Source organism: Corythoichthys intestinalis, chromosome 13 (assembly GCF_030265065.1).
Source record: "Corythoichthys intestinalis isolate RoL2023-P3 chromosome 13, ASM3026506v1, whole genome shotgun sequence".
NCBI classification, from domain to species: Eukaryota; Metazoa; Chordata; class Actinopteri; order Syngnathiformes; family Syngnathidae; genus Corythoichthys; species Corythoichthys intestinalis.
In genome coordinates this window covers 21,697,362-21,841,540 of record NC_080407.1, presented here as the reverse complement: position 1 = coordinate 21,841,540, position 144,179 = coordinate 21,697,362, and the positions used below count along the sequence as shown (strand labels likewise).

The window sequence follows — 144,179 nt, the reverse complement described above, 5'->3', positions numbered from 1 at the left end:
TTGTTCTCTGATCCGTGTCAGTGATAATCAGGAAAAAACTGGTTTACATGTTAAGTCAATAGTTCGATTTCTTTCCAAGTACATGACGTAAAACTCTTGGTCTCAGCATAGGCCTTCCTCCATATTTACCAAAAACCCATGCTTGCTTGAAGTTGTCCCACTGAACCTCTTCAAATGCGAGTGTGGCGATTGCGTTACACAAGCTCGCTAACTGCAGAGTAGGCCCATATTATATATATATATTAAATATGGGCCTGCATACTATAATTAATTTAGAAAATGTTTGTACCATGGTTCAAAACAATATTTCACCGTATAATCCCTGAATGTTTTGTCTTGTATTGGTGGATGGGGGGGGCACCACAAAGCATTTATGCCTAGGGCACCAAAATAGCTAGCACCGGCCCTGATTATAAGCCCGAGTTTGTACACTTGAAATATATTTAGTCAAATCTTCATTCACTCTTTATAGCCTGATGCTGATTTCATGATGATGAATTGCCAGTCACATCACAGTGAAAAGGGCACATCTATAGAAAGAGCTGAAAGGAAGGTGATCAACTTCCTCCAAGATTTCTTGGAAGAGCTTGAAATGCCAGGTATGATGTACTGTTTAGTATACACATAGCATCATTTTATATACCAAAAGCAAAAATGTTGGACTTTTATCAAACTGAGTTTAAGCAGTTTCCTAAATTCATGTTATTACTGTATTGTTAATACTATTAATCACAGATGGGCAGACAGACAGTGCAGCTGCGGACACAGAACATCTTACAGTGCCACATGTGCTACAGTGGATGACAGGGCAATCCTACATTCCAGTCTTGCCTGATGAAAGGAGACATTTTAAAATAAAATATAACTTTGACCATGAATGCGGGGAAAGGCTTGGAGACCACTTGGTGTGTCACACAACTGTGAGTGCATGCACTCAGACTGTGACTTTTCCGATACAGCATCTTGGCATATATTCAGAAGAATTCAGAAGAATTATGAGTGAAGCATTGCGATATGGTGGTGGATTCCACAGAGTTTAACAGCTTTAGCTATACACGAAAAAAAAAAAGTTTTAAAGTTTTGTTATTCATTTATTTGTTAATTTCACAGTTCACAGAAATGTTGAATTCCATTGGCTGGAAATGTCTGTCAAAATTTTACTGTAAGCAGCTAATGTTTCTAATAATGTTCATGTTCTAATGTCAGACACCTTGTGTAAATACTGTATGTACAAGTCACGACCATGTGAGTGAGAATGTTCCAGAGGATCAAGAGTTCTCCGAAGTTCCTCCATGACTTCATCATCCAGTGAGCATGCGATGTCAGGAACGACAACTGCTCCATTTGAGTCCTGTTGCAGTAGGACATTTTCCCAGTCAGTAGCCACGTTTACATGCTGACTTTTATTCATACCGATTCAAATCATTCCGAATGGAAATTTCACATCAGCTGTTTACATGTCACTTCATCTATTCCGATCCAGCGTTTACATGTGTCTGCCTTTATTCCGAAAGGACGTTTGACAACAGCCGTCTGACATGCGCAGATTAATCAAAACAAAGCGTCACGTTGCAAAACACGGAGATCGATCGTCAGATCAGCTGCTGTTTTAACTTTTCGAGTGGAAACAAAACTTCAGAATGACACGCCGTTCATTAGCCACGTTTACATGCTGACTTTTATTCATACCGATTCAAATCATTCCGAATGGAAATTTCACATCAGCTGTTTACATGTCACTTCATCTATTCCGATCCAGCGTTTACATGTGACTGCCTTTATTCCGAAAGGACGTTTGACAACTGCCGTCTGACATGCGCAGATTAATCAAAACAAAGCGTCACGTTGCAAAACATGGAGATCGATCGTCAGATCAGCTGCTCTTTTAACTTTTCGAGTGGAAACAAAACTTCAGAATGATACGCCGTTCATTTAAAAAGTTGTGTGGGTGCGCTGTGCGTGTGCTTTGAAGCCAAGTGACGTTACTTACGTCACCGAGTGACGTCACCACGTCAGTACGGAGCATGCGCAGAAAGAACGCAACCAGACACCATTCCGCTTCCCTGTTTACATGATATAATTTTACTTCTAATCGGTTTGGGAAAAGGAATATTCCACCCCTGTGAATTGGAATGAAATTCCATTCGGTTTGGGCCTGTTCATTCCGAATGAGGTGTTTATATGGAACACATTTATTCGGTTTGAACAAATATTCCGATTGTAATTGGAATATTTGGCTCCATGTAAACGTGGCAATTTAAAAAGTTGTGTGGGTGCGCTGTGCGTGTGCTTGGAAGCCATGTTGCAAGTGACGTTACTTACGTCACCAAGTGACGTCACCACGTCAGTACGGAGCATGTGCAGAAAGAACGCAACCAGACACATTTCCGCTTCCCTGTTTACATGATATAATTTTACTTCTAATCGGTTTGGGAAAAGGAATATTCCACCCCTGTGAATCGGAATGAAATTCCATTCGGTTTGGGCCTGTTCATTCCGAATGAAGTGTTTATATGGAACAAATTTATTCGGTTTGAACAAATATTCCGATTGTAATTGGAATATTTGGCTCCATGTAAACGTGGCAAATGTCTGGGTCTTGAATTTCCTACAAGATCCAGAAAGACAAATGACTAAAGACTGTTGTAAAAATATTGGGCTGTTTTTTGTATTTTGTTTAAAAATTCCTGTTTCATTAGTCTGTTTATACTTAATATAGAATTTAAAACTACTGGTTATTGAACTGTTGCCAATGATCTTGTTCCTCTCATTCACTGCACCTAACAAAGGCATTATGGTTTGTTGGTGAAAATTGTCTGTGCCATCTAAACAAATCATGACCAGGTCAGACATAACCATACACACTATCACCTTGCCACACACTTATGTGAAATGATTTATATAATGATGTACCTCAGGTCTTTCCCCTTCATGTAGATGTTTTTGATGTCCCAGACACCACAGCTGTTCTGGAGTTAGACCTCCTTCTGTCCGTAAAGAATGGTTATTCCACCCTCTGACGAAGGTGTCAAGGTCCGCCTAGAGTCGAGGGACAAAGATGTAGTGCACACCAAATATGTGTACCACATCAGAGATGTCAAGCAGGCCATCTTCCTCCAAAGAGTGTAGCACATCATGGTACTTGCTGGTGACCGCAACCCAGACGTCGCGCCAAAGTCGCTCAATTCTAGAAAGAAATTTAATCGGTCAACTTCAATTTATACTGTAATTTATGCTTTTATTGACCAACAATACAGCAACAACTACAATAATTTAGCATTCAAAATCTGCAATATTTATTTAAAAAAAACAACAAACAAACCTCTGATTGTGTACTCTTTCCAGAGATAAAGCTTGCTCTTCTTGTTCCCCTTGTAGAAAACGTGTAGTATGCAATGTCCACATTTTCAACACCTTGATCCCCTCTTACCCTAAAATGAAAACATATTTTAACGACAATACATTTAACGATCTAACAAGGGTTACGTTAACTTAAGACATAAAATGAGGGTTCTTTTTGCTAGTAAATGATTTTTTTTAATATGACATCTAAAACAACCATTTATCTTTAGCCTATGTGTTTTGGCAGAATACCTGGATGGTAAGCCATGGACCTGGGTTGATCTCATAAAGAATGAGAATGCTGTTGCTGCTTTGTTATGTGTTGAAGCATTCAAGTACATTATCTGCAATTTAAACACAACATTTTGCATCTTTTAGCTGTTGAATCAGACTTATGATTTACATCATGTATTTTATCATAAAACGATATACAGGTAGATCAGACATCTTTACACAAAGATGTACGCTCAAACTAATTTGATCTGAAATACCTATACATACAGTGCCTTGCAAAAGTATTCGGCCCCGTTGAACCTTGCAACCTTTCGCCACATTTCAGGCTTCAAACATAAAGATATAAAATTTTAATTTTTTGTCAAGAATCAACAACAAGTGGGACATAATCGTGAAGTGGAACAAAATTTATTGGAAAATTTAAACTTTTTTAACAAATAAAAAACTGAAAAGTGGGGCGTGCAATGTTATTCGGCCCCCTTGCGTTAATACTTTGTAGCGCCACTTTTTGCTCCAATTACAGCTGCAAGTCGCTTGGGGTATGTTTTTTATCAGTTTTGCACATCGAGAGACTGACATTCTTGCCCATTCTTCCTTGCAAAACAGCTCGAGCTCAGTGAGGTTGGATGGAGAGTGTTTGTGAACAGCAGTCTTCAGCTCTTTCCACAGATTCTCGATTGGATTCAGGTCTGGACTTTGACTTGGCCATTCTAACACCTGGATACGTTTATTTTTGAACCATTCCATTGTAGATTTGGCTTTATGTTTTGGATCATTGTCCTGTTGGAAGATAAATCTCCGTCCCAGTCTCAGGTCTTGTGCAGATACCAACAGGTTTTCTTCCAGAATGTTCCTGTATTTGGCTGCATCCATCTTCCCGTCAATTTTAACCATCTTCCCTGTCCCTGCTGAAGAAAAGCAGGCCCAAACATTGATGCTGCCACCACCATGTTTGACAGTGGGGATGGTGTGTTCAGGGTGATGAGTTGTGTTGCTTTTACACCAAACATATCGTTTTGCATTGTGGCCAAAAAGTTCAATTTTGGTTTCATCTGACCAGAGCACCTTCTTCCACATGTTTGGTGTGTCTCCCAGGTGGCTTGTGGCAAACTTTAAACGAGACTTTTTATGGATATCTTTGAGAAATGGCTTTCGTCTTGCCACTCTAACATAAAGGCCAGATTTGTGCAGTGTACGACTGATTGTTGTCCTATGGACAGACTCTCCCACCTCAGCTGTAGATCTCTGCAGTTCATCCAGAGTGATCATGGGCCTCTTGGCTGCATCTTTGATCAGTTTTCTCCTTGTTTGAGAAGAAAGTTTGGAAGGACGGCCGGGTCTTGGTAGATTTGCAGTGGTCTGATGCTCCTTCCATTTCAATATGATGGCTTGCACAGCGCTCCTTGAGATGTTTAAAGCTTGGGAAATCTTTTTGTATCCAAATCCGGCTTTAAACTTCTCCACAACAGTATCTCGGACCTGCCTGGTGTGTTCCTTGGTTTTCATAATGCTCTCTGCACTTTAAACAGAACCCTGAGACTATCACAGAGCAGGTGCATTTATACGGAGACTTGATTACACACAGGTGGATTCTATTTATCATCATCGGTCATTTAGGACAACATTGGATCATTCAGAGATCCTCACTCAACTTCTGGAGTGAGTTTGCTGCACTGAAAGTAAAGGGGCCGAATAATATTGCACGCCCCACTTTTCAGTTTTTTATTTGTTAAAAAAGTTTAAATTATCATATAAATGTTGTTCCACTTCACGGTTGTGTCCCACTTGTTGTTGATTCTTGACAAAAAAATTAAATTTCATATCTTTATGTTTGAAGCCTGAAATGTGGCGAAAGGTTGCAAGATTCAAGGGGGCCGAATACTTTTGCAAGGCACTGTATGCACTCATTAACGCCCATGATAGTGTCCTGTCATAATTATGACAGTCTTACGGCAGTCTTATGACGTCACTGTCAAATAAAGTGTTTCCTATTAACCTAATAAATCAACAAATGAGCCGCATTGGACTTTAAGCCGCAGGATTCAAAATAAGGGGAAAAAATGTAGCGGCTTGTAGTCCGAAAATGATGGTACTTAAATTGTAATATCGACCTACCGTCGTTACCCTAATGCCAGAGTTGGGTAGTAACGCGTTACATGCACTCTGTTTTATTTACTTGAGTAACTTTTTGAGAAAAATGTCCTTCAAAGAGTAGTTTCACAAAGCTTTACTTTTACTTGAGTAGATTTGTGAAGAAAAAACACTACAGTTACTCCGCTACTTTGGGCTACACAAGAGTCGTCACATTTATCCTCTTTATTCGACGTATTGGATTTATTATTGTTTTTTTGTCAGCGATGCTTAGAGTCGAGACGTGCCTGGTGTATAACCGGGCTACCTCTAATGATTTCACCAATGAGACGTCGTAACAATTATCACAATACTCCATTATACCAATCAGACGCAATCTTCACGCCTGCCTGTTCAATTATGTGGTGTCTTTAAAGCACCGTAAAATGAGAAGTATTTGATATAGATTGTTGCCCTCAACATAACTCGAAAGTGCGGATTTGAACCTCTCTCGCAGTTTTTAATTTGGCACCGATTGACCACGGAAAACCGAAGCAATGTTCCTTTTAATTTCAAAATAGTAATTATGAAGGAACACTTCACTATTCAAACTCGGAAGTATTTTCTCCACTAGAGTGCAGTCATGCTGTTTGGACGAATAATGCTTCAATGATTTTTTTTCCCCCTCCCGTCGGAATTCAAAGATTTTTTTTTCTTTGGCTTAATGTTTTTATGTAATGGGTTATTGTACAGTATTATTATAACAACAGTCCATAGAGATAATTTTGTGCTCAGAAAAAAATATCATTGTTTTAAAAATCCGATAAAAGTATAAGCAGTTACTCACAATGTTACTCATGACTTGGGGATTCTTTTCACCAAGTACTTTTTTACTTGTACTTGAGTACATATTTTGGAAGTAACGCTACCTTACTTGAGTATTAAAATTTTGGGCTTCTCTACCTACCTCTGCCAAACACTGTTTATTCACACTCTGTCATTGTGCTAAAACCTTAAAATATGACACAGACCAATGAGAATACTAAATGTTGTTTAATTGTTTAATTAAAGTTTACAAAATTCTTGATGAAAAATGCCTTGGGCGGCAATATAGGTCAGGTGTTTAAAACTAAGACCTCCTAATGAGTAAAATTGATTAATTTTCTGTACTTTTGACATTTTTGATAATATTAATTAAATTCTACTGAGTGGTTCTTAGCAGATTAAAAAAATGATTTGAATGCAATTTATAAACTATTCAATTTTTATGAATTCAGTTAAGTTCCAATTTATTATTATGTATAAGATACGCATATTTATTCTGTAAATATTACTGAACCTTGATCAGTTTCTACAGTACATTGCAAGTAATATACATACATATATTTATATATGGCGGAAAACACAGACAAGACTGAAAAAGCAGTTTCTGCTCTTTATGCACTCATCTTTAAAAGAAACTGCTGTATTTTAAGCCAAAACAACTGTTGTGTTTGATAGAACAATATGTCTATACGCTGCCATTGCAGATTCACGGCGCATTAAGCCCCCGAACTATTTTCAATTTGTCCGTTTTACCCTGAAAACCTCCGTTTACAGACGTCGCGCAACCGCTTTTGTTTCAACCCAGCCATAAAACGAAGGTACTTAATTATATTTATTATTCAAAATGTCGTTTTTAACTTAGAATCATTAATTGATGTCTCATATTTCGTTTTAAAAAAACTACTTTAAAAAATTATTCACTCACATATTGTCACTTTTAAACAAATTATGTCACAATGAAAAACATGGTGTCCGTAAAAAAGTCACGGATATCTACCTCATAACTATCGCTTAATTGTATTCTTTTTGTTACCGTCGCATTTTCTCCGATATGTTAGATGATAAATAAACGATCCAAACAAAGAAAAATTGGAAAAAAAAAAAAAAAGTTTAGAAGGGTAAATATATGAAAAAGAAAATCTCGACCACTCCTTGATAGCTGCAATTTCTGCATCGCGACCCTTGTTATATTAACATGTTTCACAAATAAAATCCCCCAAAAATCCAGCTTTGGTCATTCACAGCTGTGTCTTCATACTCAGTGATACATGCTACGTGGAGTTTTTGGATCAAAACAAGATAAGTACGCGATAATATCTTGTTAAAGTCATGGCGTCTGTAATTCTGCTCTTGCGTTTTCTCACCTCCAGATAGGGTTTTGCTGTTTGAAAAACATTCTTTTTTAAAAAATGCCCTCCTGTTTTTCTTCCCCAGAAAATTGAGATTTTAAGCTTTCCAATGATGTATCACACATGCATATTGGACAATTTTGAAACTTGGCCAAATTGGGGGTCACATGAGTGTTTTCCGGCATACATACATATATATATATATATATATATATATATATATATATATATATATATATATAGTTGGCCAAATTTCAAAATTGTCCGATTTGCATGTGTGATACATCATTGGAAAGTTTAAAGTCTCCATTTTCTGGGAAGAGAAAAATTTTGAAAAGGAGGACATTTTAAAAAAAAAAAAGTTTTTTCAACAGCGAAACCCTATCTGGAGGCGAGAGCACACGAGAGCAGAATTACAGACACCATGACTTTAACGAGATATTATTGCTAACTCACCTTCTTTAGACCCTTGTCAAAACAGTTGTGAATGGCCACTGCTGGATTTTTGGGGAGTTTTATGGGTGAAACATGGCAATATAACAAGGGTCGCGATGCAGAACTTGCAGACATCAAGGAGTGGTCGAGATGTTTTTCATAGATTTACCCTTTTAAACTTTATTTTTCAATTTTTCTTTTTTTGAATAAATTATTTATCATCTAAAATGTCGGAGAAAATGCGACAGTAACAAAAAAATACAATTAAGCCATAGTTATGAGGTAGATACCCGTGACTTTTTTACAGACGCCATTTTTTTTCATTGTGACATGATTTGTTTAAAAGTTTAAAATATGTGAGTGAACAATTTTTTGTCTCTTTTTTTAAACGAAATATTATTCGAGTGAATAATTATTTGTTTTTTTAATGAAAAGTGAGACATCAATGAATGATTCTAAGCTAGACACGACAGACATTTTGAATAATAAATATAATTAACTACCTTCGTTTTATTGCTGGGTTGAAACAAAAGCGGTTGCGCAACGTCTGTAAACGGGGGTTTTCAGGGTAAAACGGACAAATTAAAAATGGTTCGGGGGTTTAATGCGCCATGAATCTGCTACGGCAGCATATATACATATTGTTCTATCAAACACAACAGTTGTTTTGGCTTAAAGTGCATGTGACACGAAAAAGCATGTTTATTTCATAATACACGCGGTATTTTATGCTCCTGAATGATATGGACCACTTGGATGTGTGTGGAAGCGATCGCTATATTTATTTAGTTTTTTGAATCCCGCGCCATGAAAATGAGGGACTTCCAGCTTCGGTCTTGCATTGAGGAGGAGGGCGCTGTGACGTGTACGGGAAAAGGACTCCTCTTCACTATACAGCCTACTGTTGTGTATGAGGACTAAGGATTCAGCTGATATTTCGGATTAATACGTTTATTTTTTGCATCACACCAGCCAAACGGCTGCAGAAAAATCTTGCTGTATGAGGGAGAGGCGTGTGCGCCTTTTTGGAGTTTCAAAAGGTTCCCATTCACCGTGGATATTGGCCAAAACAAGCCCTACTACTGTGGGACCATTGGACTTACGAGGAAGTGAGTAAACATCTTGTTTTGTATTATGTCAAATACGAATACAGCGATTACAAAGTTAACACTACAAACTTTCTTTAAATTAAGGACTACTTTACGTTTGATCATTGATAGGCATGGAAACAGCTCTCCTCATGCACATTAGCTGCACGTTAGTTGCACAACAACAGCAGCCGCCCTCCTCCGGGGAACGAGCTGTAAATTGCTCTCCGCTGGGCGGTTTGCGATCCTCGAAGACAATTGACAACTCAGTCGTCGTGTCAAATAATCCGGGCTAGTTATGTGTGATTTTCCGCTTCGAAGACTTTGAAACAACACTTGGTTCGGATTAGCATGACGGCTAGCTGTCACGCCTCTTGGTTTGTTTACATTCTCCGAAGCCGGGGCAGGGAAATGACATATGTCCGATTTAGGTGTCATAAAATATCGTTCGGGAGGTGCGACAGTAAAGGTGAAGTCGACAGTTTTGACCATTATAGAGTAATTTTGCCATATCGTCTTGAATAAGTGCATTTTTATGATTTCATATTCCATTTAGCACAAGACTGTTATTTGTCATGAACATGCCATTTATTTAGCAGTTGGGGAAAGAATATCCTGTAAAAATATTGAAGAGACAGAAACAATGACATTTTGCAGATCTCTTCGTCACGATTTCCTCGTTGTGAATAGTTCCTCGACGGGCTGAATGGTCCTTCTCAAGCCATTTACAGTGCCTTGCAAAAGTATTCAGCCCCCTTGAATCACCTTGAGGATCTCTGAATGATCCAATGTTGTCCTAAATGACCGACGATGATAGAGTCCACCTGTGTGTAATCAAGTCTCCGTATAAATGCACCTGCTCTGTGATAGTCTCAGGGTTCTGTTTAAAGTGCAAAGAGCATTATGAAAACCAAGGAACACAACGCGCAGGTCTGCGATACTGTTGTGGAGAAGTTTAAAGCCGGATTTGGATACAAAAAGATTTCCCAAGCTTTAAACATCTCAAGGAGCACTGTGCAAGCCATCATATTGAAAAGGAAGGCGCATCAGACCACTGCAAATCTACCAAGACCCGGCCGTCCTTCCAAACTTTCTTCTCAAACAAGGAGAAAACTGATCAGAGATGCAGCCAAGAGGCCCATGATCACTCTGGATGAACTGTAGAGATCTACAGCTGAGGTGGGAGAGTCTGTCCATAGGACAACAATCAGTCGTACACTGCACAAATCTGGCCTTTATGGAAGAGTGGCAAGAAGAAAGCCATTTCTCAAAGATATCCATAAAAAGTCTCGTTTAAAGTTTGCCACAAGCCACCTGGGAGACACATCAAACATGTGGAAGAAGGTGCTCTGGTCAGATGAAACCAAAATTGAACTTTTTGGCCACAATGCAAAACGATATGTTTGGCGCAAAAGCAACACAGCTCATCACCCTGAACACACCATCCCCACTGTCAAACATGGTGGTGGCAGCATCATGGTATGGGCCTTCTTTTCTTCAGCAGGGACAGGGAAGATGGTTAAAATTGACGGGAAGATGGATGCAGCCAAATACAGGAACATTCTGGAAGAAAACCTGTTGGTATCTGCACAAGACCTGAGACTGGGACGGAGATTTATCTTCCAACAGGACAATGATCCAAAACATAAAGCAAAATCTACAATGGAATGGTTCAAAAATAAACGTATCCAGGTGTTAGAATGGCCAAGTCAAAGTCCAGACCTGAATCCAATCGAGAATCTGTGGAAAGAGCTGAAGACTGCTGTTCACAAACACTCTCCATCCAACCTCACTGAGCTCGAGCTGTTTTGCAAGGAAGAATGGGCAAGAATGTCAGTCTCTCGATGTGCAAAACTGATAGAAACATACCCCAAGCGACTTGCAGCTGTAATTGGAGCAAAAGGTGGCGCTACAAAGTATTACCGCAAGGGGGCCGAATAATATTGCACGCCCCACTTTTCAGTTTTTTATTTGTTAAAAAAGTTTAAATTATCCAATAAATGTTGTTCCACTTCACGATTGTGTCCCACTTGTTGTTGATTCTTGACAAAAAATTAAAATTTTATATCTTTGTTTGAAGCCTGAAATGTGGCGAAAGGTTGCAAGGTTCAAGGGGGCCGAATACTTTTGCAAGGCACTGTATTTAGCTTATATGGCGAACCATATAATATGGATCCAACACGGATAAGGAGATTTGTGTAGAATTTATTTTAAAAAAAAACAAAAACAAAAAAACAAGGGAGCACGCCAGAACATGTGAGGAAAAATACAAACATAAAGAGGCACAAACCGACTCGGCAAGAGAACCAAGAGAAAGGCTTTGATGACCAGAATAGGTAAAAAACAAAATGGAAAGTCCAAACAAAAATACTATCTCAAAATACCACGAATATGAATGTAACTCCTAAGCAAAATCTGATGAAGACAGCATGGATGACAGGCAAAAGTCATTGGCCACTGCTTTTCACACCAACACACACGTGTCTTCTTATCCGATACTTCTGAGCAAATCCTTGACCACAAACTGAGCAGGAAAAAGGTTTTTCGCCAGTGTGGGTGCGTGTGTGTATTTTCAAGCTTTCCCTTTGAGTGAATTTTTTACCACAAACTGAGCAGGAAAAAGGTTTTTCACCAGTGTGGGTTCTTGTGTGGTATTTTACGGTAGCTTTATGAGTGAACGCTTGACCACAAACTGAGCAGGAAAAAGGTTTTTCACCAGTGTGGGTTCTTGTGTGGTATTTTAAGGTTTCTTTATGAGCGAACGCTTGACCACAAACTGAGCAGGAAAAAGGTTTTTCACCAGTGTGGGTTCTTGTGTGGTATTTTAAGGTTCCTTTATGAGCGAACGCTTGACCACAAACTGAGCAGGAAAAAAGTTTTTCGCCAGTGTGGGTGCGTGTGTGTATTGTCAAGCTTTCCTTTTGAGTGAATTTTTTACCACAAACTGAGCAGGAAAAAGGTTTTTCACCAGTGTGGGTTCTTGTGTGGTTTTTTAAGTGTTGCTTTTGAGAGAATTCTTGACCACAAACTGAGCAGGCAAAAGGTTTTTCACCAGTGTGCCTCCTCATATGCGTCCGACAAGTGTACTTATTCGCAAAGATTTTCCCACACTGAGAGCATTTGCAGAGTCTGTCGTCACGGTGAGATTTCTTATGACCATCATCATTGTAAGGTGAGTGTGACGTGGTGCCATCTCTGTCTGATGGAGCAATGTAAATGTCTGCTTGCAATCCTTCTGTTGAGCTGCTGCTTCTCCCCCTGCTTGGAGTCTCCGCTCCTCTGCCGACCTCACTCTGACCATCTTCACTTTTCAAGGGCTCACCATTTGACCTGGTTATATGCTTCTCCTCTTTATCGTATGGCAGCTCTTCGTCCTCTTTTTTGATTGGAAGTTGCATCTGTTGACAGGGCTCCAGCTCCTCCTCCTCTTTGATTTGGGGGCGCTCAACATCCTCTTTTACGCCAGGACATGCTGCCTCCTGCTGCTCAGCACCAAGATATTTTCTGAAACCTGCAAGACAGAAGAAAACCATTGATATATTTTATGTACTACCACTGCGTCTGAAACGAGTACAGGTATCCCTTGCGGTTTCGTGGATCCAATGCATGGTGCGGTTTTAAAAAGTATTTATCAAAAGAACAGTAGGGGAAAAAAATTGCGGTTGCATTTTGAGGCGCAAAAGACATTGTTTCAAATAGAGATGCGTATGAAAATTCAGCGCCGAAAACTATCGGCCAAAAATAGCTAAAAATGCAATTTCGGTTGAAATGTTTTGAATACCATAAGCTTACATAATATTATATATATATATAGGGTTACTATATATACTAATATGATTTAAAAAATTGACTCTTATTATGCATTCGTGTTCGTATTGGTAACCACCAAATTCTGATGTCGGATTTTTTTTTTTGTGTGGGTGCTTGAATACAACTCTCTTTTCGACGACTAGGAATCTGGTCTGTGGACTAATTCAGTTTACGGCTACAAATCAAAAGCGTTGAAACGACGTCTTGTCGGTCTCGGGGAAAACTAATCGATCCTTTAATGACGCATGCGCCGAAACAACAAAACCGGCTGACTGCAGTGTTCTGCACTGCGATAACCTGTTCGTTGGTAGCAAAGAATCACCTGTAAAGTCACTAACGTGTTTGTCAAATATTTATCGGTGTGATATAAGCATTTGATAGTGTGACTAAATGTTTTTTATTGTCACTGCACTATGACTGTGTATGTCGGTGTACTTCTTATTATCTTTATAAAACATTTCTAAATGATAAGACTCATCACCCAATTTCCGTAATTTTCAGACTATAGGGTGCACCTGGCTAGAAGCCGCTATACACCAAATTTGATACAAAAACGGCATTTGATCTGAGATAAGCTACACATGACTATAAGCTGCAGCTGCCCTCACTGTATTGTGGGGTATTTACACCAAAAGATATTAACCGGTAACACTATTTGATCATAAGACCCACCATGAAGTTTTGAACCAATCTTCTTGAAGCTTAATTGCTTCAAGAAGATTCATTTGGCCATCATTGAGGGAGACAGTCAACCTCTCATGCCACCTGCTGTCAACACTGTTATTGTCCAACATGTCTCCTCGCATGCGTTGCAGCGCTACAGATGTAAATGATAATTAAAATTAATGTTCTGTGTCAAATTTTTTCTTCAGTTACTGTTCCACTTGTTTCAATAATTGCTAGTTATGTTATTTGGTAACACTTTATTTAACAGTGGTGCCATAAGACTGTCATAAGACCATCACAATTATGGCATGACACTGCCATGAACATGAATCAGTGCTAAAGACAGATATCATTTTGTGTCAAACGGCAAATTATCACTTTTGAATGGATGTAAAGGATCAGAGCTGGACATAAATAGAGTTAGTGACATAATTTGCCAGAGGACACACTGTCATAATAAGGTCATCTTAAACACTCGGGCAACTTTTTAAAAAAAATTTTTACATACAGTTCGTGCCAATCAGGTGGGTACACTTAATTGAAAATAGTGGACAATTTTTCTTTTGACTATGTATGATCATCACCAAGTGGGCGTTGTCCTTGTGGATACATAATAATCTTGCCCTAAACTTTTCTTGAATGACGTATCCACCTTGTGTGAATTAGGAAAAAAAAAAAAAAAGGAAACACTGGCCTGTTATAGTCCATGACTGCACTAATCTTACTTTATATTATAACCAGGGGTGCACATAATTTTTTTGCCCAGGTTCTCAGAGGAGGACCTGGAGATGCGACTTGGTCCTCATTGAGCTTGAGAGCCGACCCGCCTGATGCGATAAAATTATGACAAGCTTTACTTGGAGCCAATTACCTTAAATTAATTGTATTAACAATTAACACTTGATTAACATCAACTGGCGCAACAAAATTGCCATTACTCTGAAGTGAAATGTAAAGACATATACAGGGATACGCATATTTTTTTTTGCCTCCCACATTAACTCCAAGCCTTTGTAAAAGTGGGATGTCCACCTCTTAAGAGCTCATTGAACGTGCATGTTTAGCTTTGTGAAATGCGAGCAAAAACACATTTGTCAGTGCATGGCGCTGTTCTTTATTTTATTCCGCCACTTGTCCATAGGGCGAGTAGGGTCCTGTCTGGCATTGATAGTTTGCTTAATTGCCATCATGCTCTCTGTTTTTTTCGTGATTTTCAAAGTTTGGATGGCTGAAATTCTGTGACCCTACATAAAATGCGTTGCTCTTATCAGCGACATTGAGATTCTCACGGCAAGTTTAGCACCACATTTCCATGAGAGCATCATTTGCTTCTAGCCATGGTACCTCCTGCAGCCACTTTTCAGCAAAAGTCCTTTTTTTTCGGTAGCTCCGGTGACGTCTCTGTCATCTGCAGTGTTGTTAATTTTACTTTAAAAAAGTAATTAATTACAGTTACAAAGTACTTCTCCCAAAAAGTAATTGTGTTAGTAACTCAGTTACCTGAATGTAAGAGTAATTAGTTACTTGGGAAAGTAACTTGTGGTAATTTTCTTTTTTTTTTTCTCAAAAAAAAAAAAAAAAAAAAAAAAAAAAAAAAACAGGTCACGCAATGTGAAGTTTAAAGGGTTTGGGGGACAATTGGCCCTAGCCCAATTCTTTACCCTCCACTTAATTAGACACAAGGGTATTGCGATAACTAGATAGTAACCTTTGCTATGTGTGGAAGTCATTTAAAGTTTTGAATCAACCGTTAAAGTTGTTAAAATTGCTCCCGTTATTTCATTAGTTCCCTTCTGTCTACTTTAAACATGTGTAAGTTTTAAAACTGTTTCATCATTTAAAGATAGATTTAAGTTAAGATTTTGCCGATTTAGGAGCATTTTAGATTAAAAAAAAAAAAAGTTACTTAGGTTCGCTATGAAGGATCTCTACATCAGAGTCTTCCTGAGAGGTGTACTGCTTTAAGATGGCGGCTGTTTACTACTGCATGTAGTCATTAAAACATGTTGCCAATGCAGCTGTGTCTGTCAATTGCATCTAGTTCTATAACATGATATCTACCGTGTCATGTGGGCGTAGTTTGTCGGCTATGGCTACAGTCAGGTATTATTGGAGCCACCTAGCATCGCGGTTGCAACGGCGTCTTCCCCACTCCTGCTCTGCTCTCTCGTCTCCGTGAGTCCGTTTCTCTCAGACTTTTTTTATTCAACTTAGTAACGCATAGTAGCGCACGCCTTTCCCACCTCAGTAACGGTAACGGCGTTGCCAAGATAAGAAAAGTAATTAATTAGATTACTCATTACTGAAAAAAATAACGCCGTTAGTAACGCCGTTATATTCTAACGCCGTTATTAACAACACTGGTCGTCTGTCTGTCTTTTGACGGGTGTGGGGGAACACGGAAATAATTATTCAGTGGGACCTGCCTCTTTGACATTTTGAGAATAGATTTTCTCGTGTCCGCCGCAAATACAGTGGTCAGCCATCGGTACGCAAAAGCGTATTGAAGCCGTTGAGGGCCACCGCATTTGTCTACGTCCAGTACGCCTGCGCGCATGCGGACCACTTATGTGCACCCCTGATTATAACGTATTATGTATGTACATGTAGTAGTATACTATGATATTAATGCTATGTATTTTTAATATGTAGATTTTTTTAAGAAGTGTTTTGTATCATGTTGGAAAGGTTCATAATTTCATTCTAGATAATGCTTTCAGTATTTGACCTCATTGTTTATTTGTGATTTATTACTGTTATTTGTGTTTATTTGTACTTTAATAAAGAATTTATGTTTTCCAAAAAAGTTTTTTTGCGAATTATATGTGTCAACAAAAACTGAACTGATAGATTAGTAAAAATAAATAAATAAATTAGGGCTGTCAAAATTATCGCGTTAACGGGCGTTAATTAATTTTTTAAATTAATCACGTTAAAATATTTGACGCAATTAACGCAGATGCCCCGCTCAGAGTTTTAAATGACAGTACACATTGAAACGCTCACTTGTTGTGTTTTATGGAGTTTTGCCGCCCTCTGCTGGCGCTTGGGTGCGACTGATTTTATAGGCATCCATGAGCATTGAGTAAGTCATTATTGACATCAACAATGGCGGGCTACTAGTTTATTTTTTGATTGAAAATTTTACAAATCTTATTAAAACGAAAACATTAAGAGGGATTTTAATACAAAATTTCTCTAACTTGTACTAACATTTTTCTATTAAGAACTACAAGTCTTTCTATCCATGGATCGCTTTAACAGAATGTTAATAATGTTAATGCCATCTTGTTGATTTATTGTTATAATAAACAAATAGTCCTTATGTACCGTATGTTGAATGTATATATCCATCTTGTGTCTTATCTTTCCATTCCAACAATAATTTACAGAAAAATATGGCATATTTTATAGATGGTTTGATTTGCGATTAATTACGATTAATTAATTTTTAAGCTGTAATTAACGCGATTAAAAATTTTAATCGTTTGACAGCCCTAAAATAAATACATAAAATAACAATATATCAGTGTTAGTATAGGTGACTAACAGTTAAAAAAATGCTGACTAAAAGGGAAAAAAAATTGTCATTTGGGACGGACCTACTACTAACTCAAAAAAAAAAAAAAAAAAAAAAAAAAAAAAATCTACAAATAAGCCGCATTGGACGATGAGCTGCAGGATTCCAAATGAGGGAAAAATGTAGGACCTAAATTGTGATATTTACCTACCGTCGTTACCCTAACACTGCTGATTCACACCCTATTATTGTTGTCTTATGAGAGTACTAAATGTTGTTTAATGCCAGAAATTCTTGATCAAAAAATGTCTTGGGTGGGAATATAGGCAAGGTGGTCAAAATTAAGACCTCCTAATGAGTAAAATTGATCCGTTTTTTGCACTTTTGACTTTCTTCATAAAATTAAATTATACTCTGGTTCTTAACTGATTTTATTTTTAAAAAACTGAATTAAATTCAATACAATTCAATTCAGTGTTATTTGTATAGCCCTTGATCACAACAACGTTGTCTCAAAGGGCTTTGCAGAGGCAATATGATACACAATCAGAAACAGCAAATGAAGCAACAAAGATGAGTAAAAAAATTCAAGTCCTGGGTATCCCCCATCCTTAGACCCTCCATGTTCAATGCAGTTAATTATTAATTTTATATATAAAATATTGTTAATTAATTATCAATTATTATCCCGGTGATGAGAATTCATTTTTCATGTCAAAAGTAGTGCTGTCAAGGCATTCGAATTTTTAATCGCATTTTACATCGTTAACTGGTGGTTGACTTGTGTGTGTGTGTGTGTGTCTGTGTGTGTGTGCGGGGGGGGGGGGGGGGGGGGGTGCGGGGGTGCATGTGTGTACATATATACACAGTGGGGAGACCAAGTATTTGATACACTGCCAATGGATTTTCCTATTGGCAGTGCATCAAATACTTGTATCAAATACTTGTTCTCCCCACATAGCGGAAAATACAGACAAGACCGAAAAAGCAGTTTCTGCTCTTGCAACCCTCTTTAAAATAAACTGCTGTATTTTAAGCCGAAACAATTGTTGTGTTTGAAAGAACAATATGTCTATATAGCACATTAAGCCCCCGAACTATTTTTATATTGTCTGTTTTACCCTAAAAACCCCTGTTTACAGATGTCGCGCAACCGCTTTTGTTTCAACCCATCCATAACACTTAGGTAATTGATTATATTTATCATTCAAAATGTCTGTTATTTTTAGCTTAGAATCATTAATCGATGTGTAATATTTCGTAAAAAAAAAAAAAAAAAAAAAAAAAAGACTTAAAAAATTGTTTACTCACATATTTTAAACTTTTAAACAAACTACATCACAATGAAAAAAAAATGGTGTCTGTAAAAAAGTCACGGATATCTACCTCATAACTCTTGCGTAATTGTATTTTTTTTGTTACTTTTCTCCGATATGTTAGATGATAAATAATCGATCCAAACAAAGAAAAATTGAAAAACATTTACAAGGGTAAATATATGAAAAAAAAACCCATCTCGACCCCTCCATGATGTCTGCGATTTCTGCATCGCGACCCTTGTTATATTACCATGTTTCACCCATAAAATCCCCAAAAATCCAGCTGTGTCCCTTCACAGCTGTGTCTTGACACTCAGTGATACATGCTACATGGAGTTTATGTAGAATATAAAACCTGTTTTCAGTTATTTCACTTTTTTTGGCCATTCCACATGTTTGTTCATAGTTTTGATGTATTCAGAGAGGATTTACAATAGTAGTGAAAATATATAAAACGTAAAAACTTGTTACCTGTAGGCTGTTTCGAGTTTTGTCGCGTTGTATGGTAATTCCAAGTGCTTCTTTGTTGATTTAGCGACCGACGGTCAATTTCAGCCAGCGTAAAGTTTGCAACGCACTGAAATATTTTTGTCATCTTTATTGGACAGAAATGTGAAGTAATGGCTCTATTTCCAGTGAGCAAAGGCATCCATTTGCGGTATATATCCTGCCTTTCACTGTTAGCCTCGCTGCCTCGTCAGAATGCTATGTTGTTGACTGCCGTGGCAGACAGCGCTCAGCCTCAGACAGCACCGTAATACACGTGACCCGTTCCCCCCCCCAATGAGAAATGCTCTTCGTACATGACTACAGTATTCTTCATTCTACATACATTATGAGGCAAAACCAAAATGGTAACGCACAAGCACTAGGGAAACTAACTTTAATCGATTACTGGCTTGGAAAAATGAACGCGTTAGCTTACTCGTTACTGAAGAAAGTAATCAGATTACAGCAGTACTTCTCAAATAGTGGGGCGCGCCCCCCTGAGGGGGCGCAGAGCAATGCCGGGGGGGCGCATGTGACCTCGGGGAACATGTTTTTTTTTTTTGTTTTTTTTTTTTTGCCATACTGGAATAAAGTGTACTTGCACATCCACTCAGTAGGTGGCAGTGGCGCTCTCATTTTCAGAGTGCGCGCAGTATTTTTGAACTAAGGAAGAGCACTCAGCACACACAGACAACAGATATGAAGAGCAGTGTGCCACCGCCGTTTTCGAAAGCCGTTTTCCGACCGGACTCACTCACGCAGCGACCCACTGTCTTGTCCGGTTCTCACGTCGCCGCCCGAGAAGTGCCATTTTCGGCTTGGGATCGTCACGACGACTGCCCTCACCTACGGTTCTACCTCGGCCGCCGTGAGTGCGCTTTTTTTCGTGCCGTTTGCCTTTTAGCTTTGACTTTTAATACAGTGGGTGATGATGAAAGACCACTGTTTACTGTGTCTAAAAATAATTATAGCAGACAGCAAGAAGCCAAATCAATTAAGACGCCACTTAAAGACATTAGACCCCAATCTCATTGTTAAGCCGCTTGATTTTTTCAGTGAAAACGTGCCGAATATTGCCAACAATGGTCCTGCTTTGTCAGTGTTATATCAGTAAGCCAGTGAGCATTGTTAGCATGCTAATTGCAAAATAACTCCACACCATTGCAAAGGAGGTAAATACTGTGAGCAGCAAAAATAAAAACTGTCCTGTCCAAGGACACTTTTTTCCCCCTTTTATTCAGATTTGTTTTTTCGGTCAAATTTTTTGGCACATTGTCCTCATGAGTGAATGTTTCTAATCAATTTTAATTTGGTATTATTTACTGATTTTATTACATTTTATTTTTCTGTATCAAATGGTCAAAAATGTACCTTGAGTGTATTTTTTAGTTTGGATGTGAATTTTTTTCTTTTTTTTTTCAGGCAAATTGATGCACGTCAAGTCTTCTCTGTTACAAACAAAACAATGTTAATAAAGTTATACTTTATTATAAGTTGATCTATGTTACTTTTTTTCTTTATTAGAAAAAAAGGACACAATGTTAGGCAGATGCGTATTTATAATAGTAATTTTATAGACAAATGATACTATTTACAGTGGCGGCAGAGAGTTGGGGGGGGCGCGAAACATTTACGTCTTCCTTAGGGGGGGCGTGACAGAAAATAATTGAGAAGCACTGGATTACAGTAACGCGTTATTTAGTAACACGTTACTGACAACACTGGTGCTTACAGACACACCTGATTCCCCTTACCTATATAACAGTGCCTACAGAAACACCTGACTTCCATCCCCCATTAGTGGATCATTAGAGGCCAACTTTTAGGTGGCTCCATCTGGTGGCACCAGGGGTGACTACATTAAAATTCTATAGTGAGTCAGTGATAAAGATAGAAAAAGGGAAATTTGTGGAAAATCGAGAAAATACAGAAAGTGAGAGGGTGTGCTCATGCTGCATCTTTGGATTTTTCTTCGCCGCGACAATATTAGACATCAATCAATGATTCTAAGCTAAAAATGACAGACATTTTGAATAATAAATATCATTAGTTACCTTGTTTTCATGGCTGGGTTAAAACAAAAACGGTTGCGCAACGTCTGTAAACGGGGGTTTTGAGGGTAAAACGGGCAAATTAAAAATAGTTCGGGGGCTCAATGCGCCATAAATCTGCTATGGCAGCATACAGACATACTGTATAGTTCTATCAAACACAACTGTTGTTTTGGCTTAAAATATACCAGTTTATTTTAAAGAGGAGTGCAAGAGCAGAAACGGCTTTTTCCGTCTTGTCTGTGTTTTCCCCCATATATATAGTATATATTTATATACATAATGTAATGACTTCAAACAAAGCAAATCATTTACATAGAAGGAAATCTTTCAATCGATGCAGTGGTGCAACCTGATGTTGGCTAGCGAGTCCATTGCACGGCTACTAAGTAAGCAACACCACGATGTAAAAGGAATAAAAAATACTATATTAGACTGAAAAACATTTCTGTACTAATGAGCAAAAAGCAATGCTTGGGATGACCTTTCATGTGTATGAATTCTTCCTTAATGGATGGCGACTCTTCTTCCTCATCCTTCATGCATGCAGACTCCGGGAGCTCAGGATAACGAGCTTGGCTGACGTATAGATCTGCAAGACCACAAATAAATCTTATTTCTTCATTTGCAAACTTGAAAGTTGATTTCTATTGGAGAAAATTCATCCTAGCCATTTCTCTTTGTTCGATCGTGTTTTGTTGTCTTCTGATCCAGCACAAAAGTCATTCAAAGTGCTTAACATCACCAGTGGCGATTTTGGCAATTTTGGGGCCTAAGGCGAACATAACCAGGGGCCCTCTTCATGGGTCAGGGGATAAAAAGGTGAGAAGGGTGTGGAGGAAATATGTTCCGGTACACTAGGGCTGTCCTAAACGACAAATTGTCTCCTGATTAGTCAGCCGACTAGTTTTACGATTAGTGGACTAATTTAATAATTTTTTTTTTTTTTTTTAAACCAATTTAGCGATGAAATTTTTGTTGATGCTTAGTAATTCACAAAACCATTTTGGAACACTTAAATTCTTTATTAAAGTACAAATAATCATGTAGATAACAATAATTAATCACAAATAAACAATGAGGTTAAATGCTGATCGGATTAACTAGTGCAAAAGAATGGAAAGTAAATAGATTCAGAACACTGACTTTGCCTTTCCAACAATATTTAAAACAATTCTTAAAAAAAATATCTAGCGTTATTATTATTATAGTATACTACTATATATAATAGTATAATAATTATAATAATTATTCCTTGCCAATCATATTTGTCAAAAAGAGTGTCATTTGAAAGCTATTCTTAGTGTAGAATCTGTATTCTGTAGTTTTTAGTCTACATAATATTAATTCTGAAATATGTGGGATTAATTCCAGAAACCGCTAACCGGAATCTTTACACTCCGTAAAAAAAAAAAACATTCTTCGTCATTGCTTGTGGTGTCACTAATAGATTTTTTTTTTTCCGTTAGCAAATGCTGTTAACCAGTTGTTGAGTGTTATTGTATGAGTGATTGGAACTGTACTGCATTGTTTCGCCACAGAGTATGCTGTCGTCTATTTTATGTTCGGTGTGAAGAAGAAAGTTGAAAGAGGCATTAGCGTCCTGTTCTCAACTTCTCCCTCACTACACTTTGGCTCTCATGGAGAGCACGTTCGCTCATGTGTTCGGAATAAACGATAGCCGACGTGCAAAGTAGGAAGTGGGCTGTAAAAATAGCGAGCTTAATGGCATGAAAAACGCGGGAGAGCCAAGTGAAGCTAACGAACAGCTAAGCGGAGCTAAGCGATGCTAAATGGAGCTAAGCGAAGCTAAACGGCGCTAAATGAAGCTAAGCGACTGATACTCAGTCCGTCGTTATGGAACAGTCCATTGTAGTGTGTGTGTCTGTGTGGGGGGGGGGGGGTAATATAAATGCAGCATTCAAATGGCTTTCTTTTTTTATTTGTTATTTGTTTGTTTGGTATGCTGCCATAATTATACATGACGAATAGTTGGGGGTGCTGCTGGTTCCGGTGGCCCAAGCCCTTGCTCGTTGGGGCAAGGGCAGTTGGTTGGGGCCCCCGTACTGGTTGGGGGCCTAAGACGATCGCCTACTTCGCCTGAATAGTAGATGCGCTTATGGACATCACTATACCTGCGATTAAAAATTGGAATCCCTTGACAGCACTACTGTTAAGATTAAAAATGAATTATCATCTCCGCAATCTGTCATGTACAGTAATACAGTACTAATCATTGAAAGTGAACCAACCTTCTAGTCTGTGAAGAACAACCTTCGCGCGCATTAGTCTGCACACAGTCGAGTGTCGGTGACGTGGGGGCTCCTCCTTCACTCCACAAAGTTCCTCCGGTCTCGCGGACATTTTCCCACTTGATTTCTGAATGCTGAGACGAAGATTAGCTAATGACTTTTTTAGACCATAATGGCGGACACGTCGTCGAGAAAATAAATAAATGGCGAGTCTTTATCTTTTATCTTCTTTATTTCTTTGATCTCTGTCTCTTATAAAAAGCCAATCGGGAGAGTGGCGAGTCAACATCGCACACCCAATCACAAGATGAGCACCAAGCAAGTCAAAGTCTGCTCAGCCAATCACGAGCGTGGTCCGATTGCAGAAGAGGAGGGCTGTTCATCGATGTCGAAGCACTTTACATTCAGACACTTTTATGGAAGATTTACGTTCATGAATTCGTTAGCATATTAGCGTCGGTCGCTATCACTATCAGTCGCTCACAGAGTTTTACATGTGCATTGTATGTGTTTGTTATGCCTTCGCGAGGCGTGTACAATGTTGATGTTACATGATTTATTGAAATAAAAATAATACCGCCAGAGGGCGGTGCTGAACGCATTGAATAATTCCTGTGAAGAACTACACCTCCCATGATCCCATGAGAAACGATAACGCTACTATCCCACTGCTGATCCCCCCCCCCCCCCCCCCCCCATTATGTCAAAATATAGATTAAGTTGTAGAACAGAAATATTTTTTATTTTGAAAGGGAAGTTGTAATTTGGCCTGTTTTTGGTTTTATTATTAAAATAGGCGGGCTTTACGTTGTGACTGGACTGGAGATTGTCTTTCCCATAATGCAATGCTGGTCGGAAATGAAAAAGACGTTTTTACTTTGTGCACGTATAGTTTTTCCCAGATTTCAGCCACTTGACTAATTCGATACTCGACGACGTGTGATGACGTGTCGAACATTAGCCCCATTACGGAGTCAAACATCAGTCTTCAAGTCTGGGTACTCGTTCAAGTTTTGTCGCCTACTTTAGCCTAACCTAGCCTAGCTGGCCAACCGGCAACACAGCTGCAAGGCACGACGTCAAGCGTTCAGAAATCAAAATATGTTCGCGAGAACTACACCGGCTGCATATAAGTTCCAAGAGGAACTTTGTGAAGTAAAAGAGGAGCCCCCACGTCACAAGGATTCGACTGTGTGCAAAATAATGCACGCAAAGGTTGTTCTTCGCAGACTCGAAGGTTAGTTCACTTTCAATGATACGTATACTGTACACCAGTGTTCCTCAAGCATTTTTGCGCGACGGACCAGTGTGATGTGGGCCTTATTTTCTCTAGTGTGGCAGAAAATGACTGTAAAATAAAACTAAGTGCAGGGAAAATGTAGCTCTCCGTACGCGGAATCAACCTTTTTATTTTTATTTTTTTTAACAGCGGCCTTTTCTTAAAACTTGACTTGGTCGCAGGCATGATGCTCTCACTGCACTCGGTTTTGTTGCCTTGTTTGCTAGCTTTAAAGAGCATACGACACGAGAAAAAAAGTCTTAAATGGCATTATTATGTGAATTAGAATCATATTTTGAGACGATTCGACTATATACAACAATTTAGCAAAGCACAGATGACGAGAAATTAGCCTTTTAATCTGCCGGTTAGCCACGCCTACCATCATAGGGCTTTAGCGTCCCCAACAGGTGGATGACGTCAGCGGTAGACTGGGCACATCGATTTTACTATTCAGCCCATTGAGGGGGAATTATTCAGAACGAGGAAAACGCGACGAAGAAAGCCGCAAAATGTCATTGTTTCAGTCTCTCTACTCCAATATTTTAACAGGATATTCTTTTTATCCAAGTATTTTTCCCCAATAGCAATATAAATGGCTTGAGAAGGACCAGTCAGCCCGTCGAGGGGGAACTATTCACAACGAGGAAAACGCGACGAAGAGAGCGGCAAAATGTCATTGTTTCTGTCTCTTTACTTCAATATTTTTACAGGATATTCTTTTTATCCAAGTATTTTTCCCCAATTGCTAAATAAATGGCATGGTCATGACAAATAACAGTCTTGCGCTGAATGGAATATGAAATAATAAAAATGCATTTATTCAGGACACATGGCAAAATTACTCCATAATGGTCAAAACTCTCGACTTCACCTTTACTGTCGCACCTCCCGAACTATATTTTATGACACCTAAATCGGACATATGTCATTTCCCTTCCCCGGCTTCGGAGAATGTAAATAAACCAGAAGGCGTGACAGCTAGCCGACATGCTAACCCGAACCGAGTGATGTTTCAAAGTCTTCAAAGCGGAAAATCACACATCCTGGATTACTTGACATGACGACACGGTTGTCTATTGTTGTCGCGGATCGGCAAACCGCCCGGTGGAGAGCAATTTACAGTTCGTTCCCCGGAGGAGGGTGGCTGGAGTTGTTGTGCAGCTAACATGCTGCTGCTGCTAATGAGCATTAGGACAGCTTTTTACATGCCTATCAATGACCAAACGTAAGTAGTCCTTCATTTAAAGGAAGTTTGTAGTGTTTACTTTGTAATCGCTGTATTCATGTTTGACATCATGCAAAACAAAATGTTTACTCACTTCCTCGTAAGTCCAATGGTCCCACAGTAAATATCCACGGTGAATGGGAACCTTTTGAAACTCCAAAAAGGCACATACGCCTCTCCCTCATACAGAATAATTTTTATGCAGCCGTTTGGCTGGTGTGATGCAAAAAATAAACGTACTAATCCGCAAAATCAGCTGAATCCTTCGTCCTCATACACAACAGTACACTGTATCGTGAAGAGGACGTCTTCTACCATACACGTCACAGCGCCCTCCTCCTCAATGCAAGACCGAAGCCGGAAGTCACTCATTTTCCTGGCGCGGGATTCAAAAAACTAAATAAATATAGCGATCGCTTCCACACACATCCAAGCAGTCCATATCATTCAGGAGCATAAAATACCGCGTGTATTATGAAATAAACATGCTTTTTTGTGTCACAGGCACTTTAAGCCACATATTATGCAGACTTGACTGTGTTGTAGGCTCCTCTTCTGTCTGGAGGACCAAAGCTGCCAAAAGTAAATCAATCAGTAAAAGGCAATAAATAAATAAATAAATAACCGAATATATATACAAAAATAAGAAATATACAAAAATTAAATATAAATACAAAAATAAATATGGAAATAAATAGCAAATTAAATAAAAGTAAAAATGAAAAAAATATACAAAAATAAATTACATTAAAAATGTAAGAATAAATACAAAATAAATGTGGAAATGAATACAAAAATAAATATATTAATCTAAATAAATGTCAATCAATGACATGAGCGCTTTGCCTTATATTATTTCTTTGTCAGCACCCACATGCAAGTAGAAATGTAATTCAAATGAGGAGACGTTCCTACATTTCCCACCTGTGGGGTGGCGTGGCTCAGTGGTAGAGTAGTTGTCCCCCAACCCAGAGGTTGTGGGTTCGATTATTCGCCCTGATGAACTCGCCTAAGTATCTTTGGGCAAGATACTGAACCCCACTTTGCTCCTGGTGCTGCGTCACCAGTAGGTGAATGGCGAGATAGTGTAAAGCGCTATATAAGTATAACACCATTTACATGTGTTGAACTATTCACCCATTTGTCGATCGACACGCTATTGCAGCGATCCTCTCGATCAACTTTGCCTGCCGGCCTGCCTGCCTGCCTGCCTGTTGCTTGCTTCGTAAAATAATGAGACGAGACGAGAAGGTCGGCATCCAAGCGGCTACTGGAAGCTAGCAATCGGTTGGATGAGGACAAGGTAGGTATTAAATTGGTAATTTGGTGTGTGTGTTTTATTTTATTTTTTTAACTTTTTACTTAAGTCCAGTTGAGGTATGTTGAATCGATATCATACCTCGCATTGGGCCTCAGGAAGGGGAGGCAAGGCGGGACATGGATAAATCTGCTAACAACATTAAACTTGCAAGGAATAGTTTAGCGTTAGCGCAATTTAGTGAAGCAAAATTTACACATTATAGTTCGTATGGTTTACGCTTTTAAGGGATCAGGTAGACTGTTTGCACCGGCTGGTGTCTCGTTTAATGCTATGAATGCTAATCTGTTATACCATCATCTTTTTTCTTCTAGATACTTCCGAGGAAGGTTGGGGTGTCGTTCCTCAACAATAACAGACATCTCTCGTCCTCACTCATCTACGTGTTTTTATTTAATTTTATTTTTTACCCTAAAGCAGGGGTCCCCATCCACCGGGCCGCGGACCGGTACCGGTCCGTGGCACATTTGCTACCGGGCCGCACAGAAATAATATTTTATTAACGACTGCATTCTGGCCGAATTAACTTTGGCCTCCTGTTTGGAGGGGAAAGAATAATGAATTGTATCCGAAGAACACCATACCCACTGTGAAGCATGGGGGTGGAAGCATCATGCTTTGGGCTGTTTTTCTGCAAAAGGACCAGGACGACTGATCTGTGTCAAGGAAAGAATGAATGGGGTCATGTATCAAGAGATTTTGAGTGAAAATCTCCTTCCATCAGCAAGGGCATTGAAGATGAGACGTGGCTGGGTCTTTCAGCATGGCAATGATCCCAAACACACAGCCAGGGCAACAAAGGAGTGGCTTCGTACGAAGCATTTCAAGGTCCTGGAGTGGCCTAGCCAGTCTCCAGATCTCAACCCCGTAGAAAATCTGTGGAGGGAGTTGAGCAACAGTGTGTGAAAAGCTTGTGAAGAGTTTCAGAAAACGTTTGGCCTCCGTTATTGCCAACAAAAGGTACATAACAAAGTATTGAGATGAACTTTTGGTATTGACCAATACTTATTGTCCACCATGATTTGCAAATAAATTATTTAAAATCAAACAATGTGATTTTCTGGGTTTTTTCCACATTCTGTCTCTCATGGTTGAGGTTTATCCATGTTTACAATTACAGGCCTCTCTAATATTTTCAAGTGCGAGAACTTGCACAATTAGTGGTTGACTAAATACTTATTTGCCCCTCTGTATGTACCTCCAGCGTTAAGTCATTTCAAACAAATAGCAATTATGCATGAAAACAAATATAACAAGCATAAAACCCGGAAATTATTCAACAACGAAAAATGACCAGTGACCAGTGGAGCATTTTTCAGCCTTTCCACATTTTTGGCACTGGTATTGATAATTTTCTTTATATCACCTTTTCTTTGGGGCTTCACCTCTTGCCTCTCGCTCCTGGTCTTCAAGAGTGGAAGTTGAGTTGAGTGGAAATGTTAACAGTAGTGCTGTCAAGTAGAGGTGTGCAAAATTTCCGATTCTTAGATTGTTCGCGATTCGGCCGTGGAAGATTCGAGAACGATTCACAAACATCCAAATTCCGATTATTAAAATATGCGAAGTAAAGTGGAAGTACACAACACTCAGCGCGCCGAGCGGTCTTCGGGACGGAACGGAGCGAGAGTAGCTAAACATCATGCTTCCCATTACCCGGCCCCTCGGGTAATGCCAATGCTCAACTCACGGCTCTAGCTCAACTCATGCAACGAGATAAAAAAACACAACAACATACCTGACAGCTGCCGAAAAGCTGCTAGAAAAGTACATCCGTATGTTACGATGGATATCATTTATATAGGACTAGATGCATTATTTATTTGGTAGTGTTCGCAGCACATCTACAAAAAAGCTAGATGCCGGAGTTATAAACGGCCGCCATCTTAAAGCAGTACACTTCCCTCCAAGGCTGTTGTAGCGAACCTTCCAAGCAAACCTAATTAACTTTTTATCTAAAATACTCCTAAATCGGTAAAATATTGAATTGGATCTATCTTTACAATAGTTTTAAAACTTTCACATGTCGAAAGTAGACAAAAGGGAAATTTTGGAATCACGGGAGCAATTTTAACAAATTTAATGGTTGATTCACAACATTAAATTAATTGAATGTAGTTTAAAACTGCTGATAAATAATGGGGACTGGAGTTTTTTATTTAATGTTATTTTTGTGTATTTGTTTACTGCTATATGTTAACTTGATACTGAAATAGTAGTGTGGTTTAGCCTGAGAATATTTTTGAACAATTTTGGAACTAATGTACAAAACATTAAAAAAAAAAAAAGGAGGGGGGTGCATCAATAATCGTTTTATAATCGAATCGGAGCCTCTGAATCGTAATCGTAATCGAATCATTAGGTGCCCAAAGATTCCCAGCTCTACTGTCAAGGGATTGCAATTTTTAATCGCAGTTAATGTGATGTCTAGCACTTTGAAATGACTTTTGTGCTGGATTGGAAGACAACAAAACACGAATAAACAAAAAAAATGGCAATGATGAATTTTCTCCAACAGAAATCAACTTTGGGGACACAAATTTGCAAATGAAGAAATAAGATTTGTTTGTGGTCTTGCAGATCTATATGTCAGCCAAGCCCATTATCCTGAGCAACCGGAGTCTGCATGCATCAAGGACGAGGAGGAAGAGTCGCCATCCATTAAGAAGGAGGAAGATTTCGTACACATTAAAGGTCATCCCATGCATTTCGTTTTCCTCATTAGTACAGAAATGTTTTTCAGTCTAATATAGTATTTTTCATTCCTTCTATGTCGTGGTGTTGCTTACTTAGTAGCTGTGGAATGGACTCGTTAGCTGACATAATGTTCAACACCACTGCATCGACAAATTGAAAAATTTCCTTCTATGTAAATGATTTGCTTTGCCGAAGTAATTTATATATATATATATATATATATATATATATATATATATATATATATATATACAGTAGGGGTGGGCGATATGGTCTTAAACATGTATCACGATAAATGGAGCAGATTTATCTCGATAACGATAAATGACGATAAAGTCGTCCAAGCGGACTGTTATATAATTTGAAAATCTGAATCAATGCATGAAATACAGATTAACAGTTTCTTGTTGATTTAGTTACCAGCATTCAATTTGATATATTTAACAAATGTACATGCAGTCTAGACATTAGGTTTATACAAATGAATTGTAAACAATAAGAATTCAAGTATGAGCATTTATAACAGAGTGTATGGCTTGAACAATGTACATTGTCAAAATCGATATGCCTGTGCAAACATGTCATTGTAACACAAATGACTTGCAGCTCGAACAGTACACTTCAAAAAGACAATTTATTGTTCATGGCTGCTGTGACATAATTATTCAATTCAAGTGTTTACTTTATGGTTTCAGGGTCCCCCCCCCCCCCCCCCCCCCAGTGCATTTTTAAATAAATGCACACATACATGAACCCCCGAACAGACAGACAGACAGACACACATTAAAGCTATATTGATCTTCTGCAAATGAAACACTTAAGATTTTATGATAGCAATAATGACACAGAATTAAGCACATACAGAAAAATAGCTGGGGCCATTTGTGCTTTATGCTGAATGCTTTACCATCACAAAAGCTATCAGAGAAATCACACACAGTCAGATACAAAATAACGCGACATAGTAATTGCTAGATGCAGTCCATGCCCAATCCACTCATTAAATTCAGCCGTTTCGACAAGGTTAGAGCTGCTGTCCGACTCCATCACGTTCATTTGTAGCGTTAGCCGCTAGCGGCCGCTAGCGTTAGCGGCTAGCGTTAGCCTGTGGCCTGGCTACCGGTAGAAAGCACTGAAAGCACCATCTCCGGAAATTGTGAGAACAAGGGAGGACAGCTGGTGAAAGCCCGTCTGGATGCCACCAAGAGTCTATTAAATGTCGGGTGAAAGTTTGGCGAACCTCCCTTAAGCCACACTCCATCACGTTTTGCTTGTAGCATTAGCTGCTAGCGTTAGCTTACCGGGCTTCTGTTTGATTGGCTTCCTGATGATCACGTGACTCCCCTACGTAAGTACAGTCACTGCTTTCTTAAAGGGGAATGAGCATAGACGAACAACAGAGTCAAAGCGGGATGAAAAGACTCTTTTCTTGTTTTATTAATTTACCGAATTTACCGACATGGTCAAAATTACGTCGGTCATCGTGAAGAATTTCGGTGACGGTAAATTTTCGGTTTACCGCCCAGCTCTACAGTCCAGTATATGTATATGTGTGTGTGTAAAATTATTACTCGCAATACACTGTAGAAACTGATCAGGAGTAAGTAATAGTTGCAAAATAAATGAGAAACGCAAAATAATAAACGGAACTGATTTCACCGAAATTGAATAATTTGTGAACAGCATTCAAATCAGTTTAAAAAAAAAATAAAAAAAAAGGCTAAGAACCACTGAGTAAAATTTAATTTTATCGAACAAGTCAAAAGTGCAAAAAATTGATCAATTTTACTAATTAGGCGGTCTTAGTTTTACCCACCTGACCTACATTGCCGCCCAAGTCATTTTTTTATCAAGAATTTTGTAAACTTGGCATTGAACAACATTTTGTACTCTCATTGGTCTGGGTCATATTTAAAAAAAATTTAGCACAATAATAGAGTGTGTATCAACAGTGTTAGGGTAACGATGGTAGGTAAATATAAAAATTTAGGTACTGTAATTTTTGAACTATAAGCAGCTACTTTTTCCCCTCAATTTTAATCCTGCGGCTTATTGTCCAGTTAATTATTAATGTATTGGGTTAATGGGTAACATTTTATTTGACAGCGGCATTGGACTGCCGTAAGACCGTCATAATTATGACATGACACTGTCATGGGCGTTAATGAATACATATGACAGCTGTCATTAAGTGTTATCCAGCAATTTATGTCACTACTGTTACTTTGACATCCATTCAAAAGTGAGATCATTTGCCGGATGACACAAAATGATATCTGTCATGAAAAAAAAAAACAACATGCAGTTAGCATATATTTTACGTAAATATTGTGAACTATGATGCTAGTCAGTCAACAAATGAAACGGCGCCCTTCAGTAAAGAAAGCTTTTTCTGTTGAAAATTCTTGTGAGTAAATGCTTAAATCCCTGAATTCTTGATAGATATGGATGTAAATCAGTCTTGATTGAAAGCAAATGAAACTTGCAGTTAGCATTTATTTTGCGTAAATATTGCTAACTATGACCTTTTTTCACAACGTTTTAAAGTGCATGCATGGTACAAAAAATTCAGTATAATAATTACCTTGAGTCCTCGGACAAGTCACTACTGAGACAATCCTTCCCGTTTGTATGTGGTTCAGTTTTCGTACTTTTTCAACCTAAATCCGGCGTTGGATCGCTGCATGTGTTTTGAGAATAACTGCGACCGACTGAAGTGGAGTGTAGGACGGCCCCCTACTTGAAGGTGTGAAGCAGTGTCTTGGGAATGTGACCCATCAATATAATTATGACGTCTATAATATGATCAAATTGACTTTATGTAAAAAACATTCCACTACTTCTATTAATATTAATTAGTTGAATATTAATGGAGAGCAAGAGTGAGAAATTGAGTGCGTGCATGACTCGAACCATTATTTACACATTATACCCCCCATTATGGTTACATTACATTATTATTACATTATGGTTATTTGTTTAACCATCGCAACTGAGCTAAATTCCCCAGATTTGAATAATTAACTGCATTTAAATCAGTTTTTTTTTTAATCAGCTAAGAACCACTGAGTATAATTTAATTAATTTTATCAAGAAAGTCAAAAATGCAGAAAATGGATCAATTTTACTCATTAGGAGGTCTTAATCTTCACCCCGTGACCTACATTGCCGCCCAAGGCATTTTTCATCAAAAACTTCAGGCATTAAACAACATTTATTACTCTCATAAGACAACAATGATAGGGTGTGAATCAGCAGTGTTCGGGTTACAGCGGTAGGTAGATATCACAATACAATTAAAGTTTTAATGTCCCGTGATGCAGAAGTGCTTCCAATATGGCTGCGTTGTCGCAAATCTTGCATGATTCACCGTTGCTGTGACATAAACGCTTGAGCCTAATTAACAAGAATTTTCGCCAGAAAAGCTGTTTACATATGGCGCCTGCTATTCTCATTCGCTAACAGTATATAGTGGTATAATGATAATAAAGGGCTGTTCTATTCTATAATAAGTTGTAATTGTAGATAGAATTTATTAGTAATCCATTTACATATTATTTACAATTGATCCGGCATGTTTTCCTCAAATATTAAGTTTCTGATGTTAAAATGAGTGATTCCTTAATCTAATCTTATAAATCTACTAATTAATCGGGATTTTATAAAGAAACGACTTTGAATTTTTTTGATCCCGCTGCTCATGGAGACTCATATATGGCTAAGGTAGGTGCCTGTTTTGGTTTTAGGTCGGTAGCAGGTTTGGTCTTGAAAATATTTGAAGTTTATGAAAATAGGCCACCTACGAATCGGCCCCGTTTCCCGTGTCATGTCAATAGGTTATGAAGTCTATGGATGTTGCTGTCAAATAAAGTGTTACCTGTTTATATCTGTTCGCGTAAAGTCCCCATATTACAGTGAGAACAACTACGACTTATAGTGTGGCTTATCAATGAACAGGTGCCATTTTTGAGTCAGATTTGGTGGGTGGTGGCTTATAGTCAAGTGCGCCTTATTGTCCGGAAATTACGGCAATTGGGTGATGAGTCTAATAATTTAGAAATATTTTGTAAACATACTAACAAGTACACGGACATACACAGGCATGGTGCAGTGACAATAGAAAACATTTAATCATAATAAAATGCTTATATTCAACCAATAAAAATTAGACAAGCACGTATTTGACTTTACCAGTGATTCATTGCTTCCAACTGACAGGTTAGCTCCACGCACAACACTGCAGTCAGCCAGTTTTGTTTTTTTGGCGTATGCGCCGTTAAAGGATCAATTAGTTTTCCCCGAGACCGTGATGTTATTTATTTTGATTCGTAACTGTAAACTTGAATTAGTCCACAGAAATGATTCCTAGTCGTCGAAAAGAGTTGTATTCACGTACTCGCAAAAAAAAATCTGACGTCAGAATATGGTGGTTACAGATACAAATGCCTAAATACAAACACAAATCCGTAAATAGGAGGACAATTTCTTTATATACGAACACGACTGCAAGTATGAATCTTTTTGCTTCAATAATGTTTGCAATACGCTGTTTTAATGACGTCATCACAAGAGGACAATAGTTCTTCACACGATTCGTCTGCAAAACATTTAAACCGAAATTGCACTGACAGCTATTTTTGGCTGGTAATTTTCGGACGCATCTCTATGCGAAACAGTGTCTCTTGCGCCTCAAAATGAAACCGCATATTTTTTTGATAAATACTTTAAAACCACACCATGCACTGAATGCACGAAACCGCAAGGGATCACTGTACTCGTTTGAAACACTGTGGTAGTCCATAGGATATATCAATGGTTTCGTTGTGTCTTGCAGGTTTCAGAAAACATCTTGGTGCTGAGCGGCAGGAGCCAGAATCTCCTGGCGATAAAGAGGATGTTGAGCTCCCCCAAATCAAAGAGGAGGAGCCAGAGCCCTGTCAACAGAAGCAACTTTCAATCAAAAAGGAGGAAGAAGAGCTGCCATGCGTTAAAGCGGAGAAAGAGGAGGAGCATTTGAAGCACTTGAGGATTGAAGATGGTCCGAGTGAGACTGGCGGGGGCGCAGAGCCTCCAAGTGGCTGCAGCAGCAGCTCAACGGAAGGATTGCAGGCAGACAATTTCATCGCTTCATCAGACAGAAGTGGCACCACATCACACTCACCTTACAATGATGATGGTTATAAGAAATCTCACCGTGACGACAAACTCTGCAAATGCTCTCAGTGTGAAAAAACGTTTGCTTGTCATGCGCATATGAGGAGGCACACTGGCGAAAAACCTTTTTCCTGCTCAGTTTGTGGTCAAAGATTCGCTCTAAAGAAATGCTTGAAAGTACACACAAGAACCCACACTGGCGAAAAACCTTTTTCCTGCTCAGTTTGTGGTCAAAGATTCGCTCAAAACACAACCTTAAAACGACACACAAGAACCCACACCGGTGAAAAACCTTTTTCCTGCTCAGTTTGTGGTCAAAGATTCGCTCAAAAAATAACCTTAAAACAACACACAAAAATCCACACTGGCGAAAAACCTTTTTCCTGCTCAGTTTGTGGTCAAAGATTCGCTCAAAAGAAATACTTGACAGTACACAAAAAAACCCACACTGGCGAAAAACCTTTTTCCTGCTCATTTTGTGATCAAAGATTCGCTCAAAAAAAATCTTTGAAAGCACACATAACAACCCACACTGGCGAAAAACCTTTTTTCTGCTCAGTTTGTGGTCAAGGATTCTCTCTAAATCAACACTTACAACGTCACGAAAGAACCCACACTGGCGAAAAACCTTTTTCCTGCTCCGATTGTGATCAAAGATTCAGTCACAAGAGCACCTTAAAAACACACACAAGAACACACACTGGCGAAAAACCTTTTTCCTGCTCAGTTTGTGATCAAAGATTTACTCAAAAGCATCACTTGAAAGTACACATAAGAACCCACACTGGTGAAAAACCTTTTTCTTGCTCAGTTTGTGGTCAAAGATTCGGTTACAAGAGCACCTTAAAAAAACACAGAAGAACCCACACTTGCGAAAAACATTTTTCCTGCTCAGTTTGTGGTCAAAGGTTCGCTCAAAGGCAGCACTTGAAAGTACACCGAAGAACTCACACTGGCGAAAAACCTTTTTCCTGCTTAGTTTGCGGTCAAAGATTCGCTCGAAAGGATCGCATGAAGATACATGTGTGTGTTGGTTTGAGAAGCAGTGGGCAATGACTGTTTTGCCTGTAATCCATGCTAGCTTCATCAGATTTTGCACGCAGGAGAGGTTAGGGTTGGGGGTTACGTTGGTATTCGTGGTACTTTATTTTTGTGATTGCATTTTTTTTTGCTATTTTCTCTTACCTTTTCTGGCCATCAACGGCTTTTCCTTGGTTCTCTCGCCGACTGGCATTATTTATATCATAATCTCCCATTCAAACTTCACTTTTCACATTTATATGTTAAACCGCAGACCCCAAATTCCAAAAATTCAAAACCATAAATATTGTCATTAAATTAAGAAGGAAAATTACAATATATTGTTCAGTATTGCAAAAATACTAATTATAAAAAAATCAATTCTGGCTCACAAATGAGATTTTTGTGTGGGGCTTAATGTAAATATTTTTTATAATTTACTATTACTACTCGTGATTGACAGGAGTTATTCGGGTAATTAGCTTTACTTTTTGGGCACATACCTAAACAGGAGTGTGATATTACTGCCACTCCTCCACCGCTGCCAGTGCTTCTAGCTGTGTGGAAATTCATGTGACTTGGTGATGCGGGAAAATATTACATTATGCTTTTGTAATGTATGATTGTTTCTGTGACATAGATTGTAACAACTTCTATTGTTTTTCACCTTGTTCCCATAGTTAGGAGACGCGCTTGAGAATCTCATGAGATAACTTGTTTTCCACCATAGTATTGTTTTACTACACGCCTGGGTCCCATAGAGATAACTTGTTTTGCACCCATAATATTTACCACTTGTTGACATTTGTTGCAGCACAGCTCATTTGTTCCCATGTGAAAATCCCTTTTCCAAGGGGCCTGAACCAAAAGTAACTTTAATGTTTGTCATTGGGTGGCCGCGCAACTCGGGGGCGGAAGTTGGCCTCTCCGCCCCTGTGGGGCGCGTCCTTACAAAAATCTGACATTTCCGGGCCTCCGGTGAAGTCGGCTGGGGATCAGACGCGCGGGTCGCCCAGCTTTGTCCCTTTCGTCGCTTTTACTGGAGTGTTGACCTGGGTTCCCACTCGTTTGTCACGGTCAGCGATTTTCATTTCTAAGGGAGACACTGATGTGCTGTAAAAGTAACGCGGGGGTGTGAGGTTGGCAAACTCAGACTTAGCGTGAGGTTACTACTTGCTGTGCTTGTTTTTGATACCTGTTTGCTTGCTCTTGTGGGATTGTAATCAATAAATCACATATATTCTGCAATTGTCATAAATAAACATTGTCTATTGAGCAAAAGTGTGCCCGTTACTGATTCACTGCGAGCCTGAAATTTCATACAACACTTGGGGGTGTGGATTCTTTAAGTTTTACAAAGTCATCCTGCTGAAGCCAAGTTTCAGTCAGAGCCAAAATATGAATATTATAATCCCCAATTAAGTCATTTGGGCGAGATTGACCTAATGTTTAATAGTCCACATTTTATATGTTTATTAGGAGTTCTTTTATTTTCACTGCTATCAGGAGCTATATGTAATAAATTGTTTGGTCTCATTCCTATAGTACAGTATTGTTTTTTTACTCTTCACTATGCGAGGCACGGACACAGTCTCGATCTTCTGTCCTGAATGTTGGATTTGTGACAGCTCGGTAAGAGGCGAGTGATCACTATTAACAGAGAGGTGCTTTACACTACAACTCTGTGCCTGGGCCCCCACTCTGAAGTGGGGGCCCAGCACTAGGTTTAGCGGCCACATTTTGAGTTAAGAGAGACTCACCTTCCCAAGTCGGATGAATGCCGTCTCTGCATAAGAGCCCGGGCTTCCCCCCAGAACGCACGCCAGTTATCAATAAAGACTATGTTGTTTTCTGGGCACCATCTAGACAACCAGCAGTTAGACCAAATGTGAAGTAATTTCATAACATGCCAAATAGGGTCACAATTAAAGTAATTAAACATTGTCCAACAAATAAAGCATGAAAAAATAATTTATATGTTGTATATTTGACAAAATAATCGCGTTTCCGAAGTTCGAGCCTGAAAGGGGACGAAACCAGAAGTGATACGTCACACCGATGGCAGCGCTCCATATGGCCGCCATACAAAGCCCTTCAAACAATGATTCAAAGAGCGATATAAGCGATAGATCGAGCGCAAGGGAGGAGATCCAAGTTTTTGAAGAGTTGGAGAAAGAAGAGGAGGTTGGAATTTTATGTTGGACCTAACATGTATTAGCCAGACGCTAATTGGGATGCAAACAGTGCGCCTAGACTACCTGACATGGAATGGAGACAAGACCCATCGAGATTACAAGATTGGTAAGATATAGGCTGTTATCATTTTGATGATTTGAAGATGCAAGCATTTGCACATAATTTTATGTTTTTGTCTATCTGTTGACATTGTTTAAAAAAAATAATAATCAGACTTCATTTTCATTTTGACAGATCCGGCAGCTTTCGTGCATATAAAATAATAATATTTAATTATTATTAATTATATTAGTTATTTGGAGTTTTATGTTATGGTCCATATGGTCATCAACCCCATGTAGGTGTCGTTCCCTGAAATGCAGCTGCGACAGGCCTCGACTCCTGAAGAAACTTGTACTAACATTTATCTTTTAAGAACTACAAGTCTTTCTATCCATGGATCGCTTTAAGAGAATGTTTATAATGTTAATGCCATCTTGTTGATTTATACAGTATGTTGAATGTATATATCGGTCTTGTGTCTTATCTTTCCATTCCAACAATAATATACAGAAAAATATGGCATATTTTATAGATGGTTTGAATTGCGATTAATTACGATTAATTAATTTTTAAGCTGTAATTAACTCGATTAAAAATTTTAATCGTTTGACAGCCCTACTAATACTGTGTAAATGTTTACCCTTGGTACTCAAGGGTATTTATTATATGGGTTTCGCACTTTACCAACTTGCAGTGGGGCAAATAAGTATTTAGTCAACCACCAATTGTGCAAGTTTTCCTACTTAAAAAGATTAGAGAGGCCTGTAATTGTCAACATGGGTAAACCTCAACCACGAGAGACAGAATGTGGGGGAAAAAAGATAATCACATTGTTTGATTTTTAAAGAATTTCTTTCCAAATTAGAGTGGAAAATAAGCATTTTGTAACCTACAAACAAGCAAGATTTCTGGCTGTCAAAGAGGTCTAACTTCTTCTAACGAGGTCTAACGAGGCTCCACTCGTTACCTGTATTAATGGCACCTGTTTTAACTCATTATCAGTATGAAAGACACCTGTCCACAAACTCAGTCAGTCACACTCCAAACTCCACTATGGCCAAGACCAAAGAGCTGTTGAAGGCCACCAGAGACAAAATTGTTGACCTGCACCAGGTTGGGAAGACTGAATCTGCAATAGGAAAAACGATTGGTGTAAAGAAATCAACTGTGGGAGCAATAATTAGAAAATGGAAGACATACAACACTGAAAATCTCCCTCGTTCTGGGGCTCCATGCAAAATCTCACCCCGTGGCGTCAAAATGATAACAAGAACGGTGAGCCAAAATCCCAGAACCACACGGGGGGACCTAGTGAATGACCTACAGAGAGCTGTGACCACAGTAACGAAGGCTACTATCAGTAACACAATGCGCCGCCGGGGACTCAAATCCTGTACTGCCAGATGTGTCTCTTTCATTCACTGTGCCCCGCCTGCCCGTAGGGGGCTGTGTGACCCAGCTACATTTATTAGAAGTCAGTGGGAGTGAAACTCTCACACATGCTTTTTAAACACAAAGCCGGATTTACATTTAAAAAGTACGAAAGCTAGACCGCATACTAGCAAGAAGGATCGTCTCAAGAGTGATTTGTTTGAGGATTCAAGGTAATTATTTTTTTCATACCACGCATGCATTTTGAAACGTGAAAAAAATCAATGGGAGAAATTAGCCGCTCCATACCTCGCAATATTTATGTAAAATAACTGCCAACTGCACAGTTTTTTCTTTTAACCAAGAATCGAGACTGTTTTGCGTCCATATGTTTAAAAAATTCAGTGATTTAAGCATTTATTCACAAGAATTTTGAACGGAAAAAGCCATTGTGGCAGCCCCCTTATCATAACAAAAAGCTAATAGACTAGCATCATTCTTTGACATATTTACTAAAGTGAATTCAAACTGCCCGCTTTTTTTATTTTTACTTTTAACCAAGAATCGAGACTCTTTTACGTCCTTATCTAGAAAGACTTCAGGGATTTCAGCATTTATTCACAAGAATTTTGAACAGAAAAAGCCATTGTGAAAGCCCCCTTATCATAACAAAGAGCAAACAGACTAGCATCATTCATCAACATATTTACATTAAATAAATTCGATTCTAAATAAATACATTCTCAAGCCTGAAGGTGCTGGCCAGATAGGAGAACTACAAGTCCGCCAAGGCCAGCGACAAGTTAACCCAGAAGGTGCTGGCGCGCTCTTCAATCGAGTTGCAGAGCGTCTGGCTCATCATGGCAGTCGTCAACGCCAACACGGTCGCTGGGCTGAGGCTCCTCGCCATGGCCACAGGCAAGGAGAAACACAGGGACACAGAGACAAGCCGGGCGGTCCTCAAGCGGCCATCTCTCCCCATGGCCCTATCTATTTATATATTATTTATAATTGATTCTGCATGTTTTCCTCAAGTATTAAGTTTCTGATGTTAAATTGAGGATATATTAGCTGTTGAAAACTTGCAGTAAATAAATGTTTTTTTAAAAGTTGCTATTTTGGTCAAAAGGTTATATGACATGTTAAAGGGGAACTGAAGAGCTTTTCAGATTTCGCTGTTAAGTGTTTTACTCAGTTGAATTGTATTAAATGCATCATTCGCTGTCTCAAAAAGTCACATAAAAAAAATAAATAAATAATTGACCGTGTAGTTTTTGAGTTATGGCCATAGCAACACCATAGCAACGAGGGACGCGCCGTCCTGCCGACCGCTACCTCATGACGTAACTTCCAGGAAGCCTCGCCACCACTCTGAACACGGAAATATAGCACCAAGCTATTCGCCATATATTGCAAACATTTTCTGGGTTTTACTCGCGGGATTCGTCATGCCATCTCATTGTGTAGCGATGAATTACTCACAGGAAGACTCGAGACTCTTTGGAGTGGTCCAAAAAAAACTTCTCCTGCAAAGGTTTTGACCGTTTTTGTTAGCATGCATACAGGTCCCCAATCGGATCATTGTTTTCATCATTTCAGCCACGACAGCTTTGAAAACCTACAACAATGCAACCTTGGTTTTACATAGACGTAAGTAGAACATTAATGGCTTTTTTTGATAAACGAGGGGGACTCCTACTGCCCGTTTGTTGAAGTGCGAAATTTTTTTCCTTTTTTTTTTTTCTTTTTCGCTGTTGGCCTGTCATAAGTAGATAGGTTGGCTGACATGTCGTCTACTCATGTGATTTTATTACTATATCAATAGATGTTATGTAAATTCAAATGTCCCCAGCACCAAATAGGTCCTTGGCGCGTTTTTTATATTTCAACATCAAGGTCTGCCTATTTGAAGAGGGAACAATAGCATCAAATAGATGCTGCTATGACTGGGGCATTATTATTTGATCACCAAGAAATTATTATTAAATTAAAATTAAGATTCATCCAATATTTTCATGCTGCTGTGATTTTTTTTTTCTCCAAAAAGCCAAACATAAAAAATTAAGTGGCGGAAACCCTCAACACGATGAAAAAAGCGTTGCAAGTCAGTCGCCACCCAGTTTCCCAAAATCAAGAGAGAGTGGGTCGAGTCATATGATGACCCAAGTGATGCGGTGTCCAGCGATGACGACTGAAGAGATCGTATGAGGCCTGCCAGATGCTGAATTTCTTCCGTCTGCGACATCATATGACGATGACTTAGGAGAAATAAATGTAGCAAATTTTGATGACATGAAATCATAAACTAGTCATATATACAGTACACATTTTTAAAAAGAAAAATCTAGTTACCTTCATATTTTAATGATGATGCATTATCTTTGTATAGAGAACACTTCATGCAACAGAAAAGAGTAAATACATATTTCCCACTGCCATTATCATTTTTCAATGTTGCGCTAGTCCGTTGCTATCCTAACTTTGTGTTGCTTACTAAAATTATGCCATTTGATGTGTGCCATTGTGTGTTTGGTATAACTTATATGTTGTGTCACAGTCTGACAACGAAAGCTAATGCTGATTCAACATAAATCTGGTATCATTTATTATTGTGGCCTATTGAATATTTTTTCAGAATGTAATATAATTCAAATATATACCAATAGAATACATTAAACAGTCAACAAACTGTGTCAATGTTGTTAACAATTTATGGTTTTATTTTTTGAATGTAATTCATGCCCCTGTCAGTGCTTCAGCCTCCTCAAGTTTGGCTCTCACGTCTGGGATCTCCTGGTGACACAGGCATACTCTTGGAAGGGTAATTACTTGACGGTTACAGCAACACCTGGAAAATAAAATGGTTTTATCATTTATTTTAAAATATCAATAACATATCATTCATTTAGCCACATTTGCTCTAGCTTTATCATATTTAGATCGGTAGGAGCTGTCCCATTACCTAATATCTAGTTTTAGCTATGTGTAGAGCATGGAAAAATATACAACCATGTAATCGCATTCTCTCTAATAAAAAAAAAATCACGATGATGGACTTACCACTCACTCTCCCGTTCGTGAAGTGTCGAGCTGTCAATTGGCGTCATGACGCCATCTGCTGTGTCAAGTAAATTGTCGTAATCTAACGCCTCAGGTTCAAACATGTAGGGATTAATTGTAGTTCATCTTTCCTGGGAGCCTTTGCCATCAGTAGCGTCACGAAAGAGCGATCCTGAATGATGGTTACCTTTGGTGGAAATATCACTGACATCGTTGTTGCTGCTATGCTAGCTGTGGGTAGTCTTCTGTTGCCTACGTCACACTTCCGGGTTTGCGAAGGGACCATTAACGGAGTGCAAAAAAACTAAAAAAACGCAAATTATCCTTACAATTACGTGTTGATAATGTCATGGTTGTTTTGACGAACTCATCCAAAGTTTATATTCATAAAATTACACCAACATCCGGAAAGGTCTTCAGTTGCCCTTTAAATATTGCTATTGATCCTAGAAATGTAGGTGATTATATCTGCATTTAGTGATTTTTGTGCATCTAGTGTAAAATCTGAGAATTTTATAGCCATTTTAAGTTTTGTTATACTTTTAAAAAAATAATCGGGATTTTATAAGGGAACGACTTTGAATTTTTTTATGCCGCTGCTCATGGAGACTCGTATATGGCTAAGGTAGGTGCCTGTTTTGGATTTAGGTTGGTAGCAGCATTGGTTTTGAAAATATTTGAATTGGAAGCTTTTGAAAATAGGCCCCCTACAGATCGGCCCCGTTTTCCATGTTATGTCAAGTATTATGAAGTCTATTGTTTGTCATTATTATTGTTCATCAAATGCCACCAAAGAAAAGCCCGACCCCGGAGGAGTTCGAAGGGATAAAAACCTTCCTCGACTCATTGGCGGGAGATGTGAGTGCTGTCAGAGTGCAGCTGTTGTCGCTACTAGAGGAAGTCAAACTTTTGCGCATTCAAAACACCGAAAAAGACCGGCGCATATCTGATCTGGAGCGGCGGGTGGACGAACTGGAGCAGTGCACCCGTATGAATGATGTGGTCATCATACAAGCGTGCGGTGGCCGCGGACAGCGGCGAGCCCGATGAAGAGGAGACCCGCTCAGTGGAGCAACAGGTGGCATCCTACCTCCGAACCAAGGGGATAGACATGGACCTGGAGCACATTGAAGCATGTCATCCTCTGCCCACGAGGAGCGAGAGACCACCAGCCGTCATCATGAGGTTTATAAGCCGAAAGAACAAGATGACACTCCTGAAACAAGGCCGCAAACTAAAAGGAACGAACGTCTTCATAAATGAACACCTGACGAAAAGGAATGCAGACATCGCGAGGAGAGCACGACTACTAAAAAGGCAGAGCAAAATCCAACATACCTGGGTAACAAACTGTAAGATCTTCATCAAACTGAACGGAAGTCCTGAGGAAGCTAAGGTGCGGGGCCGGATGTATGGGTGGGCCGGGGTGGGCACGGCCCACCCAGACGTGAGTCGTGCCCACCCAATCAAAATGTCGGTGTTCTGTTATGCATAAAATATTGATGGGTTTTGTGATTGAATACCTTGAGTTTTATTGCTTTTATTACGTCCTTTTACCATCATCTAGTGGATGCCTTAATTTACTGCATCTCATGCGCACTTTATTTGAAAGAAACTGCAACACGGAAGTGACTTTGTTCAGTAAAGACTCACACGACGATGTTCGCGCCATCTCTGACCATTTTGCCTTGAATTTGAGGTTGCATCGCCGGTATGTATTGTTTAAATGTGTTTAAAAACGAAAATATGTGAACTGTGTGTACTTCAGTGCAAAAAAAGTGAGACAGATTCACTTAGCATGAAACTTGTGATATGCTAATTACCTACGAGTTAGAGGGTCGGCAAAATGGCGTTTTGGGCGCTCTGCCAATTGTTATTCATATTTTCATATGCAGTTTGCCACAGATTGGGCAGTGCATATGCGATTTAATATACTGTGCATATTTTGATTGTGTTGTTTTGTCTGTTTTCTTTAGTTTCACCCTTTCGAGTGTTAATAAACCTGCTTAGACAAAGCCACGTCTGCAGAGTCGTTGATACGAGAAAGGTGTTCATAGCCACGACTGTCGTGACGGCACAGTCAGGAATATCTATTGTAGCGTCGCACTGGATATAGAGAACGCACGGAGAGCTGGTGTCACATACTTTTTTATTGCAGGATTAACGGTTACTGTTGGCCGTAACCACGCCGAACAAGCAATGACCAAAACAAGCTGTTTTTCCAAACTTGTTCGTTAACCCCGCGCTTCCGCTCTCTCCTCCAGACACATTCTCGCAGTCGGACATCCGGGCATTTTTGACGTCACCAGCCACAACAAAGTGTCGCCATATTGAAATGGGGCAAAACACGAGTCACAAGCAGTTGCTCTGTCGTGCATTGTAGTACAAACGCGTTGAACTTTTGTCTTATTTGCGGTCTTTTTTTCCGTCGGAATGACTAAAAGTTGCTGTGTTGCGGGTTGTAACACAAGGAAGAGTTCGGAGCCGCATTTGAAGTTCTTCATTCTTCCTCGTGAGAAGAAAAGGACTAGCAAATGGCTGAAAGCAATCAATCGAGGAACAGTAAAAGAAGACGATTCCGTGGACCATTCTCGCCAGTGGGAACCTAAATCCAGGCACATTCACGTTTGCAGCCGACATTTTATTACTGGTGAGTAGGCATGTGCCGGTATGAGATTTTGACGGTACGATAACCGTGAGCAAAAATACCGCGGTTTCACGGTATCACGGTATTGCAATTATAGCTCCAAAATTTTGAGATGTATGGGTTTAAAAAAAAAAAAAAAAAAAAAAAAAAACTTTTTTCCATTGAACAGGTTTCTTTTTTCAGAACATATTTGCAAATTGGAACATGAATATAATGTGAAAATAAATAAAAAAATAACATTTTATATAAAATTAAAATAAATAGAACCTAGACTATACCCACAGCCACAGCTCAAGTTGCTCAATATTAGAGCAAGAACAAAATAATTGCTATAAAAAGTAAAAATACTTCTAAATAAAATTAAAAATATATACTGTATGACTTTTTTTGAGGGGGAGAAGCTGAAGTTTCGCCATTTTCAGCCACAGTGTCAACTTTCTTCTACATGATGTCATGCCTTTGTGTTAAAAAGAACAAAGAATTCATAAGTTAATAAGTTAGTTAAAAATATATAAGTTAGTTAAAATGTAAATATTGTTGAGGAAAGGTTTCATCTAAAACAAAAAGTGAGGAGTGAGACCCCCTTTTGCAATTAGCGATCTTTGACGCGATCCTGTTTTTTTTTTTTTCTCCCCCCTTCATTCAAGCATGTTTCTCACTCAGCGGCTGTGAGACAAAACGTCAACGAAGCTGCTCTCCCAGCTTAGCCTAGGCTAACATTCGTCTTTGTAAGTTTTAGTTAGTTTGTATATTGAATTTGAAAGGAAAATGTATGTTTTGTTTTTGGCGACCTTTTTCATGGTTCTACTGCTATCCTGTTGAACCTACTCACATGTGGAAAAATACAATTGTATAACGTTTTAAATGTATTCATTTGTATATTTCACCACGATTTGAGAACTCAACAAATTGAATAAAAGTGCGCATTGTGTTTGGAGGGTTTGTTTTTGGGTTTGCTGGCAGTTTAGCAGAATTAGAGTCACTAACACTCAAGGCAACAAACGGGAAGGGTGAGCGCTGCCGCACCAAGCCACTTCGGCTGCATTTTGGCACATGAAAAATAGCGAATACCGTACTAAGGTATGACGGAAAATTTTAGTGGTTTTGAAACCGCGACGTTTTCACACCACGGTAAACCGTGAAACCGGTAACCGGCACATGTCTACTGGTGAGTAAACTTTAATCGATTCCCCCCCCCCAATTAGCTGCTAGGATTCAATAGAGTAGGCAGTGGTTAATATTACCGTAACCGACAACTTGCAAAGCGTGATTGGTCTTTTGCCGTGAACTACTCTGACCGGTCAATTAGTATATTATTAGCCTGGTGGGAATTGGTTATTTTGCTGTGACACGTTCACGGCTAAATAACGCTTGGAGGCGAATTACCGGTTACGGCAGAAATAATGACTTCGTCTATACTACCAGTTTTCTTAGTTCCACACAGTACGTATTCCACGTAATTCATAAAGGTCAACTTACTGGGTGACTTTATGAGGTAGTTGTAGATGTTTCCAAACTCCACTGCAGGCGGTTCCTTTGGATTGTTTATCCAGCTATCAGCTGCGACTTTGTATGGGCAGATTTGCAGGCCAATACACGCAAATTTTAAGTTGTATCGCCTCCTTGCGTCTGTCGGCAGTGACTCATGATAATAATAAGTTATGTTTAAGACATTTTTATGAAAAAAATATGCAAAACATTGCTGAAATATATGAATGTCAGACAACGTTACCTGTATGGCCTCCACCTAAAAATGGCGACACGTTGCTATGCGAGATGACGTCATCGTGACATCACACCGACTGCGAGAATAAGTAGATAGATGAATGAAAAAAAAGAAAAGAAAAAAAAACATAAACCCCCCCAAAAATTAATGCAGCCTCAACGGGACACAAGCCAGTGTCCTACTTGCGCCGGTCCCAAGCCCAGAGAAATGCAGAGGGTAAAAAAAAGCCTGCATTGGGGGTGCCCCCTCAAGATTTCTTAGTGCCCACTCTGGTGGGTAAACCTAGATCCGGGCCTGAAAATTATCATATTGGGCCGAATATAAGACTTTTTTGCCTTAAAATATGAATGAAAAAGCGGGGGTGGTCTTATAGTCTAGGTCTAGACATTATACCCATTCATGACGCTAGATGGCGCCAGATATCTATGAAGCGAATGCTGAACTCGACTCTGCAGGCCAAAGCGAACCCCTGACACGAAGAAGAAGAAAGCGGTAAGAAAGAAAAGAAGAAAATACCGGTAATAGAAGAGATAACCGAAAATGGAGAAAGTTGGAGACAATTTGGAGAAATGTGGGTCGAAGATTGGCCAGGTTAACCGGCAGTTGAGAAGTTATGACGCAAACTTCAAGATGATGGTGATAAATAAGGCTGCGTCTTCAAACAATTGCAAAGCAGCTATGAAATATGGTGTCACAGAGTGTAATGTACGGAGATGGAGAGCTCAAAATGATCGTCTAAAAAATGCTCACAGTCAGAGAAAAGCTTTCTGTGGTCCTCAGAGTGGCCGCTTCCAAGAACTTGACAGGGGGATGTGCGTGTACGCGAAACGAATGGACGGGATACCCATCAGCAGAGCTATCATTCAGCTCAAGGCCGTGGAAATAGCCAAAGAGCTAAACATACCCACCACTGACTTCAAAGCAAGCCTCGGCTGGTGTAAAAGAATGATGCGGCGTAACGGACTAACGCTGTTGTGATAACAAATTTTAGTGCGCGATAATTTATCTCATAAATTATTGTGATATGTGATATTATTGCGCCCCTTCATTTTTTTAAAACCCCAATTTACAATAACAGAGTGAGAATACAGTATATATTAATAGTTCGAGTTCACCCATTTAAACGCGATAAATATTTACTCTTAAATTCAAAAATACTCTAAGAAATCACAACTAAAAACAATAGGCCAAGCCCTTAAGTAAAAGACAACTATATTAATAGACCCTACTCACCAACGTCATAGAAACACGTGTCGCTGTATCCGGCCGCCATATTGTCCGTCTTTGTTTATCCGTATTCCCAATGGTTTCAATTTGTCGTGCAATTTATAGTGCAATTCATGGAAGCCCCGGTGCTTTCAGACGCTGTAAACTCATTGGATGCATTGCATAAAGGCGTTATGTGGAAAAGCTTCAGTCTATCCATTCGCCAAATCCATATTTGATGCCCAAATCGATATTTTTCGACCTGCTGTCTTCGCCCTCTCTGCCTGACATCTGCTACCCTGATATCTACAACTATCTTGTCCACACAAAATCGGCCTATTCTCACAAAAGTTTGAAAAACTAAGAGCAGCACTCTAAGCAACATTACCCCGTGTGATTTCTAAAATGGCGACAATAAAAAAAAAAAAGTTGGCTGCGATGGCTGACGCTACAAGGATAGGTGGATATTCGACTATTTCTTCAATAAAACATGCAACAACTGTGTCTGTCTCAGTTGCAAAGAGACAGTCGCTGTTTTCAAAGAGTTAGATGTGACGCGATAATATTACCGAATAAGACACGCTGACATGTACGACATTACAGGGAAGATACGCAGCGAGAAATTATAGCAACTAGAAGCTAGTTTAATTTCACAGCAGCAGTATTTCGCAAGAGCCAGAGTGTCAAAAGAGAACGCCACAAAGACAAGATTGTTGAAATTATGAATTAAATAATAATAAAGCAAATGTGACACACAGAAGGGCTTGCTAAAATTTGTTTAAATATATTGTTCTATGTAAACCAGCCAAGGTAGCCCCCCGCATTTTTACCACACCAAATCTGGCCCCCTTTGCAAAAGGGTTGGACACACCTGTTTAACTGATGATCCGTAGACGAGGCCAGCTTCTTTCACTTGGTACCAGCTAAATATTATTCAAAATGTAATGATGGTGGAAGAAATAAGCATCTTGAATTTGAAACTGTATGTTGTCAGCGATTAGCCTTGCACTTATCTTAGTTGTGGTTGTCAGCCCAAATCCCTCTAAATCAGTGCTTCTCAATTATTTTCTGTTACGCCCCCCCCAAGGAAGACGTAAATGTTTCGCGCCCCCCCCCCCAACTCTCTGCCGCCACTGTAAATAGTATCATTCGTCTATATTACTATTATAAGTACGCCTCAGCCTAACATTGTGTCCTTTTTTTTCTATTAAAGAAAAAAAGTAACATAGATCAACTTATAATAAAGTATAACTTTTTTAACATTGTGTTGCTTGTAACAGAAAAGACTTAACGCGCATCAATTTGCCTGAAGTTAAAAAAAAAAAAAAAAAAAAAAAGTCACATCCAAACTAAAAATACACTCAAGGTACATTTTTGACCATTTGATACTGAAAAATAAAATGTAATAAAATCAGTAAATAATAACAAATTCAAATTGATTAGAAACATTTACTCTTCAGGACAACATGCTAAAAAATTTGACCGAAAAACAAAACTGAATAGAAGGGGGGAAAAAAGTCTTTGGACATAAGGAAAGTTTTTATTTTTGCTGATTCACCACAGTGCTCACTGGTTTACTGATATAACACTGACAAAGCGGGACGATTGTGACAATTGGCAATATTCGGCACATTTTCGCTGAAAAACAATCAAGCGGCTTATCAATGAGATTGAGGTCGAATGTCTTTAAGTGGCGTCTTAACTGATTTGGCTTCTCCGCTATAATCATTTTTAGACTCAGTAAACAGTGGTCTTTCCTCATTTCCCACTATATTAAAAGTCAAAGGCAAACGGCCCGAAAAAAGCGCATTCTCGGCGGCCGAGGTAGAACCGTAGGTGAGGGCGGTGGACGTGACGATCCCAAGCCGAAAAACGGCACTTCTCGGCCGGACACGTGAGAACCGAAGAAGACAGTAGGTCGCTGCGTGAGTCCAGCTCTGCATGAGTCTCTTCCGTGTGCTCTTGCTTACTTCAAAAATACTGCACGCACTTTGAAAATGAGAGCGCCACTGCCACCCACGGAGTGGATGTGCAAGTACACTTTATTCTAGTACGGCAAAAAAAATAAAAAAATAAAAGCATGTTCCCCGAGGTCACTCGCGCCCCCCCTGGCATCGCTCTGCGCCCCCCTGGGGGGGCGCGCCCCACCATTTGAGAAGTACTGCTCTAAATATACGTTAAATGCATCTTACCAGATATAAAATGACTACTACATAATCCGTGGTAATCGTTTGGAGCCCGGTTTTCTCGTCGAATTGCAGCAGTCCATCTCGCTCTGCTCTCCGGGTCTCTCGGAATACGGTAAAACTTAAAGTCTCTCCGTCTATCTTCTCTGTTACTACAACCAACCGCCACACACGCCTTCACCATTATGATTATTAATATTAACGAGCAGAAAAACACGCCATAATAGGAGGAATTTACGTAGCGGTAATGCATATACACGACGAGTAGACGGACAACATGGCGCGAATGCCTGGTTGTGACGTCAAGTGACCCTACTCACCAACGTCACAGAATGACGTGTCGCTGTATCCGGCCGCCATATTGTCCGTCTCTGTTTAGCCCTATTCTCAATGGTTTCAATTAGTCATTCAGTTTATAGAGCAATTCATGGAAGCCCCGGTGCTTTAAGACGCTGTAAACTCATTGGATGCGTTGCATAAAAGGCGTTATGTGGAAAAGCTTCAGTCTATCCATTCGCCAGATCCATATTTGATGCCTAAATCGATATCTTTTTTACCCGCTGTCTTCGCCCTCTCTGCCTGACATCTGCTACCCTGATATTTACAACTACCTTGTCCACAGAAACTCAGCATATTCTCACGAAAGTTTGAAAAACTTTTAAGAGCAGCACTCTAACCAACATTACCCCCATGTGACCCAATTTTCTAAAATGGCGACAATCAATAAAAAAAAAGAAAGTTGACTGCGATGGCCGACGCTTGAAGGATAGGTGGATATTGGACTATTTCTTCAATAAAATACGCATCAACTGTGTCTGCCTCATTTGCAAAGAGACAGTCGCTGTTTTCAAAGAGTTCGATGTAACGCGATAATATTACCGAACAAGACACGCTGACATGTACGACAACATTACAGGGAAGATTCGCAGCGAGAAATTATAGCAACTTGAAGCTAGTTTAATTTCACAGCAGCAGTATTTCGCAAGAGCCCGAGTGTGAAAAGAGAACGCCACAAAGACGAGATTGTTTAAATTATGACTTAAATAATAATAAAGCAAATGTGACACACAGAAGGGCTTGCTAAAATTTGTTTAAATATATTGTTCTATGTAAACCAGCCCAGGTGGCCCCCCGCATTTTTACCACACCAAATCTGGCCCCCTTTGCAAAAGGTTTGGACACACCTGTTTAACTGAGGATCCGTAGACGAGGCCAGCTTCTTTCACTTGGTACCAGCTAAATATTATTCAAAATGGAATGATGGTGGAAGAAATAAGCATTTTGAATTTGAAACTGTATGTTGTCGGCGATTAGCCTTGCACTTATCTTAGTTGTGGTTGTCAGCCCAAAACCCTCTAAATATATATTAAATGCATCTTATCAGATATAAAATGACTACTACATAATCTGTGGTAATCATTTGAAGCCCGGTTTTCTCGTCGAATTGCAGCAGTCCATCTCGCTCTCCTCTCCGGGTCTCTCAGAATACGGTACAACTTCAAGTCTCTCCGTCTATCTTCTCATTTATTGCAACCAACCGCCACACACGCCTTCATCATTTTGATTCTTAATGTTAACGAGCAGAAAAACACGCCATAATCGGAGGAATTTACATAGCGGTAATGCGTCAAAACGACGAGTAGACTGACAATATGGCGCGGAGGCGTGGTTGTGACGTCATGTGAGTAGGGTCTATATACCATAATATGAAAAGTACATTTTATGTAGTGAACTGAATAAAAACAAGGCATTAATTGTGAATAAAAATAGACAAGGGCGGTTAGGTACAAGCACGTTTAAGTTCGAAGCAGAGACAAAGGATTTTCAACGGCGGGGGCTGGTACAGGGGCCATGGAAGCTGAGGATCTGTTTTAGTTTTTCCCATCCAAAAACAGCCGTTTCGGTACAAAATTGTATTTTTCTCCATTAGGCATGTGCCGGTTATCGGTTTACCATGGTGTGAAAACATCGCGGTTTCAAAACCACTAAAATTTTCCGTCAGACCGTAGTACGGTATTCGCTACTTTTCATGTGTCAAAAATGCAGCCAGAAGTGGCTTGGTGCGGCAGCGCTCACCCCCTTCCGTTTGTTGCTGTGTGTGAAAGTGACGCTATCGGCTAGACAGCCAGTAAACCCCAAAACAAATACTCCAAACATAAGGCGTACTTTTCTTCAATTTATTGAGCTCTCAAATCATGGTAAGTGGAATATACAAAATGAATACATTTAAAACATTGTACAATTGTATTTTTCCATGTGTGAGTAGCTTCAACAGATTAGCACCATGAAAAGTTCGCCAAAAACAAAACACACATTTTCCTTTCAAATTCAATTTACAAACTAACTAAAAGCTTACAAAGACTAATGTTTGCCTAGGCTTAGGGCTGGGAGAGCAACTTCGTCGAGTGTTACAGCCGCAGAGTGAGAAAACAAGCTTGATTCGCTTGAATGAAGGGGAAAAGTGGATAGCATCAAAGATTGCTAATTGCGAAAGATGCTCTTGTATGGAGGTAGATTTGTGTCTTTATTATTCAATCCAAAAAAAAGTTGCTTCGATCAAATAAAAAGTTGCTTCAATCAAAATATATATTTTCAATCGAAGAAAACGTCACTTCAATCAAAAAAAATGTGTTTGAATGCAAAAATAAATTTGAAACTGAAAAAATATATTTGAAAACTATTTTTCTTTGATTAAATTCTATTTTTTTGATTAAAGTCAAGTTTTTTTTGATTGAAACACCATTTTTGATTGGAGTCATGTAATTTTGCGTTTGGACCACATTTTGGCTAGGACATTTGTGTCTTTATTATTCAATCAAAAAATAAATTGCTTCAAACAAAAAAATATTTTCAAAAGAAAAATCACTTCAATCAAATTTTTTTAAAAAATCAATCGCAGAAAAAAAAGGTTTGAATGTGAAAAAATATTAGAGACTCAGAAATTCGCATTTGAACACTTTATTTTTCATTCAAACTGTTTTCTTTGATTGAAGCAATCCTTTTTGTGTTTGAGCCATATTAGGGGTAGGTCATTTGTGTCAAAATCATTCAATCACAATAAAAGTTGCTTTAATCAAAAAACTTTTTAATCAAAGAACAAAATCATTTGCAAAAACTTTTATTTTTTTAATATATTTTTTATTTGAAATATATTTTTTTGTTTTTATTGAAGTGTCACTTTTTTTGAAAAGCAAAAAGTTTTAAACTCTTTTTTTTCAAAGTGGAAAAAGTTTTGAACACACTTTTTTTTTTTGAAGTGGAAAAAGTTTTGAAGGCACTTTTTTTCGATTCAATCATTTTGACACAAAGATTCAACTTCAACGCTAGTTCCGGTGTGTTTGAGTGGCAGCTGATTACGCCAATGACATAAAAGTATGAAGCAAGCATAATGGCCACCAGGGCTCCATCCAGCCATCGGAGTCTGTTGGAGTCTAAGCCGAATATAGGGCACCGGTACGGGCGTGTGACATCGGCATTTCACCGGAGTACGGTGCCCTGTTGCTTAATGTGATTTAACACGGCGAACTTCACCCGCTGCCCTGACGTGACGGTTGGCAATTGGTTCCAACCGGAGTGTCCGCGACGCTTTTCTTGTGACAGAAATCAACATGGGTTCCAACAATATTAGTGCAGGTGGTGAATAAAGGAAAAAGGTGAGGCTTAGCGTTGAAATGAAGGTGTATATGATAGAAAAATATGAGCGTGGGGTATGTATCCTTAATATGGCTAACAATACGGCCGTAGTCTATGATCTCGTCTGCCAGTCTTTATAAGTTAAGGTGACAATTATTATTGTAGTATTATTGCCAAATAAATCACCAGCTTCGTCCGGTTTTAAATCATTTATTCCATGCAACACAACACGCCTAGTGTCCCCGCAGCAAGTAAAGTGAAAGTAAAAAGGCTTTCTGTCAAGTCAGCCACGCAATGCTTTTAGGTACATCACGCAAGCACATTAGAAGCCAATTTGTTACATTGTTACAGGTATTATTATTTCTACATTTATTCCAATTTGTAGTCATAATTTATTTGTTTTGCCCTGCGTGATTGCTGTTTGGAATAGTACAAGCAGTATTTATAAGGGATTTAGTGTAGGTTTTCGGACTGTGGAACGAATTAATGGAATTATAATGTATTCTTATGGGGTAAATCCTGCTCCACATATGACCATTTCAACTTACAAACAAGGTCCCGGAACGAATTAACTTTGTATGTAGAGGTACCACTGTATATCCTAATTTTCAATATTTATTTAATGAAATTACTGTGATTTTGAATCTTTGGATTTGGGGTCTGCCATTTCAAGTATTAAATGTGAAAAGTGTAGTTAGAAAGAAGGAGAGTATTATATTAATATTGCCACTTGAATTAAGGGTTCAAACAGTTGAGGTTTTGGCAATAGGGTGGATTCACATCTTACAACGACTGGACAAAGCAACGCACCAAAAGTGCCAATCCTCAACAGGATTTAAGGAAACTCTACAGAATACAATCATCCTACGTGCAAAATGTGATGGAGCCAGCACGGATGACAGGCAAAACAGTCATTGACCACTGCTTCTCACATCAACACACACGTGTCTCTTTATCCGATCCTTCCGAGCGAAAAAGGTTTTTCAACAGTGTGGATTCTTGCGTGCATTTTTAAGTTGCTCTTCTGACTGTATGTCTTTCCACAAACTGAGCAGGAAAAAGGTTTTTCGCCAGAGTGGGTTCTTTCGTGCCTTTGTAAGTTTTGCTTTTGAGCAAATCCGTGACCACAAATAAACAAAGTGTCGATGATCAATGTGTCCAGCAATTCACATTAGGTCTCGCAGCTAGCTGCGTTCGTCATCAACGCACGAGCTGAGTGATCCACTGCTAAGAGCCGTCTGCTCTCGTTTCGTTTCCGCGTTTGCGTTTCCAGACTGAGATAGGCCGATTTTCTTTTCTTCACCGAGACGGGGCGGTTCGCGATCGGGGGGCGAGAACGCAAAGGCAAAAGGTTTTTCGCCAATGTGGGTTCTTGTGTGTCGTTTTAATTTGACCTTAAGACTGAATCTTTGACCACAAACCGAGCAGGAAAAAGGTTTTTCACCAGTGTGGGTTCTTTCGTGACATTTAAAGTTTTGCTTCTGAGAGAACCTTTGATCACAAACTGAGCAGGAAAAAGGTTTTTCACCAGTGTGGGTTCTTGTGTGTATTTTTAAGTTGCTCCCATGTCTGAATCTCTGACCACAAACAGAGCAGGAAAAAGGTTTTTCGCCAGTGTGGGTTCTTACGTGTATTTTTAAGTTGCTCTTGTGTCTGAATCTTTGAGCACAAACTGAGCAGGCAAAAGGTTTTTCGCCAGTGTGGGTTCTTGTGTGTCGTTTTAAGGTGATTTTGTGACTGAATCTTTGACCACAAACAGAGCAGGAAAAAGTTTTGCCAGTGTGGGTTTCTTCGTGACGTTTTAAGTTTTGCTTATGAGAAAACCTTTGATTACAAACTGAGCAGGAAAAAGGTTTTTCGCCAGTGTGGGTTGTTACGTGACTTTGTAAGTTTTGCTTATTAGCAAATCCGTGACCACAAACTGAGCAGGTAAAAGGTTTTTCGCCAGTGTGGGTTCTTGTGTGTCGTTTTAAGTGTTGCTTCTGAGCAAATCTTTGATCACAAACCGAGCAGGAAAAAGGTTTTTCACCGGTGTGGGTTCTTTCGTGAGTTTGTAAGGTTTTTTTATGAGCGAATCTTTGACCACAAACTGAGCAGGGAAAAGGTTTTTCGCCAGTGTGGATTCTTGTGTGTATTTTCAAGCTATATTTTAGAGTGAAACTTCGACCACAAACTGAGCAGGCAAAAGGTTTTTCACCAGTGTGGCTTCTCATTTGCATACAACAAGTTTTCTTATTCGCAAAGATTTTCCCACACTGAGAGCATTTGCAAAGTTTTTCGTCACCGTGAGATTTGTTATGACCATCATCGTCAGGCGAGTGTGACGTGGCGCCATTTCTGTCTGACGGAGCGATGAAAATGTCTGCTTGCAATCCTTTTGTTGAGATGCTGCTGCTTGCAGGCTGTGCACCTCTGCTGGCCTCACTCAGACCATCTTCACTCTTCAAGGGCTCACCAGTCGACCTGGTGCTACCTTCCTCCTCTTTAACAGAAGGCAGCTCTTCCTCCTCCTTTTTGATTTGAATTTGATCTTCTTTCTCCTTCTGTTGACAGGGCTCTGGCTCCTCCTCTTTTATTTGGGGGAGCTCAACATGCCCTTTAACGCCTTGAGATTCTGGCTCCTCCTCAGCACCAAGATATTTTCTGAAACCTGCAAGACACAAGAAAAATCATTGATATATTTATGGACCACCTTCGTGTCAAAACTTGCCGAAGACGAGTACAGTGATCCCACGCAACTTAGCGGATCACATTTCGTATGTAGCGGAGTTTTAAAAAGTATTCATTGAAAAAAATGGTGGGAAAAAAATATGCCGTTTTATTTTGAGGCGAAAGAGGAATTTTTTCGCGTTGGGATGCGACCGAAAATTTAGGGCCGAAAACTATCAGCCGAAAATACCTAAAAATGCAATTACGGTTGAAATGTTTTGAAGACCAAAGTTTGTCATCGAATCGTGTGAAGAACTTAGTCCCTCTTGTGATGACGTCATTAAAACACGGCGAGAAGCAACATGCTGGCTGACGCAGTCTTGCAAAAACTCCTGGCTCAAAGCCAACATGTCTGCGGTTTGAAAGTATTTTGAGGTATCAAAGATGGATAGAAATAATTTAAAAACATTTATTAAGGGAAATGTAATTTAAAGCCAGCTGGCCACGAGACCACTCTCCCAAAGCACAACGAGGCGCTTCCCAGAAAAATGTCTCTCGACCTTCAACTTCAGTTTATGTATGCCGTCTACACAAACACTGGATAAAACATGCAAATCAAGAACAGGGCTGGGAGCAGTATCTCACTCCCCTTATGTATAGGATTAGCCTACTCCATGTCCCGGACTTGACAAAATGGATCAAACACAGTACCATAGGATAATAAATGATTATGAGTGACAATGTGAAATAAACAGATATATACTGTATTTGTGTGAATAAATGGAAATATATTCAAGCTGTCCCGACTAGTCGACGTCATCGATGACATAAATGCGTCGACGAGCGCACCATGCCGTCAACGGTTAATCAAGGGTTTAAAAAATATATACGTGGAAAGTTGAGAATGGTGGACGCTTAGGATGCAAGCTGGGAAAGCGGCTCAAAGCCAAAAAAGCACACCAGAGTGACCAAAGAATGGACTTATTTAACTCATTCACTCCCAGCCATTTTCACCAGAGCAAAGCCCTTCGCTCCCGGCCGTTTTACTGGATTTTGACAAATTTTGCAAAGCCCACAGAAAATTCTGTTCTCACGCTATATAGACCCTACTCACCTACGTCACAAAATGGGCGTGTCGCTGTTTCCGGCCGCCATATTGTACCTCTTTTTCAGACCTATTCTCATTGTTTTCAATTAGTCGAGCAAGTTATAGAGCAATTCATGGAAGCCCCGGTGTTATCTGACGCTGTAAACTCATTGGATCCGTTGCGTAAAAGGCATTACGTGGAAAAGCTTCAGTTTATCCATTCGCCAGATCCGTATTTGATGCCTAAATCGATGTTTTTCGACCCGCTGGCTTCGCCTGACATCTGATATTTACAACTATCTTGTCCACACAAAATCAGCCTATTCTCACGAAAGTTTGAAAAACTTTAAGAGCTTGGAGGCTTATAAATGCTACGTTGCTGGTTGGGTGAAACATGTCCTCGTACACGAAAATTCGGCAGGAATCTTGTGCTCAGAAGGTGAGTTACGAAATTTTCAATTCAAAATCTTTTGTTCTTGCTCACATCCACCGTCAAGTCTAATGTATTTCATATCATTTGTCAATGGAGCTAGGGCTTTTAATGTTTATATGGTTTAGCGATAGCACTCTCACTATATACATATATAATACGTAATAAATATGAAGTGCGATAGCACTACTCCAGATTGTCCCTAGTTGAATTTATTTTTTGGCTTTTGACCTCAATAGTGAAATTGTAAATTAATTGTATGACAACTGTCTGATTATCCCCTTATAATTATATATTTTCAGGTAGTTCATTCACAACGTCTGAGTGTATGTTGTCGGCGATTAGCCTAGCAATGATCTTAATTGTGGTTGTCAGCCCAAAACCCTCTAAATATATATTAAATGCATCTTACCAGATATAAAATGACTACTACATAATCTGTGGTAGTCGTTTGGAGCCCAGTTTTCTCGTCGAATTGCAGCAGTCAATCTCGGTCTCCTCTTCGGGTCTCTCGGAATACGGTAAAAATTCAAGTCTCTCCGTCTATCTTCTCTGTTTTTGCAACCGACCGCCACACACGACTTCACCATTTTGATTATTAATGTTAACGAGCAGAAAAACACGCCATAATAGGAGGAATTTACGAAGCGCTAATGCATTAACATGACTAGTATCCGGACAACATGGCGCGGGGGCGTGGCTGTGACGTCACGTGAGTAGGGTCTATAAACACGGAACCCACCAAAAGAAAGATTAGACTCTCTTCTTTCAGCAGAAAAAAAGTACGTTCATATCTTTTTCCATTCTTTAGAAATCAGCATTAGAAAATAGCTTAGTTTGAGCAATTTTCCAATTTCTGATGAAAAAACTGAGAAAATAAGCTTTTTGTAAACGCATGCATTTCAAACTTAACTTTGACTTTAACACAGCTATTTTTTGCATTAGTTACATCCCAAACATCTGAATGTTTTCCTTTTACAAAATATCATAATGAACAAGACAAATAGAGCTTTTGATAGCAAAGTAACAATTTGTTTACACATGACTACTGAGAGATGATGCCTGTTGTCGCCGAGATGACACCGTTGTCGCCGCGTCTGCCGTGTAAATTTTCCCCTCATCGTTGTCTGTCTCACAAAGATGGATTATTTTTGAGTCTCTGCGGGGTCTGCTTGGCGAGCCCGCTGCACGGTGGTCGCAGCTTAGAGGAGGAGGGCCAACGGACATGTACTGTAAAACATGTTTGCTGACGGTGGCTACCATGGAGGCAATACCTCCAATATGATTTTGCATTTATACAAAATTAAAGGTTAGTAAACACTGTAATGAACGTTTACAACCAGCTAGGGGAGTTAACTCCAGCATGTTTATTGTGTCTAGTGGTAGTCAAGCACGTGTTTTTTTCCTCCCTGGCAACTGTCTGTGTTAAGAAAGAGAGTGTGTGTCCATATAATGTAGACATGATACGAGTCATATTCACGTGCTTTTTATGGAAAATAATTCAATTATTTTTGTTCTGATGCTAATAATGTTGAGCTGTGGGTTAAGGCTCACCTAAAGGACACATTTATTTTAATTTTTAACATGATACTTTTGTTCCAATTTGCTAATATGGTTTCAAAATAAAAATCCTGTTCAATGGAAATATACTGGACTGTCTCAGAAAATTAGAATACACAATATTCTAATTTTCTGAGACAGTCCTGTATATTGTTCTATGTAAAGGACGTCAGCCAAGGTCGGCCCCCCACATTTTTACCACGCCAAATCTGGTCCCCTTTGCAAAAAGTTTGGACACCCCTGCTTTAAATGGTGGATTAATGTACAGGACTGTCTCAGAAAATTAGAATATTGTGTATTCTAATTTCCTGAGACAGTCCAGTATATATATATATTTTTAAACCCAGATATTTCATATGTAACACATTTCAGAGCAGTAATTGCAATACCGTGATACCGTGATATTTTGGCTTAAGGTTATCATATCGTCAGAATATCATACTGGCACATTGCCTAGTCAGGAACCTAAAACGTTTGCCTGTGATTAAAGAAAAAAATCAACTATAAGTAGACAAAATGAACTCAGTATGACAGATAAAATTATTTAATGCAGTTACAAGGGGAACGAGAGTGCAAGAATGAAAAAATTAAAAAGTGAAAGAAATAAATGTCGAAATAAATAATGAAATAAATTATTCTAAATGTAAAGAAATGAATAAATGTTGAATTAAATGTTAAAATAAATTAATATTTATTGGAATAAATAAATATGAAAAGAAATAAATATTAAGTGAATTAATAAATAAACAAACATTGAAATGAAGAAGTAAGTATTGAAATTAATTAATAAATTAAATTCAATACACTTCATTAATCCCTTGGGAGGGTTCCCTCAGGGAAATTAGTTTTCCAATGCCCATAATACCAAAGCAGCAAAGATAAAAGTGGTAAGAGCAGTGGTTCTTAACCTTGCTAGAGGTACTGAACCCCACGAGATTCACAGGTGCATCCACCGAACACTTTATTTTATACAATTTAATACTGCTATATCTAAGCTAGCAAGCTAGTATGTAAGCGAAATCCTGTTCAAATGTCTTCACATTTTGACAGCATGTTTTTTGAAACAGATCAAAACTTGAGTCCACGCTGCCAATAGGTCTGTTATACTTCTTCATAAGAAGTGTGAGTCAACCTTCCACTGAGCAAACCAGTTTTTGTTACAATCCTCAAGTGAAAGAAATGGAAACAGACAGCCGTGGCGCAGTTGGTAGCTCAAGTTGTCCTGGGACGGAAGGGTCAGCGGTTCAATTTCCGGCTACGACTGCCCACTGTTGAAGTGCCCATGGGCAAAGCACTGAACTCCAATTTACCCCAACGGGTTGGCAGCGCCTTGCATGGTAGCAGCATCATCCCTGTGTGTGCGTGAAAGGGTAAATGTATGCTAATGTAAAGTGCTTTGGGCATTGTTACAATGTAGATAAAAGCACTATCTTAGTACTCTCCATTTAACATATAGCAAGCGTCTCAAACTCATTTTGTTTTGCAGGCCACATTTAGGCATACAGAGCTCATGTGGGCTGGACCAGAGTACTTTGGACAAATCAAGTTAACGCACTGGCGTTCACCAGCAGAGATGGAGAGCCTGTAGTTGGTGTCTTGCCGGTAAATGTGGTCACCAACACGAGACAATAGGTCGTCATATTGGGCCACGGTTAGTCTGGTGTACCGCTGAAAGTGGCTTTCATCCCGGCGCAATTCGTTGAACAGCCGGTGGTATTCACCGAGCTGGCGGCGCTCTCAAATTGTGCTGTGAACCCACATCCTGCGCTGGCGTTGCCTTCTCCTTCGGCGAAGTTTTAACAGCAAGTATATAGCAGCAAGTCTCACGACCATCGACATCTTTGCTATGCTACGTGTCTGAATGGTTCCACCCGATACACAACAAGGGCTGAACCGGAAGTTGTTCAGTTTCGCGGGCTTTGACTTCTCGCGACGTCGGTGTGAACACGAAACTGCTTTTGGCGTCGGCGTCACGCGTTATTTTGGCGGCTGGTGTGAATGCAGCTTTAGACTAAAAGACATTTTCGTACTCATGAGAAAGAACCATATTTGACTTCTGCCTCATCTAAAGAAAAAAAAACATTGTTTGTGATGACCTTTAATGTGAACGTATTCTTCCTCCTTGATGTATGGCGACTCTTCCTCCTCCTCCCCCTTGATGCATGCAGACTCCTGGTGCCCAAGACGATGGGCTTGGCTGACATATAGATCTGCAAGACCACAAACACACAGGCCAAATCTTATGTCTTCATTTGCACACTTGTGTCCCCAAAGTTGTTTTCTGTCATTTGTTTTGTTGTCATCCAATCCAACAGAAATTAATTCAAAGTTCATGACATCACATTAAAATCGGGAAGACATCAACAGAAAACAGTCTCATAAAATACATTAAAAAGGAACAAAAGCATAAAAGAGCCCAAGCCATACATTGCGGATGTGCGTAGGGCAGCAAATGAATGGCTTTTACGTTCCGAAATGAATGCCTAAAACATTGCAAAACGTCAGATTCGACACCATTTCCATTTTGAATTTAATCTACGGAAAGTGAAAATAAATCTGAACAGGGTTTTCAACTCAAACCCATTAAATCCAAGGCCGCAACAAACTAATTGATGTATAAATCTGTTGCAGGGTTATTGCACCGTTTAAATAGTCAAACTGAATGCTTTTTAAAACCTTCAAAATATAATTTAAGACCAAAATATGTCGCAACAATTTGTGATGAAGAACTCATTTTATTTCACTGTAAACACAGAGATGCTGGCGTTTTATTCCTCTCATGTGCGACTCGACGGCTTTGTATGCCAGATGTGAAAAAAATTAAATACATGATTAAATGTGTCATTAAAATGCTTCTATTTCAATATTGACTTTTTAATTTAAATATTTATGTATTTATTTCAATTTTTATTTATATATTTCACATTTTATTTATATCCATTTATTTGGGCATTTATTTATTCCAACATACAGTGGGGAGAACAAGTATTTGATACACTGCCAATGGGAAAACCCATTGGCAGTGTATCAAATACTTGTTCTCCCCACTGTATTTATTGATTTCACTTTCTATTTATTTCATTTTCGTACTCTTGTTCCCCTATACTGCATGAAATAATTTTATTTTTTATTTTACCTTCACCACGTGGCAGTGATTGCTGAGGTTCTACACGAACTCTCTCGGGATTTATTAGACTTAGCAGAACACGTTGACGCAGAAAATTCGAACCCTGAGCATGTGGCTTACAAAATACAGTGGTTTAGTTTATGTTGGGATGGGAAGAGAAATAGCTTGACTCGATCAACTCAAACCCCATCCAACGAGTTTGATGAGCCAAAGATAGAATAATTTCTTGCAGTTACAAGGGGGAGCGAGAGTGCAAGAATGACATATATATAAATGTTGAAATAAATGAAAAAAATATTGAAATAGATACAAATTGAAGTAAATGTATAAATGTTGAAACAAATGACTAATCCGACAAACGATTTGTGTATGTCGCCATCTAGTTGTTGGCCACCATTACAGGCGTGTTTGCACTGCAATACCAGCCCAGCTTCAGTCAAGGCATAATAAAAGCCGCCACGTCTTGCATATGAGATGGTTGTTTTTCCTAAATTTAAGAGATAAATTTCAATTATTCATTTTTAATTTGTATAATTTAACATGACATTTACCTGAATACATTTAGCTCATTATTTACGCACTATTTGCCAGTTGTCGTCTGAAATAGCACATTAAATACGAATTGTTCCTTTACACTCTTTATTTTGAAAATCACATCCGTTCTTCTTTTGCAAGCTTGTGCCTGACTCGTCGTCGCAGAATTGGAAATCAGGAGAAAGATCCACAGAAGGGTATTTCGAGTTAATGAATTTAATTCTGTTTGAAGCCTGTGAAAACGACCTTAATATTGACATTGACGTAACTTTTAAGTTCTTTATGGCGTGTCTTTGACCCGTATCTTCGCGTGCTAGCAAAGCATTTGTTCGTTGCCGACGTCACTGGTTGTAATTTTAGATGAGTATTTTGGAAAGATACTGTAAGTTGTGGGTCCGTTAACAGAAGGACTATTATTGTTGTGGTGATATAGTACATTGGAGTATTAGGGCTAAATAAATTAAAAAAAAAAAAAAAAAAAAAAAAAAAAAAAACGACTGAGGTAAGTCATACTCTTGCTACCACAAAAAAAGTTGTGTAAGGGTAATGTAATGTATTTGTAAAACCGATTCTACACCACAAGATGCTTTTGACTTCTTTTCTCGTACGATTAACTCAACATTTTTTATGGTTATGACTGGAAAAAAATTAATGTTGTTATTTGAAAAAAATTCTCATTTCTCATGAAATAAAACAATTTTGCCATGGCCAGGGGCGGACTGGTAATCTGTAGTTCCTGGAGGATCACAGAACGGCCGGTGCTCTGGACGGATGGTGGCAGCCATACATACATCACTATTTTTATCCCCTCCATAGACCCAACGTCACAGAATGAAGTGTCACTGTATCCGGCCGCCATATTGTCCGTCATTGTGTGTCCGTATTCTCAATGGTTTCAATTTGTCGTGCAATTTATAGTGCAATTCATGGAAGCCCCGGTGCTTTCAGACGCTGTAAACTCATTGGATGCGTTGCATAAAAGGCGTTATGTGGAAAAGCTTCAGTCTATCCATTCGCCAGATCCATATTTGATCCCTAAATCGATATTTTTCGACCCGCTGTCTTCGCCCTCTCTGCCTGACATCTGCTACCCTGATATCTACAACTATCTTGTCCTCACAAAATCAGCCTATCCTCACGAAAGTTTGAAAAACTTTAAGAGCAGCACTCTAAGCAACATTACCCCGTGTGACCCTTTATTTCCAATTTTCTAAAATGGCGGCAATCAATAAAAAAATAAGTTGACTGCGATGGCCGACGCTTCAAGGATAGGTGGATATTGGACTATTTCTTCAATAAAACACGCAACAACTGTGTCTGCCTCATTTGCAAAGAGACAGTTGCTGTTTTCAAAGAGTTCGATGTGACGCGATAATGATATTACCGAACAAGACACGCTGATATGTACGACATTACAGGGAAGATACGCAGCGAGAAATTATAGCAACTCGAAGCTAGTTTAATTTCACAGCAGCAGTATTTCACAAGAGCCCGAGTGTCGAAAGAGAACGCCACAAAGACGAGACTGTCTAAATTATGAATTAAAAAAAAAAAAAAAAAAGCAAATGTGACACACAGAAGGGCTTGCTAAAATGTGTTTAAATATATTGTTCTATGTAAATCAGCCAAGGTAGCCCCCCGCATTTTTACCACACCAAATCTGGCCCCCTTTGCAAAAGGTTTGGACACACCTGTTTAACTGATTATCCGTAGACGAGGCCAGCTTCTTTCACTTGGTACCAGCTAAATATTATTCAAAATGTAATGATGGTGGAAGAAATAAGCATCTTGAATTTGAAACTGTATGTTGTCGGCAATTAGCCTCGCAATGATCTTAATTGTGGTTGTCAGCCCCAAACCCTCTAAATATATATTAAATGCATCTTACCAGATATAAAATGACTACTACATAACCTGTGGTAATCGTTTGGAGCCCAGTTTTCTCGTCGAATTGCTGCAGTCCATCTTGCTTTCCTCTCCGGGTCTCTCGGAATACAGTAGAACTTCAAGTCTCTCCGTCTATCTTCTCTGTTATTGCAACCAACCGCCACACACGCCTTCACCATTTCGATTATTAATGTTAACGAGCAGATAAACACGCCATAATAGGAGGAATTTATGTAGCGGTAATGCTTCAACACGACGAGTTGACGGACAATATGGCGCGGAGGCATGGTTGTGACGTCATGTGAGTAGGGTCTATAGGGTCAAGCCTCAAGTTGAGGGCGCACAGCAGTGACGTTATACAACACACCTATGGGGCACCATTTGTAAAGCGGCACATGCTGAAGATTACGGCTACATTTTGTTACATTTAGCACCACACAGTTTTAAAATGTGGTGTGAAAAGTCACCCCTTTTTTTTGCACATTTACAACAATACAGGTAGTTGCCGGATTACAAACGAGTTCCGTTCCTACGCTGGCAACGTCACCCGAATTTTGGCGCGAGTCAGAACTAATCCTTTAAATAGCCCAAAATACCCCCTAAATATAAAAAACTATCCAACTGCCTTGTTTGAAAGTACTGTATTGTACAGGTAGTCTCCGGTTCAAGAACGAGTTCCGTTCCTAGGCTGGCGATGTAACCCGGATTTCTGCGTAAATCGGAATTGACCCTTTAAATACCTCAAAACACCCACAACAAAGAAACTATCCAAAAACACGTACAGTATTATAAGTCATTGTACTGTCCTCGGAGCCAAGTCCTAGCTAGCTAAGCTCCGAAATGACAACGTCAGACATCTGTGTGGTTTGCTGACTTAATTCAGCTGCTCATAACATCAACAATTGCTGAATGAAACTAAAATAAAATGAAATTAAATCAGTCCAGGGATTCCCCTAGATAAAACAGATTGTGGCGCACCGCCACACCAAAATAAAAGCCGCCACGCCTTGCAAGACGTTTTTTTATTTAAGGCCGTTTCAAACTAGCGGCAGCCACGTGTGAAGAAGTCAGCAGCAACCTATGCATTGTGTACTGTTATGTTTGTAACTATGCGTGGCCCCCTTAAGAGACGATCGGACTGGGGAGCTGTGACGCAGGGCGAAGCCAGTAGGAAGAAAGGGAGAATGGGCGAGATAGCGAGAGACTGCGGTTGCATGTCGTGGCAGTCCGCTGTTATTTTGTTATTGTTTTTCTTTATTATTGTTACCACAATAAAGTGGGTAAGCCAATACAGACTTCTCTCCTTCTTCCATATATCCGGGGCATTACAATAGTTTGGATCTGACTTTTCGGCGAAAGTGAGCGGTGGACGGCCGTCTTGGACGGAAAGCCAAGTTTGAATGAATGTGCGCCGAGAGGCGGGAAGAGCTGCGCTAATATCAACAACGCATTCAATAGCAGAGGGGCAGGCGTAATTATATATGCGCTACCAGGCTGTCTCGGCGGACGGATATAACGCAATCACGGTTGACGAAACCTTGATAAATGAGCTTTTTTAATCCAATTTTCGCGAGCTCTGGGACAATCGAAAAATGACTCTCATAATTCTTCTTGCTGAGCTAATTGGTACCTCGATGTGTGTTTGTGTGGAAATGCAGTTCACGGACAACAACAAAAAATATTTACCTCCACACCAAAACTAGTAAATCACTTTACACAGCAATTAGAATTTCCCGCTACTCCTTGAAATGTGTCCATTACAAGGGCGTAGGTTTGGTCTAAATATTGGTAGGGACGACATAACAGCATAACCTGCAAGTACACTTTTCGCTGGGGACGGTACATTAATAAAATCACTCAGATTAGGTCAACGGGGATCAAGGCTACATTTCTCACAACCAATTTGAACCTAATTAATTGATAGGCTAAATGATCAATGCAAAAATAAATCTGCACTGTACTAACTTTCACACCGCAGATTTATAACGTTTTAATGTGATGAATTTTCTTGAATCTATTCGAATAATTTTCTCCATCTTATTTTGAGTGTTAAAGACTAGTTAACAGATTAATGGGTCAGGTTATTAAATTTTAGGGAAATGTTACCATTTGTTCTTATTAAGCCCATACAACTAAAGATTGGTCATTTTTCACCAAAATCAAGGGGAACAACGCTTTCAAATAATGTTTTGAAGAAGATCACTTTTTGAATTAAGAACATTTCGAGTGAAAAAAAGCTTTTTTTTTTGTTTTTGTTTTTTTAAAATTAAATATACTCACTTTTTGCTTAAGTGTGAAGATTATTTTAGGATAGCTATTTTTCTTATTTCAAGAAATCTAAGTAAAATTTACTTGAATCACTGGCAGATAATTTCACTTATTTCTAGTAGATTTACACTGAAAACAAGGGAATTTAACTAGTCATCAGCCAATCAAACGTGCGTAAAAATGGTGTCAGTGTATGTCTGAACATAATGACAGCAATTCACTTGATAATGATAGGGTCAGGTCTATCCTTACAAAATATGTGAAAATGCTTTAAAGTTGGTGAGGACAATTTGAGCATCCTGAAAGGTTCCTAGTGCTATCTCCCTAACGTCCCGATGCAAACCTAAGCCATTGGTCCATTAACAGAAGGACCATTATTTTTGTGTTAATGTAGTAAATATTACGTCCAAATAAAAGAAAAAAGAAGGACTACGAGATGTAACTCGTACTACTGCTACGAGAAAAAAAAAGTCGTATTATTACGTAGGGTAATGTAGCTGTAATCAGCCACGAATTTTATGTACATGTACTGTAGCTGAGAGCTACGACATTAGCCTGGCTAATGAAATATTTTAAATGGATCTTTGTTATGGTTCTTCTTGGGAAACAAAATGTCAACAAAAAAATTAATTTGTCATGATATGATGCAATTTGTGCCACGACATGATGAGATGGTCTGACTCCAATGCAGTCCACCACGGCAGCTTAAAAAAATCCTAGGGGGAAACCCTGTACCATATTTGATTTCTTTCTCATCTAAAGAAAAAAAACAATGCTTGGGATGACCTTTAATGGGAACGGACTCCTCCTCCTCCTTGATGTATGGCGACTCCTCCTTGACGCATAAAGACTCCTGATGCTCAAGACATTGGGCTTGGCTGACATATAGATCTGCAAGACCACAAACAAATCATATTTCTTCATTTGCAAACTTGTGTCCCTACCCACGTGACGTCACAACTCCTTCCTCCTGACTGGTGCCGCCCAATTGTCCGTCAACACATCATGTTTACCTGTTACGGCTACGTACATTCCTCCTATTTACGTCGTGTTTTTCTGCTCATTAACATTAATAATCAAAATGGTGAAGGCGTGTGTGGCGGTCGGTTGCAATAACAGAGAAGATAGACGGAGAAGACGGAGAGACTTGAAGTTCTACCGAATTCCGAGAGACCCGGAGAGAAGAGAGCGAGATGGGCTGCTGCAATTCGACGAAAAACTGGGCTCCAAACGATTACCACAGATTATGTAGTAGTCATTTTATATCTGGTAAGATGCATTTAATATATATTTAGAGGGTTTTGGGCTGACAACCACAATTAAGATCATTGCTAGGCTAATCGCCGACAACATACACGTATGTATGTAGTGAGAGTGCTCTCGCTAAACCATATAAACATTAAAAGCCCTAACTCCATTGACAAACGACATGAAATACATTAGACTTGACAGTGTATGTTAGCAATAACAAAAGATTTTGAATTGAAAATTTCCTAACTCACCTTTCCAAGCACAAGATAGATTCCTGCCGAATTTTCGTGGACGAGGACCTGTTTCACCCAACCAGCAACGAAGTATTTATAAGCCTCGAAGCTCTTAAAAGTTTTTCAAACTTTCGTGAGAATAGGCTGATTTTGTGTGGACAAGATAGTTGTACATATCAGGGTAGCTAGCAGATGTCAGGCAAATACGGCGGAGACAGCGGGTCGAAAAACATCGATTTAGGCATCAAATATGGATCTGGCGAATGGATAAACTGAAGCTTTTCCACATAACGCCTTTTATGCAACGCATCAAGTGAGTTTACGGCATCCGAAAGCACCGGGTCTTCCATGAAATGCATTATAAATTGCTCGATCAATTGAGACCATTGATAATACAGACACAAAATGACGGACAAGGGGGCGGAACCATACAGCGAGCACGTGATTTTGTGACGTCGGTGGGTAGGGTCTATAGACCCCATTCACGTGACGTCACAGCACCGCCCCCGACTTGTGCCGAAATATTGTCCGTCAGCTCATCGTGTTTACATATTACCGCTACGTACATTCCTCCTATTACTGGGAGTTTTTCTGCTTGTCTAACAAATCACTGCCAAGTAAACGAACCCCAAAAGCTTCCTGACAATCGTTGACATTGATTAATCAAAATGGTGAAGGAATGTGTTGCGGTTGGTTGCAGTAACAGAGAAGATAAACGGTCATTTTAGTAGCTACTGTGTGCCCATTGTTAAAAGGGCAAATCTCTAAAGCACCACGGTTTGTTTATCTCGGTCCATGATGTGTTTGTGTTGACAGCCGTCAGACAGCGGCGAAAACATCAATAGTCGTGATGCCAACACAATCGCAGACATCATCAGATGGAGACTACGAAGCTCGTCGCCACTATCGCGCAGCAAGAAGGTGGGCGCAAAAACAGGTATTGTGCCGAAAAATAGCCGCCCCGCGTGACATGTCCCCACTGACGGGAGCGCCCACAAGGAAACGACTTTCCTGTACCGTGAATATGTATTATTTTACTCTGCTTGAACTAATAAATGTCATACCTGTGTGATTGTCATTGGGATATGGTCGTCAAAACCTGTGGACTAATACATTTATGTTCAAAGATGGTTATGTGGCCCAGTCGTGATTTGTTACTAAAATACAGTTAGTGTTGTCACTAACGCGTTACTGTAATCGGATTAATTTCTTCAGTAACGAGTAATCCAACGCGTTTTTCCAAGCCAGTAATCCGATTAAAGTTAGTTTCCCTAGTGCCTGTGCGTTACTATTTTGTGTTTTCCTCATAATGTATGTAGAATGAAGAATGCTGTAGTCATGTACGAAGAGCATTTCTCATCAGGGGGAAAAAAAACGGGTCACGTGTTACGGTGGGGTTTGAGGCTGAGCGCTGTCTGCCACGGCGGTCAACAACATACCATTCTGACGAGGCAGCGAGGCTAACAGTGAAAGGCAGGATATACACCGCAAATGCCTTTGCCCACTGGAAATACAGCCACTACTTCACATTTCTGTCCAGTAAAGATGACAAAAATAACTCAGTGCGTTGCGAACTTTACGCCGGCTGAAAAAGACTTTCGGCCCCTAAAAACTCAATTCAACAGGAAGCACTTGGAATTACAGGTCAACGCGACAAAACTCGAAAAAGCCTACAGGTAAAGAGACAGCCAGCACTTCTACAGTTTGTAATCAGCCTTTATGCCCATTTTATTGTCAGTGTTTGTAACCATAGACGGAGTTTTACTTTTGTGGGGATGGGGGCAAAGCATGTTGATGACTGAAATAAAAGTCAAAAGTTTGGACACACCTAAACATTTTTACGTTTTATATATTTTTACTATTGTAAATCCTCTCTGAATACATCAAAACTATGAACGAACACGAGGAATGGCAAAAAAAAAAAAAAAAGTGAAATAAGTGAAAACAGGTTTTATATTCTACATTCTTCAAAGTGTCCACCTTTGAGGTGTCGCCAAACTTTTGGCCAATACTGTATATATACATATATATAAAACTGTTCAAGCTCAGTTGTTGTTGGTTGCGTTTGAAAGCTTAGGTTTACAGAAATTCTAAATACCCATCTTGCCTCCACAGGTGTAGTTTTGGCTTAGCAAAGCAAAAGCTAGTCTTAGGTGTTAGTCACATGATCTGCTCAAAAAATGATTTTGACCCATTATGAAATACGTTGTAGGATTCTTGTTCATTTCAATAATTTTTGTTGTTTGTTTTATTGCTTTACAACTTTTATAGACAATATTTTAACAGCTAGGTCTTTATTTTAAAGGGGAAATTCAGAATTTTTTACCTTAGGCGTTATCTTGGAGTTAGCGGGGGTTTATTTAGTCGTTGGAGTTAATTTGAACAAATTCCGTGCAGTTTGTCAGTTATTTGTTAGTTTCAGGGCTCCGGGGTGGCTAAGCTAGCGCGAGTCAATGGTGGTTGAAATCAACTCCATTGACTACTTAAACCCCCGCTAACGCAAAGATTAAGCATTATGTGAAAAATTCAATTACATGCGATGACATTTTTTGTTGTCCTTTTTATGTTGAGGCAGCAAAAGGAGAAAAATTGGTAAAAAGTAACTGATAAGTTATTTTGATAATAAAGTAATCGGTAAAGTAACTAGATTAATTGTTTGAGGTGTAATCAGTAATCAGTAATTAAATTACTTTTTTAAGTAATCTGTGACAACATTGTTCATGGCAATAAAAATAGTAAATACACATAGCCTACACCTTTGCAAGAACAATGGTGTTTCCGTTTGATACGGTCATAATGTGCAGGTCCTGCACCTATCCGAAGCAAAACTGTTCGTAGCTTTGTAGCAATTTGTAATTTCGGAATTGCTGATGAGTGTAGTCACTTACACGAAACACTAAATACAGCAGAATGTCCATTTCGCGTAATGGTGGAAGCTTGTCGACGTCTTTACTCCATTTGTCTTCGGCTTGCTCGTAAGGGTCAACATTGTTCACATCCTTAAGTTTGATCAGATATCTGTCCTTTGCCTTAGTAACGAGTTGGTCTCGGTATCGAACTGGCAAGATTTCCTAACTTTTTTCCATCTTGTGGCACTCATAGTTAAATTGTATTTGCCGTTTAAATGTCCCACGATCCAGACCTGCTTCCAATATGGCTGCGTTGTTGTCAATTCTTCCGAAATCTCTCGAGATCCCCCATTGCTGTGACGTAAACGCTCGAGTTATTAGAGCATTTTCTTTTAATTTCTGCTCTTGTTCGTTGTTGCCTTTTTCATAGAATAAATTACAAAGAGTCGTTGTTGCCTTTTTTTATAGAATGAATTACAAAGAGATCATGTGCTTTTTCGGTGTGTTTAAATATATATGGTGAAAACGGGGGGGGGGGGGGTACGCCAACAAATATGTTGCTTAGTAGGGGTGTGACAAAATATCGAAATGGTGATATATCGTGATACTTCGTATCCCCATAGATTATCGATATGCTTCTGCCAAGAATCGAGATATCATTTAAAAAAGGTGTCCATGTCTAAAAAAATAATTCAATAAAAAGGAACCAACAAGTTGCTACCAAAATTTTCCATCATAATAGTGCCTCAGTTAACTCTTAAGGCTGCATTGGCGGTGCTCGACGCCCAATCCATTTAGACAAGAAACGTTCGTTAATTCGAAACCAGAGCATTCACAGTCATTCTGTCTGATTTTTAGGGCATTTACAGGTCATTTCCTGTTGAGTTTGAGTCACTGCCTATTTATTTGGGTGATTCCCAGGTCACTTCCTGTTATGTAATAATAAGATAAACAGGAAGTGAGCCATAAAATACCCCAAAATCAACAGGAAGTAACTGAAAATCAACAGGTAATTGACCTTAAAAGGCCCAAAATTACCTCATTGCCTGGCATTGGCTGCCACTGACGGCCATAGACGTTCAATCCGTTTGAAGTGGGAGGGATGGCAGCGAATGAACATTCGTTCATTTGCCACCCTCCCATTTCAAACGGATTGGACGTCTACCGGAGATAAACTCATTCCAATTCACAGCAGAAGCTTGTTTTTTCTATTTATTAGTTGTTTGTAGAATATCATAGTAAGATTTCCTGACCAATGTATCGATAATCGTTGTATCGCCATATCGTCAGATCATCGTTATTGTGAGCTTTGTATCGCGAATCGTATCGTATCGTGAGGTACCAAGAGGTTCCCACTCCTATTGCCTAGGGTACCAAATTGGTCAGGAACAGCCCTGAAACCCTGCAATGTAAACAGTAATGGTAGCTGCTCTTGGCTGTGTGCTGTGGGCGACGACGTCTTTGGACAGTTTTTTTTTACGGGGAAAGAGCCAGAAGAAGAGCCTACAACACAGTCTATTCTGCATAATATGAGGCTAAAAGCTAAGCAAACGAGGCAACTAAACGGAATGCACTGAGAGCATCATGCCTGCGACCAAGTCAAGTTTTAGGAAAGGCCGCTGTTTATATATATTAAAAAAAAAAAAAAAAAGATTCCGCCGCGAGAGCTACATTTCCCCTGCACTTAATGTTCGGTTTCAGCCCCTTCGTGTTTTTTTTACTGTCATTTTCTGCCACATCAGGAAAACAAGGCCCAACATCACACTGGCCCGTAACGCAAAAAGCTTGGGGAACACTGTTGTACCGTGTACGTGTCATCGAAAGTGTACCAACCTTCGAGTCTGCGAAGAACAACCTTTGCGTGCATTATTTTGCACACAGTCGATTCTTGGTGACATGGGGGCTGCTCTTTTACTTCGCAAAGTTCCATTTGGAACCTTTCTGCAGCCGGTGTAGTTCTCGCGAACATATTCCTCACTTCCGCTTGACGACGTGCCTTGCAGTTTTGTAAGCGGTTGGCCAGCTAAGCTAGCCTAAAGTAGGCGACAAAACTTCAACGCGTGCCCAGACTTGAAGATGACTGATGTTTGAGTCCGTAATGTGGCTAATGCTGCACACGTCGTCGAGACTTCGATTTAGTTAAGTGACTGAAATCTAGGGGAAAAGAAATACGTGCACAAAGAAAAAACTGCTCCACCTTGGCCAGTGTTTTTCATTTCCGACCAGCATTGCACGATGGGAAAGACAGTCAGTCTCCAGCCCAATCACAAGGCGTAAAACCCGTCTATTTCAATAATAATAAACAAAAACAGCCCAAATTACAGCTTCCCTTTCAAAATAAAACTGTTTCTCCAATACAACTCAATCAATATTTTGACATGATAGGGGGAAAAAAATCAACAGTGGGATCGTAGCGTTATCATTTCTCCCATAACGATCCTGGGAGGTGTAGTTCTTCACAGGAAGCATTCGGTGCGTTCAGCAACGCCCTCTGCAGGTCTTATTTGCAATTCAAGAAATACATATTTGACGGTCTATATAATCATTATTAAACATCTAAATTCCATGTTTGTCAATACAGATCACCGCATAAGTGCAGAAGATTTTTTTCCTAACGATTGTTCTCAAGAGCAGAAGCAAATCCACCTGTCACGAGTCAATGCTTCAAAAAACAAATCTCAATACGCAATAAACAAAAATAAAAAAAGAAAAAAAAAACACTTCATCTAACACTAATGTAATGTCATTTTTAGAATGATTTTGTTGAATTTGACTGTGTACCTAAAAGTAAAAAAATGACATGCAGTTCACAGCTCATGCAATGCGAGGCTCTAAAATGTTCAGCTCATTCACAATCTGATTAGTTTCCTAGTGGGAGTGCGTTACTATTTTGATATTGCCTCACAATGTATGTAGAATGAAGAATATTGTAATCATGTACGAAGAGCATTATAAATAGAAAATGTTAGAATGGGTCCCACTACGCGTTATTACACTATGCGCTCGTTTCCATGGTAACCGCTCATAGTTACTTCCTGTTTTGGTCTCGAGTCACACGCGTTAATTGTTTTGGGACATTCGAGCTGAGTACAGCCACCTGTTGAGATGTGAGAGGGAATTTTTATCCGTGTGCGTCCATGAATGAACGTGAGTATTTTTTCCTTCATTCTGGAGGGTTGCAGCGATAGATTGGAGCCGCCACATACGCGGCCGTTTCGGAACTTTGCCGTTGCAATGGCGAGTAGACAGCAAGCATTGTCTACATCAAATTTGTGTTGCATGTTTATGCCGTGAGGTTTATCACCTTTGGGATGTGTTGTATGTCCGATTGAGTGTAAATTGCTTAGTTGCTGCCACGTTTGGTGGCCAAATTGACTGTGTGTGTGTACGGCGTATTTCTGGGTTGTGCATGCGCATTCACGCCCGCCCCCACCTTTGAGTTTATTGCACTGTTTATTGCGCAGTTCATTTGTGTGTTATTGCATAATCTGCATTTTTAACATTGGCACCGATATTCTGTTAACCCTAACCAGAAGTTCAGAATTTTCGACTTTAGGCTTAATCTTCAAGTTCGCGGGGAAAGTCGGTAAGTAAGTTAGTTGGATGGAGATGATTTCAACAAATCCCATGCAGTTTGCCAGTTATTTGTTAGTTTCAGGGCTCCAGAGTCTCGCTAACTCGAAGATTAAGCCCTATGTGAACAATTCTGATCTTCCCCTTTAAATTTAATTATGGGAAAGTCATTGTCAAATGACATTTTTCTGTTGTCATTTTTCTGTTGAGGCAGCAAAGGGAGACAAATGGGTAAAAAGTAACCGATAAATTACTTTTAAAGTAACTTAGTTACTTTGATAATAAAGTAATCAATATAATAACTAGATTATTTTTTTAGGTGTAAAGTTGTATTTTCTAGTTTGTTTCATCACATTGACCTATAAAAAGACTTTTGTTTCCCAAAAAGTTAGGGTCTGTGGTCACGACTTTGAAATTCTATTTTCCACTTTTCTTTTCTGTTGTACTTTCTAATGCTTATATATGTATACATTTCCTCCTTATTTTATAGACTTTATTTGACCTGAAACCTCCCCAGCATAAGCAGCAGCATGATGTGTATCTTGAAAATGTAACCTGAAAAAAATAATGACATACATTAAATCTAATCGAATAATTTTCTACATCTTGTCCTGAGTGTTAAAGGCTGGTTAACAGATTAATGCATCAGATTCTTCCACTTACTTTAAGTAAATATTACTATTACTACAGTATTTGTTGTTATTAAGGCCATTCAACTACAAGTTGGTCATTTTTCATCTACATCAAAAAAAAAAAAAAAAAAAAAAAAAAAAAACTTTCAAATAATGTTTTGAACAATATCCATTCTTGAATAAAGAACATTTCTGACAAGTTTTTTTTAACCTTATTTTCTGCTAGGTATTTCTTATTACAAGAAATCTAAGTGAGTAAAATTTACTTGAAGCACTAGCAGATAATTTCAATTATTTCTAGTAGATTTACACTGAAAACAAGGGAAGGTTTTTTTGGGGGGCTGGGGGGTTTGCAGTGCATATGTATTGGTTTCTGTGGTAAACCGTTTGATTAAACCCTTGTTTTTAAAAACTACTAAAGAAACAGTTTTGAAAACTTCCAGAATAAGTGTCTGGATTTTATAAGCAAATTTAAATTAAAATTAAACGCAGAGGTGGGTAGAGTAGCCAAAAATTTTACTCAAGTAGGAGTAGCGTTACTTCAAGTTAATATTACTCAAGTAAGAGTAAAAGTAGACATCCAGATGATGTACTCAAGTACAAGTAAAAAGTATACGGTGAAAAGAATACTCAAGTAAGAGTAACATTTTGAGTAACTGCTTATTGTTGTTTGATATATAGATATATATATATTTTTTTTTTCAAACAATGGGATATGAGCCATTGTTATAATGATACTGGACAATAACACATTTCATAACCGCATCAAGCCAAAGAAATACACACACACACACACACAAAAAAAAAATCATTGAATTCCAATGTGAGAAAAATAAAACATAAATGAGGCATTATTCGGCCAAAGAGCATGAGTGCCCTGTGGTGGAGAAAACTGTTCCTAGTTTTAATAGTGACGAGTTCCTTCATAATTACTATTTAGAAATCAAAAGGAGCATATATCCGGTTTTCCTTGGTCAATCAGTGCCAAATAAAAACTGGGATAGAGGTTGAAATCTGCACTTTCGAGCCATGTTGAGAGCAGTGCTCAATATCAAATACTTCATTTCTTACGGTGCTAAAGACCCTATGATTGAGCAGGCTGGCGTGAAGCTAGAACGGCAAGCTTGCGTCTGATTGGTGTAATGGAGTCATGTGATTATGTTTGCGACATGTCATTGGTGAAATCGGTAGAGCTACTTGCTACTACTACAGCTGTTACAGTTACTCGGCATGATTGCTGGCAAAAAAAAAATCTAATTATTCTAATAATCTCGTGTTTATTTAGATCCTTTGGATAACTTCGAGGGTCCAACTGAATGTAAAAGAGTGCTTATTCACGACCACAAAAGCTTCGGGAGCAAAATAGTATCAGGGTGAAAACGTTCACAGAACACCGGCTGTGAACACGTGTGTGAATGTAGGGTGGGGGGTCTAGTCATCAGCCAATCAAACTTGCGTTTTGGGGGGGGGGGTGAACGAGCACATTCAGCAAGTGAAGAGGGGTCAATGTAAGTCTAAACATATTGAAAGTTCAGTAATTCATTTAATAATTGTAGGGTTAATTCTATCTTTACAACATGGGAAGACCATTTAAATTACCTATATAATCGAAGTCATTATATGATGCAAATAAGGTTGTGTAAAAGTTGGTGGGGACAATTTAAGCATCCTGAAAAGTTGGTAGTGTTATGTCCCTACCGTCCCTGTGCAAACCTACGCCCTTGCAAAGCACATATAGCAATGGACAAAGTGTCGTCTTTTTTTTGTTGTTTTATAGCTGTGTTGCTTATGATTTTTTTTTTAACGATAAATATGTATATAATGGCAACTGTTGACTTCTGTCGGAGATTTGTACTGGTGTAATCTGTAAAATCCCGTTTGTTTTCGCATCTTTGCGCTGCCGATGGTAGTAAACTTTTTATAGCAAAGTCTGATTTTGCCTCGGCTCCCGTATTCGCTAAAAGGGGAGCAATAAGTGAACTCAGCTGCGCTAGGCATTATGGGCAATGTAGTTTTGAATTTGAACTGCTGCGTTTGGAAACATGCTGGTTGAATCGCTTGCCAGTTTATTTCAGTTATTGTTTGCGTACAATTGAGAACATTGTATGAGAATAAAAATTGAGTGGGAATAACATTTTGTCAACGACAATTGTCGTGATCGTAATTTTAAAAAATGTTGAGTTGGCACATAGCCAACTGTGTGTGTGTATTAACTGGACTACATTTCCAAGAATCTGCATTATATTATTTTTTTAATAATTATTTTTATTTTTATTTATTTATTTATTTTGGAAGAATAAAGCCTGTTGAGTAAAAAAAAGTGGGAGATATACGCATCTTTAAGTGATCTTCGAGTAAAATTCAAGTATCTCGAGGCCGGGTCGAGTGTCCTCTTTTTTGGAAATCAAAATATGGATACCCTAGTGTTGTGGCAGTTTGCATTCATACTTTTTCTTTTGCAAAGCGTTTGCAAATGGGGTTCGTGCTTTTGCCAATTTGCAGTCGCGCTTTAGGAATTGGGGATCATGTTGTGGCAGTATGCATTCGTGCTTTTTTCTTTTGCAAAGCGTTTGCAATTGGGGTTCGTGCTCTTTTCTGTTTGCAAACTGTTTGGACTTTGCATTTCGCCTGACACCTCGACACCTCTACCTCTACAAACCATACAGAAGTGGAGAAACACTCTCTAAATATAATTTGGAAACATTGCTATATTTTCCAAGCTAAATATTGTTAAATTTTGCTGCTTGTGAATAATTCCCACTTTTTTCTTATATAATACATATTTTTGGATATACATGTTGATGTTTTTTGTCGTTGAGTAATTTCCAGTTTTCATTGTTATGTTTTTGGTCATGCATAGTTGCTATTTGTTTGAGGGGACATAATGCTGGAGGTACATAAATGTCATTTTCACGTTATATTGTAAATATTTTTGGAGCTAGAAAATTGCTATATTTAATTTTTTTTTTTTTTACAATTTTACATTGTTTATTTCTTAGTGTAACTGGCATTCAAATTTCTCCTTACTACATACATTTAGGCCCCAAACAAACACACAAAACAAAAACAGTCATGATTTAAAGTGTCAAGGATTAAAGATTTGATTCGAAAAAAGAAGAAAAACCACATGAGTGCAAGTCACCACTGTTCTGGCTGGTGGTGCTTCGATTCCAGCTAGTGTCGCAGCCCACCCGTCTCCTCGTTGACTTCTTCTGGTCTTTTCTGTTTGTGTAGACATCCGCACAATGTTTTCCCTTTTTCTCCGCCCTCTTTATCCTGCGTAGGCTGGCTTTTATGCCCTGGCCCCGGCATGGTGGAAGAGTAGTTAGCATATACAGTATACCTCTCAGTTCTGAGTTCAAGGGTTCAATCCCAGGCCTTCCAGTGTTTAGTTTGCATTTTCTAACTGTACCTGTGTAGGTTATCTTCGGGTGCATCGCTCCCACATCTCATCCCAAAAACAAGTACACTATGCTGATTGGACACTCCATAGTTATGAGTGCGTGCGTGACACGTTGTTCATCTCCTCGTGGCCTGTATCGTTATCTATTGTTGTATCTCAATATCAACAAGTACAACTAGTTTTTTTTTTTTTTTTCATTTATGATTCCTTTTTTATATGAACATCACAATTTAACAAAAAAATAGAAATACACCCCCGCTAACTCAAAGATTCTGAACTTCCCCTTTTGGACCTCCACTCAAAGGGTGGCACCTCACATACAGGCTTTAACTTGAAGTATTTTACAAACAACCGGAAATTGTAGTATTCTTCAAGTATGTATTGTCATACTTCGAAAAAGTGGGGTGTAAATCACGAGTTTTATGATGATACAATATCAATTCTTTGGACAATGTTTTCTGATATTGAAGTAGATTTATTGCAATATTATTGGTACACTGAGCACAATCAGTTGCATTTCAGCAAAAAAAAATAAAAAAGAAGCCAAAGTCATTTACCATTTTAAACAGAGTTGTATTTTTACAATATACATGGTCCCAAGAAGGATATGTGCCACTACTACCCATTTGCATAATGTTATTCTTCAGAAAGGTGGACAAAAGCTGCAATTAGCAATTAATAAATAATAATAATAATGATAATTCACTAAAGTCAACAATGATGAAAGCATCTCGTGAGGCTGTGTTTTAGAATCACTTGTGAATTTTTTTTAATTTGGGGTCTACGGTTTCAAATATCCGTGAAAAGTGTCGTTTAAAAGAGGGAGAGTATGTATATAATGGCACTTTAAAGTTAAATCGCGTGAGCCAATACTTTTGGCAATAGTGGGGATGCACATCATACAAGGATTGGACAAAGCACATACGGGACCAAAAGTGCCAGCCCTCAACAGGATTTGAGGAAGCTCTACAGAATGCAATCATCCTGCATGGAAAATTTGATGAAACCAGCATGGATGACAGGCAAAACAGTCATTGGCCACTGCTTCTCACACCAACACCCAGGTGTCTCTTAATCCGATCATTCAGTAGGCATGTGCCGGTATGAAATTTTGATGGTACGATTACCGTGAGCAAAAATACCGCTGTTTCACGGTATCACAGTATTGCAGTTATAGCTAAAACAAAAATTTTTTTCCCCATTGAACAGGATTTTTTTTCAAAACATATTTTCAAATTGGAACATGAATATAATGTGAAAATAAATAAACAAAAAATAACAAATATTTTATATTAAAAAGATAAATATAACCTAGACTATACCCACAGCCACAGCTCAAGTTGCTCAATATTAGAGTAAGAAAGAAAGAATTGCTATAAAAAAGTAAAAACACTTCTAAATAAAATAAAAAAATATATACTGTATGACTTTTTTGAGCGGGGGAAGCTCAAGTGAAGTTTCGCCATTTTCAGCCACTGTGTCAACTCTAGTCTACATGATGCCATGCCTTTGTGTTAAAAAGAACAAAGAATTCATAAGTTAATAAGTTAGTAAAAAATGTTTAAGTTAGTTTTATAAATTAGTTAAAATGTAAATATTGTTAAGCAAAGGTTTCATCTAAAAAAAAAAGTGAGGAGTGAGACCTCCTTTCTCAATTAGTGATCTTTGACGCGGTTCCTTTTTCTTCCCCCCTTTGTTCAAGCTTGTTTCTCACTCAGCGGCTGTGAGACATAAAACCTCGACGAAGCTGCTCTCCCAGCTTAGCCTAGGCTAACATTCGTCTTTGTAAGTTTTAGTTAGTTTGTATATTGAATTTGAAAGGAAAATGTGTGTTTTGATTTTTGGCGAACCTTTTAATGGTACTACTGCTATCCTGTTGGACCTAATCACACGTGGAAAAATACAATTGTACAACGTTTTAAATGTATTAATTTGTATATTTTACCACGATTTGAGAGCTCAATAAATTGAAGAAAAGTACGCCTTGTGTTTAGAGGGTTTGTTTTTGGGGTTTGCTGGCTGTTTAGCAGAATCGGTCTTTGTCAGTCACGTGCCCAAACTAGCGGACACGCCCCCATGCGCCATTTTGAGTGTACTACGGATGTAAACAAACCAGAACAGGAGTAGCTCCGACGTCACATTACTGCCTCCAACTTCATCGCTGGATATAAAAAAGTCCCTCATTTACGGTATCAGCGCTTACATTTTAAAAACTATAAATCTCTCGAAGCTCACGGACATTTAACGAATGGCTCGGTGCAGGATCACCGCATTTCGACCGCAGGACTGCGACAACACAGTCGTCACTCTCGTTGCTCCTCTCAGAAACATGATACAGCTCTTACTTGAACATTGTTGAACTTGAATTGTACCTTGAATATCATCTTAAACATCACGACTAAAACAGGTGAAGGAACTGTCATAATGTCATGCAAATTCATGTATATTGCACAATATATTGTTTCAGTGTTGACATTGCCATGCAAAGATGTGCAATTCTCTCAATGCAGGACTTATCATGTGAAGTGGGACAAATTTACTTGAACACGTTATTCTACAACTAGTGTTATTTTACTTCATATGCACATGTTTTATGTTTCCTTGTATTGCTATTTTCTATTTACCATTGTGCTGCTGCTGTGTTTTGATTGAGAATTTTAGTCAAAATTATAAATCCAAAAAAAGTAAACCTGTCAAACATCTCGTTTTGTTAGCAAACATTGTATTTCCTATTCAGTGTTTATTTCCACAAAATTGTTTGAATGTAATTAGTAAAAACAAAAAAAACAAAAAAAGTACTTTTCATTATCAAAACCAACACTTGTGTTTTACGTACCTAAGAGAGGCAAGGAGTCAAGACTTCAAAATTGTCACTGACATACTTTATTAAACAGGTTTAAGTCATCTACAAACGTATAAAAATAAACTGCTTGTACAAAAACTACGAAAAGAAAATTGTGCTATACTACTGTTAGGCAATTGCTTATCAGGGCACAGCAGAAAGTGACCTTATCCAACATTGTGGCTTCTTCACCTTCACATGGAAGAATCATGTTTATGGGTATGGTTCCTGTTAAGATCTTATACTTATGACAAACATTTCCGATGACCCTTTCAACATGGATTCTCAAATGTGCTGACAGCGGCCTTTTGTAAATGCTAGGAGTTTGACATTTGAACACTACATGCTTACACATTCTTGTATGTCAAAACCTCTGTCAGCCAAGACAATGTCCCCAGGTAACAAATTATCCAAAAAAATCACTGTCCAGGGTTATATGTTTGTCACTTGTACGCCCTCCCCAGCCTTTTGATAAGAAACAAATGGCTCCCTTGGGTGTAATACATATTAAATACTTCATAGTGTGGTGGTGCTTGTAGCTGGAAAACATTTGGGCACGTGCTTTCAGATTTGACGGGTTTTCTGTGAAAATTTCAAAACAGTCAATAATCACAGTCTGTGTCACATCCTGATTGGTGTTGTGCGTCTCATCCTCTGTGATGAGCTTATCACCTTCTTCTCCAGCTTCATGTGTCCCCTCTTCAGTCTGCAGTTGACCACTTTCTTCTCCAGCGTCAGGTGTCCCCTCCTCATTCTGTTGGTGACTGTTTATTTCACCAGGCTCAGATGGTCCCTCCTTGGTCTGCAGCTCTTCAATGTTTGCATCCTGCTGGACCCCCATCTCTGGTGCTTGCAGTGTCTCTTTCCGTAGCTGCTCATGCCTACTTCATCCTGTAGAGCGTGCAGTGTTTGTCGGTGTAACAGATGTGTGTCCCAGGTGTAGGGATGGTGCCCAGTCTGGGTCAGTCTCCATCATTTCATAAGCTGGTTCACCTGCAATCACAGGTTTTATTTAGAAAGCTAGGTAAGATTGGATATTTCCATGGCATTTCACAATCATAAACACTTAATCAGACATGCTACCATCCCATCATATCTCTCAGATCACAAAAGTAAATCTCACGCATTGATAAATATTTCTGTGCATTTTTGCTGTTTACCTTTATCTTTCAAATCATTCACTCTATAATGTTTTTATAAACGATGACTGAATAAATTAAACACTGATTTATTACGTACCGATTAACCCATTTCAACTGCCCTCCCTCTTTGCCTGTAGTTTACAAGTGAGGCTAGCTAGCTAAGGTTAGCCAATGAGAAAATAGCGACTTTAGAAAGCAAAAAAACAGCATATTCAGTATCAACACTTTGAAAAAAACTGACTTGCCTTTATGAAAATGCCGAGAGCAAACACGTAGGAAGGGAGATATGGTGTAGAAAGTCGTTTCACCGCTGCGACCCAGGCCATCTGACGCCGCTTCGGTAGTTCCTCAACCTGCTATGACCTCTTTTCCAAGAGGGAAAACAAAAAAATCTTACGTCGTGGTCAACTTTGCTGCCATTTTTGTCGTGTGATTTAGTATGGCAGCCTTTCAAACAACACGAGTGTCCCATTTATCAAAGACAATGATGAAAGCAAAGACGATTCTCACTGCTCAGTTGTTTACAATAAGTGTGCACTCAAAATGGCGATTCAACCCACAATGCACTGCGGCTTTTGACAGCGTTACGTCACCTGACAAAGACCGATAGCGTCACTGACAGTCACGGCAACAAACAAGGGAAGGGTGAGCGCTGCCACACCAAGCCACTTCGGCTGCATTTTGCCACATGAAAAATAGCGAATACCGTACTAAGGTATGACGGAACATTTTAGTGGTTTTGAAACCACAACGTTTTCACACCACGGTAAACGGTGAAACCGGTAACCGGCACATGTCTACTTCAGAGTGAATCCTTGACCACAAACTGAGCAGGAAAAATGTTTTTCTCCAGTGTGGATTCTTGTGTGTTGTTTTAGGTTTCTCTTCTTAGAGAATCTTTGGCCGCAAACTTAGTAGGAAAAAGGTGTGGGTTCTTGTGTGTTTTGTCAAGTCTTCTGCATAAACAAAACCTTTTCCACAAACTGAGCAGGAAAAAAGTTTTGTGCCAGTGTGGGTTCTTGTGTGTCTTGTAAAAGCAGTAATGTAAAGTAAGGTAAGCCAACCATGTTTTTGAATAATATCAACGGCTAAACAGTTATAAGGATATTTTCGTTATTTTTTTTTTTTAAGCAACCCTTCCAGATTCTTTGTTTAACCCATGGCAACGCCCTTGACAACGAAAATGCTTTTCTTCGGCAATCTTCAGAAATTACGTCATACCGGGAAGTGCGAGGGAAGTCCGCCATAGAACAGTATTGTTTGTTGCATTGCTTCTCGTTAAGATGCCACGGTGGTGTGTGGCGATGTTTTGTTCTCACTCAAACGAAAAGTTGTATGAAAGGCCAAAGGATAGCAGTCACGCCATCATCGAGTATTGTTCTCTGCTGCAAACACTTCGAAGACCCCCGCTTCCTTAACCGGTCTGCTTATAATCAAGGATTTGCCAAAAAGTAAGTGTAATTTTTGGATAGATGACTGATGACTTTGTCAAAGCAGAGCTACCAACTGTTGTGGAATGTGCAGTAGAAGCTAGCGACGTTAGCCGAAAGCCAACTCGTGGCAATAGTCGTGGCATAGTTGTTGTTGTGTTCGCTAGTGTTACGTCCCAAGGACGGCTCGCAAAGGGTGTAACATAAAACGAGCCACACAATTTCACAAGTGGCACAAATTTATTTACACAACAAACTTGCAATGAATATGTACAAAATGTGGATGAAGCGCGACTTCAGGGTAAGCCCTGGCCAAAACAACAAACAAAAGGAATCTACACTTGACCCCCACCCGCATACTCAACCCTGATCATGAAAAATAACAAAGACAACCACTAACCTAGCTTCTTACGCTAAACAAAACAGAAGAAAACGGGTTGAACAGAAATGGCAACTTACCCCTACTTGCTTCAGTGCTCTTATTTACAGTGGTGAACAAAAACGATCCAATAACGAATAAACACAAAAGACCTCACCAAAAAAGCGGGAGTGTATCAGAGTAGCGATCAAATGCAAACGAGCGTGAATGGCAGGCAAACAGCTGGCGAGGAGGACCGCGGCAGAATGCTGTCAAATGTGACCTTGGCGCCTAAGCGTGTTTAAATTGGGCGTCATCTACGATCTTGTCCGAAAGGGTTAATCCACTGTCAATCGGGAAAGGGGTGTGCATGTACATATAAGCGGGTCGGCGTCGCGGTAATTCACGGTCACGTTGCCGTAAGAGACACACACCGCCGGTGAGTTTGTGCACATTTATTTGTATTTGTATTATGTATTTCCACCTTCATGCTTCAAGCATTGCATTACATTTGTACGGTTCGGCGTTTCTTTCACGGTGATCGCTTGAGAGCCTTCTAGTTTGTGTTTCGCGAGAGCCGCTGACAGGTGACAACGAGCGTGTTGACATTGAGTCAATCTCGCAGCGAATCAGCTAGCGGCTCAAGTCATGCAGTGAATCATGGGAAATGTAGTCTCGGGACAACACAGAAGTGGTGCTTTGTAATCTGTTTGCTTGGGTGAAAAAAACTACATTTCCTCACGCTATTAGACGCCACTTCCTGCCGAGAGCCCCAGCTACTGTTAGCTCCATGTGTTAATAAAGAAACAAAGTTGTCAGCACGTCGTGTGTTTGATACCTTTGTCAACAAAAAGCTCATAACAAGACACTATGCACGATCCGTTTAAGAGACGCTGGGACTGGAAGTAGTAGTAGCTGGTAGTACGAGGCGAGGCGGAGATGAGCGAGGAGCAAAACTTTGCGGTCGAATGTGGCGGCAGTCCGCTATTATTTTGTTTTCTTATTATTGCCACAATAAAGTGCAGAAAGCCATCAACGACTCATCTCCTTATTTCCCCCCAATGTTTTTATATTATTTTATAGACACGAGAGCTGCCGAATCTGCCAAAATGAACATGCAGTCTGATTATTTTTTTGAAAAAATGTCATCAGATAGACAAAAATATAAAATCATGTGCAAATGTCTGCATCTTCAAATAATGAAAATAATAACAGCCTATATCTTACCAATCATGTAATCTCGATGGGTCTTGTCTCCATTCCATGTCCGGTAGTCTAGGCACATTGTTTGCATCCTGATTAGCGTCTGGCTAATACATGTTAGGTCCAACATAAGATTCCAACCTCTTCTTCCTCCAACTCTTCAAAAACTTGGATCTCCTCCATTGCGCTCGATCTATCGTTTATATCGCTGTTTGAATCATTGTTTGAAGGGGTTTGTATGGCGGCCGTATGGAGCGCTTCCTTGCTGTTCTCGGTATTACGCATCACATCCGGGTTCGTCCCCTTTCAGGCTCGAACTTCAGAAACGCGATTATTTTGTCAAATATACAACATATAAATTATTTTTTCATGCTTTATTTGTTAGACAATGTTTAATTACTTTAATTGTGACCCTATATGGCATGTTATGACATGACTTCACATTTCCGCTTTAAGTCTCCTGCATAAACAAAACCTTTTCCTCAAACTGAGCAGGAAAAAGGTTTTTCACCAGTGTGGGTTCTTGTATGTTTTGTTACGCCTCCTACATGAACAAAACCTTTCCCACAAAATGAGCAGGAAAAAGGTTTTTCGCCAGTGTGGGTTCTTGTGTGTCGTTTTAAGGATCCCTTGTGATTGAATTTTTCACCACAAACTGAGCAGGAAAAAGGTTTTTCACCAGTGTGTGTTCTGTTGTGACTTTGTAAGTTTTGCTTTTGAGCGAATCTTCGACCACAAATTGAGCAGGCGAAAGGTTTTTCACCAGTGTGGGTTCTTGTGTGTTTTGTTAAGTGTCCCGCCAGAACAAAACCTTTTCCACAAACTGAGCAGGAAAAAGGTTTGTCCCCAGTGTGTGTTCTATTGTGACTATGTAAGTTTTGCTTTTGAGCGAATCTTTGACCACAAACTGAGCAGGAAAAAGGTTTTTCGCCAGTGTGGATTCTTGTGTGTTGTTTTAAGTTGTTCTTGTGACTGAATCTTTGACCACAAACTGAGCAGGAAAAAGGTTTTTCGCCAGTGTGGGTTCTTATGTGTTTTGTTAAGTCTCCTGCATAAACAAAACCTTTTTCACAAACTGAGCAGGAAAAAGGTTTTTCGCCAGTGTGGGTTCTTGTGTGTTTTGTTAAGTCTCCTGAATAAAGAAAACCTTTTCCACAAACTGAGCAGGAAAAAGGTTTTTCGCCAGTGTGGGTTTTTGTGTGTTGTTTAAAGTTGTTCTTGTGACTGAATCTTCGACCACAAACTGAGCAGGAAAAAGGTTTTTCGCCAGTGTGTGTTCTTGTGTGTTTTGTTAAGTCTCCTGCATAAAGAAAACCTTTTCCACAAACTGAGCAGGAAAAAGTTTTTTCACCAGTGTGGCTCCTCATATGGATTTGACAATTATACTTCTTAGCAAAGGTTTTCCCACACTGAGAGCATTTGCAGAGTTTGTCGTCACCATGAGATGTCTTGTGACCATCATCATTGTAAGGTGAGTGTGACGTTGTGCCATTTGTGTCTGAAGTAGCGATGAAAAGGTCTGGATGCAATCTTTCTGTTGAGCTTCTACCGCTGGGAGGCTCCGCCCCTCTGCCTGCCTCACTTGGACCATCTTTACTCCTCAAGGGCTCACCAGTCGACCTGGTGATATGCTCCTCCTTTTCCTCCTCTTTAACGCATGGCAGCTCTTTTTCCACCTTTTTGATTGGAAGTTGCTTCTGTTGACAGGGCTTTGGCTCCTCCTCTTTGATTTGAGGGAGCTCAACCTCCTCTTTCACGCCAGGAGATTCTGGCTCAGCACCAAGATATTTTCTGAAACCTGCAAGACACAAGAAAACCACTGATATTTGTGATGGACCACCATCGTACCATCGGCCAGTCTTTTCTTTGTACAAAACTTGGAGAAAACGAGTACAGTGATCCCTCACGACTTCGCGGTTCACGTTGCACGGATTCAAGTGCATCGCGGGGTTTCAAAAAATGTTCATCAAAAAATAAAAGGGAAAAAATACATGTCGTTTCATTTTGAGACAAAATAGACATTGTGTCGCGCAGAGATGTTACCGAAAATTTGGCGCCGAAAAACTATCGGCCAAAAATAGCTAAAAATGCAATTTCGGTTGAAATGTTTTGAAGACCGAAAGTTTGCCATTGCATTGTGTGAAGAACTTTAGTCCCATTGTGATGATGTCATTAAAACACGGTGAGAAGCAACATGCTGGCTGACGCCATTCTTGCAAAAACGCTTGGCTCACAGCCAACATGTCTGCGGTTTGGAAGTATTTTCAGGTATCAAACAGTGTTGTTTTCGTCAACGATGAGGACAACGAAAACATTTCGTTCACGAACATCTTTTTCATGACAATGACGTCAAGATGACGAGCTGAAAACGTCTTTGATTACTTTAACGTGACAAAAATATTGCCAATTTACGTCTGACGAGACAACAATGACATGAAAATGTGCCATCGTAGCGGTCATATGTTCACAATGCGTGACATTCGATAGTTGTGCATGTAGTTTTTTTTTCTGTCTATTTGAAAAGGGCACAATAGCATCAAATAGATGCTGCTTTGACTGGGGCATTATTATTTGATCACCAAGAAATTATTATTGAATTAAAATTAGGATTCATCCAATATGTTCATGCTGCTGTGATTTTTTTTTTTTTCCTCCAGGAAGCCAAACATAAAAAATTAAGCTGCGGAAACCCTCAACACGATGAAAAAAGTGTTGCAAGTCAGTCGCCACCCAGTTTCCCACAATCAACAGAGAGTGGGTCGAGTCATATGATGACCCAAGTGATGCGGTGTCCAGCGATGACGACTGAAGAGATCCTATGAGGCCTGCCAGATGCTGAATTTCTTCCGTGTGCGACATCAGATGACGATGACTTAGGAGAAATAAATGTAGCAAATTTTGATGACATGAAATCATAAACTAGTCATATACACAGTACACATTTTTTAAAAGAAAAATCTAGTTTCCTTCATATTTGAATGATAATGATTTATTTTTGGATAGAGAACACAATGCTACAGAAAAGAGTAAATACATATTTCCCATTGCCATGATCATTTTTCAATGTTGCGCTAGTCCGTTGCTATCCTAACTTTGTATTGCTTACTAACTTATTATTGCTTACTAAATGTATGTTCTTTGATGTGTGCCATTGTGTGCTTGGTATAACTTAGCGTTCTATGTTGTGTCCCAATCTGACAGCGAAAGCTGATGCTGATTCAACATAAATCTGGTATCATTTATTATTGTGGCCTATTGAATTTTTTCAGAATCTAATATAATTACAATATATTATATACCAATAGAATACATTAAACAGTCAACAAAATGTGTCAAGGTTGTTTACAATTTATGGTTTTATTTTTTTAATGTAATTCATGCCCCTGTCAGTGCTTCAGCCTCCTCAAGTTTGGCTCTCAAGTCTGGGATCTCCTGACGACACAGGCAAACTCTTGGAAGGGTAATTACTTGACGGTTTACAGCAACACCTGGAAAATAAAATCGTTTTGTCATTTATTTTGAAAAATCAATAACATATCATTCATTTAGCCACATTTGGGCTAGCTTTACCATATTTAGATCGGTAGGAGCTGTCCCATTACCTAATATCCAGTTTTAGCTATGTGGAGAGCATGGAAAAATATACAACCATGTAATCGCATTCTCTCAAATAAAAAAATCACGATGCTGGACTTAGGCTTACCCCTCACTCTCCTGTTCGTGAAGTGTCTAGCTGTCAATTTACGTCAAGACGACATCTGCTGTGTCAAGTAAATCGCCGTCATCTGACGCCTCAGGTTCAAACATGTAGGGATTAATTGTAGTTCATCTTTCCCGGGAGCCTTTGCCATCGGTAGCGTCACGAAAGAGCGATCCTGAATGGTTACCTTTGGTGGAAATATCACTGACATCGTTGTTGCTGCTATGCTAGCTGTGGATCATCTTCTCTGTTGCGTTGGGGAATCTATGTCACACTTCGGGGTTTGCGAAGGGACATTAACGGAGTGCAAAAAACCTAAAAAAAAAACACAAATTATCCTTGCAATTACGTGCTGATAATGTCATGGTTATTTTGACGAACTCGTCCAAAGTTTATATTTAAAAAATTACAACAGAATTCGGAAAGGTCTTCAGTTGCCCTTTAATGGCGGCTCCAGGCACAAGGATTCATGGTCGCATTTTAAATATAATCCGACCGAAAGAAGCATGCCATGCACTGTCCCTGTGGGAGACAAGTGTGGCATCTGCGGCCACATACTTGGTGGAGAAAATACCTGCGACCCCACTAAATAAATGCACTTGTATTGAAGGTTGGATTTTTCTCTTTTTTTCCATTAAGGTCCCATATTATTTGAATAAAAAACAATATAAGAAGCTAAAAAACACATCTTAACCAGGAGTGCCAATAATTATGGAGGGCACTGTATTTACTTCTTGTTTGGCTTTATTTAATTCTTTTGAGAAATTTCTCTCAAATAAGCTATTATAGACCCTACTCACCTACGTCACAAAATGGGCGTGTCGCTGTTTCCGGCCGCCATACTGTACCTCTTTTTCAGACCTATTCTCATTGTTTTCAATTAGTCGAGCAAGTTATAGAGCAATTCATGGAAGCCCCGGTGTTATCTGACGCTGTAAACTCATTGGATCAGTTGCATAAAAGGCGTTACGTGGAAAAGCTTAAGTTTATCCATTCGCCAGATCCGTATTTGATGCCTAAATCGATGTTTTTCGACCCGCTGGCTTCGCCTGACATCTGATACCCACACAAAATCAGCCTATTCTCACGAAAGTTTGAAAAACTTTAAGAGCTTGGAGGCTTATAAATGCTACGTTGCTGGTTAGGTGAAACACGTCCTCGTACACGAAAATTCGGCAGGAATCTTGTGCTCGGAAGGTGAGTTACGAAATTTTCAATTCAAAATCTTTTGTTCTTGCTAACATCCACTGTCAAGTCTAATGTATTTCATGTCATTTGTCAATGGAGCTAGGGCTTTTAATGTTTATATGGTTTAGCGATAGCACTAACTACATACATACGTGTATGTTGTCGGCGATTAGCCTAGCAATGATCTTAATTGTGGTTGTCAGCCCAAAACCCTCTAAATATATATTAAATGCATCTTACCAGATATAAAATGACTACTACATAATCTGTGGTAGTCGTTTGGAGCCCAGTTTTCTCGTCGAATTGCAGCAGTCAATCGCGGCCTCCTCTTCGTGTCTCTCGGAATACGGTAAAAATTCAAGTCTCTCCGTCTATCTTCTCTGTTTTTGCAACCGACCGCCACACACGACTTCACCATTTTGAGTATTAATGTTGACGAGCAGTAAAACGTGCAATAATAGGAAGAATTTACGAAGCGCTAATGCATTTCTATGGCGAGTATGCGGACATCATGGCGCGGGGGCGTGGCTGTGACGTCACGTGAGTAGGGTCTATAGTTGTAAGTGATCTCAACGCCCAAGTAAGTAAAATGATCTTTGGCCACCTTAAATGGGAAGCCTTGGAAGTTCAACTGCTGAGCTTTTTCATTAATTGGAAATAGTACGCTTTTAAACAGATTTGATTTATAGCCGGACACAAGTTCATCTTTAGTGATGACAGCAAGGGCCACGGGGATACTGTTGTGTGGGTCAGAAAGAAAGAGGAGGAGATCGTCTGCATATAGGGATAGTTTATTTGTCCTCCTCTTTGTATTCCAGTCAGCTGGGAAGTTTCTCTCAGCTTAATCACCAAGGGTTCGATCGCGATATTGAAAAGCAAAGGACTTAAGGGGCAGCCCTGTCTTGTCCCACGAGAAAGTGGAAAAAAAATCTGATGTAGTTTTATTAGTTCGTATTGATGCCTGTGGTGTTGCATATAATGTACTAATCCAAGACTGAAACACTGGGCCAAATCCAAAGTTTTTAAGTGCAGCAAATAGAAAGTTGTATTCAACTCTGTCAAACGCTTTTTGTGCATCAAGGGAGATCACGACTTCCGGCAAGGCATCATTTCGCTGATAAATGACCGTAAGGACACGACGCAGGTTTTTGGAAATTTGCCTTCCAGTCATAATTGGGCGGTATTACTCGCAGAGCAATGGGTCTCTATCCTTTTTTAATAAGAGTGAAATTGTTGCTTGTATCATAGTTGCCGGTAGAAGTTTTTGATCAAGAGTCTCTTCAAAGACCTTGAGCAAAAGCTGAACTAGTTTAGTTTTAAATTTTTTAAAGAAGCATATCGGGAATCCATCCGGGCCAGGAGCAGTATCAGATTTCATTTTCCTGATAGCATCACTTATTTCAAGCTGTGTGACGTCAGATTTGGTTGACTTTTTATCCACTTCCTGTAGCGTAGGTAGAATAATGTCCTTAAAGAATGATTCAATATGAGTTTGGTCGCATGCTGCAGAGAAGTAAAGCCTCTCATAGAAAAATATAAATTCTACATTGACGTCTTTTTGCTCTGTTAATATTTGCCCTTGCTCGTCTTTAATTGCTGCTATGAAGCCTGAGGTAGATGATTGTTTTAGCTGGTGGGATAACAACTTGCCAGCACGCTCGCCATGTTCATAATAAGTAAGACGGGACGCTTAAATACTGGTCAGTGATAATGAATGTTTTAAATGGTTTTGTAAATGCATTCCTCTCCTCCAATCAAGATCCCTGAGGTCGAAATGAATGAAATGAAGAGAACAAAAAGAACAACAGGATACAGTCGTCTAGTATTGCCACGGTGTCCAAATACAAGCCAGACTCGTTGGAACAACATGCCAAAGAAAATGCGCTTGCTCTTTGGATTGGGCGTACCGGACTAATGTATCACATGGGATACACATTCTCCCATTGGGATCATTCAACGTGCCTCAATTATTAGGAGAAAGCAGTGAATAGGAAGGGGTTATTATTGGGGGGCAGAAGGAGAGAGACAGAAGAAGCACAAACAACAACAAGACATACATTGATCGCCTACACTAACTATAAATTTGTTGGTGCTATCGTTAGCTAGTTGAATTTTCGGTTGACACCATGTGGGGGTGTTTTCCGAAATTTCCAGGTTCGCGGTGAATCAGTAACAGGCACACTTTTGCAAAATAGACAATGTTTATTGATTAGAAAATGCAGAATAAATTAGATTTATTGATTACAATCCCACAAGAGCAAGCAAACAAGTATCAACAAATGTCAACGATGACGCAAGATTTGAGTTTGTCAACCCCAGAATCCCCGCGTTATCGTTACAGCAAAACGAAATGTCCCTTAGCAAGGAAAATCACTTACCGTGACAAATGAGCGGGGAGCCAACACACTCCGGTAAGGCGGCGAAGGAACAAAGCCAGGCGATCCGTACGTGACCCGCCGGCGGATTTCACGGTAAGCGATTTTCATTGCTAAGGGACATTTCGTTTTGCTGTAACGTAGCGCGGGGATTTGGGGTAAGAGTGTGACAATATCTCGATACAGCGATATATCGCGATATTTTGCAACCCGATGGGTTATCGATATGCTCCCGCCAAGAATCGATACTTTTATTCAACATATTGGCCATACAATGGAGTATGGATGCTGTAAACTGCTCAATGTTTGTTGAGCAATTCCTTGGCGGTCCACTAGGGGCACTCGGGAGTGGCGGTGAGGGTAAAGTGCGCACAAGTTGTCTAGAGAAGAAGAGGAAGCTCCAAGTGGGTTGAAAAAATAAAAAAGCTCCGTGAGAACGGTGGAGGAAAAAATGAGAAAAATATTGCTACAAATCACACATGGGGACACACTTTAGATTTTACACCAACAAGAAAGGAAGTAAGGTGAACAAGGACTTTGCTGTATGCAAGAATTGTCTAAGAAAAATAAGTTTCACTGGGAGCTGGTGACGTAGTGGACACTGGAGTTTGTGAGCTTTGCTTTCATCACTTCAGGTAAGAAAGTTTTGCAGTGTAATTGACTTTTTAATTTACATGTATTATTTTGATGACATCTGGTGTTGAATGATATAAAATAAACCAGGACCCTAAACTGGATGAAAATGAATATCGAACAAGCCCACATGAATTTACCGATTTATTTGAGAACCAATTTCCATCTAGTTTACTACACAAACTGGTATTACTGTCATTTTGATACAATAAGCTATAAAATGGTTTGAATAGGTTCCAAGATATATAAAGTGATGTGCATGATAATTAATGTAGCCTACATATTAAAAATAGGTAATTATTGATGTAGCCTACATATTAAAAATAGGTAATTATTGAATTTTTAATTTCTATACATTCAATTCATATTTTTTTAAATTCAATACTTCCAACACAAAAAAAATCAGGATTTCAACTCAAACGCTATGAAGTAGCTAATATTTTTTGTTTTATTTTGTTGTTTTTAAGGTGAGGAAGACTGTGACTGAGCAAGTCTGACATCTTAAATGCTGAAGCAGATAGCGGAAGTGCTCACACCAAGCAACAAAGGTCATATACGAAGAAAAGACCCACCAATTTTATCATTGCCCCACTCCAAGCTCAACTGCTGACACCCACGGCACTTTTTATTTATGTATTTTTTTAAAGATTTAAAACTTTAAAGAAATTAAGGGTGCCATTCATCACGATCTCTCCAAGGGATATCAATGGTCGTGGTTGGTTTCCTCTATATGTGCAGGGGCACAATTTGCAGTAGATTTATATTTTACAGCAATGTTGCACAGAAAAGGTGTCACTGTTTAATAAATGACTTAAACAGTATTTTTTCTATTTTTAAATATCTTTTTTTTTTCCCGTTTCAACAGTTGTATCGTAGAATGTCATGTATCCAATTTCTGACCAATATATCGATAATCGCTGTATCGTGATATAATCGTTATCGTGAGCCTTGTATCGCGAATCATATCGTATCGTGAGGTGCCCTGAGGTTCCCACTCCTAATTTTGGGATTGACAAACTCAAATCTAGCGTCATCGTTACCCTTGTTATGCTTGTTTTTGATGCTTGTTGCTTGCTCTTGTGAGATTGTAATCAATAAATCTCATTTATTCTGCATTTTCTAATCAATAAACATTGTCTATTGAGCAAAAGTGTGCCTGTTACTGATTCACCGCGAACCTGAAAATTTCAGAAAACAGGGGGGCCTGATGAACAAGGGGAAAGAGGAGGGGGGGGGGGGTAAGAAAGATAAGTGATTGGGAGGGGTGGACTGTACACAAACCCAAACGCTAACCCTCATACATGAATCCCATCAGACAGGTGGCTCGCCTCGAAGCGGACCGTCAGCTCGATCCCGAGATCCAACTACGAGATTTTTAACAACAGCAACAGGACAGCGGGATAAAGTCCGTCTGGATGCTGCCGAGTGTCTCCGTGATGTCGGGTGAAAGTTTGGAGAAGGATTGAATGTTTGGAGAGGTTCCTTTGGCTTGATTTCACAGTTTTAACTTCGTCAACACACTGCTAACTTCAAGTCAGGAAACTTGTCTATAGTTGTTTTTTGTGTGTGTAAATATTGGTTCAGAATTGGCTGCATGAATTCTGGACCAGGACCCTAACTAATACTATAAAAGAAAAAATAGACAACTTCAAACACTGTCAAAATATCCAAAAATTTAAAGGGACCCAAGAATAGAAAGACATGTAGTTCTTAGAAAATAATTGATAGTACGAGTTAGACTAATTTGATATTAAATCCCCTCTTAATTTTTTCGTTTTAATAAAATTTGTAAAATTATTTGAATTAGTGGGTCGGCATTATTGTTGTTGACGTCACATGGGCTTGCTGCCAGACTTCCACAGTGTCACTCGTAAACTACATAAACATTTCGTCTGTTCTGCCCTTCCAATTTTAACCCGAACGTAATATTAATGAAAAGGATAGCCCTGTCGATATTTCCCAAAACGAACACCAAAAGCAAAATGAACTAGAGCTGTCCCGACTAGTCGACATAGTCGACGTCATCGATGACGTAAATCTGTCGACAAGCACAATATCCCGTCGACGGTTAATGTAGGGTTAAAAAAATATATGCGTAGAAAGTTTAGAATGTCGGCCGTTCGGTATGCAAGCGTGGAAAGCGGTGCAAAGCCAAAAAAGTCCACCAGAGTGTCCAAAACATTGATTTATTTCAAAGAAACAAAGAAGGGTACACTGTTGTGTCCTGTCTCTTCAATGCCGAGCTTGGCTGCACGTTGGCCGTGAATAAACACCTACGCTGTCACCCAGTTGTAATTTTCGAAGACGACAGGAGTACGTCCATCTAACTAACGACATGTTTTATTGAAGTTGCTAAGCCTGTCGCGATATGCAATGAGTCCATTTATTGCACGGTAAATAAAAATGAGGGCGGTAATTTTCACGGCTGCGCTCTATCGCAGAGCGTGCGCGTGCATACGTTTGTGTGTGCGTGCTGATGGGATATGAGACTCCAGTTCCTTTCTCTTATCAACACGCTGTAGAATTAAAGTTCAGACAGGCAGAATAAGAAAACACATCTATATTAAACACTGTGAAAGTTACCATTGCTACATTGAGGGGAATGGGGAAAAAAGCCAACCTACTTTAGCCTGCTATAAAACATTGGCAGTCTTTTCCAAAACGCAAACTTGCGGTCAAAAGGTATTACTTCAAACATGAAAAATCGCTGGTTAACAGCATTTGCAAACGAAAAAAAATCTTTATATATTACTGACACCACATGCTGAGTGTAAAGCTTAAGCTGGTTTTTTAGCGAACGTACTTCCGGTGAACATTTAAAAAATAGAAGCATGTCGTGTTCGTAATATAAATAATGACTTCTGGAGTTAATCCAACATACTTCAGAATTCAGATTGTACACTAAGAATACCTTTATAATCACACCCTTCACAAAAAATCTTCCATTCTTTTGCACTCGTTAATTCTATTAGCATTTGAACTCATTGGTTGTGATTTATTATAGTTATTTGTGTGTTTATTTGTACTTTAATAAAGAATTTGAGTGTTCCAAAATGTTTTTGTAAATTGATAAGCGTCGACATAAATTTCATTGCTAAATTAAATTATTACATTAGAAACTAATCGTAAAAATAGCCTGCTGATTAATCGGGAGAAAATTAGTCCCTAAAATGAACATTAAAAATGGGACGAGAGGAGCAGCGTACATGTGTCAAGTTTGTTAGTGACAGCTAGCACTCCTGCTTTAGTGACTGAACCAGAGAGGGATGTGAAAAAATGTTTGCAGATCTTCACGGTAAACTATTGTGTGATTCGAATTATTCCAATAATTTTGTAACGTCTACAAAGTGTCACCTGCTTAGTAAAGTTGCAATTCTTTATTTTGGGAACTTATACAACACACGGCTGCAGTCTGCCGCACCTCCGTAAGTCATGCGGTGCATTCAGGAATGTAAGCAAATACCCCCACTACAGTATAACCAGATTCGTTACATTATTATGGAGATAGTTAGCATACAGAGCTGTCGTGTTGATGGCTTTAATACACACACAGCGGTTTGATTTTTTTGCATCACCTTACCTTATTTTTGTCACGTAAATGCGCTGTCCACGTTGCCGATGATCATCCTGCCTGTGTCTCAGTTCATCAAATGTTGCTTAAAAGCTTGCTTAAAAACGAATGAATAAATGTTTTAAACTTGGTTTGATGGCATCTACTGTATTTGCATCATTTTCTGCCCAACAGGTTACAATGACGCCTTTTTTTGCACATTGAGATCTAAGAGGACTGTTGTGTACTTTATTTGTACTTAAAGCATGTGAGACACATTGTGAGCAAACATGTGTATGTAGTTCACGAGTGACCCTGTGGAAGTCCGGCAGCGAACCTATGTGACGTAACCGCGCTGCGACGTCGACAACAATAGTGGCGACGTACTAATTCAAATAATTTTACAAATTTTATTAAAACGAAAACATTAAGAGGGGTTTAATATCAAATTATTATAACTCGTACCAACATTTATCTTTTAAGAACTACATGTCTTTTTATCCAAGGTTCCCTCTAAGAAATCTCTTACCAGGAGATGGCTTATTGAAGAATGGATAGATATTGTACATGCAATCCATATCATGGAGAAGCTATCATTTTCACTCAAACTTGAGATTGCTACATTTTATTTTATATGGTCCAAAAGTAGTACGTAAAACCAATTAGAATGGACTTCATTTGACACTCAAAAGAGAAAGTACCTCCTCAGTATGTTGGGTGAAAAAACAATACCTGATGTGCTCCCAAATGTTTTAAGTTGCTGTGTGTTATTTTTATTTATCTTTTCTTTCTAAATGTTTTGTTGTCCTTAAAAGAAAAATGTAAGGAATCGAGAAATGGACTATATTTACTCATCACTGTAAGTACAATGTATATTATTTGTGAGATGTTAAAATATTAATTAAAAAAAAAAAAGGACAACATCACAGTATGCATGACACCATTCACAACTGAAGCAAGTGTGAAAGTAAACAAACAACTTAAGCATCCCTTTGTGTAAATTGTAGTTCATGTGAATCATATTGTTTACTTTACTAGCTTTACTGTTGGTGTACAAAGAGAACCTTCGTCAATAATTAAAGATGCATTCCTGCAAATTTACCTTTCTCTGTCTCTTAACTCTGGCTGCCATTGACGGCGCTAGACACCCAATCCACTTAGACTGGAAGAATCAACAGGAAGTGAGTCGAAAATGCCCCAAAATGAACAACAAATGACCTAAAATGCCCCCAAATTAAACTCATTAGTTGCCATTGACGGCCACAACTGATCCCTCTGAAGTGGGAGGGATGGCAGCGAAAGAACATTCGTTCACACTCCCAGTTCAAATGGATCCGATGTCTACCAGCAATAAACTCACAGCATAAGATTGACAGGCGCTTGTTCTTCATGTTTATTAGTTGTTTTGTAGAACCATTTCCCGACCAATGTATCAATAATTGTTGTATCGCCATATCGTGAGATCATCAATCGTATCGTTTAATGAGGTACCAAGAGGTTCCCACCCCTATTCATTATGTGAATTATGTCTAAACAAGAATAAAAAAGAAAAAATGCTTGTCTTTATTCAAGGCTTCATTCATAGAGTGACTGAATACAGCTTCTCACTTGAATGAGTTGCCACAGACGGGTGTGAAAGAAACTAAACGATAACTGACACATTTGAAGCCCTCGATCGTAGAGCTACTGAGCCTTCTCTGGCGAGATCAAGGCTACAAACCTAACCAAACCCATACCAGCAACTAGCAAAAAGTTAAGTTGTTTCAACACCTGCAGCCATCGTGTAGCACAGCTGACACACTGAGCAACAACTGAAGGTGAAGGAGAGGGGTGAACCATACCTGCAGCTGTGATGGATTTCAAGCTGCATTTTTGGGATCCAAACAATAGCTAATACCGGCGGAACAGTATGTCGGAAAATTTTTGTGATTTTGAAACCGTGTCGTTTTCATACTACGTTATACCTTTAAACCGGTAACCGGCACATGTTTATATACCGCAATGTTTTGTAAACCATGGAGGGGAACAATACAGACGCAACATTTCTGCGCCTCATTTTACATATGGAAGCATTTGTAAACGTTACCCTTTAATACTTCCTGGGTACAAAACGCACAATTTTTGGAATATGGGCTACACAATAACAAAGACTGCAACAAATTAATGTTGGATGGCGGTTTGGAATAACGTTCAGTCTGGTGGGACATGGACCGCAGACAGTGTCAGCCCCTCAGTATCAGTTGTGCGAGAGGAAACAATGAAGTGCATGATGATGACAATGGCTTCCCTGTGAATTACCTCAAGAAGCATCAATACATACGGCAGAGATGAAGACGGTGGCATCTTCTGAGAAGGGCCATCATTGATTACTCCAGATGGGTAGTCCTTACTCCTGCTAACTATGAAATTACAAAGTGCGTCCATATTTAAAAAAAACCTTCCCCATCTCCAAAATTGCCTAATTATCTCCCCTTTGTTGATTGTAATAAATTTTCTGTTGCAAAACTTGACTTGAATTGATTATTATTTAATATGTACAAATACGGGTGTCCGAAACTTGTTTGTAAAATGAGAAACTCACATGATTTCACCTACTTTTAGGGTGTCAAAAATGCCCACCTACTCAGAATTTTTTTAATGTATTTTAAAGTTTCCAATGATGAATCAGACAGGCATGTTGACATTTTTTAAAAAATGGTCAAATTGGGGGTCTCAGAACGGAATTTCAAGCCACCTGAGTGTTTTCTGCTATGTGCTCGTCTTTCACACAATCATGGTGCACATGCCTGTTTTGCAGACGATCACGATACAGGATATTCCGTTTCATAAGTTTACACATACATGCAATGCACCTTAAACTCGCGCTGATGTGCCGATGTCAAAATGAGTCAGTCATAATTTGTAAAACAACAAGGATTGGACACATTGTCGCATAAAGACTAGACGGATTGAACGAATGCCACCAAATGACAGTTCCGGTTTCTTCTTCACACAGAGCACCACATTCCCCTCAAGGAGAGTTACGTAATACTCACAGAACAGCGAGTGTGTTGTGAAGTCTTCACTCTCTGATGGTCGAGCGATGAGGTTGTCTGCTTGGAATCCTTCTTTTGAACTGCTGCCACTCAGAAGCTCCGCCCCTCTGCTGGCCTCACTCGGACCTCCATCTTCACCCTTTAAGGGCTCACCAGTCCACTTGGGGAGGTTCACCACCTCCACTTTAACATATGGAGGGTCCTCCTCCTCCTTTTTGAGGGGTTGAGATTGCTGCTGCTCCTCAATGTGAGGGTTCTGCAGACTAGTGAAGTAGTCCTCCTGCTCCTCTTTAATGTGGACAAATTCTTCCTTCACCTTCTCCCTGGATGGCGACTCTTCCTCCATGCGAGGAGACTCCTGGCGTTCAGGACGACGCCCTTGACTAACATCTACAAGACCAAGACCATTATCACACATGGGCCAAATTTTATGTCTTCATTTGCCATAATAGCTCCCCCCCAAAATTTACTGCTTCAGAAGTAATCCTCAGTGACCATTTTGTATTTATTCGTATCTTGTCATCCACTACGACCCAATGTAATAGAGCTGTCCCGACTAGTTGAGGTTGTTGACATAGTCGACGAAGTAAATGTGTCGACGAGCACAATATCCCGTCAACAGTTTAAGGCGAGTTAAAAAAAAAAAAAAAAAAAAAAAAAAAAAGAGGAAAAAAAGTCATTTTTATGCAGGGGTAATGCAGCTGTAAACTGCTACACACTTTACCTTAGCTGGGAGCTATGACGAAGCATTAGATTAAATATCATTCTATTGATAATCATTTGATGTAGAGGAGTCAAAATATTAAGGATTTCCAAATTTGTAAAACCGATTCTAAAACATAAGACGCTTTCAACATTGTTGATTTTAACGGAGGCGGCATCGCGCTACGTAAAGTAAGTAGCTGCTTATTCAGCTACGTGATAAATACGACTTTTGTTCTCATAGTAATAGTACGAGAAAAAACAATGAACTGTTAGAATAAACGTCGAATTAATAGTATGAGAATAAAAGTCGTATAATTACGTCGGGCTAATGTAGCTGAAGAAATAATAATAATCATTAGGAGGATTTATACTAATGCTTCGTCGTAGCTCCAAGTTAAGGTACATGTAATACGTCCTGGAAAGTGCGTAGCTGCTCACAGCAACTACCCCTACGTAATAATGTCACTTTTTTCTCATAGCAATAGTACGACTTTAATGTCATAGTCCTTATTTTAATTATTTGGCCCAAACACTTAGTCATAATATCCTATCAACAAGCATCATTACGCTTTTTTCACGTACTTCACTCCAGTGATACGTGACATTTATTTATCTACTCTGCTGGTGCTCTTAGGACAATATAGACATACCACTAAAAGAATTGTTTTGGATCCTGTTGGAAAATTGAAGTCACTCACAGTAGTCTGAATCTGTTTATTTGCTAGTGATTTTTAGTCACTCCTTTCTGATTTTGGGGCATGTATGGGTCACTTGCGGTTTATTTTGGGTTTCAGAACAGGAGCAAAGAATCTCCCCAAATGAATAGGCAGTGACTCAAACTCAGAAGAAAGTGACCTGTAAATGCCTTAAAATGAATAAAAAGGCGATATATCACTTCTTGGCAGGAAGATATCGATAACCTTTTGGGGTACAAAGTATCACGATATGTCACCATTTCGAAATTTTGTCACACCCCTACTTCACATGTAATAAAGAATCATGATTCTAGCTTCAGCATTCTACTGAATTTTGACCATTATTTTTCGTACTTGTACAATTCGTTCGTCTGTTTTGCAGATGTCTGATCCAGTGTTATATGTTCCACTAATAAACTTAGCCATTAGTTGGTGTTAAAGACCAAATGTGAAGTGATTTCATAACATGCCAAATAGGGTCACAATTAAAGTAATTAAACATTGTCCAACAAATAAAGCATGAAAAAATAATTTATATGTTGCATATTTGACAAAATAATCGCGTTTCCGAAGTTCGAGGCTGAGAACAGCGATGGCAGCACTCCATACGGCCACCATACAAAGCCCTTCAAACAATGATTCAAACAGCGATATAAGCGATAGATCAAGTGCAAGGGAGGAGATTCAAGTTTTTGAAGAGTTGGAGGAAGAAGAGGAGGTTGGAATTTTATGTTGGACCTAACATGTATTAGCCAGACGCTAATCAGGATGCAAACAATGCGCCTAGACTACCTGACATGGAATGGAGACAAGACCCATCGAGATTACAAGATTGGTAAGTCTCAGTGTCTCTTAAACGGATCGTGCATAGTGTCTTGTTATGAGCTGTTTGTTGACAAAGGTATCGAACACATGACGTGCTGACAACTTTGTTTCTTTATTAACACATGGAGCTAACAATACGAACACAGGTTGGGGCTCTCGGCGGGCTGTGCGGAGCGATAGCTAGAGCCTGTAGAAGTGGCGTCTAATGGCGTGAGGAAATGTAGTTTTTTCACACAAGCGAACAGATTACAAAGCACCACTTCAGTGTTGTCCCAAGACTACATTTCCCATGATTCACTACATGACCTGCGCCGCTCGCTGATTCGCTGCGAGATTGACTCAATGGCTACGCTAAACCAACACGCTAGTTGTCAGCTGTCACCTGTCAGCGGCTCTCGTAAAACACAAACTAGAAGGCTTTCATGCAATCAGCGTGAAAGAAACGCCGAACTGTCCAAAAGCAATGCAATGCTTGAAGCATGAAGGTGGAAATGCATAATACAAATAAATGTGCACAAACTCACCGGCGGTGTGTGTCTCTTACGGCAACGTGACAGTGAATTACCGCGACGCTGACGCGCTAATATGCACATCCACACCCCTTTCTCGATTGACAGTGGATTAACCCTTTCGGACAAGATCGTAGATGACGCACAATTTAAACACGTTTAACCTAGCGAACGCAACAACAACTATGATTGCGGATTGGCACGAGTTAGCTTTCGGGTAACGTCACTAGCTTCTACTGTTCATTCCACAACAGTTGGCAGGTCTGCTTTGACAAAGTCATCAGTCATCTATCCAGAAATCACACTTACTTTTTGGCAAATCCTTGATCATAAGCAGACCGGTTGAGGAAGCAGGCATCTTCGAAGTGTTTGCAGCAGAGAACACTACTTGATGATGGCGTGAAATTCATTCGCTTTGTGCGAACAAAAGATGTCCATATATGTGCCGTGCTATCCTTCAGCCACTCATACAACTTTTCTTTAGATTGAGAAAAATACATTGCCACACACCGCTGTGGCATCTTACCGAGAAGCAATGCAAAAATACTGTATAGCGGACTTCCCTCGCAGTTCTTGGTGTGACGTCAATTTCGAAGATTTCCGAAGAAAAGCATTTTCGTTGTCAAGGGCGTTGCTATGGGTTAGACAAAGAATCTGGAAGGGTTGCGTAAAAAAAAAAAAAAAAAAAAACGAATCGCCGAATTGCTCAAGGATGTAATGACGGCTGGGCATGTTGTACCATGGTTCTAAGTAGAGGTGTGCATAATTTCCGATTTTTAGATTATTCGCAATTTGGCCGTTGAAGATTCGAGAACGATTCACAAACATCCAAATTCCGATTATTGAAATATGCCAAGTAAAGCGGAAGTACAACACACTCAGCGCGCCGCGCGGTCAATGAAGAACGGAGCGAGAGTAGCTAAACATCATGCTTCTCATTACCCGGCCCCTCGGGTTATGCCAATGCTCAACTCACGGCTCTAGCTCAACTCATGCCACGAGATAAAAAAAAAAACACAACAACATACCTGACTGCTGCCAAAAAGCTGCTACAAAGTACATCTCATAATGTTACGGTAGATATCATTTATATAGGACTAGATAAGTACATCTTCATAATGTTACGGTAGATATCATTTATATAGGACTACATGCAATATAGTTTCGGTAGCGTTAGCAGCACACCTACAAAAAGCTAGATACGAGCGTTAGTAAACGACCGCCATCTTAAAGCAGTACACCTCCCTGCAAGGCTGTTGTAGCGAACCTTCCAAGCAAACCTAATTAACTTTTTATCTAAAATACTCCTAAATCGGTAAAATATTGACTTGAATCGATCTTTAAAATAGTTTTAAAACTTTCACATGTCAAAAGTAGACAAAAGGGAAATTATGGAATAACGGGAGCAATTTTAACAACTTTAACGGTTGATTCACAACATTAAATTAATTGAATGTAGTTTAAAGCTGCTGATACAGAATGGGGACTGGAGTTTTTTATTTACTGTTATTTTTGTATATTTGTTTACTGCTATATGTTAACTTGATACTGAAATAGTAGTTTGGTTTAGCCTGAGACTCTGAATCGTAATCGTAATCGAATCGTTAGGTGCCCAAAGATTCCCAGCTTTAGTTCTAAGTGTTGGATGGTGCGTCTTTACACACGAGAGATAATGGCTCGTCATCCAGAATGAATTCTTCGGCAATGACTCTTGTTATTCCCTGGGCTTTGGGACTGTCGAGTGCCAGTTTGTCACGCAAAGCAAAGTTTTCTGCCAGTGTTAGTTGCGTAGGACCTTTCTTTTTGTCTTCGATTTTCTTAACATACTCCTTATATTGTTTGTGGTGGTATTTCACTAAATGCTTGATTAGGTTGGTTGTATTAAAACTTCTTACTGCTTTAACACCACGCTTGACTTTATTGTGGCATATGTTGCACTCTGCCTCTTCTTCTTTGTCGTCCTTCAAGGTGAAATGATCCCACACAGCTGACATTTTTATCGATAAAGTCTCTCGGTAAATTGGGAGACCGTAATGTAGTGTGTTGAAGGTGTGCTGTAAAATGCGGACCAGATTTTAGGGAAACCGAAGCAAAAACTGGAATGGATTATGTAAATCGGTGCGCTGAAAAACCCGGACTGGAATTTGAAAAAAAAAATGGATCGGAAGTCTGGATCAGAATTTTTCCGTGTCGGCCGATCCGATACCGATGCGCATTTTTTTGCCCATATCGGCGTTTGATCCGATCCAAATATCTGATCGGGACATCTCTAATGCAAACATTGAAGAGCCGCAGACCATGGAGGGACCATCTGAACCTGGCAAAATAAACAGTCACCAACAGAATAAGGAGGGGACACCTGATGCTGGAGAAGAAAATGGTCAGCTGCAAACTGAAGAGGGGACACATGAAGCTGGAGAAGAAGGTGATCAGCTAATCACAGGATGAGACGCACAACACGTCAGGATGTGATACAGACTGTGATTATTGACTGTTTTGAAATTTTCACAGAGAAACCATCAAATCTGAAAGCACGTGCCCAAATGTTTTCCAGCTACAAGCACCACCACACCATGAAGTACTCAATAGGTATTACACCCAAGGGAGCCATTTGTTTCTTATCAAAAGATTGGGGAGGCCATACAAGTGACAAACATATAACCCTGAGCAGTGGTTTTCTTGATAATTTGTTACCTGGGGACATTGTCTTGGCTGACAGAAGTTTTGACATACAGGAATGTGTGGGCATGTTATGTGCAAAGGTCAAACTCCCAGCATTTACAAAAGGCCGCTGTCAGTTAGCAGCTAGAGATGTGGAAGAAACTCAGAAAATAGCACATTTGAGAATCCATGTTGAAAGGGTCACCGGAAATGTTTGTCAGAAGTAAAAGATCTTAACAGGTACCAAACCCATAAACTTCTTCCATGTGAAGGTGAAGAAGCCACAATGTAGGATAAGGTTGTCACTGTTTGCTGTGCCCTGACAAACCATTGCCCAATAATAGTTTAGTACAATTAGTTTTCTTTTTGTAGTATTTGTGCAAGCAAAGTTTTATACGTTTTTAGATGACCTGATCCTGTTTAATAAAGTATGTCAATGACAATTTTGAAGTATTCCTGAGTCTTTGCCTCTCTTAAGTACATAAAGAACTAGTACTTTTCTTTACTAATTACATTCAAACAATGTTGTGGAGATAAACACTGTATAGGAAATACGATGTTTGCTAACAAAACAAGAAACATGACAGTTTTACTTTTTTTTAGACATATAACATTTACTAAAATTTTCAAAGCAGCAGCAGCACAATGGTAAACACAAAATAGCAATACAAGGAAATATAAAATATGTGCATACGAAGTAAAATAACACTAGTTGTAGAATAACGTGTTCAAGTAAATTTGTTCCACTTCACGTGACAAGTCCTGCATTCAGATAAGTGCACATCTTTGCATGGCAATGTCAACACTAAAACAATATATGACAGTTCCTTCACCTGTTTTAGTCATGTGATGTTTAAGATGGTTTTCAAGGTACAATTCAAGTTCAACAATTTTCAAGTAAGAGCTGTATTATGTTTCTGAAAGGAGCAACGAGAGTGACGGCTGCGTTTTCGCAGTCCTGTGGTCGAAATGAGAAGAGATACTGCACCCAGCCATTCGTGAAATGTCTGTGAGCTTCCAGCAATTTAGTTTTTAAACTGTTCATTTGTGTAAGCGCTGATACCTTAAACGAGGTAGTTTGTTATATCCAGCGATGATGTAATGTGGCGTCGGAGCTACTCCTGTTGTGTTTTTTTTACATCAGTGGTACACCCAAAATGGCGCCTGGGGGCGTGTCCGCTAGTTTGGGCACGTGACTGACAAAGACCGATTGGCTCAAGTGGTGCAATGCCTCAAGAGGATTCATTTCACCATCACTACTAATCAGTAGGGATGGAAAAACCGAGGCTTTCCGAAACAATGAACCACTTTTGAGACAATTGCCTTAAATTGAATCACTGTATCGAGGCATTTAACACACTACAAGAGCTCCATCTACTGGATAAACAGTGCATGTTTCTTTTTAAAACTAAAGTGTTCAAATTGCCTCAGCATTACATATCTTCAATAGAATTAAATGGATGTAGTCTATTTCAGCTGTGAGATCGTGTCGTCATTAAGTGTGATTTACACAATTAAAGTTGACCTTTTTAAGCCCGTGTCATTACTTTGTCTGTGAAGACTAGGGACGGGATCTGTTGTTCACTTGAGGAAACAAACCCATTCCAGTTCGTTCAGTAAAAAGACTCGTTCAAAAATATCGTTCAACGAATCGTTCGCCCCCCTCATGCCCCTCCCCGCCCAAATGAATCGTTCGGTTAGTGAACGGGAAGTGACATTGCCGAACGAATCACCAAAGACCGCTTCGCAGTATAGACCCTACTCACGTGACGTCACAGCCACACCCCCGCGCCATGTTGTCCGTATACTCGTCATGTTAATGCATTAGCGCTTTGTAAATTCCTCCTATTATGGCGTGTTTTTCTGCTCGTTAACATTAATAATCAAAATGGTGAAGTCGTGTGTGGCGGTCGGTTGCAAAAACAGAAAATAGACGGAGAGACTTGGAAGTTTTACCGTATTCCAAGAGACCCGGAGAGTAGAGCGAGATGGACTGCTGCAATTCGATGAGAAAACTGGGCTCCAAACGACTACCACAGATTATGTAGTAGTCATTTTATATCCGGTAAAATGCATTTAATCTATATTTAGAGCATTTGGGGCTGACAACCACAATTAAGATCATTGCTAGGCTAATCGCCGACAACATACAGTTTCAAATTCAAGATGCTTATTTGTTCCACCATCTTTATTTTTTGAATAATATTTAGTTGGTAACAAGTGAAAGAAGCTTACCTCGTCTACGGATCATCGGTTAAACAGCGGTGTCCAAACTTTTTGCAAAGGGGGCCTGATTTGGTGTGGTAAAAATGTGGGGGGCTACCTGGGCTGATTTACGTAGAACAATACATTTAAAGAAATGTTAGCAAGCCCTTTTGTGTGTCACATTTGCTTTGTTATTATTTTTTTAAATACATAATTTCAACAGTCTCGTCTTTGTGGCGTTCTCTTTCGACACTCGGGCTCTTGCGAAATACTGATGTGCTAGCTTCAAGTTGCTATAATTTCTCGCTGCGTATCTTTCCTGTAATGTTGTCGTACATGTCAGCGTGTCTTGTTATTATCGCGCACATCGAACTCTTTGAAAACAGCGACTGTCTCTTTGCAAATGAGGCAGACACCGTTGTTGCGTGTTTTATTGAAGAAATAGTTCAATATCCACCTATCCTTGAAGCGTCGGCCATCGCAGTCAACTTTTTTCTTTTTTTGATTGTCGCCATTTTAGAAATCACACAGGGTAATGTTGCTTAGAGTGCTGCTCTTAATGTTTTTCAAAGTTTCGTGAGAATAGGCCGAGTTTCTGTGGAAAAGATAGTTGTAGATATCAGGCTAGCAGATGTCAGGCAAAGAGGGTGAAGACAGCGGGTCGAAAAATATCGATTTAGGCATCAAATACGGATCTGGCGAATGGATAAACTGAAGCTTTTCCACGTAACGCCTTTTATGCAACGCATCCAATAAGTTTACGGCGTCAGATAACACCGGGGGGCTTCCATGAATTGCTGTATAACTTGCATGACTAATTGAAAACAATGAGAATAGGTCTAAAAAATAGGTACAATATGGCGGCCGGATACAGCGACACGTCATTTTGTGACGTAGGTGAGTAGGGTCTATAGACCCTACTCACGTGACGTCACAGCCACGCCCCCGCGCCATGATGTCCGGATACTCGTCATAGAAATGCATTAGCGCTTCGTAAATTCCTCCTATTATTGCACGTTTTACTGCTCGTCAACATTAATACTCAAAATGGTGAAGTCGTGTGTGGCGGTCGGTTGCAAAAAACAGAGAAGATAGACGGAGAGACTTGAATTTTGACCGTATTCCGAGAGACCCGAAGAGGAGGCCGCGATTGACTGCTGCAATTCGACGAGAAAACTGGGCTCCAAACGACTACCACAGATTATGTAGTAGTCATTTTATATCTGGTAAGATGCATTTTATATATATTTAGAGGGTTTTGGGCTGACAACCACAATTAAGATCATTGCTAGACTAATCGCCGACAACATACACGTATGTATGTAGTGAGTGCTATCGCTAAACCATATAAACATTAAAAGCCCTAGCTCCATTGACAAATGACATGAAATACATTAGACTTGACAGTGGATGTTACCAAGAACAAAAGATTTTGAATTGAAAATTTCGTAACTCACCTTCCGAGCACAAGATTCCTGCCGAATTTTCGTGTACGAGGACGTGTTTCACCCAACCAGCAACGTAGCATTTATAAGCCTCCAAGCTCTTAAAGTTTTTCAAACTTTCGTGAGAATAGGCTGATTTTGTGTGGACAAGATAGTTGTAAATATCAGGATATCAGATGTCAGGCGAAGCCAGCGGGTCAAACAACATCGATTTAGGCATCAAATACGGATCTGGCGAATGGATAAACTGAAGCTTTTCCACGTAACGCCTTTTATGCAACGGATCCAATGAGTTTACAGCGTCAGATAACACCGGGGCTTCCATGAATTGCTCTATAACTTGCTCGACTAATTGAAAACAATGAGAATAGGTCTGAAAAAGAGGTACAGTATGGCGGCCGGAAACAGCGACACGCCCATTTTGTGACGTAGGTGAGTAGGGTCTATAACTGAACGGGAAGTGACATTGCTTGGTCCCTCCTTCTCTTGCTCACAGGCTCTTCATTGACCGCTCGTCGTAGCTTCAGAAATGCAATGAACTTCCGCGTCGTCTGTCGTATTTTTATGGGATCAAAGTCATGGCTCGTGCTTGCATTTCGATTTAGGACACGGTTAAACATTTTCCTTTTGTTGGGGGAGTGGGGGTTTGGGGTCGGGAGCGCACGGACTTTCTTTAGCATGTTCTTGATCACATATACAATGCTGCTGCTACCAGCCAACGCAGCATGCTTGCTGTCACGAAAATAAAAATAAATCGAAAGTTTAATTTCTAAACATGGAACGACCAACACATCATATTTATCTCTCGCTCTGTTGTATTTTTGTTTTTATGCTCATCACTATTATTTTTGGTCACTATTGTTAAAACTAAAGTGTAAATAGCTCGTTGTAAAATGTGCTGCACTGAAATAAAAACAATACTACATTTTGATATTTGACAGTTTAATTGCTAATCAGTATTAAGATGATCGTATTGAATTTTTACACTGCTATAAATAAAATAATCCGGTCAGCTCCCCTGTCGTCCCCGCATCTCAGATCATCAAATGCTGACGAGAAATAATTGTTTGCTCTTTACGATATCGCCTTTCTACTCTCGTTAGTCTGTTAGGAAAAATGTAGACATATTGCGACAACTCCCGTGTCCGCGTGCGTTGTTTTGGGGCGCTTGAGTAGCACAAGATGGACGGATTGACATAATTTGTCAAACCAACCAACACCCAACACGCTCTGACACGGAAAAAAAAAAAAAAAAACACTCGGAAAAAATTTACATGTATATACAGTTTCATTGCAAATCAGTATTCTGGTGATCGTATTAAATTTTTGCACTGGTATTAAAAATAATAATAATCTGGTCAGCTCCCCTATCGTCCCCGCATCTCAGATCGTCAAATGCTGACGAGAAATCATTGTTTGTTCTTTACGATGTCGCCTTTCTACTGTCATTAGTCTGTTAAAAAAAAATGTAGACATATTGCGACATCTCCCGTGTCCGCGTGCGTTGTTTTTGGGCGCTTGAGTAGCACAAGATGGACGGATTGACATAATTTGTCAAACCAACCAACACCCGACACGCTCTGACATGAAAAAAAAAAATGATACACTCGGAAAAAATTGACATGTATATACAGTTTCATTGCAAATCAGTATTATGGTGATCATACTAAATATTATTTTTTTCTGTGCACATATGAGGTAAACATCGCTGCCATGAAGCCTCCATATAGTGACAGTTCTCTGCCCCCTTCACTGTTGTCACGCGACCGCAGCTCAGCTTTTGCTTGCCTCGTTGCTACCAGTGTTTTAAATTACTGTAATTTTGATAGTATGTCTTCATAGATAGTCCCGAGTCTGTTGAGAAAAGTAGTACACTAAATCATGCGCGCTAGATTTGTGTGGTGTTTTTGTCTGTTTGAGCAGCATTTGATAGGCTCCACGTTAACAAATATGTGACAAAGTCCTTTCCTTTCATTTTTTAATTCGTTCACCGCACAGTCATTACTGGAAAGTCAAGTTAGCAGCAAGCTAGGTCAGGAACCGGAGGACCGAATCACTGAACGGGAAGGGACAAAACTCAGTCTTGCCCCCCCTGCCTGCACGCTAGCTGCTTATTGGCCACACGTGGAAGTGAGTGACAGACGCCCTGATTCTGTTTCCGCTCCCTCCCCTGCCCGCGATGAGGCTGGCGTCTGATTGGTCGTGTGTGATGTCAGAAGACGCTGCCGCTTGCTCGACGCCCTCCCACGCAGCGAAAAAGCCCTAACTTCATAGAACGAATCAGTGCAGATGGTGATTAGTTCGGTCTCGTTCACCCAAACAATTCGTTCAAAAAGACCGAATCGTTCGCGACCGATACAACACTAACTTCTACAGTACTTCATTTGCTCGAATCAGATTCGAGCAGGAAGGCTCGAGCATCCCATCTCTACTAATCAGACATTTTGTGTCTTTAAACATTCGACTTGTAATGTATCGTATTTGCGAGTCACTTACTCACCTGACATTTTGGGACTTGATGTTTGCTTGCTCGGCGACGTGTTTATCCCAGGCGCCTTGATTCTCTTTGTTAGCTGCTAAACTAGGCTAGCTGCTAAACTAGGCTAGGCTAACAAAGCAGGCCTTTAAGTTTCAACGTGCACCCAAACGACTCGAAGCAGTAGCGAGATTGAACGGATTTTTGTACAAAAATATCTTGACACCTTTCAGTCGATTACATTGCGTCGTGGGGCTTAGTGGAATGTCTTCATACCACCAATTTTCCAAAGGAATCGGACGGCTACTCCAACCACTCACGTCCTCTACGTCATGTGACGCATGACGCGCACGTCCACGACACTGCTTGCTTTTTTTTCTTCCGTGCTTTTTATTGTCCAACGTCCGGAGCCCCTGGCCTAAGTATGCATGTCGATAGAAATTAAACACGCCGAGTTTTGGCTGAAAGACAACTTATTCAGAACCCCGCAGACGGTGGATGCATTTAAAAAAGGACTAAAAACTCACCTTTTAAAAAAAGCTTATCCTAGCTAATTTTATTTGACTGTCTTACTTTTATCTGATTGGTATTTGATTTTATCTGTGCTTGTGTCTGTTTTGCTTTTACTGTTTTATTCTTAGTCTTTTTCATTTTATTTATTATTTTCTTTTTTGCCAACGTGCACTTTGAGATTTGTTTTTCAAATGTAAAGTGCGTTATAAATAAAATGTATTATTATTATTATTATTATTCTCCGTCAATTATTCATACGAATGCAACGTTAAACTGCACCCACCTCAACATGATCTAGACCGTTAAATATTAGTGAGATAAAAATAATACCGCCACAGGGCGGTGCTGAACGCACTGAATGATTCCTGTGAAGAACTACACCTCCCATGATCCTCATAGGAGAAATGATAACGCTACGATCCCACTGTTGTTTTTTTTCCTTATCATGACAAAATATAGATTAAGTTGTATAACAGAAATATTTTTATTTTGAAAGGGAAGTTATAATTTGGGCTGTTTTTGGTATTTACAGTGTGATTGGGCTGGAGAGAGACTCTTTCCCATCATGCAATCCTTGTCGGAAATGAAAAAGACTGGCCAAGATGGACTGCGGTGAGCGGTTGTTTTCTATGTGCACGTATTGTTTTTCCTCTATTTCAGGAGCTTAACTAAATCGAAGTCTCGACGACGTGTCCAGCATTAGCCACATTACCGACTCAAACATCAGTCTTCAAGTCCGGGCACTCGTTTTAGTTTTGTCGCCTACTTTAGCCTAGCCTAGTTGGCTAACCGCTAACAAAACTGCAAGGCGTTCAGAAATCAAGTGGGGAATATGTTCGGGAGAACTACACCGGCTGCAGAAAAGTTCCAGGAGGAACAATGTGGAGTAAAAGAGGAGCCCCCACGTCACCAAGACTCGACTATGTGCAAAATGATGCACGCAAAGGTTGTTCTTTGCAGACTCGAAGGTTGGTTCACTTTCGATGATACGTATACTGTACACAAGTGTTCCCTAAGCTTTTTGCGCTACGGACCAGTGTGATGTGGGCCTTATTTTCCTGGACCGGCAATGTGTGGCAGAAAAGGACAGTACATATAAAATAAACACGATGCGGCTGAAAACGAACATTAAGTGCAGGGAAAATGTAGCTCTCCATACGCGAAATCAACCTTTTATTTACTTATTTTTTTCCCTTCAGGAAACATATAGCATTTATATGTGTTTATAATTAATTCAACCCGAAAAGAAAAGGGCTGACGGGAGAAGCCGAAGCTTATTGAAACCCGTCCCCAGTATACCATAAAGGACACAGAAAATATCAAATTTTTGACATTCAGATTTCGTAATGATCACAAGTTTTTTTTTTTTTTTTTTTTTTTAATAATAACCATACCCTCTGATTGTTCATTTTCCCAATAGTTCATAGTCGATCGATGTGCTCGTTATGTTGATTAGATCCAGTCGACTAGTTCATAATTTAGTACTTGGTTTATTCAGTTGATTCGATCCAGAAGATAGGGAATAGGTGAGGACCGATGGTAGGCCATGTCCGCCACACTCCTTTTGTTGACTTAATCCTCGTCGCAGTTTTCGTTCCTTGCTGACTCCCGACGCACATTCATCTCAAGGTTGCGCAGCTTCGTAGTAGGTTGCATCGCCATTTCGGTTGTGGACTCATGGCCTGGGGGACTGGCGTCACTTGGTCCTTCAGAAGGACCGTCCCAGCGATCACTGTCCCACCTGGCACAATCAGAAGCTGCCAGCAGCGCACCAAAAGGAAACATCCTCGATATCGTTCCTCTTCGAGTGTGGTCAGACACAGCGGCCGCCATCTACCCCGTCTATCCTCCACAATATCCAGACGTTAAAATGTTTTCCAGGCAGGCGCGTTGTCCAGGTTCTGGCAGGACAGTGGCCAGTCGACCAGTCCCATGTCGTTACAAGTTTGAAGAATTTGAAGTCAGTTGTCTGTGCATTTACAGCCAACAGATGATATGACGTTGTGAGTTCTGTTTGCATTGGCTTTGAGTTCCCATTGTTTTTTTTTGTTGTTGTTTTTTTTTTGTTTTTTTTTGTCTTCCATTGTTTTGGGTACACTGGGTTTGTCTTCCATTGTTTTGGGTACACTGGGTTTTGCTTCCAGCTTTGAGTTGCCACCCAGACATTATTTAACATTTGTACAAACCAGACATTATTTAACATTTGTACAGTTCTTATTATGTCCGAGTTCGCTTGTGTCAGCAACATAATTATTTAATATGGTTTGTTTATACCTCCTCTTAAAAACAGCCAATGACCCTGAGCTGGTCACTGCAGAATCTAGTTTGTTCCAAAGTTTTACACCAGAGTAAGGAACCGAAAATGATTTTAGTGTTGTTCTAGCGTAGTTAAGTTTAAACACATTTTCTCCCCTCAAATCGTATTTCGATTCCCTAGCCTGGAAACGACTTTGCAAGTCATACGGAAGGCTATTAGTTGAGGCTTTGTACATCATCTGTCCCGTTTTGAAATTTATTAAATCATACAGCTTCAATGACTTGGATTTGATGAATAACTCGTGTATGTGCTGTGTATTTTGCCTTATGAATAATCCGTATTGCTTTTTTTTTGGATGACCAACAGAGGGTGTAATCGAGATTTTTAGGTGTTTTCCCAAATCTCGGCGCAGTAAGTCAAATACGGCAAAAACCGTGCACTATAAATTATTTGGAGGGCCCTGTGATCTAGTAGATTTTGAGCTCTGTAAAGAATGGAGACGCTCCTAGCTAATTTATTTTTCAGTTGTCTTATATGTGCATTCCATGTTAATGAATCATCAAGTATTATACCTTAATACCTTGTGTTCTCTAACACGTTCAATAGCCACCTGGTTTGTTTGGAATGTCTAGATATTCTTTCAGACCTTTTTTGCCAAATAGCATATATTTAGTTTTACTAAGGTTTAGTGACAGTTTATTGGCATTGAACCATTCTTGTAGCTTGCCAAATTCCTCATTCACTTGTTGGGTCATTCTGTTTAGGTCATTACTAGAGGTGTGCAAAATTTCCGATTCTTAGATTATTCGCGATTCGGCCGTGGAAGATTCGAGAACGATTCATAAACATCCAAATTCCGATTATTGAAATATGCCAAGTAAAGCGGAAGTACAACACACTCAGCGCGCCGTGCGGTCAATGAGCAACGGAGCGAGAGTAGCTAAACATCATGCTTCTCATTACCCGGCCCCTCGGGTAATGCCAATGCTCAACTCAGGGCTCTAGCTCAATTCATGCCACGAGATAAAAAAACACAACAACAAACCTGAAGCTGCTACAAAAGTACGTCATCCACATAATGTAGCGTTTGCAGCACATCTACAAAAAGCTAGATGCAGACGTAGTAAACGGCCGCCATCTTAAAGCAGTACACTTCTCTGCAAGGCTGTTGTAGCGAACCTTCCAAGCAAACCTAATTAACTTTTTATCTAAAATACTCCTAAATCGGTAAAATATTGACTTGAATCTATCTTTAAAATAGTTTTAAAACTTTCACATGTCGAAAGTTGACAAAAGGGAAATTATGGATTAACGGGAGCAATTTTAACAACTTTAACGGTTGATTCACAACATTAAATTAATTGAATGTAGTTTAAAGCTGCTGATACAGAATGGGGACTGGAGTTTTTTATTTACTGTTATTTTTGTATATTTGTTTACTGCTATATGTTAACTTGATACTGAAATAGTAGTTTGGTTTAGCCTGAGAGTATTTTTGAACAATTTTGGAACAAATGTACAAAATATAAAAAATAAAAAAAAAGTAGGGGGTGCATCAATAATCGTTTTAGAATCGAATCGGACCATCTGAATCGTAATCGTAATCGAATCGTTAGGTGCCCAAAGATTCCCAGCTCTAGTCATTACCTGAGAAAAAGATATTGGTGTCGTCTGCAAAAAGCACAATTTTTAGTATGCTGGATACCTTGTGTATATCATTTATATATAGTAGAAACAATTTTGGTCCCAAGACAGAGCCTTGAGGTACTCCACATGTAACTTCAAGTTTTTCTGACCTTTTCCCACTAATTGTCATATATTGGTGCCTTTTAGATAGATAACTACGTATCCAGTCTAGAGCTATTCCTCTAATTCCCAGTCACTCTAATTTATCAAATAATATATTATGATCTACTGTGTCAAATGCTTTTTTCAAATCCAAGAAAATTCCAACAGAATTCTGTCCTTGATCAATCGCATCTGTAATAAATTCCATTGACTCCGTCAGCGCTTGTGCAGTTGAATGGTCTTTTCTAAAACCATACTGGCTATAATTTAGTAAGCTATGCTTTGATATGAACTTGTCAAGCCTGTTATTAAAAAGTTTTTGGAGGATCTTGGATAATTGTGGCAGAATGGAGATAGGCCTATGGTTGTTAAATACATGTGCGTCCCCTCCTTTATATACGGGGACGACTTTCGCTATTTTCATATCATTCGGAAATGTTCCAGTTTCAAAACAAAGATTAAAAATATATGTTAATGGCTGAAGAATGTCATCTATTATAAGTTTTATAAGCCTCATATCCAGGGGCGGACTGGTAATCTGTGGGTTCTGGAGGATCACAGAACGGCCGGTGCCCTGGACGGCCGGCGGCCGCCATTCATTATACATCACTGTTTTTATCCCCCCTATCCTCTGATTAACTACAGTTCGCATCCAATCCGACAGGTGGCAGCAATGCGCCTGGCACTGCCAATCTGATAGAAGAACGAAGAAAGCACAGAGTAGCCTTCATTGGATCCTTGTGGAAGCAAAATAGCAACATGCGTCAATACGAATGGTGGTGGCAAAAAAAGAAAAGAGAAGGGTGGCGCTGAGAAGGTTAGGGAGAAAAAATTAAAGAAACTGGAGAGCGAAGCATTAAAATGTCATAAATTGACAAATATTTTCGCAAGCTGCAACGGCCACGTCGGGTAACAAGTCAACAGCCCAGCCCCCGGCGATGCTGAGTGTGGGAGCGGCAGCCGCTCTGACGTGCAACCGGTGCAGGGAGAGAGAAAAGAAGAGGGAGGGGGGTAACGATATGGAACTTCCCCAGACAAACGCAGGGAAAGTAAGTAGTGATGAAGAGGGTTACTTGCTCGGTATACTGGCAGTTATCCACCAGGTAGCTACATTTTAAATGAAATAAATGACAATTAAAGGGTTAGTGCCAGCTAGCCCATGTACCCGTTTGCAATCGTGTCAAGTTACAGTATGCTAGTCCTACTAGCACTCTCCTAAGAAAAATATTTTAGCTGTAAAACAACGTATGCACACGCAGCAGCAATATTAATTCAGAAGAAATATAACAAAATATTAATAAACTTTAAAGTTTAGGTAGTTAAATTGATGTTATATATATTAATCTTTTATATATCGTTTTGTTTTAAGGTTAATACTTTCCAATGAAGGTTATGTATACAGGATTTGTCTTGAAATGTTTATTGTATTTTCATTGAAATTTATTATTTGTATGGCAAGATTAATTATGGCAAGGCAAATTTATTTATATAGCACAATTCAACACAAGGCAATTCAAAGTGCTTTACATCACATGAAGACCATAAAAATCACATTTAAATCAACACAACAGGGGTCTCTAAACCGGTCCTCAAGGGACGCTGTGGGGCCTGGTTTTTGTTTCAACCGATCGAGTACCGACAGTTTAACCAAAGAAGTTTCTGCTAAAACAAGCAGCACCTGACTGCAATCAACTGATTACACTTGTAAGACACCAGATTGGTGGATACGTGTTGTCTTGTTTTGTTGGAATGAAATCCCTCGCCCGCTGCGGCCCTATGTGTAATAGTTTGGAGACCACTGAATTATGGCATAAACAATGAAGTCATTTTATAGACAGAGCTATATAGAGATATATTATAATCAATTGGATACATAAAACTTGCTTTGAAAAATAAATTCTTTCATTTGTTTATTCAGGTTGATCATAGAGCTAGTACAGAAAATGAATCAAACTCCAGTTCAGCCTTGCAGTACTTTGAGCGCCTCAAGTCAGACAGTCACAGTCTAGACACATTTTCTTCATTTTTTCTCAAAGTGCACGAAATTGATGCATTTTACAATAAAATGTGTAAAAAAAAAAAAAATTTTTTTTTAAATCCCCGGGGGGGCATGCCCCCGAACCCCCTAGGGGGTCGGTGTTTCCCTTCGTATAGCAATTCTTGTGGGCTGGGCTGAGTCAAAGTCCAGGGCTGCTTTTTAGTCCCAGTCCGCCCCTGCTCATATCCAAGCCTTGCACATATGTTGAGGCTTTGTTTCCCAATGTCCTGACCAGATGCCTTATCTCAGTGTTCTTCACAGGGTGCAAAAATAACGAGTGCAGGGCCCTTTCCTGTTTGTTATTGTATTGCACATGTGGTATGTTCTCCGCTAATTTAGGAGCGATTGTACCAAAAATTCATTAAAATTATTTGCAATGTCATCTGCCTTAGTTATCTTCAAGTCATTAGCGTAAAAATGATTTGGATACGTTTGTACAGACTTTTTGTTTTTGATAATTTCATTCATGATTTTCCATAATCTGCAAGTGTAGTCTCTGTTATCTTCTAATAATTTTGCATAGTACGGTTTTTTACAAGATCTCAAAATAGTTTAATTTATTTCAATATTTTTTGTAGCTAACCTCTGCCTGTTTTGTCTTTTGGGTAATGAAAATTTTGTATAAAGTATTCTTTTTTTCTGCAAGCATTTACAAGGGACTTGGTCATCCAAGGTTTATTTTGAGAATTGCGTTGTCTGTGAATTGCCTTCATTGGACAGTGTTTATTATATAGTTGTTCTAGTTTTTTTATGAAACAGCCATACTCTTCATTTACATCACTTGTATGATAGACACAGTCCTAGCTTTGACTTAACAAGTCCTTTTTTAATCCTGCGATATTTTGCTTTGATCTAAGTCTCCCATAGATTGCCGGAGTTTGATTTGTGTTACTTGAGTGCAGAGTATAATTAGTGAAAATTGGTAAGTGGTCGGTAATATCAGTAATTAAGATACCACTTTGGCTCTCATTTAGCATGACATTAGTAAAGATATTGTCTAATAGGGTAGCACTATGCGTCGTAATTCTAGTCGGCTGTGTTATCAATGGATGCAGCCCTAATGTGTACATAGTGCTAGTAAAATCCTCAATATGTAAACTCTTGTTAGGATTTAACAGATCAATGTTCAAGTCTCCACAAACAAAGACATGCTTATTATTTGTTTTCCACAGAAGTTTTCCTCCACATTCAGTAAAAAGTTCAACATTGGAGTCGGGCGCGCGATAGATACAATTTATGATTATATTTTTACCTTTTGAAAGAAGTAGTTCAATTGTAATGCATTCCATAAGATTCACAATCTTAGTAGACATGTTGTCTAATATATCAAACTTAAGGTTATGTTTCTTGTAATAATAGTACAAGGAAAATAGTCGAACTTTTACTACGAGAATAACGGTTTCCCTAAAATCGAGTCCGCATTTTACAGCACACCTTCAACACACTACATTTACATTACCGTCTCCCAATTTACTGGGAGACTTTATCGGTAAAAATGTCATCTGTGTGGGATCATTTCACCTTAAAGGACGACAAAGACGAATACGCAGAGTGCAACATATGCCACAATAAAGTCAAGCGTGGTGGTAAAGCTGTAAGAAGTTTTAATACAACCAATCTAATCAAGCATTTAGCGAAATACCACCACAAACAATATAAGAAGTATGTTAAGAAAACCGAAGACAAAAAGAAAGGTCCTACGCAACTAACACTGGCAGAAACTTTTGCGATGCGTGACAAACTGGCTCTCGACAGTCCCAAAGCCCAGGGAATAACAAGAGTCATTGCCGAAGAATTCATTCTGGATGACGAGCCTTTATCTCTCGTGAGCAAAGACGCACCATCCAACACTGAGAACTACGGTACAACATGCCCAGCCGTCATTACATCCTTGAGCGATTCGGCCGTGGAAGATTCGAGAACGATTCACAAACATCCAACATTCCATTTATTGAAATATGTCAAGTAAAGCGGAACTAATACACAGCGCGGTCTTCGGGACGCAATGAGAAACGAGATTGCGTCCCGAGAGTAAACATCATGCTTGTCATAGACCCGGGTAATGCCAATGCTCAACTCACGGCTTTAGCTCAACTCATGCCGCAGGATAAAAAACACAAGAATACCTGACTGCTGCTGACAGCCGCTACAAACTACGTCAAAATCGTTTTATTGGAGATAATAGATATCATATGTATATAGAACTAGATGCAACTTTGAACTATTGAAAACTAGTTGCGTTAGTAAACAGCCGCCATCTTAAAGCAGGAGACTTCCCTAATAGGCTGTTGTGAAACTTCCACGCGAACCTAATTAACTTTTGATCTAAAATACTCCTAAATCAGCAAAATCTTGACTTGAATCTATCTTCAAAACAGTTTTAAAACTTTCACATGTCGAAAGTAGACAGAAGGGAAATTTTGGAATAACGGGAGCAATTTTAACAACTTTAACAGTTGATTCGCAAAATTAAATGAATTGAATATAGTTTAAAGCTGCTGATACAGAATGGGGACTTTATTTTATCTACTGTTTTAAAATGTTAACTTGATACTGAAATAGTCGTTTATTTAAACCTGAGAGGTTTTTTATACAATTTTTGTAACTAATGCATGAAACATTAAAAGCATCTAATAGCTTGGGGGGGTTGTGGGATTTTCCACTGAGGTTGTTTGTGTTTTGCTTTTTTAAGACAGTTTACAATATTATTTGCACGTTTTACTGACTGACTATGCCATTTCTGTTTGTTATTTATAATGTTTTGTGTTTGTCACTGAATAAACAGGTCAGTTTCTTGTTACCAACCATTGTGTGTTATTCAAACTCACCTAATTCAGCTGGCTAGTTGTTATCAAGAGTACTAAAACCTTTTTCAACTTGAGTGACAACTAAGTAAGGAGGCTAAATAACTTTAAACTTTAACACATGCTCAGATAGGCCGGTATCAGCCAATATTGGTATCGGATCGGAAGTGCAAAACAATATCGGTATCGAATCGGAAGTGCAAAAACCTGGATCGGGACATCCCTAATATCTATGCGCCGTTGTCTTTAAAGTCGTATAACGTAGGCGCATCATATTTGTTACTGGAAATGATAAGCCCACATGCTAGCGACGATGACTAAAAGGGGGTGGCGTGGCTCAGTGGTAGAGTAGTTGTCCCCCAACCCAGAGGTTGTGGGATTCTCCACCCTGATGAACTCGTCTAAGTGTCCTTGAGCAAGATACTGAACCCCACGTTTCGTGTTTCAAAAGTAGGTGGATGGCGAGATGGTGTAAAGCGCTTAGAGGGCCCTGAAAGGTGGAAGGCGCTATACAAGTATAACACCATTTACCATTTAAAAATACTGACGTCTATGGACAGCTTTTTACGGGGAAAAGGGCACCTGACGAGAAGTCCACTCTGTATAATGTGTGGCCAAAAGTTAGCAAAAAAGGCAATGAAGCCTTCAAAGCTGCTTCGGCACATAGAGACGAAGCACCCTAAAAAATGGATAAGCCTTTAGAATTTTTAAACAAAAAAGCACGAGCACGAAGGACAGAAACAATTAGTGAGGGCCTCCAATCAACAAAAGCGAATACACTGAGAGCATCATACCTCGTAGCGAATCATAATGCTAAAGCCAAGAAACCTTTCACGATTGGAGAGGAATTGATTATGCCTATGACCTATGGTATTTGCCGTCAAGTTTTATGAGAGACCACTGTTAAAAAAAAATAAATAAATAAAAAAGGTTGATTCAGTGTGTAGTAAGTTATATTTTCCCTGCACTTAACGTTAGTTTTTAACCCTGTCGTGTGACTTTATAATTACTGTATCCGGTCTGTGGGGAAAAAAAAGACCCACTTCACACCAGTCCATGGTGCAAAAAAGATTGGGAACAACTGGTTTAGAATGTATGCAAAGTGCGTAGCGGTTTACAGCTACATTACCCTTACATAATAACACAACTTTTTTCCTAGCAGCAATAGTACGATTTTAATCTCTTAGTTTTTTAAATGTATTTATTTTTTCAATTTAGCCCGAATACTGTGTCGTACTGTATCACCACAACAATAATAGTCCTTCTGTTAACAGACCCTCGTACATTGACAACTTTTATCTTTCCAGATAGAAGATGGAAGAACTTTATTGTTACTTGAATGTCAATATTCAGGTCGTTTTCACAGGCTTCGAACAGAATTACATTCATTAACTTGAAATACCTTTCTGTGGATCTTTCTCCCAAGTTCCAGTGGCGCCTCCAGAAAATTTTCATAGGCGTGGCCAGATGGGGCCACTTAAAATCTTGGGGTGGCACACCAAAACTAAAAGTCATAATTTCAGGTTGTCATTATATTATTGCAGTAAAGAGGTCAGGGGAAAACTATCAGAAAGACTTAAGGACACGGCTACTGACATACTTTGGAGTATTGTGTAATATTTGATGCTACTAATAATTTAATGTGCATAGTCCATAACTGACCAGTCAACATTTTGAGTTCTGCAACAATTCTGTTTTATTGTGTTATGTATATATTAGGCATAAGGTGTACATTTTACTTGGGCTGTCAAACGATTAAAATTTTTAATCGAGTTAATCACAGCTTAAAAATGAATTTGTCGTAATAAATCGCAATTCAAACCATCTCTAAAATATGCCATATTTTCCTGTAAATTATTGTTGGAATGGAAAGATAAGACACTAGACGCATATATACATTCAACATACTGTACATAAGTACTGTATTTGTTTATTACAACAATAAATCCACAAGATGGCATTAATATTATTAACATTCTTTCTGTGAAAGGGGTCCACGGATAGAAAGACTTGTAATTCTTAAAGGGTAAATGTGAGTTTGTATATTTTGACTAAATATTGCCATCTAGTGTATTTGTTGAGCTTTCAGTAAATGATACTGTAGCGACTTAACTGTTCTGTCCAAATGCATGATGGGAAGTGGTGCAACCATGACTGTGTGTGGTGGCTGCAAATGCTATATCTTCTCTGCGTTGGGTACACTACAGGGTGTTAAGAAAAAGATCAACTGTCGTTCTTCTCCACGTCGTTTCCCACAATATTTACAGTTGCAGTGGGAGAGATGACAATTAAAAGCACGGCCCAAATGAATGCTTTTATGTACTCCACTCACTTGACTCTGCCTCTTATCTCTGTATATAAGCAAAACGCCGCCATTGTAGGCTGTTTGCGGCAATGCGTGAATAAGTCGTACCGCGAACGCGTTAATTGCGATATTTTCATGTGATTAATTTAAAAAAATTAATTACCGCCAGTTAACGCGATAAATTTGACAGCCCTACATTTAACAAAACAAAATAAATGCATTCATTTGGGATGAAATGCATAACTGATGCTACAACCATCTAACGATGTACTGGCAAGCGGGGTGGCCAGTGCGGTGGCCAACCAATTTATAAGGGTGGCCGTGGCCACCCCTGGCCACCCCCTGGTGGCGCCACTGCCAATTTCCAACTCTGCAATGACGTCATCAGGCACAAGCTTGCCAAAGAAGAACTGATATGATTTTCAAAATAAAGAGTGTAAGGGAACAATTCGTATTTGATGTGCTATTTCAGACAACTTCTGGCAAATAGTGCGTAAATAATGAGCTAAGTATATTCAGATGTCATGTTAAATTATACAAATTAAAATTGATTAATTAGAATGTATCTTTTAAATACAGAAAAAAACATCTTATTTGCAAGACGTGGCGGCTTTTATTACGGTGAGGTAGTGCGCCACACCCTTCATTGACTGACGCTGGGCTGGTATAGGCGTGAAAACACCCCTGGCCAACCACGAGAGGGCGACATACACAAATCACTAGTTGGATTAGTCATGTGTTTTAACATTTATTTCAATTTGTATTCAATATTTTTTCATTTATTTCAATATTTATTTCATTCTTGCACTCTCGTTCCCCTTGTAACTGCATGAAAGAATTTTATCTGTCATTGGCTCATCAAACTCGATGGACGAAGTTTGAGTTGATCGAGTCAAGCTATTTCTCCTTCTTTCCCAACATGGGTAACATTGCGGAGGCTGGCCTGATCGCAGTAATAAACTAAATTCCTGTTTTGTAAGCCACATGCTCAAGGTCCAAATATTCTGCGTCAACGTGTTCTGCTAAATCTAATGAATCCCGAGAGAGCTCGTGCAGAACTTCAGCAATCGCTGCCATGTGGTGAAGATGAAATAAAAGATAAAATGATTTCATGCAGTACAGGGGGAGCAAGAATGAAATAGATAAAAATATATATGTTGGAACGAATAGATGCTGAAATAAATAAAATGGAAATAAATAAAATGTGAAATATATAAATAATAATTGAAATAAATACATAAATATTGAAATTTAAAAAATTAATATTGAAATAGAAGCATTATAATGACACATTTAATAATCTATTTAATTTTTGCTCATCTGGACCGCCATACAAAGTCACATTAGAGGAGAAAAACACCAGCACCTCTCTGTTTACATTGAAATAAAATGAGTTCTTTTCTTCATCACAAATTGTTGCGACATGTTTTGGTCTTCAATTATATTTTCATGCCGTCAATGGGTTAGAGTTGAGAACCCTGTTCAGATTTATTTTCACTCTCCATGGATTACATTCAAAATGGAAACAGTGTCGAATCTGTAGTTTTGCAGTGTTTTAGGCATTCATTTCAGATCATAAAAGCCATTCATTTGCTGCCCAACTCACATACGCAATATATGGCTTGGGCTCTTTTATGCTTTTATTCCTTTTTAATGGATTTTATGTGACTGTTTTTGTTGATGTCTTCCTGATTGTGTGTCATGTGGTGTCAAGCACTTTGAATTTATTTGTGTTGGATTGGATGACAACAAAACATGAATAAACAAACGGGCAAGGAGGATATTTTCTCTAACAGAAAACAATTCTGAGGACTCAAGTTTGCAAATGAAAAAATAAGATTTGATTGTGGTCTTGCAGATCTATATGTCAGCCAATCCCATCGTCTTGAGCACCAGGAGTCTGCATGCATCAAGGGGGAGGAGGAAGAATCGCCATACATCAAGGAGGAAGAGTCCGTTCACATTCAAGGTCATTCCAAGCATTTTTTTCTTTAGATGAGGCAGAAATCAAATATGGTACCTTCTCATAAGTACAAAAAAGGTCTTTTAGTTGAATATAGTGGATTTGCATCCTGTAGCTGTGCAATGGACTCGTGAACCGACGTAAGGTTTGCGCCACGGCATCGACATGACTATTGTTTGCAGATAGAAAGAATTCTTTCTATGAAAACAAATTTGCTTTGTTTGAAGTAATTACATGAGGTAGATATATTACGTGCAATTTGAAGTATAGAACAGTCACACTGAATAGCGCAAACAAGTGCGTAACAACATCTGGTCACCCCAACAACACCAAATCAAGTGGAACATATACTAATAGAAGTGTGACAAAGGTGTTTGAAATTTCCGGTTCTTAGAATATTCGCAATTCAGCCGCTGAACGATTTACAAACATCCATATTCCGATTACTTAAATATGCTAAGTAAAGTGGAACTAAAACACAGTCAGCGCGAGTTTCGGGATTCAATAAGGAATGGACCGAGAGTAAACATCCAGCACAACTCAAGCTGCTAGATAAACAACCGCCGACAGCCGCTGCAAACAACGCCCAGTTGCTACAAACTACGCCCACATAATGCTACAGTAGATATCACATGTATGTAGAACTAGATGCAAAATGACATACTTGGCAGCGTTGGCACATTTATAGAGAACTAGATGCGAAATGAGACTCGCCGGCGTTGGTAAACAGCCGCCATCTTAAAGCAGTAGACTTCTCAGGAAGGCTCTTGTAAGAGCCATATTCCTGATTAGTGTTATTAATCGTAATGTTACTCCTTGCCACTAGAGTCTGTCAATCATGTCTTTCCACTGACTTTGGGTCCGCTCAGGCATTAAAATCTCTCACCTTTCGGCGAAATTCGCCGTTTTGAAGTCAAAAAGGATGACCTACGTGAATCGTGTAGATCCGAGGAGAAAAATTTTTAAGGGGGGGGGGGTCGTTTGTAGGCATGTGCCAGTTACCTTCACGGATTACCATGCTATGAAAACGTCGCGGTTACAAAACCACTAAAATTTTCCGTCATACAGTAGTACGTATTCGTTATTTTTCATGTGTCGAAAATGCAGCCAGAATTAGCTTGGCGCGGCAGCGCTTACCCCTTCCCCTGTTTGATGCTGCGTGTGTCAGTGACGCTATTCCAGCAAACCCAAAAACAAGCACTCCAAACGCAAGGCGTAAATTCTTCAATTTATTGATCTCTCAAATCGTGGTAACTGAAATATACCAAATGAATACATTTAAAACGTTGTACACTCGTATTTTTCCACATGTGAGTAGCTTCAACAGTTTAGCTTCATGAAAAAGTTCGTCAAAAACAAAACACACATTTTCCTTTCAAATTCAATACACAAAGTTACTAAAAACTTACAAAGACGAATGATAGGCAAGGCTTAGCTAGGACAGCAACTTCATTGAGGTTAATCACAGCCGCTGAGAGAGAAACAAGTTTGTATGCGGGGAGGAAAAAAAAAAAGAGCATCAAAGATCACTAATTGCGACAGATGATCTTGTACTAAGCACAAATTCACATTCGCTGGAGGAGGTAAAGTATCACTCCCAATTGTTTTCAGATGAATGCATTTGCCAGCATATTGAATTTAGTGAGTAATGGTTTTCGTTTTCATATTTTGTGGTATGACAAAGTTACTGCCGTTCGTTGCAGCTTGCGTTGAACACTGCCGGAGCGTCCGGTGAAAAAATAGCTCCCGTTAAGGTAGCGTCAAGCTTGTGTATTTAACGGTAATATAAAAGCAGTGTTGTCAATAACGCGGTATCGTAATGCGTAACTAATCTGAATACTTTCTTTCAGTAAAGAACAATCTAACGCGTTCATTTTTCTAAATCAGTAATCTGAGTAAAATTACTTTCCTTGATGCCTGTGCGTTACTATTTTGTTATTGCCCCATAATGTGTGTAGTATGAAGAATACTGTAGTCATGGGAGTGACATCACATGTCACATTTTTTAATCGGGGATGGAACAAAAAGGGTCACGTGTATTACCATGATGCGTGAGCGCTGGGAGTTTGCGGCCAAAACAACATAGCCTTGCTACCTCGCCAGGATGCAATGAAATAGGCAGGAGATATACTACAAACGGCTGCATTTGCACACTGGAAACACAGCCATTACTTCACATTTTTGTCCAGTAAAGATAACAAAAATATCTCCGTGCGCTGCAAACTTTGCGCTGGCTCAAAAAGACTGTCCACCGCTATAAGCATCCAATTCAAGCACCACTTGGAATTACAGCACAACAGGTAACACGACAGCCAGGACTTTTTGATACTGCTCGTGCTCAATCCTCGGTTCAAGCTCAGTTGTTGTTGAGGGTTTTGAAAGCTTTTAAAGAAGAAAGGGTTTAAAGAAATTCTAAATATCCATCTTGCCTCCTCAGCTGTAGTTTTGGCTAAGCAATGCAAACGGCTGTCTCTAAGGTTCTATAGTCACATGATCTGTTCAAAAAATAATTTGGACCCATTATGAAATACTTTGAAGGATTCCTGTTCATTTTATTCATTTGTGTTGTTTGTTTTGTTGCTCTAAAACTTTTATAGACAACATTTTAAGGGCCATATTCAATGGTCTTTATTTTAAAGGGGAAGTTCAGACTTTTTTACATTAGGCTTAATCTTTGAGTTAGCCGGGGTTTAATTAGTCGTTGGAAATGATTTGAACAAATTCTGTGCAGTTTGACAGTTATTTGTTAGTTTCAGGGCTCCGGAGTGGCTAAGCTAGCGCGAGTCATTGGTGGTTGAAATCAACTCCTTCAACTAATTAAACCCCCGTTAACTCGAATATTAAGCCTTATGTGAAAAATTAAAATGGTCAAATTCGCCACATGTAGGACATTTTGCCGACGGCGGACATTTTGGCAGAACGCCGGAACATATTTCCTCCACACCTTTCTCACCTTTTTAACCCCTGACCCATTTTCATGCCTGCGCTCCAGTAGGCTTAAAATGACAGCTAATCATAACACAGGTGTTGGCAGTTAGGAGGGCAAACAGTTTTTGACTGTGTCTTAGTGCAGCGTGCAGGAATGGAATATACTCATTTGTTTGTTCACTTGTGGATACGTTTTGAGTCTTTTGGTTTGCTACTTTTATTTGGACAAAGTGCTTTTGAGTTAAGTTATTAGACGCCACCAGAATAAATTATTTGATTTGAACTGAGAAATGGACTCGCTGGTGTTTGCTTCGCATCTTCAGAATGCACTGGGCGCACGTCATCGTCACGAGCTCCTAACTATCATCCAGTACTTGACTGGGCACAGGGCTTAGACAGTTAAGCTTGAGAACGATAATCCGATATGACCGGATATCCGGTTTTACAGGTGAGAGATACAGCTGTATCGATAGTAAAGTTGCCATTCAACAGTAATTAGCCATTAAATATTCAATTAACCGATAGTAGAGATAGAATTCGGCTATCGCGAGCACAAGAATCGGCGTCTTTTACTTCACATGCTGCGCTTGTGTCATTGACCACACAGCGCACTTAGATTGAGACTGCACGCATGATATAATATGGACAAGCACAACTCACGGTCGTGGTTGCCGCAACATCCCATGCATTTCGGCAGAACCGCTACGAGTCGCCGTCATTACCCGATCATCACAGGCGTGTCATAACGCGAGCGCTAACAAAACCACTGTAACGCACGCAGCGTAGCGTTTTCTTCACAGCCCAAAACGAAAACGAAACTAGTAGTGGCAACGAAGCAACATGCTAAAACAATGGACAGTTTGAGCACCGACGCCAGCGACGTGCAGCGATTGATTTTCAACGCACCCCGGAAAAACAAAAGTCGGACTTTGAAGTGAGGAAGGCAGCCAGATCTGTTCTTATGGGACACAGGGACAGAGCTAGTGTGAAGCATGGAGCGGTACAGAGCTTCTAACCCTGAAAAATAACCTACTACAGTGGTGGAAAGGGCAGCACGACCCTCTGGAGATTTTTTCTTTCCACGAAACGTGGATTAGTTGATCTTCCTCAAGAAAAAATCTGCCCTTCAAAAAAGATATGGACAGTCATGAGGAATAAAAAAAATGGGGAAGCACAGGCATAAGTGAAAGACTGCTGTGTATAAGGTTAAAGTAATGATTATTGATCTGTCTAAAATGCCATGTTTTTATTCCCCCCCAATTATACCAGTGGTAAAGCATAATTTATTATTTATTTATGATAACATTGCAGGTTTAATTCTTTTTTTTCAAGAGCTGCTGCATATAATTAATATTTTTTGTTTGTAAGATGTTTACGTTGAAAGTTTGCACTTAAATTACTTACCTCTCATGTTCGAAACACCAGGAAATACAGTAATTGAATTACTGCACTTTATTGTTGTCTGTCACTGGAGTTTTATTATCAATCCCATCCAACAAAATGACGGTCATATAGTAAGCCTTAATTTTTTTTACATAAAAAAATAAAACATAACATTGGTATGAAATTTATTTGTTTAATTTTGCGATTAGAAATGTGGTCTTTTTTTTATGATTAAAATACTGTACGAACACAACAAATGTTTACAATCGTATCGTTTCCACTCTGTATCGAACCGTATCGTTCTTAAACTGTATCGAAACGAATCGAATCGGTCGGCCTTAAAAATGTATCGTGTTTGAATCGAATCGTAACCTGTGTATCTAGATACATATCCAATCGGCTTCATGCTAGAGATTCCCAACCCTATAGACAGTACAGCTCTGTTGTAGTGAACCTAATTAACCTTTTATCTAAAATACTCCTAAATCGGCAAAATCTTGACTAGAATATATCTTTAAATGAGGAAACAGTTTTAAAACTTTGACATGTCGAAAATAGACAGAAGGGAACTAATGCAAAAACGGGAGCAATTTTAACAACTTTAACGGTTAATTCACAACATTAAATTGATTGAATGTAGTTTAAAGCTCCTGATGCAGAATGGGGACTATTATGGGGATTATTATGGGGAGTATTTTATTTACTGTTTTGAACTGTTAACTTGATATTGAAATAGTAGTTTATGTAAGCCTGAGAGGATTTTTGTACTATTTTTGTAACTAATGTACAAAACATTTAAAGAAGCTAATAACTGCGTTGGGGGTCGGGGCTGTTGTGCATGAATATATGATTTATAATCTAATCTTAGCCTCTGAATCGTAATCAAATCGTGAGGTGCCCAAAGATTCCCACCTCTCGTTAAAATATATCAAAAAGGCGATATATTGTGATACTTTGTAGCCAAAAAGGTTATCGATATGCTCTCACCAAGAATCGAAATATCGTGTTGATGATGATGAAGCTTTTTATTTCAAGCATGCAAAAAGAGACAGAAATACAATATAACTCATGTTGGCGTTGGCTCGCGACCTCGTACTCACAATGCCACGTATTTGTTTTCTGTTCTGGAGGCTTTCATAAAAACTGGAGTCGACACAGAAATACTGAGAGTCTAAGGGTGCGGTCAAACAATAAACACAAGTCTCAATGAATGAAGCACACACATTTCAGAATCTGACTCCCATTATACAGTGCCTTGCAAAAGTATTCGGCCCCCTTGAATCTTGCAACCTTTCACCACATTTCAGGCTTCAGACATAAAGATATGAAATTTAATTTTTTTGTCAAGAATCAACAACAAGTGGGACACAACCGTGAAGTGGAACAACATTTATTGGATAATTTAAATTTTTTTAACAAATAAAAAACTGAAAAGTGGGGCGTGCAATATTATTCGGCCCCTTTACTTTCAGTGCAGCAAACTCACTCCAGAAGTTCAGTGAGGATCTCTGAATGATCCAATGTTGTCCTAAATGACCGATGATGATAAATAGAATCCACCTGTGTGTAATCAAGTCTCCGTATAAATGCACCTGCTCTGTGATAGTCTCAGGGTTCTGTTTAAAGTGCAGAGAGCATTATGAAAACCAAGGAACACACCAGGCAGGTCCGAGATACTGTTGTGGAGAAGTTTAAAGCCGGATTTGGATACAAAAAGATTTCCCAAGCTTTAAACATCTTCTAGGAGCACTGTGCAAGCCATCATATTGAAATGGAAGGAGCATCAGACCACTGCAAATCTACCAAGACCCGGCCGTCCTTCCAAACTTTCTTCTCAAACAAGGAGAAAACTGATCAGAGATGCAGCCAAGAGGCCCATGATCACTCTGGATGAACTGCAGAGATCTACAGCTGAGGTGGGAGAGCCTGTCCATAGGACAACAATCAGTCGTACACTGCACAAATCTGGCCTTTATGGAAGAGTGGCAAGAAGAAAGCCATTTCTCAAAGATATCCATAAAAAGTCTCGTTTAAAGTTTGCCACAAGCCACCTGGGAGACACACCAAACATGTGGAAGAAGGTGCTCTGGTCAGATGAAACCAAAATTGAACTTTTTGGCCACAATGCAAAATGATATGTTTGGCGTAAAAGCAACACAGCTCATCACCCTGAACACACCATCCCCACTGTCAAACATGGTGGTGGCAGCATCATGGTTTGGGCCTGCTTTTCTTCAGCAGGGACAGGGAAGATGGTTAAAATTGACGGGAAGATGGATGCAGCCAAATACAGGAACATTCTGGAAGAAAACCTGTTGGTATCTGCACAAGACCTGAGACTGGGACGGAGATTTATCTTCCAACAGGACAATGATCCAAAACATGAAACCAAATCTACAATGGAATGGTTCAAAAATAAACGTATCCAGGTGTTAGAATGGCCAAGTCAAAGTCCAGACCTGAATCCAATCGAGAATCTGTGGAAAGAGCTGAAGACTGCTGTTCACAAACACTCTCCATCCAACCTCACTGAGCTCGAGCTGTTTTGCAAGGAAGAATGGGCAAGAATGTCAGTCTCTCGATGTGCAAAACTGATAGAAACATACCCCAAGCGACTTGCAGCTGTAATTGGAGCAAAAGGTGGCGCTACAAAGTATTAACGCAAGGGGGCCAAATAATATTGCACGCCCCACTTTTCAGTTTTTTTATTTGTTAAAAAAGTTTAAATTATCCAATAAATTTTGTTCCACTTCAAGATTGTGTCCCACTTGTTGCTGATTCTTGACAAAAAATTAAAATTTTATATCTTTATGTTTGAAGCCTGAAATGTGGCGAAAGGTTGCAAGGTTCAAGGGGGCCGAATACTTTTGCAAGGCACTGTATATACCTCACATTTTACAACCTAGTGGGCATTCACTTTATTCATTCAGACCATTGGTCAACAGTTCTGGGGGTCGTCTATGACTTCCCCTTATTTGATTATCAAAGACTTGAGTAGACTAAGGGGGAATCATGTTACACCTTTGTGTTCTTCAAAGGACTAAGATAACTGGGCTTACTTTTATGACACGAAATGGTATATGTTAAAACTAACCAGAATGTGAATGTATGGTTGCTTTAACTAAGAATAAAAGGCTACATAATGCATGCAAATAAACATATGAGTACATAAGACTCAGGAAAATTATTTGCGCTCCACAGGGAGTGGGAAGAAGAAAAACTAATTTAATCCCACCCCTGATCTCATCGTCCAGCAGTGTTATTTGGTGGGATACTTCTGTCCTTTGACTTTAAGTCCACACAATGAAGAGATAGGAAAGTGAAAAACAAGATGACAAAAACAACTAAACCAATAGACAACCAACTAGACCAGGGGTCGGGAACCTATGGCTCTTTTGACAGCTGCATCTGGCTCGCAGACAAATCTTCCAAGTCTTAAAAAGAAAAAAAGGTTCTTGATGCAATGGGAAGGGCGCTAGGACCTCGGGGAAAACCTGGCGGGCGTAAGGGCCACAGGGGAAGCGTTAAAAAGAGCAATGAGTAAGAGGCGCTCACATTTTTTCCTTTGGCAAGCCAGTGATAGGCGATATTCAGGACAGGTGGGGCAGTGGAGAATGCAAAAGTCTGATGATGTGTGTGGCAGTCGGTTGAAATAGTAGCTATGCATCTGTAGCGTGGTGCAGACAGAGATGAAATGCTTCAGTCTGTTGCTACACATTTAAAGGGCAACTGAAGGGCTTTCCGGATTTTGGTGTAATTTTACGAATACAAACTTTGGACGAGTTCGTCAAAACAACCATAATATTATCAACACGTAATTGCAAGGATAATTTGCGTTTTTTTTTTTTTTTTTTTTTTTGCACTCCGTTAAATGTCCCTTCCCAAACCCGGAAGTGTGACGTAGATACACCGACTCAACAGAAGACTCGTATCCACAGCTAGCATAGCAGCAACAACTATATCAGTGATACTTCCACCAAAGGATCGGTCTTTCGTGACGTTACCGATGGCAAAGGCTCCCAGGATAGATGATCTACAATTAATCCCTACATGTTTAAACCTGAGGCGTCAGATGACGACGATTTACTTGACACAGCAGATGTCGTCATGACGCTAATTGACAGCTCTACACATCTCGAACGGGAGAGTGGTAAGTCCTGCATCGTGACTTTTCTATTTGAGAGAATGCAATTACATGGTTGTATATATTTTCCATGCTCTCCACATAGCTAAAACTGGATATTAGGTTATGGGATAGCTGCTACCGATCTAAAGATGGTATAGCTAGCCCAAATGTGGCTAAATAAATGATATATGTTATTGATTTTTCAAAATAAATCACAAAACGATTTTATTTTCCAGGTGTTGCTTTAAACCTTCAAGTAACTACCCTTGCAAGAGTATGCCTGTGTCGTCAGGAGATCCCAGACGTGAGAGCCAAACTTGAGGAGGCTGAAGCACTAACAGGGGCATGAATTACATTAAAAAAATAAAACCATAAATTATAAACAACATTGACATATTTTGTTGACTGTTTAATATATTCTATTGGTATGTAATATATTGTAATTATTTTACATTCAGAAACAATATTCAATAGGCCACAGTAATAAGTGATACCAGATTTATGTTGAATCAGCATCAGCTTTCGCTGTCAGATTGTGACACAACAAAGTTAACAAGTTATACCAAGCAAACAATGGCACACATCAAAGAACATAAATTTAGTAAGCAACACAAAGTTAGGATAGCAACGGACTAGCGCAACATTGAGAAATGATAATGGCAGTGGGAAATATGTATTTACTCATTTCTGTAGCATTAAGTGTTCTCTATACAAAGATAAATCATTATTATTAAAATATGAAGGTAACTAGATTTTTCTTTTAAATATGTGTACTGTATATATGACTAGTTTATGATTTCATTTCATCAAAACTTGCTACATTTATTTCTCCTGTCATCGTCATCTGATGTCACGCACGGAAGAAAAAAATTCAGCATCTGGCAGGCCTCACAGGATCTCTTCAGTCGTCATCGCTGGACACCGCATCACTTGGGTCATCATATGACTCGACCCACTCGCTCTTGATTTTGGGAAACTGATGGCGACTGACTTGCAACGCTTTTTTCATCGTGTTGAGGGTTTCCACCGCTTAATTTTTTATGTTTGGCTTCCTGGGGAAAAAAATCACAGCAGTATGAAAATATTGGATGAATCCTAATTTTAATTTAATATTTTTAATAATAATTTCTTGGTGATCAAATAATAATGCCCCAGTCAAAGCAGCAACTATTTGATGCTACTGTTCCCTCTTCAAATAGGCAGACCTTGATGTTGATGCTGTAGTACAATAGTAATTGTTTTATTGAGATGTATTTGGTACATTAGGGCCTGGCAGGTGGATTGTTTTATATATAGGCTTTATATTTACCCTGTGACAGGCCAAAAAAAAAACGAGCCAAGGGCCTATTTGGTGCTGGGGACATTTGAATTTACATAATACCTATTGATATAGTAATAAAATCACATGAGTAGACGACCTGTCAGCAAACCTATCTACTTATGACAGGCCAACAGCAACAACAAAAAAATGTAGCAATTCAACAAACAGGCAGTAGCAGTCCCCCTCGTTTATCAAGAAAAGCCAGTAACGGTCTCTACTTATGTCTTAGTAAAAACAAGGTTGCATTGTTGTAGGTTTTCAAAGCTGTCGTCGCTGAAATAATGAAAACAATGAGCCGATTGGGGACCTGTATGCATGCTCATAAAAACGGTCCAAACCTTTGCAGGAGAAGTTTTTTTAGGACCACTCATAGAGTCTCGAGTCTTCCTGTGAGCAATTCATCGCTTCACATCGAGATGGCATGACGAATCTTGCGAGTAAAACCCAGAAAATGTTTGCAATATATGCCGAGGATAGCGTGGTGCTATATTTCGGTGTTCAGAGTGGTGGCGACGCTCCCTGGAAGTTACGTCATCAGGTAGCGGTCGGCAGGGCGGCGCGTCCCTCGTTGCTATGGTGTTGCTATGGCCATAACTCAAAAACTACGCGGTCAATTATTATTATTATTTTTTTTTTTATGTGACTTTTTGAGACTGCGAGTGATGCATTTAATACAATTCAACAGAGTAAAACACTCAAGAACGAAATCCGAAAAGCTCTTCAGTTGCCCTTTAATTTTATTTTCATTTTTCTTACACAGCTGAAACAAGAAAAAAGACAACGTCCGTCTGGCATTGCTGCTACAGACGGCTCATATCTTATTCGCTCTAAAATGCGAATTCTTATACAATTATAGTAATGAATAAATGCAAGCTTTTGTGATAAAACATTTAACTTCTGCATTTTAGACACTTCTAGCATTCACTCATCGTCCGCTCGCCATTACGAACACATCTGATGAACCCACTCAAATTGACAATATGCGAAATTCCATGGCAATCAATGACTTTTTGAATGATATGTGAGTAACTGGACTGTAACACAAACATGCTAGACTGTGCGTCCCGGGCTGTTGACGGGGACGGGTATCGATAAGCATTTGCTTTTTCCCGTTTTCCCTTGTCTGTCATCGTCTTTTTTTTTTTTTTTCGGGCAAATTATTCCCTAGTCTGTGTCAATGTTTCTCCTTCCTGGCCAAAATATCCCACACTCTGAAACTGTCAATGATTCTGATGATGATGACAATGACAATAAATTCATTCATTAATCCAATCTGTAGTCATACATAAACATACATAACGATTAACATATTTCTGAACTATATGAACACACAGTACACATTCACATTCATCCTAAAATAAAGCAAGCCACAGTCAAATTACTGTATACTCTCTCTCTCACCTGAAACAAGAAAAAAATACTTTTAACAACGTCCGTCTCGCATGACAGCACAGGCGGGTCATTTCTTATTTGCTCTGAAATGCGAACTCTTATTGCCCATGCACACCAAGAAGCGAAGGCTGCCCCCTTCTGGTTCAAAACCGTAATTACAACAGTCTTTTTCAGGCTGAAACTTGTGTGTATATTTTCCACAAACAACGAAATATGATGAAACATTTTAACATAGGGTGAATCTATATGTGGACACAACAAAATACTTAATTAACTATTTTAATATTATTTAATATCTATTAATTTAATATTTATATACGTTATCAAAAATGATTAATTAAATAAATAAAGAGACTTATTGTACTTTAAAAGTGTCTAAATTACATAAAATGCACATATTAGTTGTATTTTTATTTTTAAACACGTTGTATGGCTCTAACAAGTACACAGACATACGCAGTGACAATAGAAAACATTATAATAAAATGCTTCTATTCAACCAATAAATATTGGACAAACACGTTATTGACTTTATCAGTGATTTATTGCTTCCAACTGAAAACTTAGCTCCGCACACTTCACTGCAATCAGCCAGTTTTGTTGTTTTGGCGCATGCGATGTTAAAGGATCGATTAGTTAAAAAAAAAAATAAATCCAACGTCAGAATTTGGTGGTTACAGATACAAATGCCTAAATACGAACACAAATGCGTAAATATGAGAACAAATTTTTTATATACGTACACAAATGTGTAAATACGAGTACAAAGCTTCCATAAGCCGTGTTTTAATGACCTCATCACAAGAGGACGAAAGTTCTTCACACAATTCGATGGTGAAATTTCGGTCTTCAAAACATTTCAAACGAAATTGCATTTTTAGCTATTTTTGGCCGATAGTTTTCGGCGCTGAATTTTTCGGACGCATCTACACGCAAAACAATGTTTCTTGCGGCTCAAAATGACAACGCATATTTTTTCCCACCATTTTTTTGTGGATACTTTTCAAAACCGCATCATGTACTGAATCCACGAAACCGCAAGAGACCACTGTACTCGTCTTCTCCAAGTTTTGCAAAAAGGAAAGACGCAGTGGTAGTCCATAAAATATATCAATGGTTTAGAGCTGTCCCGACGTTGTCGACGTTGTCGACGACTATACTGTTGACGGGTATTGACGGGTTAAAAAAAACATTACATACGGATAAAGTTTAGAATGGCGGGCGCTCGCGATGCAAGCAGTTGTTACTAACACCCCCAAGGGGGCCGCTGTTATTTCAATGTGACCGGCATTGTCAAATTGAGCAAAGAGGAAGAAAGTGGGCGAGAGAGAAAGCGAAAGAGAGGAAGTGAGATCGGTGAGTTTGGAAAGTGCGCGGGTAGCGCGGAGTTCAGTGGCTGCAGCCCCTGTGCTTTTGTTTTGGACAATAAAAGTATCCATAAAGAGCCATCCGACGCCTCTCGGTGTTTTTATGCACGCCGCCGCCTTCCTGAGGAGCACATGGGCCGAACCGACGACAACGAGCCAAGTGAATCGCTGGTTCACTTCTCACTATGGCGAGGAGTTCAAAACACCGCCAATTACCCAAAAGGGCAGAATTGGTGACACATGAAAGTGGCATAAATCCAAAAAAGCGGACCAGAATAGCCAGAGCCTGGAATAATTTCAAGGAAAATATGGAGGGTGCCACTGTGTGTACTCTTTGCTAAGCTGAGCTCTCATACCACGGTAGCACGTCGGCTATGAACGATCACTTTGAAGCGCCGTCACCCAAGTATAATTTTCCAAGACAACAAGAAACAACAAGCTAGCGGATTGTAAGTCCATACAACTTTCAAAAGATTTTTTAAAATGTAAGTTACCTTTATGTGCGTCGTATCAACGCGCATTTTTATTTAATAAAATAATTAATGTATATATAATTATATAATTTAAAAAAATTTTTTATTACATTTATTAGGATCATGGAAGCTCCCACTTGGGGAAAATATATACATACAACCTGTGTATACATAATATGATAAAAAAATATATGGAAACCGCACTGGCCTGCTTAATGTAATCCATGACTGCACTAATGTTAGTTACTTTTAGGGCTGTCCCAAACGACTAATTTTCTCCCGATTGGTCAGCCGACTATTTTTACGATTAGTCGACTAATCTAATAATTAAATTTTTTTTTTTTTTTTTTTTACTAATTTAGCAATGAAATTTTTGTTGACGCCTATCAATTCACAAAAAACATTGGAACACTCAAATCATTTATTAAAGTACAAATAAACACGTAAATAACAATAATAAATCACAAATAAACAATGAGTTCAAATGCTGATAGAATTAACTAGTGTAGCATCCCGATTGAAAAGATGGTCTCTTAAACTGATGGTTTACAACTTTTATTCCATCCTTGATGTAAACACACTGTAAGAGCTACGGTGCACACAAATAAAGCAACACAATTAGAAATTAACAAAAACTTTTCAACTTTTTCCTTTTAAACCTTATTTATATATCAATGAATTGCCTATATGAATTGCCTTTACCTTATTACCTTATCATTGACAATCTCTCCCTTGAGTGCAATCACTGTATATACTGTATATATTTATGACCTTTTAACCTTATATAATTTTCTATATCATAAAATAAACCATAACATGAAATCATGAAATAAACCTTTCAATTAGCATTAAGAACAATACTAATAGCACTTATAGGCCCATTGTCAATGAAACATTATTATTTAGTAAGGCGAAAGCACCCTCTGGTGTACAAAAAATGAAAAAAAAAAAATTAACAAACTGCGTGAAGGCGCTTGAGGTGTTTATTCACGGCCGACGTGCAGCCAAGCTTGGCACTGAAGAGACAGGACAGAAGAGTGTTTCTTTGAAATAAGTCAATGTTTTGGACACTCTGGTGCGCTTTTTTTGGCTTTGTGCCGCTTGCAAACAGAGCATCCGACATTCTAACTTTCCACGCATATATTTTTTTAACCCTTCATTAACCGTCGACGGGATGCTGTGCTCGTCGACGGATTTACGTCATCGATGACGTCGACTATGTCGACTAGTCGGGACAGCTCTAGTTACTTTATATTATAAAGTATCATTGTGTATATACATATAGTAGTATACTATAAAATTAATACTATATATTTAATTTTTGTTACTGTGAGAATGTGTGCCTCTCATTCAAAAGAGTTGTGGTAATATTTCAGTGTGCCCTCTACTTTATCTATTTTCAGGTTAAAACAAACACAAGTTGAACAGTTTTTCCCCTCCCCCCAAAATGTAGAATGCACACCAGAAAAAGCATCTGAACTCACAAAAAGTATTCTGAAAATGGTTGTCCGGGACATTGCAATTCATTTTAATATTTAGAACAATATAGACAATGACATACCACAAAAAGAGTAAGAATTGTTTTCACCCCTGTTAAAGAGGTGGAAGTCTCAGTGTTTCCGTTTACATTTTTTTGTTGTTGCACTAGTTAATGCCAGCATCATTTGACCTCATTGTTTGTGATTTAATATTGATTTATTATTATTATCAGGGGTGCACATAATTTTTTCGCCCAGGTTCTCAGAGGAGGACCTGGAGATGTGACTTGGTCCTCATTGAGCTTGAGAGCCGACCCGCCTGATGCGATAAATTTATGACAAGCTTTACTTAGAGCCAATTAACTTTAATTAATTATATTAACAATTAATGCTTGATTAACATCAACGGGCACAACAAAATTGGATTTACTTTGAAGTGAAATGTGAAGAAATAAACATAAAAGCACCAATTCAAAATAAAGGGCATTATGCGGCTCCCACATTAACTCCAAGCCTTTTTAAAAGTGGGATGTCCTCCTCATTAGACCTCATTGAACGTGCATGTTTAGCTTTGTAAAATGCGAGCAAAAACACATTTGTCAGTGCATGTCGCTGTTCATTACCTTTATTCCGCGACTTGTCCATAGGGCGAGTGGGGTCATGTCTGACATAGATAGTTTGCTTAATTGCCACATGCTTTTTTTTTCGTGCTTTTCAAAGTTTGGTTGGCTGAAATTCTTTGACCCTACATAAAATGCGCTGCTCTTATCGGCGACATTGGGATTCTCACGGCACATTTTGTACCGCATTTCCGTGCGAGCATCATTTGCTTCTAGCCATGGTACCTCCTGTAGCCACTTTTCAGCAAAAGTCCTTTTTTTTCGGTAGCTCCGGTGACGTCTCTGTCGTCTGTCTGTCTTTTGACGGGGGTGGGGGAACACGGAAGTAATTACTCAGTGTGGCCTGCCTCTTCGACATTTTGAGAAGTTATTTTCTCGTGTCCGCCGCAAATACAGTGGTCAGCGATTGGTACGCAAAAGCGTATGGAAGCCGTTGAGGGCCAACGCGTTTGTCTACGTCCAGTAAGCATGCGCGCATGCGGACCACTTATGTGCACCCCTGATTATTATTATTTATTATATTGATTTATGTTTTTTATTTATACGTTAATAAGCAATGTAGGTGTTCCAAAATATTTTTTGTGAATTAATAAGCTTCAACAAAAATTTCATTATTAAAGTAGTAAAAAATAAATAAATAAATAAATTATTAGATTAGTCGACTAATCGGGAGGAAATTAGTCATTTGGGACAGCCCTACAATGGTTTCCTTGTGTCTTGCAGGTTTCAGAAAATACCGAAAATACCTTAGTGCTGAGCGGCAGCAGCCAGAATCTCCTGGCGTGAAAGAGGATGTTGAGCTCCCCCAAATCAAAGAGGAGGAGCCCAAGCCCTGTCAACAGATGCAACTTCCAATCAAAAAGGAGGAGGAGGAGCTGCCTTGCGTGAAAGAGGAGGAAGAGGAGCAGCATATCACCAAGTTGACTGGTGAGCCCCTGAAGAGTGAAGATGGTCCGAGTGAAGCCGGCACAGGGGCGGAGCCTCCAAGCGGCAGCAGCAGCAATTCAACAGAAGGATTGCAAGCAGACCTTTTCATCGCTCCGTCAGACAGAAATGGCGCCACGTCACACTCACCTTACAATGATGATGGCCATCAGACATCTAACGGTGATGACAAACTCTGCAAATGCTCTCAGTGTGGGAAAACCTTTGCTAATAAGTATTCTTGTTGGAAGCATATGAGGAACCACACTGGTAAAAAGCCTTTTTCCTGCTCAGTTTGTGGTCAAGGATTCGCTGAAAAAGGAACCTTAAAAAGACACAAAAGAACCCACACTGGCGAAAACCCTTTTTCCTGCTCAGTTTGTGGTCAAGGATTCGCTGATAAAAGAACCTTAAAAAGACACAAAAGAACCCACACTGGCAAAAAACCTTTTTCCTGCTCAGTTTGTGATCAAAGATTCAGATATAACAGCAGCTTGAAACAACACACAAGAACCCACACTGGCGAAAAACCTTTTACCTGCTCAGTTTGTGATCAAAGATTCAGTCTAGAGAGCAACTTAAAACGACACACAAGTGCCCACACTGGCGAAAAACCTTTTTCCTGCTCAGTTTGTGATCAAAGATTCAGTCAAAAGAGCAACTTAAAAAAACACACAAGGACCCACACTGATGAAAAACCTTTTTCCTGCTCAGTTTGTGGTCAAAGATTCAGTTCCAAGAGCGGCTTGAAGCAACACATAAGAACCCACACTGGCGAAAAACCTTTTTCCTGCTCAGTTTGTGGTCAAAGATTCAGATCCAAGAGCACCTTGAAACAACACACAAGAACCCACACTGGCGAAAAACCTTTTTCCTGCTCAGTTTGTGATCAAAGATTCAGTCTAAAGAGCAACTTACAACGACACACAAGTGCCCACACTGGCGAAAAACCTTTTTCTTGCTCAGTTTGTGGTCAAGGATTCACTCGAAAGACAGGCTTAAATATACACAAAAGAACCCACTTGGCGAAAAACCTTTTTCCTGCTCAATTTGTGATCAAAGATTAGCTCAGAGGCATCACTTTAAACACCACACAAGAGGATCCAAGATGGCGGGGTAAGAGATGGTTGAGTCTTTCTGAGCTCCGCACCACCGCATTGATTTTTCATACAAAACTCCACCCAACTTAATATTTGCAACAATTTTAAAGTTGCACGTTTCATCATGAATATTGATGAATACTTTTTGAGATCCCGGGACAAGATACTGCCAAGAGAGGATCGTAACCCAGCCAAGACGAGCGAGCCAGGCGCTTCTGCTAGCATGCTAGAGGAAGCGCAACAACAGGTTCAACCGGATGCGGGGGTTTTCCTCGATGCCTCGTTTCGTCAAATTATTCAGGAAATAACGGCGCACATCACTAAGGTAATTGATGAAAAGCTTGGGCCTCTATCTCAAATGGTACTGGTGCACGCTGAGCAATTAAAAAACATTGAGGAGCGTACCGCCGAGGCCGAAAACAGGATTGCTGCGGCCGAACATACCTGCAAGGACGTGAATACCCGGGTGCAAGAGCTTGAGAAGCAGATAAAAAGCATGGCCAAGCATATCGACGACCTAAAAAATAGAGGCAGGAGGGAAAATGTCCGCATTATTGGACTACCAGAAGACACGGAGGGGAACAACTCTACAAAATGTTTTGAGAGCTGGATACCCGAAGTGCTCGGAATGGAGACGAAAGCCGGCCGCGTTAAAATTGAGAGGGCTCACCGTATTCTAGCCGAAGCTGGGACCGAACCAGTGACTGGGACCCGTCCTGGTCCGATTTC

General features: G+C 39.3%; 5 protein-coding genes across 12 annotated transcripts; 2 read left to right on the top strand and 3 right to left on the bottom strand.

Moving 5' to 3' along the window:
- Positions 1-11,575: 11,575 nt before the first annotated feature.
- LOC130928079 (zinc finger protein OZF-like) lies at positions 11,576-23,617 on the bottom strand. The gene is made up of 3 exons (XM_057854307.1): positions 23,451-23,617; positions 21,683-21,790; positions 11,576-12,854 (listed from the first exon to the last, which is right to left on the bottom strand). The coding sequence occupies exons 1-3, from the start codon at positions 23,560-23,562 to the stop codon at positions 11,791-11,793; spliced, it is 1,284 nt and encodes a 427-aa protein (XP_057710290.1). The 5' UTR covers positions 23,563-23,617; the 3' UTR covers positions 11,576-11,790.
- LOC130928060 (gastrula zinc finger protein XlCGF57.1-like) lies at positions 19,793-37,352 on the top strand. Of its 2 annotated transcripts, none has more exons than XM_057854271.1 (3): positions 19,793-20,015; positions 29,853-29,966; positions 34,804-37,352. In XM_057854271.1, exons 1-3 carry the CDS (start codon positions 19,847-19,849, stop codon positions 36,177-36,179), a joined length of 1,659 nt encoding a protein of 552 aa, XP_057710254.1. In that variant the 5' UTR covers positions 19,793-19,846; the 3' UTR covers positions 36,180-37,352. The 2 variants fall into 2 exon arrangements, with proteins under 2 accessions (XP_057710254.1, XP_057710255.1); XM_057854272.1 differs by lacking the exon at positions 19,793-20,015 and adding an exon at positions 24,310-24,687.
- Positions 37,353-55,162: 17,810 nt separating this feature from the next.
- Positions 55,163-74,293, bottom strand: LOC130928050 (gastrula zinc finger protein XlCGF57.1-like). Of its 2 annotated transcripts, XM_057854255.1 has the most exons (4): positions 73,919-74,293; positions 68,539-68,643; positions 62,033-62,146; positions 55,163-56,860 (listed from the first exon to the last, which is right to left on the bottom strand). In XM_057854255.1, exons 1-4 carry the CDS (start codon positions 74,052-74,054, stop codon positions 55,395-55,397), a joined length of 1,821 nt encoding a protein of 606 aa, XP_057710238.1. In that variant the 5' UTR covers positions 74,055-74,293; the 3' UTR covers positions 55,163-55,394. The 2 variants fall into 2 exon arrangements, with proteins under 2 accessions (XP_057710238.1, XP_057710239.1); XM_057854256.1 differs by lacking the exon at positions 68,539-68,643.
- A 6,584-nt stretch (positions 74,294-80,877) lies between these two features.
- Positions 80,878-113,005, bottom strand: LOC130928057 (gastrula zinc finger protein XlCGF57.1-like). 5 transcript variants are annotated; one of them, XR_009066585.1, is made up of 4 exons: positions 112,695-113,005; positions 101,150-101,539; positions 86,693-88,466; positions 80,882-84,042 (listed from the first exon to the last, which is right to left on the bottom strand). XR_009066585.1 is itself a non-coding variant. In XM_057854266.1 (4 exons), the coding sequence occupies exons 1-4, from the start codon at positions 112,699-112,701 to the stop codon at positions 88,422-88,424; spliced, it is 543 nt and encodes a 180-aa protein (XP_057710249.1). In that variant the 5' UTR covers positions 112,702-113,005; the 3' UTR covers positions 88,276-88,421. The 5 variants fall into 5 exon arrangements, 3 of the variants coding, with proteins under 3 accessions (XP_057710247.1, XP_057710249.1, XP_057710250.1); XM_057854266.1 differs by lacking the exon at positions 80,882-84,042 and adding an exon at positions 100,413-100,513 and having other exon boundaries at positions 88,276-88,466; XR_009066586.1 differs by lacking the exons at positions 80,882-84,042; positions 86,693-88,466 and adding exons at positions 88,473-90,156; positions 90,372-90,683.
- Positions 113,006-113,543: 538 nt separating this feature from the next.
- On the top strand, positions 113,544-143,419 carry LOC130928067 (zinc finger protein OZF-like). Of its 2 annotated transcripts, none has more exons than XM_057854286.1 (3): positions 113,544-113,795; positions 126,234-126,344; positions 142,150-143,419. In XM_057854286.1, exons 1-3 carry the CDS (start codon positions 113,786-113,788, stop codon positions 143,415-143,417), a joined length of 1,389 nt encoding a protein of 462 aa, XP_057710269.1. In that variant the 5' UTR covers positions 113,544-113,785; the 3' UTR covers positions 143,418-143,419. The 2 variants fall into 2 exon arrangements, with proteins under 2 accessions (XP_057710269.1, XP_057710268.1); XM_057854285.1 differs by having other exon boundaries at positions 113,544-114,151.
- The last annotated feature ends 760 nt before the right edge of the window (positions 143,420-144,179 follow it).

Excerpts from the sequence above, each read along its gene's own strand:
- LOC130928067 (XM_057854285.1), top strand. The coding sequence starts at position 114,016 with ATGTTCGGGAGAACTACACCGGCTGCAGAAAAGTTCCAGGAGGAACAA. Across the intron at positions 114,152-126,233 it reads TGTTCTTTGCAGACTCGAAG|ATCTATATGTCAGCCAATCC; the intron begins GTTGGTTCACTT and ends GTGGTCTTGCAG. Across the intron at positions 126,345-142,149 it reads AGAGTCCGTTCACATTCAAG|GTTTCAGAAAATACCGAAAA; the intron begins GTCATTCCAAGC and ends TGTGTCTTGCAG.
- LOC130928079 (XM_057854307.1), bottom strand. The coding sequence starts at position 23,562 with ATGTCCGCGAGACCGGAGGAACTTTGTGGAGTGAAGGAGGAGCCCCCA. Across the intron at positions 21,791-23,450 it reads TGTTCTTCACAGACTAGAAG|ATCTATACGTCAGCCAAGCT; the intron begins GTTGGTTCACTT and ends GTGGTCTTGCAG. Across the intron at positions 12,855-21,682 it reads AGAATTCATACACATGAAAG|GTTTCAGAAAATATCTTGGT; the intron begins GTCATCCCAAGC and ends TCTGTCTTGCAG.
- LOC130928060 (XM_057854271.1), top strand. The coding sequence starts at position 19,847 with ATGAAGAGCAGTGTGCCACCGCCGTTTTCGAAAGCCGTTTTCCGACCG. Across the intron at positions 20,016-29,852 it reads ACGGTTCTACCTCGGCCGCC|ATCTATATGTCAGCCAAGCC; the intron begins GTGAGTGCGCTT and ends GTGGTCTTGCAG. Across the intron at positions 29,967-34,803 it reads AGATTTCGTACACATTAAAG|GTTTCAGAAAACATCTTGGT; the intron begins GTCATCCCATGC and ends TGTGTCTTGCAG.
- LOC130928057 (XM_057854264.1), bottom strand. Across the intron at positions 88,467-101,149 it reads CACAACACACTCGCTGTTCT|GTTTCAGAAAATATCTTGGT; the intron begins GTGAGTATTACG and ends TGTGTCTTGCAG.
- LOC130928050 (XM_057854255.1), bottom strand. The coding sequence starts at position 74,054 with ATGTTCGCGAGAACTACACCGGCTGCAGAAAGGTTCCAAATGGAACTT. Across the intron at positions 62,147-68,538 it reads GGAGTCCGTTCCCATTAAAG|ATCTATATGTCAGCCAAGCC; the intron begins GTCATCCCAAGC and ends GTGGTCTTGCAG. Across the intron at positions 56,861-62,032 it reads AGAATACGTTCACATTAAAG|GTTTCAGAAAATATCTTGGT; the intron begins GTCATCACAAAC and ends TGTGTCTTGCAG.